Source organism: Lampetra fluviatilis, chromosome 1 (genome assembly GCF_964198595.1).
Source record: "Lampetra fluviatilis chromosome 1, kcLamFluv1.1, whole genome shotgun sequence".
In the NCBI taxonomy this organism is placed as follows: Eukaryota; Metazoa; Chordata; class Hyperoartia; order Petromyzontiformes; family Petromyzontidae; genus Lampetra; species Lampetra fluviatilis.
In genome coordinates, this window is record NC_136275.1 from 16,843,685 (window position 1) to 16,986,831 (window position 143,147).

Genomic DNA, 143,147 nt, shown 5'->3' on the forward strand with positions numbered 1-143,147 from the left:
CGCATCGTATCGTGGTAACCTTAAAATGAAATCGCTAAAGCTACCTATCATACATGCATTGAACGTATCGTAACGTATCATATTGTACGGTACTCACCAAGATTCTGTCCGTCTGCATACTTGAACGATGTTAGGTTGTTGATGGCAATTTTGTCGTATCGCTATCGCCATCGTAAGATCGAAATATCGTAAGTCGGAGCGTCGTAACTCGGAGACTACCTGTACTATTTGGGGACGCAAAAGCAATTGCGACGAACACGCCGCTTGGCATCGGCAAATAACCAAGGCAATGTGATTCAGCTGCTTCATGAAGACATAGTTATAGCACTTATTGATCCGACACTTAAGTTACTATTTTTATATTCTTTGGGTCTTTCGGTAAAGCCACGTATATAGAACAAATAATAAAAGTAATATCACGACGTTTCGATCGCAACACAAATATAGCAGGAGCGCTTCTAAGGCAGGGAGTTATAAAGGTATGATGGGTGTAGTATATCGTGGAGTGTTTGCCATTTGAATCATGTTTAATAATGAAAACTGTACAATATATTCACCTTCAGTTGTCAATAACATAAACCTCGAGAAAACGCCATAATGGCAAATTCCAGCAATCCATGTCTGGTACAATAACATCACGTGCACAGTACAATTGGAGCTCAAAATGGATTAGGTCGCATTGACTTGTCAGGTCACGTAGCAAAAATCTACATTTCAGTTAAATTCACTTTCAATTTCAGCATCAGATGTCTGTAAATGTCACGAACCATGTATTGAACACAAACTGCGGTGGAAGCAAAGGGGACGTCCGTCCATAAATGACGTCACGCACCTGGGGGGGGGGGTCAGACATTTGTGATGATGTGTGAGGGGGGGGTTTTAGAAATGTGACGTCACATCATAATGCGCAACTTTAAATAAATATAGAATTGTTATAACACTCCTACAACATCAGAGTGCAGCGCCACATTAAATACGCACCACAATGACAATAGTTTAAAGCGATTTGAAGCATGTTTTATTTTCAAAATGCCACTGGTTTTGGGGGGGGGGGCAGAGCTTTGTGACGTCATATTTGAGGGGGGGGATCTGACTTTGTGACGCCGTGTGACGAGGGGGTCAAGAATCGTCCAAAATCGCGTGACGTCATTTATGGACGGCCCCAAAGGTGATATTGGCAACTTGTCAATGATGTCCTTCCAGTTACGAAGATAGTCCAAAATCACTGCAACTCCACACGACTCGTCCACCTCGTCTTCAAGACAGCTATGCTTTCGTCTGGCTGGCTTCAATGTTTGGTTATTAAAATTTTAATGCACCATCTGAGCCTTTTTATTTTGAGAATGACTAGATTATCTACTTAAGGGTAACCCTTAGTTTCAGCTGTTAGAATGTACGGTTAAAGGTGTAGTGACTGGGAATGTCTCTGTGTTGTCAGGCCTAAGAGGCCACGGCGGGATGTATACTGTTGTGTGTACACCCCGGACAGTGTAGTACCAGCCCTAGTGGGGGCTTGGGTGAGCGCTGGTTAAGCGCGGTGCGGGCTCCCGTTACGTTGGGGGCATGATACTCTGGCTGACCTGGCTGGGGACATGTGACCGGATGATACTTGAGGGGATCCACCGGTGGAGGGGGCTAATGGGTAGTCACATGGTCCGAGAACTCTCGAGAGCCTTCGGGCACGGGTGAGAGATCGAGATGGGCAGGGCGAGAGGAGAGGCGGAGCCAGCCCCAGCCCGATATAAGGGGGGCCCCTGAGGGGCACGGGGTTCTTACTGTTGGTGAGGCAGGAGATCCACGTCAAGCTTGAAGAAGCCTCCAGCCACGTGGTCCGAAACCCAGCTTGTGGTCCGGACCGGGATAGTGGAACCGTGTCTAGTTCCGCCGTAGTGTGGTTAGTTGGGCGGTCACCACCCAAGAGTATGTTGTGTTAATAGCCTGGAGTATGTTGTGTTAAGAGTTTAATAAAACGTGTTGCTCCCAAGACGTCTGCAACTCAGTTGGACTCACTACACATCCTACTTGGACATAGCCTTGGTGTTGTGTGCACCATCGCAGAACTGGCAGCTTTGCAATCCATACAATTTAGTATTTTTGCTTCACACCGAAACAAAACAAACATCACATTTTGTTCACGTTTATTGGTGCAGCAGCAAAAACAACTTTTAAAGACTGCTAATCTACAAATGAAGCTTTGACAAACAGTAAATGTTTTCATACTACACCTGTATTGTTGAGAAAGTTAATTGTCATGCGATTAGGGTGCCATATGCAAACTTTGCAGTTACCCCGAGCATAAAAACCAAGTTATTACACAGCTGATACTTGGAAAGGTAGTTATCCTTGGTGTACTTAACTGAAGTTCTGTACAATGAATGCAACTTTACCTGTCATTACAAAACTCTTTATTGCAGTCAGTTCTTACGTAAAATGTTGGATATTCAATTAACCAAGCTCAACAGAGTTGATGCATTACATATATGCCAAAACAAATATGGATTATACGGGCTCTTTTCCCATGTTTTTGTGAAACCACTACCCTGGAACTTTGGGCCTAAAACACGAAACATGACGAGGCTCATCCACAGAAATCATCTATACCAATTTTAAAAAATCCAAAGGAACAGTTATTATCAGTCTACATTTAGCACAATGCTTATCACAATAGAAATTAAAAAAGTGACACATTTATATCAGGATCAAGACGTTAAGCAGATTTCAAATATGAACCTTGCTATGTCTATTCCCGATAGATTACTCGGCTCTACCATCACCACCACCATTATACGAAGTAGTCAAGCTCAGTACGGATGTACATGTTCTTCTCGTCGTTGACAATACGTGGGTAGTGTGCAATAAGTGCGTCCTGTGAGCCAATGTAGATGGAGTTGTAGATTTTCCAGTAAACATCACGCACTTTCCGCGCTGGATGGAACAAACCCTGCAAATTCACAAAACAAGGCAAAACAATAAAAAGAACACACGATTTATGATTATTGCTACTCAGAACTTAGGCATCTATAAACATGTAAGTTTAACTTATTGTCAAGTACACACAAATATTGCTAATGTGCTGCTTATTATCCAGTTAATTGAATAATAACAATATTATACAACTCCTTAAATATGCTCCGTTACCTGCAGGGCATACTGCAACAGGCGGCATGGTCCCAGGGATACACGCATGCCTTCCAGAGCGCCCATCACAGCCTGGATCAGATGAGGAGACGTCTCAAAGATGTTTGGCCACACGAAGTTGAGTAGGTGGTTGAGAGCATCCTCACATCCAAATCCATACACACCCAGTGACATGTGCTGTACCACTGCACTGGCTGTCTGCCGGTGCACAAGGTCCCTGTGGGCAGGCACACAATTATCGGCATCAAGGTTAGGTTACAGTGACTTAAGCCGCCTCGATACTAAGGTATTAGAATAATAAAGATCCAGCATTATTGCAAGAGCATTTAAAGTTGCTTGAGGTCATAGGTGTAATTATGGGCAATTAAATTAAAGATTGTTTTTACGGGGTCTGAGGGTTACTAATATTGACAAACTATGGCCCAGTACACAGAACATGACATACACAAAACAGTATGACTACATAAGTTTCTCCTTAAAATAAAGGCAAACGTTTATGCTTACATCTGTACATATACAACTTAGATGAAGTCCAATACCCCAACATTCACAGCCACCCATTATTGTTTCACTGGTCAACAAGTAATATTTCAAATCAGGACATTCCGTGCCTACCTGTCCATTAGGGCATCCTCTAGCAGAGGTGTCACGGCATAGATGTAGTCCTTGCCCATCTCTCCAATGTATTCAAACAGAAAGGAGAGCGACTTCAGCACACCGTTCTGCACGTTGAGCTCTGGCACGCGGTACTCATTCATGAGCGCTGGCAGCACTGTGAAGGGAGAGCAGGTCTCGGCCACAATGGCGATCGCCACGGTTGTGCACACACGGTTCTGTCGCTCCTGCACCTTCAGGTTGTTGAGCAGTGTGGCCAATACGTCGTGCGGCCTGTAGGATAGAGTGTATTAGGATAAGGTCAAAAATACATCTCTGTGGGACAGAGGTCACTTAAAAGGGACCTCAAGATGTAGTTCTGTGATATCTGCTTCCTTGGGCTGTTCTCAAAACGATGGGAGTTTTGCACTGCTCTTTATTGCTTTATGAGAGATACAAATTAATAGCCCGTCTCATGACATTAATGATGCATTTTGGAAAAAGAAAAAACTCAAGAAAACATGACCATCTCAGCACACCAAGTCGATTAATGCACATTTTATAAAACACTACAAAACAAGGGTTCACTGAAAAAAATCATTGGCATTTTAAATAACTTTCTGCCAGTTTAACACAAACCTGAAATATGTACAGCCCTTTATCAATCGACTGATGAATAATTGCTACTCATGCCTGCTATTGTGGTTCTATGCCCATACCTGAGCATACTGGTCAGTGTGGGTTTGCGAAGGGTGGTGGTACAGGGCCGGTTCAGATAAAAAAACACCCATTGATGTTAGTGGTGACTGGGAAATTAATTCAGGGTCCCCAAATACATAGCACAGTACAGTCACCAATGTGTAGTGTCGTGAATACAGCCACTACTGTAAGTGTAGAGACAGAGCTAGATGTCTCTGTGGGTCGCGCCAGCCAGTGCTGGAGGAGCGTCGGGTGCCCCGATTAGACGAGCTAAGGGCACGTGACCGGAAGTGGGCCTCGATTGAAGGAGTCAAGGACACGTGACCTGAAGCGGTGTCTCAATTGGAGGAGTTAAGGACACGTGGCCAGAATACAGCAAGGGGCGGGGCCGGGGCCAAGGGATAAAGGGGGAGCGCGTTCGGGGATTCGGGGTTCGTTCGTGGGGATCAACTCAAGGGGTCGTCGCTCTTCGCTCCTCGTTCGCCGTAGAGTCTTAGCTGGGGATTGTGGGTCAGGCAGCGTATGTGCTGACTGGCCCGTTTGTTCAGCTAACTCACACACACATCGCAAACAGTCTAAGAACAGGATAGCCACACTTAACTGTCGAACTCCGTGATTAGTGAGGTTGTTTATTGAATGCGTTGCCTAAAACAATGGTGTGTGCGCCTCTGTAATAACACTACAAATGCAAGTGCTCCACCCCTAAAATGGACGATTAATTATAATTTACATATGCTTCAGTAGACTATATAACACTGGTGAGTGAATGCCCAAAGTACAGCACACTATGTCTGCTGGTCACTCACCCGATGGCCTTGGCGATGTAGCCGAAGGTGTTGACAGTGGCTCGGCGGATGGCCTTCTTGTGGGCCTTCAGCAGCTCCAGCAGCTCGAAACAGATCCTCATCCACTCGCGTGCAGACACGTACTCTGCCCCCCTGAGACCCACAGCAAAGTGAATTAGCTACTAGCAACGTGATGCACGTGCAACAAGCAAATTATCCACATATTTTGCTTACTAAAACACCGAATGACAAATTGTGAAACATTATCTGGAGACATCAATGAACACCAACACCGCAATCAACGGAGCGAAATCCACTCTTCATGTTACTCGAGTATTATCAAGAAATTAGTAAACCCTAGTAAATGCAATGGAAGCTTATAGATCTCCAAAAAGCTCAGAAGATTAGATGTTTTATGAATTTGCTGTGAAACGTCATGCTGCCCGGAGGAGGTACCTGTCGGCAATGCGGCCCACAAGGTCAATGCAGTTCTCCTGCACCTTCTCGTGCCGGTTCTTCAGGATAGGGGTCAGACGAGGTAACAGATCCTTGATGGGGGGCGTCATCTTATGCATGCCTGTAGGACACGAAAAGCAAAGTGGCTGTGAAAACATTTAAAAACAACCTGATGTAAAAAACACGAAAATCTATTCATTATAGGGGTTGTTTTCCTCATGTCCAATTCACTTGGAAAACTTTACAAAACACATCCAATGTTTAATGTTTAGGTCTCAAACTCAAAACAGGACAATGTAGATTTTAGTGCTGCGTTACTGTGTCCAGACAAAATGATGGATGATTCTTATGTAATGTAAGTCAAAGGCTACTCAATTAGGTAAGTGTAAACTAACCAATGACGTTGACAATGCTCTTGAGGGCTCCCAAGATGCTGCCCAGTACCTCGGGGTACTCCTCTCCAAGGTACTCATAGAGCACCACCCCCAAGTGGCCCATGAGTTTCTCCTGTAAGCACACAAGCACAAACCCTGAATGTTAAGGTATACTACAATATGCCTGAAATGTTATCAATAATAACTTGTGTAAACACATGTTCATAGTTGAATACGTCTTCTGTTTATCAACTGCATTCATGCACAACCAAAGACGTTTGAGTTAAACTGCAAGACATATATAGTCATTGCACTCTCAAGGGTGCCGTCTCCTTCTCACATTACAGGACAAAAATAACACCCATGTTGGCTCTGGCCCTCACCTCCTGGCAGGTCTTCATGACAACAGCAATGCGCGAGATAAGGTCGGCGGCTTGCTGCCGCACTTTGGCAGACTTGTTGTTGAGGCGCCACAGTACAGTACCACAAATCTGGGGGAGGTAAGGCTTCACGCGCTTTGCCAGGGCGTTCACCACCGTGCCGAACCCATTCAGCATCACCGAGTCCTGCAAAACAACCACAATTAACAATGATCCATCAACTTCCACTGCACTGACAATTCATGTCAACGGAAATATCTTTTCAAATGTGACATCTTAAATTTACACCTGTCACAGCTTCGTAATCAATATTAGTTATTGAACTTCTTGAAGAGATTGCTTATGTTTGCAATATAATAGCATATTAGGAGTGAATTTGGTAAAATGTTAAAGTCGCCCAGCTTAAATATTACAGCACATCATGAAATGTCGCACTTTGTTCAGTCAGGTCTCCTTCAGGAGACAATAACGGTCACTTGAGCTCTGTATATGCTTCAATCACCGAGTGACCAAGTGTAGGTGGCAGTTTGCGTGTGGTGCTGATGGGAATGTGGGAGACCGACCTCCGTAGTCTGCTCCTGAAACGCATAGAGGATGCCGTCGATGAGCTGCTCCTCCAGCTTGTGGTCGATGTCGGCTGCACCCAAGTTGCCCATGATCTTCTCAATCGTCTCCATTACCATCTTGCGGTACTGCTCCGCCTCATCCTTCAGGTCGTCCACAATGCGCTGCACAATCTCCGCCGCACCCACCTTATTGGCCAGCTCCACCGTCGTGTCCACCAGCTGAACGAAGTCAAATGAGCAAGTAAACACACACAAAACTAAGTTAAAAAAAATGATACCGTCATTAACATAACACTTGCAAAAAGAGGCGATTAAAATATTTACAAATCAAACATTCACAAGAATTCATGCAGTTTCTATAATTTTTCTGCGTTGAATAAGTCATTTAAAAAATAGATGTTTCATTCTATGTTTGCATTCTGAATTGAAAATGATTAAAGGTACCAATGATACAAAATAATATTTGTTTTCAAAATACAATGGCTAAGGAACAACATATCACTGGCTCGATGGGTAGTGTTCCCCTCACACACGCAATTACCTGTCTGTAGTTCCTCCGGTCCAGGGCCATGCGGTGCTGCCAGAAGTGTTTAAAGAATGGTGGCAGAATTTCTGTCTTGATGTAGGTTGACTCAACACCATCTGTAGCGCAACACTGCTTCACTACCTGCGTTAACATGAAAATGAAAGCATGGCTTAAAACTGACATTTGGCCAAAAGGAAAGCTTTGTGTGTAATATGCCTAATATGCATTCACAATTCTTCTTGAATGATATGTATTCATAAAGCTATTCCCACAAATTACAGCAATGTGTGACAATGACCAGTGTTGGATTTAGAGCTATAAATCTCCACGTTACGGATGGAACTCTTGGAAATAGCTGACGTTTTCTCCCCAGACACAGCCAAAGATAAATAACTGAAAGATAAAAGCATGGTGGCTTTTCCACCATGACTCGTTAGACAAAAATACTGTAAACCTGAAGCTGAAATGCTAATCAAAGCATCATGGAGTACAACACATTTGAAGATATGGCTTTTAGTTGAAACATCATTAACATCACAGAAAAGTATTCAGTTTTAAAGTAAAAAACAGTAATTGTGATATAAAGATGAGCATTATAACCTACATCGCTACATCCTAATCATTACATAATTGTGCTTTAATATATGTATGTTTTTTGTGATTACAGGCTTCACTTATTTTTTACCTATAACATTTTCTAATTTCACAGCATATCCCTCTAAATCAGATATAATTATGCATCTATGTCACAGTGGGTTTGTGCTTTGTAGGTGATGTGAATGAACTCAGTAAGTTGCTTAAATGAAATGTTTCCTTGGTAAAACATTACCCCAACCTGCAGTTGCTAAAAAGTTAGCTCAAAAACACTCAAGCACACATCACTGCAGCACAAACAAGGTGTTTTGCTACATTTTCCTGGAAAAGCAATATCCTTATACTCTCGAGTCTCACATTAGCATTAGGTTTCCTGTTACATAGTGGGTCTTCAACAAGTTCAATCCCCCACACATCCCGTTTCAAAAACAATGTATTTTTCTGCAAAGTATGTCTGAACATACCAATTCTTTAAGTATGATACTTTCTTTGACTACTTTATAAAAACAAATTTATACATTGCAAAACTGAATTGTCCCACAGACAAACTAATTATGATCAATTACATAATTAGAAAACAGTACATAATTGAGCGATGTGTTTTGAAACAATATTTTTTCTCCTGTGTGAGTGGGCTGGGTGTTTTTTAAGGCAATATATGTGACCACCAGTGACCATGCCTGTTATTTTCCATATATTGTATATTGAGTCTCTGAATGGACAAAAAAAAGCAGGCTGTCGTCTCTCGGTACCAGCAACAAGAATGCATACTTGCCTTTAGCACAATCTTTTTCATCTCCTCGTCAGGAGACTGGAACTCTCGGATGAGGATAAGCATCACTTCCCTGGTGTAATAGTTGGCATACTCGGCATCCATCAGGGGAATAAGGTAACCGATGGCTTTGAGGAAGGCAGCAAGACCCTACACAAAATAAATATGTGCATTGCTTCCATTATTACTTCCTTAAAGCATTTGACATTCAAAGCGACATTCAGTAATATAAAAAATAGGGACAGTATAAATAAAAAGTTTGCAAATATTATACAACTGAACTATTTGCCCTAAAAAATAGGCCACATAAGAGAACAATGTAAAAACCTAAAGCTGTTACATAAGATGGCAAATGTAACTATCTCACTATAACATTCAGTTATGTCAATAAAATACTTCTTTGCTGAAATAGCACACTCACATCAGTGAATACATTTCAGGAGCACCTTGCATAAAATAACAAAGCAATGTACTCGAGGCAATGTAAATCAAAAGTCATAAAACCAACGTATGCAGTCATACCTTTCCTCTGTGTTGTCGAATGCCCTTCCAGAGAGGTTTGAGAACGGAGTCAAAGGATTCAATGCCGTAGGGAGTGGCAGCTTCAGCCAAAGCAGCCAAGGCCAGGGCAGTAATGGTTCGCACCTTCTGCTGCTCGTCAACTAGGCCTGCACGCACAGGTAAGTGTCGATGTAAAATGTTTTACGTGCGTTCAATTCAGTGTGAGCAGATATTCACAGAAACAGTCTGGCATAATAATGCGTGAACTAAGTCACACTTCTAAATCACTAATGTCCTTACACGTAAAAATTAATACGATAACAGTGTCTCTACAGATCACTGGAATATAATCGACAGAATTACACAGCAATCAGCTGATAATGTATTTAACAAAACGAACACTACCCAAATTAACAAATTTGCTAAACTTAACTAACAAACAACTCCCAGCTAAAAATGAACATTTCATAAACAAAACGGTTATCAACATTATTAACGTTGAATTATCCAGCGATATGGTTTCAGTCCTTTCAAAAGGTCTTAACTTTGCTGTTGCCCCACATACAATCCCTGTCGATGAGATCATTGCTGAAGTGGAATCAGCAGTTAGTCATCTCCCTCATAATCAAGCTGAGATGACTAGGCACGAGGTTGCCAAAATTATTGAGAACAGCAAAGTGCCAAAAACAAATATTAACTTCAGTGAAGCAAAAGCCTTAAGAGAATTGAGAGCAAATAAAGATATCCAAATTCTTGCTACTGATAAGGGCCGATAGACTATTGTGATGCCCCGTGAGGACAATGATAATAAAATCAAATATTTACTCGATGAAGGTACCTACCTACCTTAAAATTAAACGAGACCAAACCAGCACCTTGGAACGTAAAATAACGGCAATCATTGCCAAGTCATCAATTCCCAAGGAAGAGCAATACCTGATCAAACCAAGGGCATCAAAACCACCAAAACTTTATGGGCTACCAAAAATTCACAAACCTGATGTCCCATTAAGACCCATAGTGAGTACAATAGGCTCTGCCACGTACAAATTAGCACAATACGTAACGAAAAAATACAACCCGACATCGGTAGGACCTCTTCGTTCATCAAAACTCTGAACATCTCGTTAATATAATTAAAGATATTAAGCTTAATCCTAATTATATTCTCGTAAGTTTTGATGTGACCTCTCTGTTCACGAGGGTTCCGGTCAATGAGTCAATTAATATTACCCAACACTCTGGTAACGAACAATGGTTTAGCCAAAGATATCCCAAGACTAGCTGAACACTGTCTAAAGAACACCTACTTCTTGTGGCAAGGTGACTTCTATAAACAAAAAGGAGCAGCAATGGGCTCTCCTTTGTCTCCTGTGATAGCGAATTTGTACATGGAAGATTTTGAAACAAAAGCAATAGCTTCAAGCACACTAAAACCATCTGTTCGTTTAGATATGTGGATGACACATTGGTGGTCTGGACACACGGCAAAGATACACTGAACGCATTTCTAAATCATCTCAACTCGCAAAACCCATCCATCCAGTTCACTATAGAAGTGGAAGCTGACAGAACTCTACCATTTCTGCATATTCTGCTCTGACGGGGTAGAAATGGTAAAATAAGTGTTTACCGAAAGAAAACACATACCGACGCCTATCTGAATGCAGAGTCACATCATCACCCCGCAAAGAAATCTGCTTTTATCAAGACGCTCATTCATTGAGCTAAGAAAGTGTCAGATGGTGACAGTCTGAGAAATGTAATTCAACATGTTCAAGAAGCGCTGTAAATGAACAGTTACAATGATGCACAAATCAACAGGGCATTGAATACCAAAACCAAATCAAATAACAAGAGCATTGAAACTGCCCAAGTAAATAAAACGATCAAAACACCGTACATTGTGGGAGTAACTGATCAACTAGCCAGATGTTTGGAAAAACAAAACATCCCAGTCAGATTTGGCACGGTACAAAATACAGAATTTTATATCTGGTACAAAATAAGTATTACCGAAACTAACAGAAGGTGTGTACAGGATTAACTGCACCTGTGGTAAATGATATGTTGGGAAAACAGGACAAATGATCGGCACGAGACTAAAAGAACATAAGAGAAATATATTAAATTCTCCCAAATGCAAATGTCAGCAGTAGCAGAACACGCGTGCCAACAAAGGCACTCAATTGATTTTGATAATGTTGAAGTTTTGTGCAAAACTAGCAACTACTGGCCAAGACTAATTAGAGAATCTATCAAAATTGAAAGAAATCAAAATAACTTTAACCGTTCGAAATAGCTACCGTCTTAGTGCTGCGTGGAAGCAAATCATCAAATAATACATTATTTCAATGCATGCCTACAAAGGGCAGCGTACTTTATACCGTTGGTTGGGCTATTAAAATAAACACAATAGACAGGAAGGACAAGTTCAAAGGGCACGCATAATGTACGTTGCCTCAGTAATCCCGCCCCCCTCCCCATCATTGTGCAAGAGCACAGAAGGGTGGTCAACACATCTACATCTCTCTATAAGGAACGAAACAGTGAGACTTCTCCACAAATCTGTTGTCGCTTGGCTCTCCAACACACCGGTGTGCTGTACTAGTGACAAATTGGCATGTTCTGTTTAAGTGACAACCCTTACTAGTTGGCTGTCGGGTGGTGGCGGGTTTAACATTTACGCGATCTAACCCAAAAACCTCTATTATGGATAATAATGCAATTTTACCTAATGGACTAAACCAGATAATGTATTATGGCCTACAAAAATCAACTGCAAATAAACCATAAAATTTACAATCAAGCTTGACATTGTACTCACCATGCTCAATGATCTCAACCAAACTGCGCAAGTGAGGCAGAATGGCACAGCCCATGAGGATTGAGATCTGCTGTACAATCTTGATTCCGGTGTGGCGTGCCTGCCATGACTTCTTGCTTTTGCACACAGCCTTGAGAAAAGGCAGCAGCGAGGGGATGCCAAGGGCAGAGGCGACGACGGCGAAGGCACGTGCTGTCGTGTTACGCACGTACTCATCCATGTTGTCGATGTCTGGACGCATGGTGGAAATCATCGTGGCCAAGCCGGCAGCCTAAGAGGGAGGCAAGCCAGAGATGTCATTCACTTACAAAAACTGGATTAAAATTTGGGGAAACATGGTGAGAAATACACAGCAAAATAAAAAAAAATTGAACACTGCTCATGACCTTGTATGCCTGAAAATGTTTATTTTTCTCATTAAATTTGTAACATGAAATGTTTTCAAATGACTAATTCTCGTGCAGTTAACTCACCTTCGCTAAATTTGAAATGATCTCCCTCCCCTCCACACGAGCATAATAATCTTCATCAATCAGCAAAGGCTCAATGACCACGAGGATCTGTAAAGACATTATCAACGGGTCAGAAATTACAGCACAATAACACACAACAGCACATATTTGGGGTGAGAACATTGAGAAGAACACCAGGATCTTCTTACCTTGTGCACATAAGGCCGGACAAGGTCGTCAAGCTTGTAGAGAATGCGATCGATGACTTTAACCAGCAGATGGCGCTCCTGGTCTTCCAGTGTTGGAGACATGAGCAATGGCAGGATCTGGTTGAAGAGTGGACCTGCACCAAACTCACGGGCTTTGTCTGTGATTTGACGCAGCGCCGCCTGGACGACACAAGTTTTAGAGGTACAGGAATTAAAACTGCATCCTACACTGTCTATCACTCATTGCTTAGAGAAAACAGCACTGTACACATGAAAATAAGTCACAGGATGGATCAGGAGAGTAAGCAGCTTGTTATCATAAGGCTGCTTACAAGTTAACTCAACCCATCATACCTACAGGGTCAATACAATGAATACTACTTTTTGGGGAAGTAAAGTGGATAGCCTATGGATAGACTTGTCCCCCCATCCCCATAGGAATGTGGAATTCCACCACTCACCCAGGACTATAAACAGATGATCATGGGCTCAATACTCATTTCAGAAACAAAGCATTAGGTTGTCCATTACCTTCCTCATTGGAGGAGTTCCATTCTTGATCTTAAGCAACAGCTTCATGATCTTCCTTTCCTTCTGCTCTTCTGAGCTGAGGGTAGATTCGTCCACATCAACCTGCAAAAAACAAACGTGTTACTTAAGGCACAACACACAACTAAACATGTTTAACACTGTTAACAAGGGAACTCGTGGTCAAAGGTCATTTTGGGTCGACTTAAATATTTCACCAAAATTATTACATTGTTACAATCTGGTTTATTTACTGTTTCTTATATCTACACCCAACTCACCAGCAACTTGTCGAAATACTGCATATCGTCAGGCTTGAGAAATGGAAGGTTGCCAGAGGGCTGATCATTGGCGGATTTGGCAGAGCGGTCGGGTGTCTGCATGTGGAAGCCGGTGGTGAGGCCGCCCATTGGGGTCGGGGTAGCAGTCAGCTTGCGGGCCGGAGTGCGGATAGGCACGTATCCTGCCGGAGGTTGTAACACCTAATCACACACACAAATGTAAAACACAGTTAAGTATAGCTATGTACTTGTGTTGCTTTTATAGTTTGACGTGATAGGTGTGAAACCGTTCAATATTTATGACAGCAATACATTTTTATAAACTTGACATCTAGACAAGCTTTGCAGATTGTTGAGATGAATTAATATTTATATGGGACGATTATTCAATGTTAGCTATCGAAACGTCGTGATTTATTTTGTTTTATTTCTATCTACGTGACTTAACGAATGAACCAAAGAGTATAGTTATGACATGTCAGAGAATAATTGTTACATCTATGTTTAATCTTCAGTTAATACCAATAAATACAAGTACAGCCCATTTGTCAATCCACTATGAGAATGAATGCATTCCAGGTGATCTGGTCAGAGAAACAAGTAAAAGCACAACACATGTCTGTGGGTGTAGTGCATGCTACCTTATATCCCTCAGGGAACATGGCATCGAGTTCCTCATCGGTGAGAGGGCGGTTCCGCTCGTCAATTTCACGCTCCCATCTCCAGGCCTGGAGTTGTTCTGGTGTCATGCTCATCAAGTGACCTGCACATTACACGTCATGTCAAGAAGGTGACGTAGACAAAGCCATTTGTGTTCAGAACTGCAAAAAGTTTGAAAAGCATGAAATAAAATGTTATCTACTGTGATGACAGTATGGTGTGCTAATAATAAACAGAATACCTGGAGTGGGCGTGGCCATGCCCATGGCTGGGGTTCCCTTGGGTGTGATTCCACTGGGGGTCAGGATTGGCGTCTGTCCCCCCATTTGGCTCACAGGGGTCTCGTCCCAGCGTGACTTGCGCTTGCTAGCGCCAGGTGTGGGGGTCTCTCCAGCCGACTCGCCACCCCTATCGGTGCGTGGCGTCTCCGCCCAGCCACTCCCGTGTCCCGGGGTTTCTGACAATGGCATGAACAACACATTAGATACAAATGCATACAATGGATCACAACAATAAACATTTTTCATTCTCAGGGAAATATGGAGGTTATTTTTTATTGATATGCAAGCAGAGAAAAATATACCTCTCTCAGTGCGGGGCGTCTCATCCCATCGGTTGCGCCGGTTGCTGGGTGTGGAGCCACTATGCCCGGGCGTGGCATGACCCGGAGTGTCCCTGCCTGGAGTAGCACTGCCACCGGGCGTGTGGCCTGGAGTGGGGTCCCACATGCGGGCGCTCGGGGTCGCCCCGGGGGTCTCGCTTCCTTTCGCTCGCCCAGGTGTTTCATCCCAACGGCTGTTTGAGGGTGTGTGCCCTGGAGTGTGTCCAGGAGTCGCGTGGCCTGGAGTGTGTCCCGGTGTGTGTCCCGGTGTGTGACCCGGTGTGTGACCCGGTGTGTGACCAGGTGTCTACAGCATAAGCAAAGCAAAAAGAACAATCATAAATAAGTGTCCAGCTGTATCATAATATTGTTAATACATAAATGTTTGATCATTCACTTAATAAGCATAAAAAAGCCCTACCTCAGCCTGGTCCCAAGTGGACATCTTCTTTTTAGGGGTGGTACTGGGTGTGGTGCTTGGTGTCTGGTCAGCGGTCTGGTCCCAGCGCCGTTTGCGCTCTTTTGGGGCAGTTTGTGCTGCTCCATTCACAACCTTCAGCTCTCCTGCCTTGGCCTTGTCTGCAAGCTGCATCCTGATCTCTTTCTGTAAGCATAAGTGCAACAGCTCAGTCAAAATCTTGAAAATTATTGGATGTTTTAGACCTGAAAATTAATATCCACAATTTTTCATTTTCATATAAAACAGTGTGATTGGAGGTGAATACAGCGGATGAAATGTACCTCCTCTTTGGTAAGGTGAGCCTCTTTCATCACATCCATGTAGGATCTGGCCAATGCCTTGGGATCTGGAGTCTTCCCTCCTGAAAAACCAAGCACACGGGGAGCCCAGACACCATGAGTCCAGTACGGAAAAACTATTTCACTGTAGTGGGTCAAGCAAGATTGTCATTTATCAGGATTTAACACAATAACAAGTATTGTATCCATTCACTAACTGATAGATGTATCCATGTTCTTGGACCCATTGTTTTGGCTTTACAACGTTTACATTTTATATAACCAATATTATTGTACTATAGAAAACTGAGGCTTTGCACTGGCTGGGTGCAGTTTACAAATTGTATCTGTCTGAATGATCGATATATAAATTGTACATTTTATAAAACAGAGTAATTCAAACCTCTTTACAAGAGATACAATTTACCAAATTAATTATTCTACCACATCATACATGCATTACATTGGATTGCACCTAGCCAGCTTTGCATTGCTTCTCAGTCAGAGCCACAAAGGTGGCACATGATGCATGACATAAATAAACCCTTGAGGTTATCTTCCTCTGCAGAATACGCACGGCATGATAGGTAGAGATCTTCACCACATCCCGGCTTCAAGGTGGAGAAGGGAGCCTAGAAAATCAGCTGTTATCGCATTAGTAACACTTTGCAAAGGGCTAGAAAATGAATATCAAGTGACGTGACTGGGAACCTTACCTTGACAAGGGAAATACCATGTATCTTAATACAAGAATTTGTTTGATAAGAAATAGCACTAATTCTGAATTCACAAACTTACTGTAAATGAGGGAACTTACATTCCAACCAATTTCGTTTCTACAAATTATTTCCAAAGCCAATTTGACATCGTACTATTCTTAAAAATTGTTTTTTACTTCAACACATGGCGTGTACATTGCACCTGTTCAGCCTGGTCTGTCAAAGCAGAACCGCTGTAGGAGAGAAATTGAGGAGGAGAGTTAGTATGGGCTCGTGAACACTTTGTAGCACTTTATCCCAAACTCACAAACACAGCCCTTCCATATGTGTTTCCAAAACCAGCCAACCGAGATGGCCATAGGCCACTTCACATGTGAAAGTCACCGGAATGGATGCTGAAAATATGGCATCGATAAACTTGCTAAACCTACTGAATCTGACAAGGACAATCTGTATTTGTAAAGCAAAGCCAGCCAAAAAAACCAATGTAGCTAGGATAACTAATTTAGGAGACGACCACTGCATTGCACATTGCCGATCAATCAGCACAACTGTAAATTAACAGCCACTTATTTATCCAGGAAAGCCTCACCGAGTCTCAAGACTTTTTCAGGAGGGTAATGTATTCGGATCTTGGACAAACTTCTTAATGAGTGTTTTGCGTGAATTTCACACTGAAATATGCTTCTTGAACATCTAATGCATGTTCTTCAGTGGCTACATCATATAAAATTCCAGAATCCACAGCCAGTGCTCAGGATTTAATTGGTATAAATCCTGTTTGCCCAGGTTTCTCAATTTATTAACCCATTTGCTTACACAGAACACATAGCACAGCAGTTACACAAAACAAATAAGCACAAACATTATTCATTTAAGGGCAAAACTAAATAAATTTCCGTACCATCAGCGAAAGGGTCCTGGCGCTCGGGGGAGATGATCATCTGCCTTCTGCGCATGCGGTACTCGTCATCCCGGTCAGCAATACGAGGAGCCCGGTGTTCAGCAAATGGATCAAACTATAATACACAGGTATAAAACACATGTGAATTACAAGTAAAATTGTTTCCAGAAAGTACTTAGCAGTAAACATATTAAATACAAATTCATGGACTGCATTGGCAGTAGTGTGCAGGAATGAATAAACTCACAATTATAATTAAGTGCCTCATAACATTTCCTAATAAGACAAACATAAGACAGTGACAAATATGGTGATATTTTTTGTAACTATTAATTCAGTTTTGCACGAAAGCAACAGAAACATATAGCAATACCAAAATTTGTTCAAATGAATTATATACATACCATCTCAGAAGCCTGAGGAATATCGTTGAGAAGTGCTGCAGGTGCATGGTAGGTGGCTCTTTTATTTTCAGGCAGAGAAGCAGAAACAGTATCCTCGTCATCCTACCGGACGATAACAATATTAATTCACATAAACCACGTAATAGACTTGGTCAACAATAGACGAGATATTAACAAAAGCTGCCATTCTAGTAACATAAATGAACAGTAGAAAATAAAATTAAAGCGCTGACGTACCTCTTCCACCTCATTGGCAGCAATAGAAGTCACGTATCCAGTGAAGCGACTGTCACTACCACCATATATTTCTTGGTCAAAGAAGCCAGTTGAGTCAAGCCCAACGCCACTTTCATCATCCTTGGGTTGGTCATCGAGGGCTTTGCGCTTGCCCTGGATTTCACGGATCTGCGCCTCAATGTCTAAAAACCACGCAAATCAACATATTTAAGGCACGAGCATACATAATCTACAGTATATGCATATTTGGTTGTAACATTGCTTAACTTTTAAAATATTTAAAACAGGAGGCATCCAAGTACATACACTGTTTACAACTTACTGATATACAGCATAGTAATTAACCAACCCGCCCCATGTCGGTCATCGGGGTTGTCTGACCATACTTCAACCACGTTTGTCAGTGCGGATTGGTGAAAGGAGGGAGAGGGCACTTCTAGTTCAGAAATTCATGTTAGCTGTGGCCGGGAATAAAACTCAGGATATCCGGTTTTAGTGCGATCACCACTGCGCCAACATACTACTGTATATATATACAAATTACCGACATACCAATAAAACAGCATTACGTAATATTAATAAAGTTGTATTTAGTTACGTGTAAATGCCCTATTACCAGTTATAACATTTGGTGCTTGTGCTAACACTTCATGCCTGTAATATGCAAATGTATTACACGCATACAAGTAGTATACTCTATCGCAACAATGTCTTTTTAACGCCCTTGTTTGAACGTCTCCAAAATACCCTGTAAAATACATTTTACGTTAATTTTAACGTTTAAAATACTGAACCACATGTATCTTCAGAAACGAACAAAATTTGGTTAAATATGTAACCACAAAATATCTTCCTGAATATTTCTAATTTTACATTACTGTATTTACTCATACATATGGGGCAAGTAGTGATGAATAGCCTTCGCACAATTCCAAAACACCGTTTTTTTTATTAACAGATTGCAGCTTTAGCAACAAAGAGGATCACGATGCCAGCCATTTCACAACACGAGTTTGAGCGGTGACGGAAAACATCGAAGCCTGTTATAAGCACGCTATGGCGAGCGGGTCTATCTGGGTGGAAGGCGATTGTTAATATTCCGCAGTCCATCCTCGTGAGAAGGAGCCCGTGTTGGACGATGGTTGCTGGTAGAACAGTTAAAAGCAGAGTCGCTGACGATAGGGTTGGCTAAGAGGTCCATAAGAGCCTCTGGTGGTCGAGGTTACAAGGGCGTCATGAAAATCAGGGTGACGAGCGACGAGGTCTGTGACGGCCGAGAATAAAAGCCGGAGTCTGGTCACTCGCAGTCGGTAAAGTCAATGGCGAATCTCAAAGTGCCCAGCGGAGGGGGTCCCGGATCAGGCAGCGCGCCCAGGCAACTCGCAGGCTTCAACTCGCGACACACAAAGCGCAGGCCGGAGCACGAAGCGGCTCAACAGCGGCGGCCGTCGTCCCGCAAAAAAAGCACGACGCGCGTGAAACGACGCTTAACGCGAAGCAAAGCGATACGCAGCCAAGACGCGAACAGTGCGGTGAAGTTTCCTCGTGTTTTTTTCTTTGTAACGATGAAAGTGGCCCATTACCTTCGCGGGTTTTGGCGACGGACGCCATTTTGTGAACGCGGCGAAAGCGAAGACGACGAGCGGAAGTGACGTCGGAGCCCACGTGTGTTCTAAATCCCTAGTGCACATGCACGCTCGGCGCGACGACGCATTTCGAAAGCAGCCTCGCTGCTGCCAATCCGGACTAGGGGTTTAAATCGCGTGATGGAGGGGGCGAGGTCAGGAGGGGAGGGGCGTGATGGAGGGGGAGAGGTCAGAAGGGGAGGGGCGTTCTGGAGGGGGCGATGGGAGGGGGTGATGGGAGTGAAGGAAGGCAAGCGGAGGGGAGGGGCGAAGGGAGGGGAGAGGGGAAGCGAAGGGGGAGAGGGGGATGGGAGCGACGGGGAAAGCGAAGGGGGAGATGGGAGGGGAAAAGGGAGGGGGGAGGGGCGAAGGGAGGGGCGAAGGGAGGGGCGAAGGGAGGGGGGAGGGGTGGTATGGAGCGACGGGGAAAGCGAAGGGGGAGATGGGAGGGGGAGAGGTCAGGCGAAGGGGAGGGGTGAGGGGAGAGGTGAGGGGAGAGGTCAGGGGGCGACGGGCAGGAGGTGGGAGGGGGCGGGGGCAGGAGGTGGGAGGGGGCGGGGGCAGGACACCGCGTGGAATGTGCCAGTCGAGTACCGCACTCCACGTGTTCCACTGCTGGATGATGGCGTGTGCTCTAAACGAGCCTGACTGTTGACGAGACACTTCGTGGTGAAAGTGGTCCAGAGTTTGCTGGTCACAAATCAATGCTGCTGAAATTATTCACTGCCAGAAGGCCATTTGGGGTTGTGTTAGAATAATTTATTTTTGTATGCGGAGAGACCGATATATGAAGGAGATAATTTAGTTTGCTAAGCGAGCTTGGATCATCGACCTGCGGCGACTCGAAAGAGAAGAGGCGAAAAGGAAATGTGTACTGATAAATATTTCCACATGTATTGCGTAAATGGTACCGCTCGTTTGTCAATACACTGCTAGATGAGGACCTTGCCTGTGCAAGGCCGAGCGACCATTCTTAACCTCGTTGAACAGTACGGGTTTTGTGAAGATAAATACAGTAATCATGAGCCATTTGTCAATCCACTGCTGTATCGGCCATGGAGATTGACCATTCCTAACCACACCAGTCAATGGGGATTGTTGGTGAGAGATGCAAGGCGATAATACCCACGGACAGGACCGATCTAGTTTGAAATGTTACAACTTTCACTCTCGCATACGATGTAAGTTCAGAACAAAGAAGACCACTCGCCAATCCCCTGGCGAACATTCTGCCACCAAATATCCTCAGAGACGTGCAAACTGCAAGTGAGTTTATATTTTTTGCCAACAAAAACCTACACATCAACCAATAACTCAAAAAGTGTTGTCCCTCCCCGCCATCCCATGTCCCCATCTCTATTCTGGGAACGCCGGCGAACATCGTGGAACAAAGCGGACGTCCAGAATAAAACACCTTAATTCAAGAGCCAAATATGGAAACCTTTCTTTTGACGATTCTTCTCGAAGACACCGGTGGTGTTTTACCATTAACCGCATCTGGACATCAAACAGGCCGATACACAACATCTCCTTAATTTATGGAAAATGTAAAAAGCCAAGCCACATTTGTGCGATTGTGGCCATGCAACACAAAGTATCTAATCTGTGCGCTCATTCAACGGAAGGAATACCAAGGAAAATCCCACAAACTCTCTCGATATCCCCCTCGTCCTGCCTGCCAGATCTCGATACTTGCCAATTATCCCCCGAACACATCTCTGACAACCACAACACGCGAAAAAATTAGACACCCCAATAAGATGTACACCACCGCAGAGGGCAATTAATCTAAACCCCAGGTTTGGTGCTTTTTCTGCAATATTTTGCTGTCTTTTCTTAAATTTTCTGTTTGCACATAGTCACTTTAAGATGTTTTCTTGTTCATTTTTTTGTTTGTTGCAGTTGCACCCGATTCAAGAGCCGAATGGCTCACAGGGCAATACCAAACAAATGAAACTTTAAAACTTGAGGTTCGTGGCGTCAACCGGTTCACCAAAAACCAGCCTCCGGGCGTGTTTAAGAGCCACTAGGCTACATATTTGAAGAGTTGTTTCTATGTTAACGCCCTTATTTGAATACGAATGAGAGAGGGGGAGGAAGAGGAGGTGCTTCGTTGCTACCGTCACCGCCGGGCCCTGCGTCATCGAGCTCACATGATCGCCCCCTCCTCCCCACCTCCACACTCGGCCTCCTCCTTCTCCATCAGCTGTTAAGCTCGCCGGCGAGATCGACACCGTGCTGCTTCTTCTTCATCACAATCTGTTGTTATTAACGGCGGTGGTCATCGTCATCGGTTGTTGTTTTTGTTGTGTGTGTGAGATAGCATAGAGATGAGCAAATGGGTCAAAATCGTCCGAGTGGCGTGCGACGTGGGACTGCGACCCCGCGCAGGAATTCGGTGAGGATTGCATCGATTACTCGCTCACTCGTCGGGATTTAATGGGGGAAACTGTGGTGATGGTGGTGTTCGTGTTGGATGTGGGGTGTGTTGGATATGTGTTGGATGGTGTGGCCCATGGTTTGTCGGTGTTGGTGGCGGGTGAGCGTGGTGAGAGTAAGCCCGCGAAGAGATCGTTGGGGGTGGGGAAAAAATGTGACATCGACCGTAGCTCGCATTGTTCACGATCGTATAGTTCATTTATTTTACATAAAATGCTTCGGTGCAAATCGGAAGCTTAACCCGCGATAATCGTCGGTGTACGCGTTTTAAACGATGCTTTTCCGGCCGTGTGCCGTTCTTGCCTTTGTGGCACTTTTTTTTAATTTCCCACTTTGTACGTGGGATTTTCTGTGGAGTGTGCCGAAATAATGTGGTAGATGGCGCCACTTCCCACTGGACCTCCATCCCGGGTGGCCTCTTATATAATAATGGCTTTGGGAGGCTCGTGGAGCCACACTAAAACAAGGCAACGAAGCAGACTATTATAGCAGCAGCCACGTCCAACATTGCCACCACTAACAATACTTGGAGCGGTTGATGGGAATGCATCGAGCGCCTTGGTTTATTGTGATAAACAAATTAAGTTTGAGTTTATTGCTGGGAACATGGCCATAATTAATCCACAGCTGGATGAAGGCCTCCCTATGGTGTCTGCCATCTCTCAGACATGTAATGTAACAAGCCACCCGCAAAAGAGCTGATATTCAGGTCTTCTTGAAAACCATACATTTCATTGTTTTCATTAACATTGAATTATTTTTTAAGTGGAAATTACACATGTACTTGTTCGTATTAACATCGTGAAGAAATGCAAAAATCTAAGTAACTGCTATGCGAAATAACAGCTAGTGTGTTGGCTATAGAAGTATTTGGGGACATCAGGTTTGTTGAGACAAAGCCTTGTCCAGAAGAAAGACGGGGGAGGGGCACGTCTTCATTTATTATTTACTTACCAGGAAATTCTGTGACCTAATGTTGAAAGTTAGCACCACTGTTACATACAAGGCGTGCCACACATACCATTTGCGACAAACCCAACCTCGAAGGCACTGTAGTGAAATATTTTCGATTAACAATGTGAGAACATGTTCTTCATGTCAGGTGGATATATACAGCTTCAATCACTTAACTATCAACGTTTATGTTATGGAAATAGTATTACAGTGGTAGGTTACGCTTTGGTATTATCGTCAGAATTTGACCATAGTTTATGTATTTTATTGTTTTAAATATATTAGTTTCTCAGAATTTATAAGCGACTGAAATTATAATGTAGCTTATAACATAAACCTAAATGCGCCGAATCCAAAAACAATACTTTAGTGAAAACCATTTAATTTGAAATAAAAACTTTTCGTGCTTTGTGGTGGAGGGAAATTCATGACAATTGACTCACCATTTTCAAAAGGCCTTTTTGTGAAGAAACTACTGTATGAGGATCTTCCTATATAGTATGTGGGTTGTGGGGGTTATTTTATCGTATGGTTCTTAACATTTATAAAATGTGTGGAAGGACCGCAGCACTGAAAATCTGTATGAATTTGTGTCTGACAGGTACCTACACTCGTGTGGCATTTTAATGGTGAGCCATCCTGGCCAGGGTTCGCCCTCATTGAGCCCTGTCTTGATGCGCAAAACGAACATTTGTCCGGTGCTGAGCCCCGTCCCCGCACGGACCTTTCTGTCCAAGCTACCTTTTGGTGACAAACGCAAGGACTACGCTGAGAGGCATCTCGTAGGGTAAGGATCTGTGTTTATTTTACTTCATGCACAGTTCCTGGAGGTGGAAAAATTTCGGAGTGAAGCTAGAGTTTAGATTATGTAAATGTTTTGGGGACAATTAAAATTGAGACTCTAAATAAGTATTTTTGGGCACAGCTTAGTTTAGTTGACCCTGTAGGATCTGATATGTCTGGCAATTAATTGTTTGTCCTCTGACTTTATCACTGTTGAAGGCCGCCTGGCTTAAGCTGCATCCAGTTTATTGGCTGTTATGTTACTAAGGGCAAGGTGAGCATGTGGAGGAAAACAGATAACATGTAATCCACTCAAGTATTATATTGTCCATTATATATTTGTTGAGCCCGTGTTTAAACTGATTATATACTTTTGTGTGGGTACACTTGCAGATATTCCAAGGAGCAGATGTATGCAATTGTTTCCAACGTTGAATCCTACCGCGAGTTTGTGCCATGGTGCAAGCGGTCGCGTGTGACGTTCCGACGACCCGGGTTCATGCGTGCAGAGCTCCAGGTGGGCTTTCCACCCCTTGTGGAAAGCTACTCTTCCACTGTGACGCTGGTGGAGCCACATATTGTGCGGGTATGGTCTTGTTTAATTCTTGTTACTAAGACCATGCACAACCACCTCTTTGATGAAGCCAGTATTTGTATTAACATACTCCCCCTGATTTTAACATTTCTCACCACTGTCTCACCATGCTCAGGCCACGTGCACAGATGGAAGACTGTTCAATCATCTGGAGACGGAGTGGCGATTTGGACGTGGAGCACCAGGCCATCCTGAGTCGTGTACAATTGAATTTTCGGTATGTTTATTTGAATCCAATAACTACTACCAAAATGTGGCTTGGCATTGGATACTAGTGGAAAACTGCTAATTTTTTAACGTAAATATTGAATGCATAGTGGTGTATAATACTGTTTTCACACTGTAAAAGATTAATGTTATTATTGGCCATTTTAAATGGCAAAATTTTCTTTCTGCAGAATGGTTTACTGAAGAGGTGTTTCTGGCCCTGTATTCTTAATTAACTTGACTTTTTTTTGTCAATTCAGATCTCCTTTGAGTTCCGCTCATTGCTTCACTCCCAGATGGCCTCGATGTTTTTCGATGAAGTGGTAAAGCAAATGGTGACAGCATTCCTGCGTCGGGCTGCCAAGATGTATGGGCCACAGAGAGGGCTACCATCGGGATTCGTTATGGACTCGGTGCATCAGCCCTGATTGTAGAAGGGTTGGGTGTGAGGACAGTTCCATGATGGCAAAATAGGTCGACTGTGAAGCTGCTGTTTATGACATTAAATATACTTGATGGGTGCAATATAAGCAACGAACTAAGCAAACATTCAACTCTTGTTCCATACCTGTTTTTAGTTTTACAGAAGTCGCCCGACAAACTGTTTTTTTTTCTTTCCCAGAGGCGTTTTTGTTAGAGGTCATCGTTGAGAGAAGTAAAAGTGTACTGTGACATTTTCAATGCATATGCAATTTTAGATTTCTCATTTTAAGGTATCACTGATTTAGGTGTAAAGTCTGCAAAAAGTGACCATTAGTTTATTGTCATGTAACTGGCCTAAATAGAGGGCATTATCTTTTCTAAAGAGTGCTGTCCATAGTTTTACTGTCATGTGATCAGGGATAAACTTATCTTGAATTAAGAATGAAGCTCACAACATTTTCGTTAACTTTAAAAAAAAATGACATCGAATACATTTACCAATGTTGCAGTATTATGACAAAGCATGGTTGAAAAAACATTTGAATATATTCCAATTTTATCAATGCTACACAATGCAGAGTTAAATTTCGTTTTATAAAATATACCTTTTATTTTGTGGATGTTTTTAAAAAGTCCATTGAAGTAAAAACCGGGATAAGGTTTCTGTTTAAACATTTACTTTAATACTTTCAATTCCCATATGTAAATCCTCATTAGCTACTAAGAGTCGTTAATTCTGCCATATGACTGCATGGCAGATGGAGTTTAATAACACAGTATTTTAACTTTCCCGTGTTGTGGCCAGTTTTGGTCAGACCGGTCCAATTTAGATAAAAAAAGCCAAATGTTGAGCTTTTAAAAAGGGATGTTATTTCTAGTATCTTCGGGTGATAGTATTTTTTGCATGAATGTGTGACGTGAAATTAAGCTGATAAAAAGAAACTCCAATGCCATCTGATGTTCATCTGAAATGTTGGCATGAATGGTGCTGCTAGCAATTGCATACAATCTTAAAACCTGTTTGTGTTATCTCATGATTGGGAAAAGGTCGTTCATCCTTTTTAAATAGGTCATTGGCAGTTTTAGTTTTTATATTTATTAGTTTTTATTTAACAACGGTTAATGTGCCTTTTTGTAAAATGCAACAATGTGCAAGTATTTATTTGTTAATTTATACTGCTGGTAGTTGCTAACCAGTTATGTAAACCGCTGGTATCCAGTGTTTACGTTTTCATTTTCCCATAGATGTTGCACACTACAGGGTTATGTTGTTTAGAAGCAGTATATGTTCTGTTAATATGGCACATTGCGTTTTTCCCTTTCATTTTTGTGGTGATTAAAAAAAAACATTTTAAATAAAAATTGTAAATAAAAGATTTTTTAACAAAACTGTGTTCTTGATATACTTCAAATTGTATTGTGTAGCAAGAGGCACCTGATACTCAACATGTGAACTCCCCGATGGAATACTGACTATTAAACATTTTTTGGTGATGCTGTGTTAGCAGTGGTGCACGGTTAACACAAAAATAACATACTTAAATAACTGCCTTAAAAGGGAAAAATGTAATAGGCAATCCATAAGAGGTTTTTGGGTTGGCGTAAATATAAATGTGTCGTTAAACCTGCCACCACCCGACAGCCAATTCGTAAGGTTTGTCACATGCCAATTTGTTTGGCACACCGGTATGTTGGAGAGTAAAACCCACAACATTTACAATTACAGTACCTACTATAATCACCCAGAAATATAATTGGACCTCCTTTGCCACTACCAAAATATAATAATAGGGTTTTCCCCCTTTTTTCTGGCAACAAAACTGAAACCTTTTTTACAATGATTCACGTCTGCATTAACCACAATACTTGCAGTCGAAATGCAAACAAAAAACTGATAATATATGCATTGTCCTTAAAACTGATTGGTCCACACCAGAGACAGCTTTCTTTTGAGCCTCGTCTCAATTGGTGCTAGACCAGATGGCGCCGTTTGGCGTCTTTTGTAAGCACAAAGGCACAATCCACTTAATGCGTTCATGGGCATAATTTACTATATTCTACGTACTGTATGTGTAATCATGTCTATCCCTCAAACTGCATTATCTTAGCCTGCCATTGCAGTGGGATTTGGCATTCCAAGATCCCCAAAAGCTCCCAAAGGCGTTCCAGTTTCTATGTTGACACAAGTCCAAATGGACAGAAGCTTAAAGTATTTGTTCCAAGCCTCTACAAATAGAACCGCAAACATGGAATGTCACACGAGTGACTACATCTCACGAAACGATTATTTCGTCACCTTTAAGTACAGTTTGAAAAGTATGCTCGAGTGAGGATCTTTTAATAAAAAAAAGTTTAAATTGATCTTCTGAAGGGATTTCAGATATAAACCCTAAATATTACATGTAGATTGGAATCGCTTCCAGCAAAAGCTTTGGCTTGGGTATCACGTATGCGAAAAATAAACACCAGACTGCTTAATCACTGACACTGCACTTTACAATTATAATTGTTAAACCTACATTAGTGTGAATGTACTGTACTTATTTCAGGCTCGCCAATTGTATACCATTAAACTAGTTAAATTATTTAGTCGTGGTGCACAAACACAATTGAACAAAAATATATTCGTCAATGTTTTTTTCAACTAATTGTCTTGCTCTATAACTCAACACGAGAATGCGGCTGGATGAGCCAGGGGTCACCAGGGGGACGCGGCAGTGATTGATTGCACTCCCTTAATGCTACATTCTCACAAATAGACTGATTTCGTAGCTATAGAGTATAGACTGTAACACCAAAAAGCTAATTTCTGTGAAATTTCCCAAACGGTTCGATCAAAACTGATACAATGGAAACTATACAATTATGTATTGTTCAAAAGTTATTCGCAGCAAACAATGACCCAGTTAGTTCCGACCAAGACTGGTGCCTGGTTGGGGGTTAATTTTTGTAATAATTGACCACCGTTTCTAAATATCACGCGTGCACACCACTTTGTCATCCTACGAAGAAGAAATCAAAGACAAAGCTTAAAGAATTTTAAATCAAAAGTATAACCAATTACAAATTAGGCAATTAATCACCTTTTTTTAGAACTAGATTACTAAGTGGCATTGTCTATTGTACAATGCCACTTCGTACACAATCTGAAACGGTACCACATTTAACCAACACAATGACTGCAGCTTAAACGGAAGGAATTTAAACTGCGAGTAGTCAGCTATCGACACTGAGAACAATAGTCTCAGACATCTTTTTATAAGCAACACAGGTGACAATTGCTTTGCAAGCACCACAAACAGATTAATTCGAAGACAGCTTAAATCAGAGCTAATGGCAGAAAATCATAAGTTAGGCAATCGCAATTTTAAAACGGGATTACTCCGTTACACTGTCTTGTGAAATAGATGTACAGGATTTGAATCGGTTTCACATTTTACCAGCAACTGCAGCTTAAACAGAATTAAGAGTTAGTTTGTGGAGTGGATAGCTATGGGCACTTTGGACAGTAGCCATATCAGGAAAGTGCCAAACATTACTGCAGCACAATTACACAAATCGCATACAGTGTGTTTATTTTTTTAAAGGGAACATACAAAAAGCACACACAATAATCACAATATTTTATTTCTTACAGTGAAATGCTGCCGTGGAAAAAAATCTTCCAAAGACAGATTCAATAATCACAACAATTAAACAAATTCACAGTGGCACAGCGAAATTTAAGCTCACACTTAACACAGCCAAGTGTCATTACTGTCTCAGTTGTGGGCGTTACACTTTTACATTCTATTTAAATTTGCATCTTAATCAATGTCTTCACAACCGCATTGCTATGCAAATGAAACGTCTCAGCAGGAACGTTAAGACTGTAAAGGGAATAATGTTTTCTTCTCTTGAGCTTGCGGGAGCATGTGGCCCACATGACTTGTTGAACCAGCCCGACCCACCACAGTCGTTCCCGCATTCTAAACTACGGTACACACCACTGATCCCATTTATTCATAAGCTGAACTGGCAGGAACTAGCGGTGCCCTTTGTGGTCATTGTGGTGAGGTTTGCAAAGCTACACAATGAAATAACGGGAGGGAACTCAACAGTTGGCAGATCACCAGGCACTATTTAACCGATTTCCCACCCACACGCATGGCAAATTACGTACACCATTCTAGTGAAGGATAAGTATTATGTTTTCAATACAGCATTGTCCTCCATTAAGTAGAAATGTTTGCTATGAAATATAAACTTAGATCCTCAAACAAAACATACAATCCCAAGCCGTGGATTTAATGATAAACACGACCAGAGCAGAGGACGTCACTATTAATTGCCACTCTTGGAAACAATTCAAAGAAAAGTATCCATCGACATTTCTAAGATGTTTTTTTAAAATTATAGCATACTTAAAACAATTAATATACATCACTCACGCAGAGTAATGTTTACTACGTGAAGTGATGGGCACATTTTAAAATGTTGCGTTGCATTGTCCAAAGAAAGGGACGTTGTCTGAGAGAGCCACTTCATGAACAAGGTTTAGTCTATACTCTTTGGTTTTTTCGGTAAAGTCACGTAGGTTAAAAAAGAAAACAAATAAATTAAATCACAACGTTTCGGAGGCAACACAAGCCTCCGTCTTCAGGTTTTATAAGTGTTGCCTCCGAAACGTCGTGATTTAATTTATTTCTTTTCTTTTTTAACCTACGTGACTTTACCGAAAAAACCAAAGAGTATGGATCCTTGCGGTCACGAAAGCTTCAAATCTAGAAGGTTTAGTCTACCACAGGGCCTTGTTGTTGCACCCAAGGTGTACAAGCAGCATGGGGATGCCACAATACGTCTTTTTAGATTATCGTCATTGCATTTACCGTTCGGTTTCCTATTAAGGAAAAGTAGCTTAAAGCGAATTCTTCATCACCATTATAGTACAGTACAGTAGTACATATTTGCAAAAAAAAAGTTGCGATTTGAGATAACATTTTAAGGACAAGGTAGAACGTACACTTTGTCCTTAAAATATCTAAAATCGCAAAAAAGTTAGCAAATGTGTAATACTGTAAATATGTATAACTGTAATGGCTAAAATAACATGATGAATACATGCTTATTTGAGTCGTCATAGCTCAGAAAATAAATTAACAAATTCTATGCCATTTAAAAACATCCCATGTGGTTAATGTTTGCACGCGACCTCAAACATAAACATTTGGGATACGTATATAAACACGTAATGTTGAAAAAATAATCAGTCTAGTTCCAAATGTACAAAGATTTATCGGTTCACACGACCTTTGTCAAAACTATGCGTCACTCAAAAAATAAGTAAATAAAAAAAGTTTTTTGTAGTGGACACAAACAAACACATCAGCTCACCAAATGTTGCATTACAGGCAAATAATTGCAGGGCATTAATGTTACGTGGACCCCGGTCCAGTTTGTCCCGTGCCATGTTTGGGCAGCAATTATGCAGCCATCCCTCTTTGGCAAGCAAAGGAGTGGGCGCTTCTAGAGATACATGCCTAACGGGCTGCAATATAAAACGCCTCCAAACGATATCACATGCTCACAGGCACTAGGGGCCGTCCATAAATGACGTCACGCGATTTTGGACGATTTTTGACCTCCCCCCCCTTCGTCACACGGCGTCACAAAAAGTCAGAACCTCCCTCAAATATGACGTCACAAAGGTCTGCCGCCCCCCCCCCAAAAAAAATAAAACATGGTTCAAATCGCTTTAAACTATTGTCATTGTAGTGAGCATTTAATGTGGCGCTGCACTCTGATGTTGTAGGCTTGCCATGACGTAAGGGACCGCGGTGATTTACAGGCAACGTTAGTTGAGCGTGGACAATTAGAGCCGTAAAAAATATTGTTTAAAAATAGTTTTTTTATTTGTAATGATAGAATATAGTGTTATCATCAGTATGTCATAGCTATACAAAGTTTGCAGTCGATACAACATTGGGAATACGGTTGAAATTGAGTTACAAGATTTTTGGATACGACAACACATATAGTAAGTTAAATAAAAGCGTGTAAAAAGTAAAAAAAGATATGTTTTGGATTTTGTTTACGATAGAATATCGTGTTGTCATCAGTATGACATACCTATACGAAGTTTGCAGTAGATAGCACATTGGGATGTGTGTAAAAATTTAGTTACAAGATTTCTTTTTTGAGGATACACCAAACGAAGTGAGTTAAAATAAAAGCGTTTAATAATAAAAAAATAAAAATGTTACTTGGGTATACTTTTAGAAGACACACCCTGTGGTTCACGCACTGCAAGCGATAAACCCGGCCATCTGAGTTTGATTCCCAACCACGGTCAACATCATCAGTGGCGAGTGGTGACATCTGTGAACTGCTACTGGCACTTTCTCTGTAAACTTGCATTGACCAATATGGTAAAGTATTAACACGTAGGCTTTCGCGACCAATAGTATTCATAATCAACGTTTTTGGGTTTAGATCGCGTTATTTATAAATGTGTCGTAACCCTCCACCACCTGACACTAATCTAGTATATAATTACAATAACCCCCCCCCCCCTCAAATCGTTGCACCTGATGAGTTAATTAGTTAATGATGACGTCACCCTGCTGCTGCTCTATATAACAGTCCCTCCAGAAAAACGCGGAGTTTTTTGGTGATTGTTGCGGGCAAAAATCGTTGATTATGCGGCACGTTTTCTTAAAAAATGCGATGGAATATGCGGGATATTTATGCAATTTTATGCGATTAAATTGCGGGAACTTGTAAAAATTGCGGGAACTTGCAAAAATTGCGGGAACTTGCAAAAACTGCGGTTTGATGAAAAAGAGAAAAACAAGTGATTCCCCCAACACCCTATTCACTAGGCTACTACTTTAATGTAAAGAGTCATTTCTTATTACTTCCTATGATAAGCAAGCATACTACATCACAGAAAGTGCTGGGAATATTTAAGTTCTCATCTTGTTTTATTTCAGACATTAACAAACAGATGGCTCAAACTTACAAAACATTGAGTCGAACAAGTTCTGTAGCTTTACAAAATGAATATGCTACAACTTCTGTAAAAATGAATAAATAAAATATTAAAAAATAAAATGTGTGCTTCCTGTTTTACAGAGGTAGCTATGCAAAATAATTTGCCCCCACTGTCATGTAACACACTGGGGAACTGCTTTGCGCGGTCTTTTGCGCTTATGTTTGTTGGCAAATGAGAAAGATTTGCGGGCTTCATCATGGTTTCATTGGCATCGCGGGGTTTGCAGCTTTTCAATGATGTCGCGTAATGAGTGACGTCACTTCATAACGTTCCCATGGCAACAGGGGAAATGGCTGCGCTTGTGTGAAGTAAACGCAACATTTTTCAACTTTCTGCTAAGATATATGTGACTTTTTGCAACGAAAATGCGGGGATTATGAAATCATGCAAGCCCGCATATTTTGCGCGCGGAAATCTGCAAGTTTTGCGGCGAAAGTGCGGCGTATTTGAAAAAACGCGCCCCCCGCATAAATATGCGGACTTTGGCTGATTTTGCGTGAAATCTTGCGATCGCATAATCGCGTTTTTCTGGAGGGACTGATATAAGAACGGGATACAGAGCCGAGCCTCACCATTCTGGCGAATTGCCCGATGATGCTGGATGCAATTACCAGCAAAACGTCGTACTGAAATTGTAAGTGTTGTGGTTTCACGCTTCAACACACCGGTGGGCTAAAGCAGTGAACTATTTGTCTTTTGTCAACGTGACACTTTATTACTGATTGGCCGTGTCGGGTGGTGGAGGGTTACGACACATTTATAAATAACGCGATCTAAACCCAAAAACGTTGATTATGAATGGTAAAGTATTGTCAAAAGAGTCCCGATGACCGTCATCGCATTGGGAAGTGTTGACTTCAACCCACACTGGTTGGACAAAGAGGAATACATTGTTGGCTATTATCTAATAATCATTTACAACTCTAGCAGACACGTACGTGCAAAAAAGAATACGACATTTGTAACAGATACAGGGGAATGTACATTCGCTGAAAGTTTACACAACGTTTGGGATGAGTGACCTTCGGTACCACTAAACCCCGTGCTTTGTTCGCTATTCAAGGATTTCCGGATAGGCATCAGATTAGAGAAGGGCGGAGAGAGAAAATACCGTTTCCAATTGAAACAAAGGAATGTGGAGCAAATGGGTTGAGTTCTTGTCCATGAATGGTGACAGTTGTCTAATGATGTGCAGTCTGCTACACATTTTTGACTCGCACCAACTACTACCGACTGAGTAAACAAAGGCTGAAGTGAAATAAAACTACGACACTGTCGCCACCTGGACTCTGAACTATGTGGCACACCAAATAGAAATGAGACGCAGATGTCACTGTTTGCACATTTGGACTTTATATCCCTTGCCACTCAGGCAAAGAGAACAGAAATCAAGTTTGTTGTCCTCATCGGTTCTGACGGGTTCCTAACAACGCTGTTAATAGATGCGTTGCTTTGGTTGTTGTCGAAATTTAACCACCAGATTGAACCCAGCCAGTAGCTGCGTGTGCACAGATGGCAGCAGCTGCAGCACCATTGGGTGGAGTTCAAACACACAGCGTGGACCCCCGCCTTGAAGACTGTCCTCGTGAGGTGAGGTTTGCCAGAGGCTTTGGGCAAGTGCTGTTTAAGTGCTGTTTCACCTGAATGGGCTCAAGGTACACACAAAGCCGGGACGTAATACCGGGGTGGATGTTGTCAGACAGCACTAATGACGATGAGAGTAGCACTGCAAGGTGAGGGTAGACGAGCCCAGTCCCAAATTCGGCTCCTCTTGTTTGCCCGGGGTTAGTGATGACCTGCTATAAACAGGTACTCAGTTTGGGCTCCAAATGAACATGAAATACATGAAGCATATATATGAATTTGAAGGAATTTATGCTTAGTCTTTCCAAGTTTTTTTTTTATGAACTGTTATAGCTGTTATTTGTTTTTCTTTTATCTTGTGGAAAATATTCAGTAACTGTAAATATGGTTGTTAAAACTGTGACCCTAAATTGGATATTTGAGAACATAATAGGCAAGAAACCTTTTACACTTGAAACCATTGAATACGTGGTCTGGGATCTATAAAGTGTTTTTATAATTGTGTGTCTGCATCTGAAAAACAAGCATTGTTCCTGTCTCGACCCTCTCCTAGACGGTATCCAGAGCCACTGTAGTGGAAATGTGGGATGAATCATCAACGGTAAAAGGCCTCAAGCTGAGAATCCACAACCAACAATTCACCTTCAAAGCAGGCCAGTGGTGTGTAAGCAAACAACAAATAAGCTCCTACAGCAGCTACAACACAAAATAATACTGCTTTGTATTTGCGTTGTGAGGTTTTTAAATATACTGAGTAAAATAAATTCCATCAAATGTTTTGTGGCTTTGTGTATTTGTAACTGCTGCCAGGGTGGACTTCTATGCCCCTGGCATAGCTGAGATGACAGGGTTTTCCTTCTGCTCAAATCCTGAGCAACTGGAGAGCAAAGGTGTCATCGAGTTGGCAGTCAAGGATGGCGTGGATAATCCAGCACATTGGGTGCATACACAGGTATTGTACACACACACACGCACATGGAAACACGTGCTCACTGAACATACACAAGCATGCAGCACACAATTAACATTGCTCAGTCAAGCAGTGGTACAAAAAGGAAAACATGCAATTGTTATCCGTAGATAATTATTGAATATTTAATTTACAAACTGTATAATTGTTTACATATGTATAGCAGTATATCAGTATACTGCAATGGTGGTGACTCAAAGTCACACATTTGCAGTATGGCAATGTGACTTATTCAAACATAATTCTTTAATTCACAGTGCAAAGTTGGGGTGGAAGTGACAGTTCGAGTTGGTGGGGATTTCTATTTTGATCCCCGGCCATCCGACCCTCCTGTCAATTTGCTGCTGGTGGCAGGAGGTGTGGGGATCAACCCATTACGCTCCATTCTGATGCACTGTGTGCACCTCATGAGGCAGCGGGTCCTCACTCAAGCTGGATGCCAGTTGGGGAAGATCCATCTGATCTTCACTGCAAGGACGATCAGCGAGCTGATATTCAAGGTAATACATGAGCACATTTCACTCATAATGGCATGAAATTCAGTTAGACCTGTATTTAAAACCAATTGATATTCCATTCATATGAGTAAACACAGAAGTCCATCTGTATACATGTTGTACATTCGAGTAATACTTTCAGAAATTACAGCTACAAAGTTACACTGCAAGCAGCCGTCCTCACCTGAGGACGGCTGCTTGCGTTGTGGCCGAAACGTCGTGAGAATTATTTTATTGTGTTTTATTTGTATTATTTTATTACTTCCCTTCTACGTGACTTTACCGAAAGAACCAAGAAGATGAATCCCTGCAGTCACGAAAGCTTTAAATCGAAATTTTACACTGTAGTTGTGAGGTAACCACTTATTACAAGGTACAGTATATCTTTTTAACATATTTTTTTCTTCAAACTAGCAATTAACATGTGTTATACAATTATAACATTTGATCATAAGTCTCCCAAACGTTTGCTGGGATGCTGTGGCTTTTCTGAGACAACTGCATCAAGGCTCCTCTGGGTCAATGTCTAAAATAAATCTTAACACATTAACGATAGCAGTGATGATAAATGTATAAGTACCTAAGAACACTGATTAATGTTGCCAATGGTGGATGCATGTGACCCTGAGCACTGTTTCGTATTAATTCAATGCAGAACTGGCTGCTGTCCTTGGTGCAAGAGTTCCCAGGGAAAATGTCCCTCCGGTTCCACATCACGCGGTGCAAGTCCCCAGTAACGGAGGACCTGAAGCCCTATACTACAGGCACAGACAACGCCTGCATACATCACATTTACGATCAAGTATTTTAATGCTTCATATATGGCCTCAAAGTAATGTGAAATCCAAAAGCACTGTTCTGGCTTAAGACCCATAAAGCACTTGATAAATTCATTATTTTCGTACGCCATCGTCATTACACTGCTGGATAAAGGCTCCACCAAGCCACCACCAATACTCATGAACTTACGATGTGACAATCCTCTCATCTGCATACGAGCTCTATGCATTTGAAATACATTTAATTCCTTAAGTGTAATCAACAAACACTGGTTTCTAATGGGATTCCTTTGAGAGCTGGACTAATGGTTATGCGCGTCTGCCCCTCCCAAACAGTGGGGAGGATCACTGGACAAGACCTGCTGCAGGCATCGCAAGGTAGCCCACACTGCTTTGTCTGCGGCCCCTCATCCATGTACGACTTTGTGACGGACGTACTGGGAGGTGCAGGGATTCCCAAGGATAACGTCTTTTATGAAAAGTGGCAGTAGTGGAGGCACCCAAAGAGCTGCTTGAAAAAATACGTGCAAAATGAATTCCACGTCTTTGTTTATAATCTTTTCATTTACATTACTTTAATGGTTTCATAAGATCGTTAATATTGTAAAATGTATTACTCCTGCTTATAAGATGAGAGATCAATCAGAATTAGTGTCTCTTGTAAATGCAAAGCATCTTGCCAGTAAATATTTTGTGATTCACTGTTTTCTTGATTTAATTGCCACTGTTTCATTACATATTGATGATCAACAACGTTATTGTTCTGGTAAACATTGACAGCTCATTTGTAAAGACACTACTTACCAACAGTGGATTGCTCATGGCTGTTGATCAGTTATATGAAATGTTATTTTGACCGTCGTCAGTTCTAGGATATGCATATTGCAGTTTGCTGATGAAATTAACTACAGGAAATGAGTGGAATGCTTCATAAAATAAAACTTCAAAGTGAGGCTATTGGGGGGGGGACACATGGAACATACATCGGAGTCGGTATACCTAGGTCGATTATTAAAGGCATACACGGATCAAATGAGAAAATAAAAAAAGCAGATTGCTGTGCTTTTGGAAAACTAAAACTGAATCAGGAAAATAAACGTACAAATGTGTACACAAAGATGTTTAATCAGTTGAATCACTGTATAGTACATACATGAAACGTGGGCACTGACAATGCAATATGATCAAAAGGTGAAATATTCACAAATAATAATAGAAGTGGGCGCGTGGAATTACACAAAGACATATGGAGAGGAACACATGATTATGGAACATATTTGAGTTTTTAGACACTACATTAACTTTAGAAAAGTTGAATTTGGCAGGGCACGTTGCTGGAAAGGATGGAGAATGGGATCGGTTCATGCGCAGTAGCTGCACGGATCGGGGGGGGGGGCGGATGGCCTTCATCCAGCAGCGGATTTGCTCATGGCTGTTATCAGTTATTTTCTTGGAATCTTTGGCGAGAGCAATTCACTCACCGAGTTGGAATCCCAACCCGTACTTCAACTCAAGCACATTAAAGCCCGTTCTTTTTTAAAGGTTGGGTAGTTGGTTGAAATGAGAAAAGGGTGTCTCGTTATGGTAACGTGGAATTTCACGTCAACGGAAAGAGTGCCACACGTGCGTGCTCGCTTGAGCAGGCCAAATACTCTTAGGTTTTTTCGGTAAAGTCACGCAGGTAAAAATAAAAGTAAATAATAAAAATAGAAATAATAATAGAAACAAAACACAAATATTTAAAAAATAAGAATATTTTATTTATATTATTATTTCTATTATTTTATTAATATAAATAATAATATAAATAAAATAATATTTTAAAAATAATATTTTATTTCTATTATTATTTCTATTGTTTGTATTAATATTTGATTATTATTATTATTCCCATTAATTGTGTATTTGTTTTTATTTTTACCTACGTGACTTTACCGAAAAAACCTAAGAGTATGAATCCTTGCAGTCACGAAAGCTTCAAATCTAGCAGGCCAAATGTTTAGATGTTCAGGACCTCGTGTCTCGAATTCAGCACAGATTTCACAAAGGTCACCAGAGGCCACCAGAGGCCCCCCCACAACCTCACCTAAGGGGTCACTTATTCGTTCTACCAATTACAAAGGCATCTCTCCCCACGTTTCAACGGCCCACGTGCGTTTAAGCGGCGGGTAATTTGATAAGCCCCCACCCCCCACGACCCACCCAATTAACATCCAAACGCCCGCTCGCCCTCGCACACCTGATTTACGTAGACGCTATTCGTTAATATATAAAAGCGTTCGCACATTCGCGGGGCGACGTTTGGGACGCATCAAATCCCCACGACGCCGCCGCCGCCAATGCGCACTACCATTTTCAACCGGTGCCGCCGCCCGGATGTGACGTCACGAGGCGGCATGGCGGACGGGACGGCCGTGCTGAGGCGGAACAGACCCGGGACCAGGGCGCAGGTTCCGTCGCTCAACATCCCGCACTCCGATCACCCCCCACCCCCCACACTTCTCTTTGTCGCCTTCTCCGTTTCTCTGCCGAATCTCGAGCGGCGCCCTCCGAGGCTACGAACGTTGAACGGGGAGGGCCTCGGCAATAAACGAAGGGACTCGAGCGTTTGTAAACTGCAGTCCGCTTAGGCGGTGGTCGTTGTGAAGTCGCGCGCCGATTGGTTGAGGCCGGTCACGTGGTGGGGCGAATCTCGCGCGTGATTGGCCCGGGAGCACCACTAGTGCGTATGCGCGCTGGGAAATTTTAGACGGTGAAATGAAGGGTCCCCCCCCCCTCGGCCTTGCGAGTGGGTTTTAATGTTTTTAGTTTTAATGTTACAGTCAACATTTAATATCGTTCACGCTCGGGTTATTGCACCGCGGTCCGCAGCATATTCCACCAAGCTCTGACGAAGCCACCGCAGCATTGGAGCCTAGCACTTTTTTTTTTATAAAGGGAGATTGGTGACTAAAACCATTGACCGAAACCCACCACAATGGAGCACAATGACCCCACACATTCCAATTACTCTTGCAGACGTGCCCGAGGTTTATCTGAATTTTGTTCACGGCTGCGGAGTGGCCGGGATCTGGCGGTACAGCAATCAACGGAGTGTTTATCCCTTTGTGTGCCCGGCTTGAAGGATATTCACCATTTGTGTTGATTGAGTTTTAACGTGTTGTTTACTTTTGCGTTTCAGGAATTCTATAGTTGGCCAGATGAGCCCTTTGAGGAGATGGACAGCACCCTTGCGGTACAACAGGTAAGGAACATCGGTTGTTTCGTGCATTGCCTTGTAATAAAGGTGTCAAACATGTCGTGCGTGACACTACATTTAACTACACAACTTCACGACCGCTTATTGACGTTCATCTTGTATATGCTCAACCATCCATCCACAGTTTATTCAACAGAACATCCGAACGGACTTCTCGAACATCGACAAAATTCTGGAGGCTCCAGATGGGCAGGATGAGGGTGTTTGGAAATATGAGCATCTGAGGTACCGTACCAGAAAAAACACTGAAACATGTCAACAATGAGTAGCAACAATTACATTGATTATAATATACCGTACTGCATGGTTGTCTCAGTATAAACACATTAAGGACATTGTGATATATTTTCATTAACCAGAACACATTGTTAACAGTGAGCATATTGACATAATCCACAACATACCATCTGTATATTTAATTACTGTTATTTACTGTGCTGCAGGCAGTTTTGTTTGGAGCTAAATGGCTTGGCTGTGAAACTTCAGGTAAGAACTATGAAGCTAGACTGATGTAAATGTATAATACTGGTAGGAACCTCCTGGTTACACCAGCCCACATGGAATTGTTGTGTCCGTCCGTCGTGCAGGGAGGGGCTGGGTGGGGGAGGGGCTGGGTGGGGGAGGGGTTGGGTGGGAAGGGTGGGGCTGGGAGGGGAGGGTGGGGCTGGGTGGGTCTGGGGGGGTGGGGCTGGGTGGGGAGGGTAGGGGCTGGGTGGGGAGGGTAGGGGCTGGGTGGGGAGGGTAGGGGCTGGGTGGGGAGGGTAGGGGCTGGGTGGGGAGGGTAGGGGCTGGATGGGGAGGGTACGGGCTGGGTGGGGAGGGTACGGGCTGGGTGGGGAGGGTAGGGGCTGAGTGGGGAGGGTAGGGGCTGGTCGCCCCGTGGTGCCCTTATAAAACTCAACGTTTAACCTACTCACGCTGGCATGTGCCCCACAGTCGGGCATATTTTTGGAATACACCGTCGCCATTGACCCTGGCCATTGACAGAGCAACCCAACGTTCCTACCAGCTCCCTCCGCAGGAATGTTTTGCCCCACAAGTTAAGCGAACCACTTAAACATCAGCAGAGCTTAGAATGAGACTGCACCCACGACACAAATATTTAACATGGGTTGGCAGCTTGAGCTAAAACAGATCAAAGTATTTGTAAAAATTAAAACTGAGATCTCAACTTGTTAGTGGGTATATTAGACGATTACTTGCAGTAATATGTAGATGGCCTACAAGTGCACCTACTAAACAGTAACAAGGAAATTGGTAAGAGCCTAAAATGCACCGACTGAACAGGAATGAGGCCTACAACTGCGGCGAATGAACAGAATGCTTTCGTTTGCATGGCAGAATGATTGTCACCCAGAGACGTGTACCCAGATGACGGCCACGGAGCAGTGGATATTCCTGTGTGCAGCACACAAAACCCCCAAAGAGGTAATTTATTTTTGCTGTGCTAATGCTCAGCAGTTTTATCAGCAAACCTACAGCATCCACCAAACTGCATGTTACAAATTATGCCATTTATCATGCAATGTATGTGCAAATGAGCAATTTTGTCAAGATCCAAACTGTACTAAGGTTTAATATGGTACTGTACCTCCTAAGTGTTTGTTTTCATCTGCATCAGTGTCCAGCTATAGACTACACACGGCACACATTAGATGGAGCCGCCTGTCTGCTAAACAGCAACAAATACTTCCCCAGCAGGTAAGAAAACAACTTGCCATATACATTATTTGGTTCAGTATGTGAGGTTACAATTGGGTGGGTTGAGTGCAACGCGTGACCGATTTCTTCTTGAATGCGCTTCATAGGGTGAGCATTAAGGAATCATCCGTGGCCAAGCTGGGCTCGGTGTGTCGTAGGATTTACCGGATCTTTTCGCACGCGTACTTCCACCACCGCCAACTTTTTGATGAATACGAGGTACTTGCGCTTTTTGTTTCACCATGTTTGTCATTGAAACACGTTAAATATCATACTGCAAGCAAAACCTAACTCGCTGTGTGGCATGCAGAATGAAACGCTGCTGTGCCACCGCTTTACCAAGTTCGTGATGAAGTACAACCTCATGTCCAAGGACAACCTGATTGTGCCCATCCTGGAGGAAGAGATCCAGGGCACCACGGCAGAGGAGAGCGAGGCCTGAAGTTTCACCCCCCCACATTCATTCACACGTCTTCTTAACTGTAATCTTCCGGGTATTAGGATGTCCCAATAGACTTTTTAATGAGCAACTATGTTATGAAAGTTGCGCTTATATTATTTTGACACTAAAAATGTTAAATTGACAGAAAAAGCCACAATGCAAGTGGTGTAGTGTGTTAATCACTGCAGATGAGCATTGTGAACTACTGAGCTCTGCACAAGTAAAATGTTCTATATGCCATGCCTCGAGGTAAAAGTTTCATTTAAAATATGAATGTCCTATTTAACAGATTGCATGAGTCACAATGTGCATTCACATTATACTTTTCAATTCATATGGGTTCATTTGCCAAATGGAACAAACGATTGAGACCAGAATCTGAAATCTGGCACCAGCTTGGAAGGATCTTGGTTAAGCTGAATTTGTACATTATTCGGACCTGGTGTACTCATCTCCTTGCGATTTTCCCAGTAGCATAACGTTTCTACAAAGCTAGGTCGAGTTTAAAGCAATGTATTCTGTACCCACTTTCTACAAGCTGTAAATCTGCCGATAGTCTTGGTACCTGAGCAGTTATTTCCACTCAAATATTCCTGCTATTCGTATGCACCCTTAAGTGCGTATTTAAATGTAAAACCGTTTGTCATTGTACACATTACAAAACACTTTTTTACAAGGCTTGTATTGTAAGTGCATTAGGACTACTCCTAAAGCATTAGTAATTGGCATGCTATTACAAATTCAGTTTAAGTAAAGCAGTTATATCAAATAAAACAATATTTAACAGTTTGTAATGTTTTGTTTTCATATGCTGATAACGTCTTTTGAGATTCATATTAGTCACTTAAAATCCATATGGGAAGGTACATTTTTATTTTTCAAGAGTAACCGTGATCTCAAATGCATTGCTGATTAAGTGTCAAATGTACAAGAGCAGCAGGTTTAATTATATTACAGCAACTATTGTCATACAAGTATTCCATGCCGCATAGGTTAGTATCAAAAATTATTATAGCAAAGTGGCAGTGAAATTCTATTTGTGCAGCAAAAGTCTAATACTACAGTTGTGTAAGCACCAGCCAGGGCACCCAAGGACAATATCACTTTTCACCCAATTACTAAAGGCATATTACATGGTAAATCATTAAAATGATGCACTCCTAACATTCAGCACATGGTATGGCAAAGTCAGCAGATACAATCATGGTTGACAGCAGAGAACTTGTACAACAAAAAACCGGCAATTAAAAATATAAAATATTTGAATTATGCAACACTTAAGGCAAATGCAGTTGCAGGCAACACAACTTAACCTCTTCAAACTTGGTGTGACAAGCCAATGCATTAAAATTCTGCAGCCAAGGACACAAAACGACCCAAAATTGAAAATGTGGCAAGGTCAGTGGCCGATTACAGGTCCAATGGGCTCACAATGAGAGTCTGAGTCTCGGCTCGTGTTGCTGCCACTCTCTTCATCTGGGCTGATGAGCGAGCGGACAGGCCCAGCAGTGTGGTGATCGTCACCCTGCAGGGTTTGGCCATCTCCCAATGGGTGTTGGCTTTCAGCTATGGGATGCTTCTGCATGCTGCTGCCATTGCCTCCATCACTTGACAGGGCGGCATGCCCGCCTTCATCACTACATTCGATACCGTATGCAATTTCCTGCAGGGTGCTTTTGCGAGCTTGTCGGATTTCCATGAGTGGGTTGTCCATGGGCAGGTTCTGCCGGATGGGACGAGGGCTCTGAAGGCCGAGTGAAGGATCCTCAGCTGTTCTGTGTGGCACTGAGACCTTGGCCACTTTACTGCCAGGCCCTGCAGCCTGGAACAATGCATGAAAATACATTTAAAGACAAACGTGTTATGACAGGCACACACGAACAGTGCAAATTGAGTATTAGATATCAAAAAGGGTGCTTTTGGTAGCCATATTTGATCAAGGTTTACATATACCTTAAATATATCAATGGTCCTGAAGTCTATATGGTAATTATATACAGCCCTTTGGCAGTCCACTAACGTCAAAACAATGTGAAGCAAAAAAGTTAATTATTAGAACATTAAAAACCCATCCAAAATCCATGTATTGGCAACATTGTGATGCATTCTACAGTTAAGAAAATCCAATACCCTTGACAACTCTTGTTTGGAGAACATCAGATGCAAAATCAAGGATACTACTGCCCATCTTCTACCTGCAAATGTAGTTACCCAGAACAGACAATGGAACAGAGGCTGAAAACCAAGACTCAGGAAGGGCATTACTTGCCTTACCCACCACCAAATCCCATCCAACGAAACCTTAACACCAAACAGTGCAACGGCAGACACAAGGGGGTGTGCAAGTAACCTGGCTGCCATCTGGTTGGTAGTGGTTGTCGGTGATGGAGATTTCCTCATTGTCCCCAGACTCGAGCTGGCTCTGGTTAAACCTGAGAGTCCCCTTCAGGATGTCCTTAATCTGTTCACACAGGTCCAACAACAAACAGCAGGGGTTTATAACAGCAAACTTGTCACAATGAAAACATACATTATCAATGAAAATTCGATTGAATGTATGGCAGTGAATAACTTAACGTGGTCAAATCTTCTGCTGGATTAGGGTTTCCTCATGCAATGGAGGACGTGGGGTTATTGGATCGTATTCAACACTATTATTAGTGTGGGCTGAAGGCAGGAAGGTTTTAAATGGGTGCCTGGAAGTAAAGCAATGGACTTTTCTGCCCTGCTCTCTGCTGCCCACCAGCAACAGCCCCCACATGAAAATTACATTACGACTGTAATAGTTCCCAGCAGCACTCAACTGCAGAAACGCCGAGATAGGAATACACCTCGAGGTTGAAGTCACCAAACGAACTGAGAGCAGGAATGTGACAAGATGATAATTGTTACCAGTGAGTGCAGATTTAATGCTTGTGTAGTGACATTGAATCACTATGGCGTTGCGCCAGCTACTGAGAGAAGAGTGTAACTGCGTCTTCGAGTGCCTCTGTCACCAGAGTACGTATGGCATACGTGACAGTCTAGGTGAACCCAAGAGGGCACGTGACCTGCAGATGATAAGGGCGGGGGCCAGAAGGGGACCAAGGGGATAGGTGATGTAAGGTCCCAGAACCTTCTGGGAAGATCCCGAAGGGGGCATGGCCAAGGGTGGAGCGAGGCCATGCTCAGGGGGATAAAGGGGCAGTCCCGGGAGCGTTTGTGGCTGTCTTCTGGAATTAACCCGCCGTGCTACGCTTTTCAGTCTCCACTCGTCACATTCGCCATCGTGGGTCAGGCAGTACTTTCCTGACCTGACCCGTTTATATAGTGACCTTGTTGAGGTTTAGCTCCGTGGTAGTTACCAGATAGTTATCCCGAGTGTTTATGTAGTTTATGTAGTTACCCTGTTGGGGTGTATAATAAACGTGTTGCCTCCAAGTTACAAGTGTCTGCCTCCGTGGGACCCACTACACTTGTATTGCAACTTGCTAGGTGGCTAGCAAAGATGTAACAGTGGGATGTACGGCAGTTCCTGGCAGATAAAGCATCATCAACTGGACCTACTGCTGGTGTTACTGTGCGTGCAGCAGCTACATAATTGCTACTTCTTCCACTTTACTAACAAGTGGTTTGTAAAGTTGCAATCGGTGAGCATTTTATCTGTACTCATTGGTAACATGCACCATCTTGTTACATTCCCACTCATAATTCAGTTTGCCTTTGTGGTCTATGGTGACCGTGTGGAAGGAGGGCGAATACCTACTAGAATCACCCAGGAATGTCTGTCCTTAACGCTCGTGACGTCCCTCCACATCGACCAGCCCCCCCCCCTCATTAATATTCATGAGCAGGTGATGTCCTCCAAATGGACACCCCCCTCCCCTCATTAATAATGAGCGGGTGACATCGCTCAATATGGAGTACTCCCCCCCCCACTAACAATATAATCATGCACAAGTGACGTCACTCTACATTGAACACCCCCCTCATTAATATTCATGAGCAGGTGACGTCCTCAAAATGGTCACTCCACATGGGGGACCGAGGTGCCTCCTCCCCCCTCCTCTGCGTCCACTTCTAACCCTCACTACAAAGGCAGAACCCTCACGTCACGCGATATCCGTAACGCTATTGAGACATCAAAGTAAAAAGGACGTCATTATGAACAAGGGACTATAAGCTTAAAATAAAACAGGTCTGTGTCACCGCGCCCTTATAAATTGCACACGAATTGATGCATGAATATCACGGTCTGCTTTTCGCTTGCAAGTTTCAGATTTATTGCAATACACCCGTCCTTGGACAGGCAAAAGGCTAGTTAAGCAATAACTAGTGACAAAGTCCAACATGCAGTCAGTCGAATAGGGCTGAAATATGAATCCTTTATTACCTGTTTGATGCCAGCCAGGGACACCAGGATCTCATCTTCTCTCTGCAGGTTCTCTTGCAGAATGTCCTCCTGGATTTTGGCTACACCATGCAACACAAGCACATAACAAATGACCAATAATTGTTTTATCTGCAACTCTGCACACATGCAAACACACAATTGTGCAGATGTCCAAGTAAGAGTCATGAGTGAAAGCTGAAGTGTAAAAAACTGCACTGAAACGCAACCCAGGTGCTGGTCCAATTTCTCTGCGCAGTAGTGGCACATGCCCTGCATTTCAATCAGCTTGGCCTGCAGAAGTGATATTTGGCTTTGCAGGTCCTCCTCCTGTTCACACACACGCATTTGCCAATTCCCACACACAACACCCATATTAACGGCCAATGAAGAAAATGCAGAGAACCTTGACCAGAAAAAAGGACACCACCATTGGCCATTATCCATCCACTGTTGGATAAAGGCCTCCCCATGCCAAGGCAATCCCACATGGTCCAGTGCTACTATTCATTTCATTGCAGCAAGAACTGATCTCATCTCATTGCTCCATCTCTGGGGTTGTCATTATTCTTTTGACTTCTATTCCATCACCAACTTGTCCACCCGGCCATCATTCTTTCAAGTGATGTGTTTTACCAAAGGCCATTTGCTTAATTGTCAACACGTCTCTGTTCCCTGATCTGGGAAATGTTATCTTAAATTACATATCTGGACTCTAGCTCAAAAGGATTCAAGCATAAAATAAACTTCACATTTAAATTAAAGCAACCATCACCCTTTCATGGCACACACTACCAAATCACCAGATCATCATTTATTGAAACACGTGGATTGGATGTTTGGGGTCCAATAGTGAGGCAAGAGTACGCACCAGTTCCCTGCGAGTCTTGCTGACGCTGCGAGGCCGAGGAAGTGTGCTACCGCTACCGAACAGCGCCTTCCCACGGGTTCCGGCCGGCGAGGATGGCAATGGCCTCGGCTCCTCACGGGACAGACTTTCTGTGCTTGGGGACGAGTTTCCCTCACCCCATCCCAGGCCTGCATGCCCCACACAGCTGCATCACAACCATGGTACCAATGCCGCTCCACGGTGCACATCTGAAACTGACGTTTCTACATGCTTCTGATTCGTGCCCATACACCAATGCAGTCTCTTGTTTTATTTATATACTAGCTTTAGATCACTGTGAAGGGTAAAGGAACATGAATCACTGTAGACTAAACAAGGTAAGATAACATATTTGACAATCGCACTGCCTCTGAGGACTATAAAATGAGTTAAGTCTACATTTCCTGAATGCCATAATTTTCATTATGATATACTGTGAATGTGCCTCAGGTTACTGTGCAAACTGGTTATAACTGAACACTCTTTACAGACTCACCATGTTACACTGAGTTTGAAGTGTGTAAAATGTCAAGTTAATTCAGGAAGCAAGTGTGAGGATTAAATGTGGGCACAAATGGTAAACATCAATCAGTAAAGTAAAAGTGAATTCGACAGCAACGTTGGACCAAATGACCTCCCAAGCAACCCTCTTAAGTGCCGAACGGCGACAAACGAGACTGAAGAGATCACAGAACAAGCAAGCAACATTGGGCACCAGCATCCCAAGCTACAGCCGCATTACACAATCACACTGGGAAAGAGAGGGGTTGACAAATGAACACATGCAGGACACAAACGTGGCACGCCATTTACCTGTGCCACCAGCCATGCTGTCGGCAGGCAAAGGAGCCTTTTCCCCATTGCCTGCCTCTACCTTCCCTGTCAGCACAGAGCACACACAGCTGCAGACGTCACCCATCGGGGCCCCAAGCAAGACTTCAAAAGAGGTAATTTTTTTGAGAAGGTAAAGACATTCTCCCACGTATAAATAATCCCACGACAGTCCAGATGTAATGTGTAAACATGCACACAATTCAAAGTGGAGTTAAGGGGAAATTATGTTATGAAACAGCAGAATTGGTTCAAGAACAATGCCTAAGCTGTTTGGTATAATATCAATGTTAAATTGATGGATTGCTCAAGGGATTTTAGTTTTGACCAGTTATAACGTTTCTCTGAGAAGTTCACTTAAAATCGCTGTTACGAAGAAGACAATTGAATTGTACGTGTTAACTTGGGTGCATTTTTTCTACTGAACTCACTGCCGTGTTTTTTTGTTGTGGTGTCCAAGCACCACTTTCGGAAGAATGCAAAACAAGCACGGATATACTGACCCTTACTGAGGTGTGAAGGCACGCTCTCAGATTTTAGTATGCGGTGCTGCTGCTGCTGCTCCTGCTGCTGGTGCACACGCACGGAAGTGTCCGTCATCAGGCGTGCTCGTGGGACAACGCTGGTGGCCTGTCCCGATGCTGGAGGGCCTATGAGTTTGCGTGTCAAGTTGAGCAGTCCCGCAGAGACTTTGTTTATGTTGACGGCTGGCCGTTGCTGTGTCTCCCTGTGCATGTTATTGCAATGCAAGCATCACAGGAATACAAAAAAATCGGGAACATTAACAGGTCAAAGCATCCTATTGCTTCATCAGAATAGGGTAGTTCTAATTTATCTTGAACCCTACTTTTGGCTCTCATTGTTAAGTTCTAAAATCACTTCCGATAGTTTAATCAGTTTTTTAAATCTATAAATCACTGTTGTCAGAAATCCAAGATGCTTAAATCAGTTCTCCGTATATATTTATGAACTAGCCTTTTGTCCATCCAAGGACGGGTGTATTTCAGTAAATATGAAACTTGCAAGCGAAAAGAAGACCGTGACGTGATATTCATTGCATCAATTCGTTTGCAATTTGTAAGGCTGCGGTGACAGACTTATTTCATTTAAAGGTTATAATCCCTTGTTCATCATGACGTCCTTTTTACTTCTACGTCTCAATAGCGTTACGGAGATCGGAGATCGCGTGACGCGAGGGTTCTGCCTTTGTAGTGAGGGTTGTAAGTTGACGCTGCAGAGGGGGGAGGAGGCGCCTCGCCCCCTCATGTGAAGTGACGTCAACCGCTAATTAATATTAATGGAGAGGGGGGTGTCCATTTGGAAGACGTCATCTCTTCATGATTATTAATGAGGGGAGCTGGCCGACATTGAGCGACGTCACGCGCGGGACACAGACATGCTTGGCTCATAGTCGTAAATTTATTTCTGAATACATTTTCATGTAATATATCTTTTAAAGTTTCTGGGAATAGCCTCGGTGATATCCCATCCATTTCATCATCCGACTCATATTTTTGCTTAATAATTTGTCATGTTCTTCACTCACTTCTATCTTTTATAAAATACTGGTAGTCCCCAACTTACGATATTTCGATCTTACGATAGCGATATGACAAAATTGTAAAATATTTTACATTTCGCGCGGCAGGCAAACGCAGCAGCGTACGAGGTACGATACTGTATGTTGGGACGCTGCCGGGATGTACGCATCTCCCACCTTGTGTGGTGATGCCTCACTCTCACCAGCGGTTGACGGAGTTAAGTTGTCTCGGTGTTCAATGCATGTTAAAAGTTTTTTTTATAACAGATAGGATTGTTTCCTGAAAAAACTTTCTATGAAATTGCAGTTCATATAGGTAGGCTAAGAATTTACCTTGTTTTTTACTTTAAATTTTACTGTGCAATACAGTATTGTAATTAATAAATACATACAGTATATAGTTTATACAGTACGGTACTGTAAATTGCTCTGTTTTGCTAAATTATCACCATTCTATAAGACTCCTGGGTAGGCTCGGCCATTTTCGACTTACGATGGGGTCGTCGTAACGCATCTCCGTCGTAAGTCGGGGACTACCTGTAAACATGTATGCTTAAAAAATAAATAATACAAGCCATCCAGATGATGATTAGCAAAGGTATGTAATCTGAGCGTACGTATATCTTTATAACCAAATGTCAAAGGGAGCCTTACCTGGCAGCATATTCGGTGTGCCGCACGATCGCAGATGCCTTGGGCGTCTCCACAGTGCCCGAGAACTTGTAATTGTTGGGCCTTGGATTGTTCTGTAAAACACGAGATTGCCTTTTTTTTTTTAAACAGCTTCTGTAACAGTTTCATCAGCAAGGATGGCTGCAAACTTCAATACCAACCTCACTTCATGGATGAATGAAAATACGACATGAATGTCAAATTATGGCATAACAGAACAAAGTACGATGGACACCATGGAACCTTTTAAGGACATTCAAAAAAATGACCTCCAATACGTTTATATTAAATTTAAATTGAAGACGGTGAAAAACCCATTATGTTGGATGACGCGTCGGTTGTATAAGTGTAGAACTGTGTAGAACCGGAGTATTTTGTCAACCACTCCCCTTTGCTTCACCGTAAGAAACTGTTCAGGACTAGAGATCGTATATCTATTAATTAATATTGATTTGACAACCACCGATTATTGTAGACCAAAGTGTTAAGTATGTATAAGAATAAACTGCAACAAGAAAATGTGTTGCCCCATCTGGTCCTGTGTTATTTAAAGTGTATGAATTAGCACCTTGGGGTCACGAAGGAAAAGTGCTTTTTGCACCAGATGATGGAGATCGCCACTGGGAGGGTAATGCATGAGCAGTCCCAGGCACGTCTGGTAGTTACTCGACAGCACTGGAGCAAGCACATGCATGCAGATGCATGCACACACACAGGTACACACACCAAAGAGAAAAGAAGATCGACATTTGTATCCCACTTAGGTCGTTAAAACAGGAATTCATTGAGGATGCCTATTATGGCCAACAGGCCCATTACAGGGTTATTGTACAGGCACATATCAGATTGTCAAGCTTCTGTGGATTAAAGATCCTTCAAACGACTATTGAAATGAATGCGACCTATTGCATATCTTAACATCTGGCAGTTCAACAGCATTGGTTCAAGCAAGCCTGGCTCTCTGATTATGTTAAAACCGGTCCAGAGTTTATTTGTGTTAAATGAATGCTGCTGGGATAATGCACTCCCAGAGGGTCTTGTAGTAGACATGAAATTATAAAAATATTTTTATTTTCACGTGGAGGGACAGATACAAATTAGTCATTGCTTATTTCACCCCATGACTGTGCAACTTATTTATAGCATCCAGAATGCTCTATTAACCCGGTATCTACCATATACGGCAATTACAATTCTTCCTTCACGTATCCGGAAAAATTGCGATGTCATCCGGTATCTTGCCGCGCAATTATCAAACATCTGTTGAATACGGAAGCTTCAGGACCGCTGCCCAGTGGTGGCGCTCGTGGCAATCTGTAAGTAGAGCACTGTACTTCTGTATACCGTATTTTCACCGCATACGCATATAACCCGCAGACGCATATACCCCGCAAAAATAGCGTTTTGTGTAAAAAAAATTCAGATAGCCCGCACCTCCATATACCCCGCAGAGTCTTGTTTTGTTTGTATAAAGTGGTACACCCCGCGGGTTATATGCGGGAAAATACGGTACTGTATTCTAAAAGAGCCCCCACCGCTTCTCTACAATTAACTTAGAATCCTCTACAACTGACTGGTCAGTACTTCTGTAACAGAGTATGTTATTTCTTATATCATAGTTAAAATGTAGGCCATAGTTTCTGTCTTGAAAAGTTTTATGTGCTTGGGGAAATTTGGTCAACCATAAGTAGAACTCTCAGATAACCAGCATATTTTATTAACCGGAACCCTCCATTCCCCATGGATGCCGGATAACAGAGCTTTTGTTGTATATGGAAATATAAGTAGTTGAAGCCAAATCAAAGCCAACGACACATCCCTAACAGGCTGCTTAGGGTGAGAGCCTTATGGAGACCACTTAATACGACAAATATAACCAGTGATCCCTGAACACCAGTTGGGAATCCCTTTACTAACAGATACAGATGAGCATGCCTTAAAATGGAACCCAACCTCACGAGGATTCCTTTCAAGGGTGCCAATAACCATCAAAGCCATCAAAATTATCAAGCGATGCAAGTGCATCACAATCCATCCCAGCTTCTCTGCTATACTCTAGATAGATGAGTGTGCATTTGTGGTGGCAGCCGGTCTCACGTGGGTCACGGATGTTCTGCAGCATGGCGACGAACATGTAGTCGACAAGCGAGAGGTTGGCACTGTCAGCGAAGATGGCGTCCCACAGCGCCAATAAATCTTGCAGGGGGAACTCGCGTCCGAACAGAAGGCGTACCCACCGGCTAAAGCAGGCAGTCGGCAATCACATAGTATTGACACGGAGGTGTCAACCAGAGGCTCCACAATAATAAATAACGCTATCTATGATAAACACTTTACATGTATTATTCCAGTTCTCAGGAGGAGTCCCGACTATTACAGACACAGGCCAATTTAAAATAGCTCTGCCAAGTATGGTACTTGAAGTGAGCAGACTTTAAACTTATTAAGAGCAACAGAAAGTAAATGGCATTAAAATTGCATAAAACTACAACAAAGGCACGCACATGCCGTAGATTTGCGGTGCGATCTCCAGGCGCAACAGGTGCATGTAGAGCTCTGTGTCGTGCTGCTTGAGCACTTGGTCATTGATACGGTTAAGCTTGGTGATGATGGCAATGGAGGGGCTGTTGTCTTGCGGCCGCGCAAACGGGACGGCGTTCACAGTTGGGTCACGACCCTGTAAGCACAGGGGGACACATTCATGCACCACACATCTATTCACAATGTACTTTTCCACCTGTCTAGTGGAAAACACGGTGCTAGACTTGACATTGTAGAAGATATCACATACATTTCAAAATAAAAACCCTCTGGTGAGGTTCGTGGGGTCGTCATCTTACCATGTATTTCTTTCGCTCAGAGTTGGAAAACCAGGGTTCTGCAGTCTCCATTAGTTGTGAGAACAAGGCACTGAAGGAACAAACAAAAAAACCTTAGTCTTGGCAGTGCTGCAAAATTTGGATATCATGACATTGTTTTTTTTAAATTATAAACAGTTGAATTAAGCACTCACTAAGCATCATGCTCCAAGTACTCCGGGTTCAAGATGGTTCTCATCTCGTTGCTGCAGAGAGAATTGTGTGGTTAGGAACCGTATTCCTTTAATTTAACATAAAAAAATACATCACTATCAAAATTTACTCTCGATACAACTGCACATCACAATTAATTGCGTCTCTGATAAGTAGCCATGATTGATAGTAATATAACACGTATCATAATTAAAAAAAAACAGGTGCAAGAAAGTAAATAAATTCACCAAGCGCTATCCAATGCCTCAACTGCACACACAAGGATTGTTTTTCGCGGCTCAGCACTACAGTAACTCACGTGGCCTGGGAGAGCTCGGTGGCGTGCAGGAAAGCTTGGTAGTCGCAGTGCAGTACAAACACTATGGGTGCTAGCAGCTCATGCATGCCCTGTGCACAGACAACACCACACCACTTCGCTGCAATGTACATTCACAGCAACGTTTCACACTTGCGAATGGATTATATCACACCCTAACAGGTGTAAACTATTAAATAAGTACACTAAAAGCTTTATTGACCACAGTTGTAAATCACATTGCAAAGACAGGGTTTACATTGATAAAACGTATCGCCCAACATGCACATTGTCTTTACAGTAACAAGGAAATCAAGTCGTACAACATCTACAAAAAGATTTTGATTAAATGCCAGTCTTGATGTCAGCTCCACACAGGTTTGGCCAGAGAAGTCCCCTTTTTGGGCAGCGATGGGGCAGGACTGGCATATCTGTAAGCATGACACGTTTATCTAATAATCTGGCATCATATGTTCCTGTCAAAGCAGTTAAGTGTGTAAAATTGTATGAGTGGCTATGGCACACCTGTCTGTACAGCAGATGCTCGTTCTCACGGGCAAAACAGAAGAGAATGTCTGTAAGAAGTTCCTGCACCCGCTCCTCTTGGAAGTACTGGATCTCGGGAAACCTGCAAGTTGCATGAATCACATTGCCTTCAAATCTGCGGACAGCAAAATGTTAAGCAAATGGTGTGCATGTGCCAGCAATGCAAACACTTTTTTTAGATGGAGGTAGATAGGTAAGACTAATAATGCCAACCAGACTCACGTGCGAGTTACATCTTGCTCAATAACTGCACGCAGTTCCTTGTCCTGGAAAAACCGGTTCCAGGGACTCTGCAAGAAGCATTATATAGCAGACGAGTTAGTGGCTGTTTTCACGTTGATAGCTGGGTGCAACAAAAATGTATTACTCTGGGTAGAGGCTTTGTATTGCATAAAACATGAAAGCTTCATGTGGCTGTGGGTGATTAACTAAGGGGAGCAGTGCCGCAATGCAGAGTACAATATACTCTTAAGTTGTTGACCCGAGTTTGATTGTTGGTCATGGCAAACATCAGTAGTGAGTGGTATCTGAATCACTCCATGTCACTACCGTTTCACCAAACCACACTGAACAGCATGGTAAAGTATGGTCTAACAATTCCCATGACCGATAGCAGTGGATTTCATTGGGCTGAAAATTATACGTATTAATTTAATTCAATACATACTTATGTTATGCATGATAAAGAGTGGAAGGGTGATAGAAACAATAACATTACTAAATGCACTTTAACTCTGAACCAGCAGAGGAAATTATCAGTAGTGCCTAATAGATGGTTGTAAATTGGTCTTTGAATACCTCTTCTGCTTGTGATAGAGGGTTGTTGATGTTCAAGTCTTTCTCTCCTGCCTCCTTCCTGGGGTTTGTGATGTGCTGAACACACGCAGACAATGGCAGCAGTATGTAGAAAATCAATATGGATCAATACAATGAGATATATTCAGTCCAATATGCACAGCTATTATCTGAAATGTATATGGGCATTCCATTGTGGTTTCTTTAGTCTGTGTGTGGAACACCAATGACAGACTAAAAAAGTACTCCACTCTGAAATCACGTCACATGCATTCGATTGATTATATACACTGGTCAGCACACTTTTTCCGGCATAAGGTATTCCAACGGTTTTAAGGTAATTTTGGGGTGCTGATTCCAAACCTGGCATCAGTTTTTGTCTATCACATCAGGTTTTTGAGATATCAAATATTGCATTTTCAATAAAAACTGCAGAAGAAAAATATTAAATAAATGTGGATATCTACATAAAATGATATTATAAACACACTATCCTAAAAATACAGCACCATATTTTAACACTAAAGCAGTCACTGACTCGTAACTACTTGCAATCACAAGTGACAAAGTTAATGTCGGGTAAAATCAATGAAAATGGGGTATGCCGATAGCATACAAATTATGTGATAGAGTAAATCTGAGATCAGATTTGGAATCAGCACCCTCAAATTTGTCTAAAACAGCTGCAAAAGTCCAGGCCAGAATTTTTTTTTTGTTGACCAGTGTTATGGCACAAGTACAGCAATGCTGTGCAGGGAACCATAAATTCCCACCATGAGCTTGATTTGGTCGTACTGCTGCCTCAGTTCCTCAGTTATCTTCACCCACAACTCTCTGTCATCCGGCAAGCACTTCAGGTACATCTGCAGAAAGACAAACCCGTTGCACAACGTGATTCGGAAACCAGTTGACTCATGCCATCAAAAACGAACGCACACTAAGAATGCAGCTGTGTCTCAAAGTGCTTTACAAAATGCACGGTAACAACAATGCAACAGGGCCGTGGTGCGGGAAATGGAAAATAACCAAAAACATAATAAAGGAAAATATTTAACTGGGAGGGAGCACAGCTATGTGTGTGCATGCGCATGCTTGCTTGGTGTGTGCTCGTACCTTCCAGCACACGCTACGGAATCGGCTGCTTCTCAGCTGGCCCTTCATGCCACGCTGCCGCACTCGAGAAACATGCTCCTGGTCGTCAAACATCCTCACCCACTCCTGCCTACCAGTGCCAGCAGAACATGACAGCAAACAGGCATTTCAAGATCACTCAAACGGACTTCGCACATCATCCACCAGTACACCTTGCAAGGTTACCATGTATCACACAGCACAACAGTATAAATCATGACCATCTCAAGTTAAAAATGATATCAAAGCATGAACACTTGGATGCGGTATGGAACCAAAAGGTAAATTTTTTTTATGCACCTGTATGAATCGGCAGTGTTGTTCTCAACATCAGATTCCAGGCACGGTCCACCCACTTCTTCTCCTGATGATGATGCACATTCAAAACATTCAACTAATTCCAGCCATAGCTCAGTCGTAAGCCATTGTATTGTATCAAATATATATAAGAGTACCTTGTGTTTAAAATGAGAAGTAAAAAGTCATTCAGGCGTAAAGTTTTAACGTTGAATGTTAAATATTCAAATAACACAGTAAGTGCACACAGTTTTCTTCACTTTTAGTCCGACACCTACCTCTTTCGGATTGCAGGGGGTGCCAGGACTGTCCACTGCTCCACTCTCCATGTTCAGGTTGCGTATGCCTGGCCTCGCAAGAGGAACCTCCATTGTCCCTGCTCTGCATTTCTGCAACAGCTGATGATGTTGAGATTTTAAGAGGCAGTTATTGCTGTAGTGTTAAGCACAGCCAGGCAGCATGGCACACAACTGCGTAGCTCGAGTTTTACAAACCAACATGACCAGCACAATTCGTTGCCTGTGACCCTATGATTGAGCCCTCTTTATTTTTACAAAAAAAGAAAATCAACATTCTTAGATTAAGCTATATTTAAAGGTAAGCCATTGGTCACAAAAACAACGTGTGCACTTTCTTTCATTACAATTATTGTATAATATGATTGTCCATATAAAAGCAATATATTGAAAATGAAAACAGAATTATAATGTATAAGCATAAGAAGTTGTAAAGGAAAAACATTTCAACAATGAAACTTATCTTTAACACAATTTTGTTATATCCTAAACGGTGCATATTTTGAAAAAACTTATGTAAATTATTTAAATAGCACGTTTATCGCTAAAGGCATTATTAGAAATCCTTAAATATTGGCAATAAAGAGCATGTATTCGAATATATGTACTCCTAGATGAAGGGTAGAATGGGTTTGCACTGGAGTATGAAATTAAGCCTCACTAAAAGCTATGGAGCATTGTCCCAAGAGTCAAGATCACTCACTTTTGTAGTTTAAGAACATCATAAATCAATGCTGGGGTAGCAAGTTATACAATCACACTTCAGCTTAAATAGGCACTGTACAAGTTGTTTCATTATTTCAGCAGGAACAGTGCAACTGTGCTGTGATAAAATTACTTTGCATGAATAATACATTACTCAAATCGTAATCGCTGATATGCATGGTCTTCCTTGTGGATGTATTTACAATAAACTGAATTAAGGTTGGAGTGTAATCGCAGCGCAGTGGCAGGTGCATTGCACTATGAACTAAGTAATCGAAGTTTGATTTCTGGCCATGCATAGCGTCAGTGGCAAGTGATAATGAAACCTACCCTGGGTCCCAAAGCACTTCACCGCAACCTGCACTGGCCAGCGTGCCATGCAAGGTGAACCATTATTCGTGGGCCAACACGGTGTTCAAAGGCCTTCATTTAATAGTGGAATTACAAAGGGCTGAAACTTGTTATTACAGCATTTCTTTTTGTATACTTTACTGTCGATATTACACCTCCGATTAGCACGGTTGGCTATGTACGGTGCGAAATAATTTCAACATACATGTATTTAAATCCATGTGCTATTGAATCACATTTACTTAACAGAGGAAGCACTTTAATTCAGTTAATGCCAGCAGGAAGATGACTTATTGGATTTGTTGTGAATTTCGGACACCATAAAAACATGTTTACTAGTTTACACCACTCCTTGGAAAATATTTAAAATATATTTTCCCAATGCAAACGGACAATGATATACGGTAAAAAAAAATAAGTATTCTCTATACTGTATTATGCAGTCAGCACGCATCTTTAAATCACTTAGTTGTGTTACTATTAACATAAACTCGTTTTGCGGATCAATAAAGTGTTGCATACACTTTAAATATTTGTGTCTCACATGCCCAAGGGCTGATGATCTACTTGGAGTTAGTGAATTGTGGAAAATATCATCTCGGTGCAAACAATGCGAGCTCAGATTTTTTAAAATAGACTTTTACCACAATTTAACGCAATTTGTGCTGCTGGCGTCATGTCAGCAGACGAATGCATCGCGTCTCTCTGCTCAACCGGTGTCGCTCATCAAAGTTGGCACGCGTGGCTGAGCCCGCGGTGCTATCACATGTGAGGGCCAGTCCCTTCAAAAGGATAACCACTGTTGACTCTCACAAAGAGAGATACTCCTACTACATCTACCCCAGAGGGAGAGGGTGAGTTTAGTTAACCCCTAAACGGGATATGAACTCGCAAACTTAGGCCTGCAAGATGGAACTACATGATCGCAGTTGCACCCAACTGATCTATTTTAATTACAATTGCATACATATGGGGGTGGCATCAATCCAAGAGTTAACAAAACGACTGAACGTGTATACATGGCAACTTGACAAGGCGATACACGGAACGGCCTGGCCAAGCCACGGAAAACACTGCGCAATACAGGAGGGTAGAACTGAAACCGGCAAACCATTTGCCGTAACCAAAAATGTAATTTCGGGTCTTTAAACTGGCGTTGACAGCGGACGGCAGCTTTAATCCTGTTCAATGTAAAAGATTAATGTAATTAGTCGTTTACATTTTTATTTAAAACTTTAGTGACTGCAGGAATTCATATTCTTTGGTTCTTTCGGTATTTTTTATTATTATTTTCTATCTACGTGACTTTACCGAAAGAACCAAAGACTATAATTAGTCGTCCTTATCAATCTTCCAAAACCGAAGCCCTAAATAGCTTCTCGAGTCTGAGAATTTGCGGGCTCTCCAATACAAATTGGAAGCCTTATTAGCTTTAAAAGTAATCTTCCCTTCTAAAGAAACTTCAAACTCGTATCGTGCAGTCACCTACACGGCGCGCTTCTACAAGAGGCTCTCTACGTCTGGGGTTGCGTCTATATCATCATGACAACTTAATGTTTCTATGTTGGGGGCAGTCTAACCATAGATTACCGACTGCCTTTCCATTAAGCTGTATCTCCGTTCATTTTATGGAACGGTACCGATGCAGTGCGGTGAAGCATCCCATTGCTGCAGCGGCAACAACAAACGCAAAGCAGCTGGTGGCAGGGAGGGGGGGGGCAACGGCCACCCTTGTTCCGCGAACGGAGGCGCCCCCTCGCCGGCGGAACTTCCAGGTAAGTCAGGGGGGCCCGACATGAGGCCTACCTCGCAGAGCCGCTCTTCCGATGTTTTTCACTCGCGGCGACCGGTTACGCCGTTTTCCCGAGGCCGGGCGGATCAATACAGGGGAGCGTAAGGGACGCAAAGAGGGATAGGGGCCGGTGGGGCCGGTGGGGCCGGTCAGGCCGGCGAGGCTGGTGGGATCGACGGTGTCGGCGCGAACAGGTCGACCAGCCCCGCTCTAAATCGTCTCCATCGCCGCTTTATAATTCCCAGAGCGGATAGACGCGCGTGCCGCGTCCTATTGGCTGGGAGTTTAACAGCGTGACGTTTTACAACGACGCGGAGAGCCAATCAAAAGCGGCCGCGCGCGTTTCTAACCCTCATTTAAATTAGATGGGGGGCGTGGCGCTGCGCATCAGCTGTGCGGGGTGTGGGGGGGGGTAGGGGGGTTGTAGGGGGGGTGTATGGGGGGGGGTATGGGGGGGTGTATGGGGGGGGGTGTATGGGGGGGGGGTGTATGGGGGGGGGGTGTATGGGGGGGGGTGTATGGGGGGGGGTGTATGGGGGGGGGGTGTATGGGGGGGGGGTGTATGGGGGGGGGGTGTATGGGGGGGGGGTGTATGGGGGGGGGGTGTATGGGGGGGGGGTGTATGGGGGGGGGGTGTATGGGGGGGGGTGTATGGGGGGGGGGTGTATGGGGGGGGGGTGTATGGGGGGGGGGTGTATGGGGGGGGGTGTATGGGGGGGGGTGTATGGGGGGGGGGTGTATGGGGGGCGTGGTGGGGGGGGTGTTTGGGGTCACGTGCGCTGCCGGTCACGTGCGCGGAAACCCGGTCACGTGCGCGCGATTTCCGTGCAATCGGTGGCGCGTGGGGGGCCGTAGGCGACCAAAGGTGACCGGCGCAGCCCCCCCCCCCGACTCAGCCTCAGGTGGTGGGGGGGCCCCTGGGGGCCCCTTCGTAGGGAGGAGGGTGCTATAACGAGAGCCCCCCCCCTTGATCAAGAAGGTCTTTGTCCTCACTCTTCCACGCTGCTCAGACGTCTCAGACGGAAGTGGGTTACGGGGGTGCCCGCACACTTTGGGTCCCTGCCGGTCGACTTAGCCCGTGATGTTTACGCAGCTATTAGTATTATTATTGTTGTGTTGTTTTAAATCACTGTTGCTGAGCAGCACACAAACAAAAGGATCGTCGGAAACGTCAAGGGGACAGCAACACACGGCACAGTGAACGTGTTAATGTGACAAGTTTTTGGGAAAAGAGAGGATGGGAGGGAATTCTAAAAGTGGAAATGGAAGCGGGATAAAGTGTGGTGGGAGTTGAACTCTGTGTGAGTCGAAACCGTGTCTCGTAGACGCAAGTCCTCCACATGGTGGAGGAATCAACCAGGTACATTCACGGAAACGATAACCACGACAGTAGCTAAATTTAGATTTAAAGCTTTCGTGACTGCAGGGATTCATATTCTTGGTTCTTTCGGTAAAGTCACGTAGAAGGAAAATAATATAAAAATAAAACAATATAAATTCTCACGACGTTTCGACTGCAACACAAGCAATCATCATCAGGTGTGAAATCCACGGCAATAATTTTTTTTTCGAAACGTGAGAATTTTTATTTTATATTTATATTATTGTATTATTTCCCTTCTACGTGACTTCACCGAAAGAACCAAGAACATGACAGTAGCGTTAAGAGTGAACAGTGTGCGCGACTGACTGCCGGTGAGCGAGTGACACTCAATCGGTGCTGGATCAGTCACCCTGTCTGCTCTATTCAGAATGCCTGCACGTGTAGTGAGCTAGGAACTGGGTGCTCCATCTCGGATATGACAGCAGGATTCCAACTTAAGTGAATGTGTGCTTTGTAAAGTGGTAATAATTATTACACAGGCTTTGGCACGGAAAAGATGAGTTGATGCCTGCTTGACCAGATTACTCATACTACCTGTATAGCCATTCCATGACCGGTCAGATATGATTGTTGTGCCAAACTAGCAGATTAATAGGTTTACCATGACTCAATATTGTTACATTTCCAGCCTTACGTGATACAGTTATTAATTACTTTTTTACGTTGAATTGGACCAGGTTATTGTCACCCCAATCATTTTTTTCCAGGCAGTGACGATTGACAGTTAAGTATCTGCGCGTTGAGCAGTTAAATGTGTATCACTTTAAGCGTGTGATATAAATGAGTATGATTTGTACTGTTAACTGCGAAGGAGCGGATCATTTTGTGAGTGGAAAATAATAAGTCATAAATACAAATAATGTGGAAGGCAGAACGGCATTGTGGAATATTAGGTTGACTGGCAGGAGGATAAAAAAAAAACCTGAACGATTGTTTCCATGATTTATTGCAGTCGGGCACGATATAAATACAATGTGAATTCAGTTAGTGATTTCGATATCGCGTGTCCACAAAAATGGTACACCAGACAGAGAACACTTAGCTTTGCTTTAGGTACACACCCAGCACATTCAGGTCCAACATGATTTGACTCGGATCGGCTTGTTGTCTACACAATTCCTGACCAGAGAAAAAAGAACACATGGAAGAAATGGGGGATGAGTTTTGGTGGTCGATGCGCAAGCTTGAGGACCTGGTGGAGTTGTACAAAGGCAGCCCTTGCCTCTACGACACGATGCTGCCGGACTACAACAACAAATGGAAACGACAACAAGCTCTGGAGTTCATGGCGCAATCACTTGGAACTAATAGTAAGGCTGCGTATATAGTCATAATATATATTTTATTAAATGTTATTTAACTGCTGGATGAAAGTCATTCGGCTTAACCGCACTAGTCAGCGCAGGTTGGTGAATACACGACCCAGGGGCCTGAGTACAGAAAAAGTGTGAATCCACCAGGCAGTGATTGTTGGATGTTCCAAATGCACTGGTTTATAGTAATGCTTACCAACAAAGTCAGGTTAAATCATTGACTTGCGAGCTTGGGCAGGACATCGCTAGAAGCATGGTGGCTTGTGCTTCAGGCTTAAGGTTGGAAAGGGAACACGACCGAAAGTACCTCTACTGTGGAAATAAAAACGGTGAAATCAGCCAATGCAGATGTGCTAAATAGATTATATTTCAGAACCATGAGAGATGTTGATGGTTTGGTGAGGCTTTCATTCAGCAGTGGATCGATCGTGGCGAATGATTATTAAAGTTGATCAGCGTATAAATCATCCTTTTGGTTTTTTTTACAGAAATTGAGGTCGCCAGAAAAATCAGAAATCTGCGCACAGTCTATTCAAGAAAGAAAAAAGAGGGCAAAAGCAGACAAAGTGGAGATGGCGGGGGTGATGCTTCAAGGCAGACTTGGTGGCTGTTGCCACATCTGGAATTCTTGGATAACTTTGTTGGCTGTAAGAAGACCATCTCTAATATGAAGGTAAGCACTTTAATCCCGCATGGTGACCACTTATTTTCTACCAGGTGACTTAAATGATCTCCGGATTAAAAAAACTTGCAAAATGCATATATATCCTTTGGTTCTTTGGGTAAAGTCACGTAGGTATAAAATACAATAAATCACGACGTTTCGATTGCAACACAAGCAATCGTCATCAGGTGGGAAAACCACAGCAAGAAAACTAATTTTGCTGTAAAAAAAATTATTGCTGTGGTTTTCCCACCTGATGATGAGTGCTTGTATTCCAATCGAAACGTCGTGATTTATTTTATTTTATACCTACGTGACTTTACCCAAAGAACCAAAGAGTATGGATTCCTGCAGTCACGAAAGCTTCAAATCTAGATTGCATCTATATCATGTTCTCTGCTGCAAGAGAACACATTTTCATCTTAATCGGTTTAAGCCTGCCAACCTGTAGATTCCATTACCTCTTGTTTTCTAGCTTGATGTCAGTTATAATGTCATTGTATGAGCCCTTGACATTTATGTATACATGCCCTTGCCGAGGCTCAGTGTAGTACACGAGCCAAGACAATCCACGGTTTTGTCAGGAACAAGAGCGATCGGTTTGGTGTAGACAGGGGTTTGTAGTCATTTCCAAAATCACTTTTAACTCTTGGTTGTGCAATTATGGAGTTGACAGTTCAAAATATACGTATGCTTTGTCAATCCCGGACCCCCATAAGGTTTCAACGGGTATTTGTGCATAAAAGGGGTAATTGACCACAACCAAACATGGCATTGCCTGGCAGCATCTTTGGTTTAGGGCAGGGAACTTTTCATTATGGAGAGCCAAATATAAATTTCTCATACATGTTGTTGGGTTATGCATTATTTAACAAAAAACACTGGTTGAAAGACAGGTACAGTATTTGACTTAGAAAATTACAAAGAGTGTTTGCAAGCACACAGTGCAGTTAAGACGCTTGTAGTGGTGGATAAATAGTTTGCTGTGCATTTTGAAATGGTAAGTTTCATTTGTATGTATGTATGTTTAACTTCTTTCTCAGTGTACGCTAATCGAGCCTTATAAGATGAAGTCGTAGATTCCTCATTTCTGGTGTAGGGAGGTTCAAAGTTCCGGAGAGACTGCACATACGGAAACTCTTCCGTCATATGCGGACATTGAACCCTATATCTTTGCAGGTGAAATTTATAGTCTTTCAACAACTATGAGGCATTGCAAAAATCTACTGCACATCAACTGAAGCCATTTCATGGCATACGAATATAGATATACGTGTAACTTGCTATCCATCCAACCATACACAATAGATTAGACCATTGCCTGTGGGAGGATGAATAGGCAAACATTTCCATCCAGGGCACCATTCGTTGGTTGAAATTCCAGCATGATGTGACAGTTGTAAATGTGTAGCTACTTCTCCAGTGTGCTAGCCATCATAGAATTATGAAAAAATATACTTAGTTTAATACTTTAATGGATTACATGTTTATGTACAGATGGAATATGTCGACAACGAGAGCAGTCAAGATGTGGAACAGAGGTCTGATCAAGATGAAGCTGAACTACCAACCAAAACTAGAAACACCACAGAGATTCCAAACAGCCTAACTTCAACCCCTGAATTTACATTTCATAGGCCACAAGGCCCAAAGCAATGGCCCAAAGTTAAAGAGAACAAACTTGGAGAAACAGACAGTCAGATAATGGAATTGGCCATTAAAAGTATGGATACATACTTCGCAAGGCCATTTAAGGAGGATGAATTTGATGTGTTTGGCCAATTTATTGCCAATGAGCTACGTTCCCTTCCATTAATTGAAAGTCGGCGTTTAAAATATAACATTCTTGCTGCTGTTCAGGAGGCACACTCGCCACATCAATGTTCGTACACATCACACACAGAGCACATTGCCACCACAGCATTCCCCATACATTCCATGCAGAGTGCACCACCAACACAACCCTTACAAAAGTCCCCAAGACAACTTCCGTGAACCAGTTACCATCCTACTGTTCCTCAAAGTATACACGTTTAATGGTTGTTACCCATTATGCATTTTTTTTGCGTTCATCCTATTTTAAATGTATGAAAATACTGTTTAGTTGCTGTGCTTAATTTTTTTTGCATCATCACCCGTGTCATGCTGGGTGTGGCTTGTAGGGTTTCCCACCTTCAGGAGGCAGCATGTCAGAGCAGCCATTTTTTATTGGCCTGAGTAATGAACCACAATAAAGGAGGTGATTTCACACACGCCATATATAAATATCGTCCATATATATAGAACACAATAATCTTCGATTCTTTAGGTAAAGTCACGTAGATTGGAAAAATAAAAACATGACGTTTCGGTCGCAACACAAGCGTCCGTCATCAGGTGAGAAAGAATGATCTGCTGTTGTGGCTTTATATAAGCACGGGAGAGGGGGGGGGGGTAGAGTCGCGGCTGCAAGAGTTCACGGGAGTGGGGGGAGGGTTTGTGGCGTGCAGGGACGGGTGGGGGCTGGAGAAATTGGCATGTCAATGAGCTTGAATTAGTAAACGAAAACGGCACAGGTGGGTGAGTCAAAATCACAGCAGTTAAAACTTGACTTGGTTTATCACGTCCTTCCAATGATTGCTCAATCTAAATCCATCTTCTCAATTAAAGTTTTGTCTGTGTATATCTGGATTGCTTGGCTTCCTGGATGTTTTGCTCGAGAAGAGACCTGATGGCTCGTTGGGACTGTCTATAGGAAAGCCACCCACACGGATTCCTATCTAAAGCCCGACTCCCACCACCATCCAGCCCATAATTCCCTCAGCAAAACACTGCACCATAGGGCTCCTTGCATCTCCAACCAGCACCACCTAGCCAGTGAGCTTGAGCACGTACGCCAGGCTCTCATGAGGAATGGATATTCTGACCGCACAATCCGCAAAGCTGCATCCCCAACCATGGGTAGAGAAGCATCTGAGGACCCAATCAAAACCATCACCTTGCCATACATAGCAGGGGTCACCAAAAGGAATTCCAAAATCTTGAACAAACACAAGATCCAAGTTCGGTTCAATACGGTACATAAAATCCGTGATTTGATCCCATCGGTGAAGTATGCGATTCCGGACATGCACTGTCCTGGTGTCGAAAAACTGAGTTGTGTCTGCAGCAGCAGTTACATTGGTGAAACGAAGCGACATGTCTCAGACTGGGTTCGCGAACACAAAGCGGATTTGAAACACGGTAGAACCAACACCTCGGCGGTGGCGGATCATTGTTTCAACATTGTGGGCACACATGGCATTGTTTTCTCCGAGACCAAGGTGCTCTGCAAACCCTCGGGCTACCATCAAAAACTTTAATCGAGAAGATGGATTTAGATTGAGCAATCATTGGAAGGACGTGATAAACCACGTCAAGTTTTAACTGCTGTGATTTTCCCTCACCCACCTGTGCTGTTTTCGTTCACTAATTCAAGCTCATTGACATGCCAATTTCTCCAGCCCCCCACCTGTCCCTGCACGCTACAAACCCCCCCCCCCCTGAACTCCTGCAGCCACGACTCCACAAACCCCCCCCCCCTGCCGGTATAAAGCCACAGCACAAGATCATTCTTTCTCACCTGATGACGGACGCTTTGTGTTGCGACCAAAACGTCGTGTTCTTTTATTATTTTCCTATCAACGTGACTTTACCGAAAGAACCAGAGTATGGATTCCTGCAGTCACAAAAGCTTCAAATCAAGATAAAACACAATTAACTCACTTGCTGATTTGGTGTTTTATTGCAATAAAATCTGACCAAAAAAATTGTGCTTTGTGAGTGTGAAAACAAATTAAGGTGGCAATAATGAAGCAAGTGTTGTGATGGCAACCGAGAACCTTTGACAGCATCGCATCCCATACAAACTGAAAACGAATTTCTTTATAACTGCTTTTTGTGTTGAGTTGTCCTTCCCCTGCACCTCCGATTAGCATGGTTGGCTACAATTTCTGACTTTAACATCCTGCTAATTCTCTCACATTAACACAGCTTATTCAATGCTAAATTCTTCTGTTGATATTTAAACTCCTTTGTCAAGGCGCTCTTCTCCTCCCACCCAGCTTAAATACGTTGCCAAGGTTAGCAGTGTTCATTGGAGCGCTATCTTTCAGACAGCTCTGTCTTCAACCTGAGGACGGCTGCTTGTGTTGTGGCCAAAACGCCATGAGAATTTTATTTTATTGTTTTATTTTTATTACTTTATTATTTCCCTTCTACGTGACTTTACCGAAAGAACCAAGAAGATGGTTGGCTACGTCGGGTGCGAAAGAAGTTTCACATATATCAGCTGAAATTGCAGTGCCCTCGCATGTGCTGCTCTGGTAAAGTAGATCTGTTATAATCCGTTATCTATTACTATCTTAAAAATGTTTTTTGTGAAGACAAATATGGGAAAGAGGAATATTGTCAACTTATTTATTTCATTAATTGCATTCTCCATGATGCTTTTGATTATTTTATGTGAACGACTGCAGTACAGCTTTTAGACGAGTAAAATCCTAAAATATATCCAGCCTGCAATGTTAATTATGTATTTTCATATTTAAGTTAATACCAACTTTGAAACAAGATATATTTGAATATTTATACATTTATTGGGGTCCTTTTCGGAAACAAACAGTTACACAGAAATCCAGGGATATATTTTCATGAAATCAAACACATTAATGGCAAGCTCGTGCTCATTTTGTATAAGCAAAAACCAAAAGTAATCATTTGCGTGAGCCCCAAATAGTTTTTTCACACGTCCCAGCACGAACCACCACTGTTAAACGGTGCTGAACGCTTCACCTCGACACTGCCGCTGTGATTTGGCAGCAGGGGCCAACAACGATCTTTAACGGTTGTCGGCACCGGATGTGCTCTGCCCGGCCCCATCGCAAAGCTCGGAGATGTCTAGTGACACAGAGACGTCGCCCTCGTCCGGCACGCGCTCGAGTGTTTTGTCGCTCGACTCCTCCAGCGCATCGATGCTCTCGTCTGCGGCCTCCTCGGCCTCCCCCTCCTCCTCCACGTCCATCTCGAACATGCGCACGTGGCGGAGGTTACTGCTCAGCTGCGAGCCACACAAAAGCAGACTCAACATTTCCTCACCAAACCTTCGATACCCAAAATGGTTCAAAAAGGACTCTGAACGGTAAAGTAGACTGTGAAGATAGACAAATATCAATGCACCCGGGGCTTCATTTCTCACTGAATATATTCCAAGTTGGCTGGTAGACTGGAGGGTGTTCCGGAATAGTTGAAATAGCCAAAGCGAGAAATAAGATGGATGTGCCGCGCTAGGTGCGGAAATATTTTACAGGTTGCTTATCTGGGCAGACCTGGCTCGAATTATGCCAAGTACACAAAAATCTCTTATTCATCAAAAGTTTGTTATTTTAAATTCTCATATCAAGTCTAATATTTTCGACAAATGGCAATGTTTCATACTTCTCGTGTTTTGCGTTTGTGGTTTTATCCTCAAAAGTATACTTCACGGCAATTTGAACAATCGCGCAGGCAAATCACGACACACAAAAAGAACAATAGCTGACATTTCTTACGATGGTTATGTCACTGCCACATCTGATACATTTTAGCAGTGTTTAAAACACACAGATTCGTGGACTTTGAAACTACAATGACACATTTTAAAAATACTTCCAGCAAGGGCGCCATCGTTTCAGTCCAGGACAATTAGACCATATCCATGAATCCCCAAATCATAACCCGACGCACGTGCCGCCTTCCCCCCCCCATCTCCCCTCGAGGAAAGGAACCCTCTAGCCTGCACCCACCACGCAGGAAACGTTGCGGATGCCGTTGACTGAGACGAACCGTGCCTTCATGTTCTCCATCCTCCTCCACTGGTCCACCAAGGTCACCACGTGCACCGGGATACTGCTCTTCTGCTCCTCCAAACTGCAGCAGCATGGCATTGGCAACATTACCCCCGTCAAAAACACAATCTGGACAGTTACACTAGGTGACATGCTACGTTCAAAACAAGAAATTATTGTCCTGGCTATGTAGCAACCCAAGAATTCCAATCTTTTGGAAAGTAAAACATATTTCGGGTTATGTGAAAAGTGAGGACTTGGGCAAGACATGCCAAGAGGGGATGACGGCCGGTGTTGAGACTTATGATGTAGTGGCAACAAAAGGCAAGTATGCGCTGGAGAGGACAACTACCAAGGAGATAGAGCGATCAAATTAGCTCGCATGCACGAGCGAGATCAATTGTTGCATCACAGAACCAAAATGGAAACAGCTTAGGTAGATCTTCATCTATCAGTGGATAGATCATGGCTGATGAAGGCAAGAGCCGGACTTGCACGTTGCACAACCACTCGCCTCGTTTTAAAGCTGCAAGATTGCAGCGACAGCTGCTGCTCCTGGTCCCTGTACACCGAAGCGAACGGGACCTGAGCCAGCAGCGGTCCTTTCTCCTCTCCACCGTCTTCCTCCAGCAGCAGCACACTCAGTGTCTGCCCATCATAGAACTTGGCGTCCACCACCCTGTGTTTACTGCAACAGAGGAAGAACACAGCCGTGGCATGCGGTGAAGCTCTAGCGAAACTGCCAAGTGTGGCACAGAACACGTGAGTTGGGGGAGGGGTGTCACCTCTTTGTGTCTTCCATTCTGTCGCTACGTTTCCGCTTCATTCGGCCCCAGAACTCTAACGCAACCAGCTGAAGGGAGCCAGGAATTTCATTCCTGGGAAAAAAAATGCATCGTTTCTGTCAGCTGATAACATTAAATGTGCAGTTATTTTCGTGAATGCAAGCAGTAGTAATAGTCCCAATTAACCTTGTTCTACAGTGTAATAAGTTAAACATCTTTTCAATGAGAGTACACAGATGAATACCCTCACGTTACTACGGTTAATGCCTAAAAATATCTTCTTCCTCCAACTTACGATCCCTAGCAGACTGTGGGGTTGGGGTCTGCGCCTACGTTGGTCTTTGTGTGTGTGTAGCGCTGTCCGGAAAAACAACCCCCTACCTCCTCGTTGGCGCCAGACAGTAACGCTGTGGTGAGCAGTGCCATGGGGGGAGGGACAATTTCGATTGGCCATTCGCCTCATGGTGTTTGTAGCCACCACAGCGGCCAAATGGGGGCTCATTACCACAAAACCACGTGAAAAATATTCAGCTAAGCTTGTGTCGGAGGGCCCGAGGGAACGGGTCTATGACATCTCCTGGCCAAACCCCATTTGGCGGAGCCAGGAGACTGAATCCTTACCCTTGGGGTTCCTCAGAAACAACAAAAATCCACTGCGGGTGGTCACATGGAATGTTCGAACGCTCGCTGTGGAGTAGAGGCTGCCACTTCTCTGTCAGGATCTGGACTGGTACACCTGGATCTCTGCGGTATTCAGGAGGTCTGGTGGACTGGCTCTGGCTTCTGACACCATGAGGGGTGGACAGTCCTCTACTCGTGGCAGGAGACAGCCAAACAACAAGGAGTGGCTCTTCAGAACAAGGGGGTGTGGGAGCGTGACGGTGAGGTGTGGGAAGCTGGAAGCCCCAGGCTACTTTGGGCTCGTGTTCCCATCAACCAAAGACAAGGAGTGATGGTCGTGGTTATTTATGCCCCCACCAAAGATGAACATCAGTGGAGGGATGCAGGCAAGGCCGCTGAGTCAGATGCTTTCTATAACCTACTGTCACAGGTGCTAGCTAAAGTGGCCCTTCGGGATAGAGTCATCTTGTTGGGTGACTTTAATGCCCAAGTTGGTCATGATGCTGGCACCGAGTCTTGAGTGATTGGAAAGCATGGGCCAGATCGGCTCAATAACAACAGTAGGAGGCTAGACTTTTGTGCAGCCCATGGGCTTGTAATTACCAACACGCTGTTCCGGCATCGGCGCATCCACACAACATCATGGATGCATGCCGGGTCCAAGCAAGAACATCTGCTGGACTACAGTGATGGAACAGTGGATGCGGGCCCATGTCCTTGATACCAGGACCTACTGTGGAGCAGATCTGCCCACTGACCATCGGCTTGTCACCTGTAAGATACACCTGCCATTCTTCCACTCCGGTGGTGGGTGTACACCCAGGACCCCATTCAAATCCAGTGGCCTGGTCTCAGCTAGCTGATGAAAGTTGCAAGCGAGAATTTCATCATCGCTTGCAGCTGGTGTTGCCATCGTCCCCAACTCCTTCCGATGCCGAGGGGAAATGGGCGAGGTTTAGGATTGTGGCTCATGCAGTTGCAATGGTTGCTTTGGGTATGAGTTTGTGTTTTTGTGTTCCACGTGGCCACTCTTAAAGGTTACCGGGCACGTGTGGAGTCTGTGGTGGTCCGCATGAGGATGAGGGATGAGGTGGGAACGGCACCCACAGAGTAGACCGCGTACTGCTGAGAGGCATCTTCGTCGCTCCAGCTGTGTCACGGTATCGCATGTGACCCCCGACCGATCGTCACACACACACGCGTACACACACACACATGCACCCGCACGACACCACAGCGCTATCTCGTCAGCATTATCTGTGACTACAAGACAGGAAGAGATATAATTTCACTAACATTTACTCAGCTATATTTGTTCGCACCTCCGAGTCATGCTCATTTGTGTCCGTGCAATATTGTGTGCATTATAAATTGTAATGTGCTGCTGTGTTCTACACATTGATGCATTTACTCACAAAGACAAGCAGAATGACCTTGTGTCCTCTCTGTAAAACATGTAATCAGGCAGCCATATTCAACCGAAAAGTAATTCAAATGCATAATTACTCGCTTTTTCACATCAGTTGCTGTTAATTCGTTTTAGTATCCACTTGATGTCGGTGGAATTCACAAGCATGCTCCCACCTGGCCGGGTGTCTGAACAGGACTCCCTCGACGCACTCACACAAGGAGCCGCTGATCACCTCCTGCAAGGAACAGCATTGCCGCTGGGTTGTCAAAACTCATAATATAGCAATTAACAATGTATATAATCTTGATTTGAAGCTTTCGTGACTGCAGGAATCCATACTCTTTGGCTCTTTTGGTAAAGTTACGTAGGTATAAAATAAAATAAATCACAACGTTTCGGGCGCAACACACTACACCATAGGTGCCGTTGCATCTCCGACCAGCACCACCTAGCCAGTGAGTTGGAGCACGTATACCAAGCTCTCATGATGAACGGATACTTGGACCATACAATCCGCAAAGCTGTCTCTACAGCTATGGGGAGACAATCTTCTGAGGATCCAACCAAAACCATCACTTTACCATACATAGCAGGAGTTACCAAAAAGATTTCCAAAATCTTATGCAAACACAAGATCCAGGTTCGTTTCAACACAGTACACAAAATCTGGGATTTAATCCCATCTGTAAAGGATGTGATTCCTGACATGCAATACCCTGGTGTCTACAAACTGAGTTGTGGTTGTGGCAGCAATTACATTGGGGAAACGAAACGACATGTCTCGGACCGCGTTCGTGAACACAAGGCAGATCTGAAACACGGTAGAACCAATACCTCTGCAGTTGCTGATCATTGTTTTAACGCTGTGGGCTCACACGAAATAGATGTTCATGAAGCCATCCAGATATATAAACACAGACACAACTTCAACCGAAAAGATGGGTACAAACTGAGCAATCATTGGAAGGACGTTATTAACCAGGTAAAGTCTTAACTGACTGTGATATGTTTCCATCCTACCTGCCTATGTCAGCTGTTATTTCCGACTCTGTCTCTGTCTCTCTCTATGCCTCTCTCTTAGATCTCTCATGCTCACATGTCCTTTGCATTGCACTCTCATGCCTTTGAATTGCACTCTCATGCTCACATGTCCTTTGGATTGCGCCACTCTTCGTTCTTACATTAACATGCTAATCTCTCACATTAACATAGCCACTTCCGTGCCTTCGTCGAGGAGGCCAATCTCCGTTCTTAGTTACATGCTAATTTCTGACATTAACATCACTAGCCCCGCCCACTTCTTTATGACCCTTAGGCTACACCCATTTAAAACCTTTTTAAAACAGTCTGCCTCAGCACCAGATCATGCTTTCCCACCTGATGACGGACGCTTGTGTTGCGCCCGAAACGTCGTGATTTATTTTATTTTATACCTACGTGACTTTACCGAAATAACCAAAGAGAATGTATATAATGAATGCAACAACACAAAATCCAATGAGATGGGTAGGAACTGCACACGGTGTTCATTTCCTTGCTGAAATTATCATTTCAATTACACTGCGATTGCAAATTTATTACAAATGACAAAAGCACAATTGGAATTGACTCCAGGTGTGGCACGGAGCGGTCCGCTGGCCACTCACAGCTGGCTGCTGCAGACACTGCTGCACGTTCTCATCCATGAGCGTGCGCATCTGGCACAGCGACCGCGTTGGGAAGTTAGTGTAGAGCAGCGGGCTGTCTGCAAGCGGAAAATGAAAAAAAATCTCCAGTGTGCAACTGTGGTAAACCCAAAACAGACCATGGAACATGTGTAGCGTCGGGAATACATAGCACACACCGCCCTGTATATACTTACCTGTAGTTGCGGCCACGAGTCTATAGGGGGTGCCACCCTGAGCTAGAGCTAAAGAGAGAGAGCCGGACCGTTGAGAGGCCGAGTTCCCCCCCCCCGACCCCAGCTGAGGGGTTGGGGAGTTATTCCAGAGCCCCCTGGAAGGTTCCAGAAAGGGAGCGGTACCGGGGGCAGAGAGTCCCCGAGGGGTGTATAAAAGACGGACCTCAGGACGGCTTGGGGGAGTGCTCTAAAGATGAAGACAGAAGGCCAGCTAGGCTAGGACCCTGGGACCCGTAGTCCTTTTAAGGGCCGGGGCCGAGCGCGTATCCAGTGGTCGGACCCGCACCGTGGCTGGGCCGGGTCAGTTAGCCTTCCCTAGGTCACCCTGAGCTGGGGGACTCAGAGCCCGTAGCCCCAGTGATAGGGCACGACAGCCCGGATGCCATACCTCCCCAGGTAGTGGGAGTAAAGGGGGCTTCCTGTTAAGATTTACAATAAACCGTGTTGCCTCTAAAGACTCCGTGGAACCCACTACACATGTATCGACTCAATGCCTAATTCACAAATACAAAGGGAGGCATCATAGCGATACACTCTGCTACTTATGATGCAATTATCTGGACCAACCACCTCAATGTAAAATTATAGTTGTTGTTCTACATGGAATACAAAGAATGAGAAAGAATTTACTATAAATAATGGTCGAATGGTAGAGGACCAGTGGCATTGTGTGGGTGGCATGGGCCCTACGTAATTAATGAATGAAATAAGCGCCCCCCTCTACCCTTCTCTTTCATAACCTGGCAGCTGGGCCTCTTCTGGCCCATAGGCCCCGGTACAATTGCACCACATGCACATTTGACAGCTATGCTACTGTGAAGGACATTGGCAATGTGCCAGGAAGCATTTATGCTTCTGAACCAATGACTCCAGTTGCATTAACAAAGTTTCTGCAAAAATATGAATATATTTTACCAAAAGAACCAACAAGACATTTTATGTTATGGTGCTACGTGTTAAGCGACTGAAAACCACAACACAGTGACTGCATCTCAATCGGTGCAATATCAATTCAGGTTATTATGAATGACAGTCGAGGAATTATGACTTTCATTATCAAGTTTATAATTTTAATTAATACAAGAGGTGGCATGTGTGCGTATTGGGGTCGCACCTTTAAGGTGAACGCTTTTCTCGACAAAGTTAACCCACGAATTGTGCTTCATATCTTGCGGTGTCAGCAGCAGCTCATCTTTTAAATACTACATTTATTCGACACAAAAAACACAAGTTGTGGTATTAACAGCAACACAAATAATGCATAAGATGTTTTGACCAAATACACATGAACACCATTGTTTGAATGCATAGTTTGCACATTTGTATAAAATGGGTTGCAGGTTACCTGCCCCACACGATCAACGTTGAAGTATTTTCCTTTTTTTTCAAACAGCGTTGGTTCCTTGTGAAAGAAAATATAAAAAAAAACATACTAATGCAATTATATTCCACGGGTCATTTATTTGCTTGTTGCATTTGGGGAACGCATTATGGGATAGGAGTTGTGATGATTAACATGGAGTTAATCCTCACCTTTTCGAAGTGGTCTTTAAGAAAGCTTGCGACAAACATGAGTTCCTTCTGGCTGACCTGCAACAGGAGGTGGCAGGGGATGTAAAAACTTTGGCTTATCTTCACGCTGGAATTGTGTTTATTTATCAGTTTTAACAGCACAAAGAGACATTTATATTGCAAAACACGACATTTGTGGCATAGAGCAAAATGGAGATTGCATTACATGGGAATGACACTTTACCTTACTCAGCTCTGGTGGGATGGTTTCATCTGACATGTGCAGCATTGCTGATAAAAATAAAAAACAACCATAAAACAACAGCCAAGCAAGGCATTGTGTGTAGTCACACCTTTTTTCATTTTTAAGAAAAGTTGCATACCGTAAGACTGATCGAGATATTAAAATATCAGCCTGCAATTATACAATGGTGTACTTATTTTGCACCACTGGCAGGGGTTCTGCAAGAAACATACCCACGTAGAGGCAGCGGAAAAACGACTTGAAATTCTTCAAGCTGTTTTCAATCACACTGTTGATAAAAACAATAATAAAGAGGACAAACAGACTGATGATGAGGTCCCTATGTGAAGCCATTGTTTAAAATTCACGTTCACAACACACAAAACAAATGCAATTCATGTGCACTTAAATGTTAATGCAGAAAATTGTATGTGTCGAGACATGTTCCGTCAGGTGTAATCAATGGAGCTTCAGATTTTTTCTAAACCTAAAACTGCATTAATCAAGCGTGCAATGACAAAGGATCGAGTTAAAATAATGCCTATCGAAGGAGTACCCAGCTAATGATGCAAGTCACCCCCCCATCATTGTACAATGTCTTGTCCCGAGATGAGATTGCATCGATACACTTAAAAAAAATCTAAATTGCTATGTTTACCTTGTTAAATGTTATCTTGTTAAATGCACCCGTTATCTTTTTCCAAGGTAACTGGGGTCGGAAAATGACACTTATCTGTTCAAGGTCCTGCATGTAAATTATGGTGATATGTATTGATAACTTACTGCAGTAACTCGTCTGCCTTGAGCATGTAGGAACCCACAATCTGGATGGCTTCTGTCGGAATTTTACATAAACATTCCATTAGCAACAACACAATTTCAATCACACCACAAAGTTGTCCAGTACACCGTAACTTGTTCGAACAAAACTAAAAAATACAGAGGATCCCTGAAGCGGCTTGTTTTGGTAACACATTTAAATTCCTCACTGATAACGCACAAGGGATTGTAGTTATATAACAAGTGCAAAGCTTAATACAACTCCCACTAAAAGCAATCGATCTTTACAAACTGACAAACGAGGTATGTGTATATCTTCTTATATATAAAAGTCTCTGCGCGCTCGAGCTTGCGGGGGATTTGGCTCTCGGACGGTGACTTTCACGTAGAAAAAAATTTGCCGGACGGCACGCCCTAAGCCCCGCGGTGAGAATAGGCTATTCCGTTTTCCCATCCGTAAACGTTAAAGTACTTTAATTAACAAATTTGTGCCGTTTCTATTATTAATTATTTACTTATTGCACGCAGTCGACCGTACCATGTGACGCCAATTGCGTGGGGGGGGGGGCGGACCCTACCAAGTACTGCGCGTTCGCTCCAGCTCACGGCGACATTTTATTTCACGCGTTTAACATGGAATAAATATACACATCACGCTGCCGGTTTCTCTTCACAGTGTGATGTCCCCTTCCCCCCCCCACCACCCCAATGCGTGCAGTTACTGCTATAAAGCCCTTACATATTAATTTAATATTATGACAACGCTTACATGGTATTATTCTGCCTCGGGCGGGGGGATGGTTGGGGGGGGGTAGCGCCCAGCCAGCAGCCTGGCAATGTCTCACCTCCTCCGGCTTGCCAATCTAGCCGAGGCCGCGGGCTCTGCACGGGACGAGGCGTCACCACGCTAATGTAAAGTACAATTTAATTGCATCTTTCGCTAAGAACTGAGGTTTATTGTTTACTATTATTAAACAAATAAGTTTACAAATATTACAATGACAATGTTTGTGTGCACATAACAACTCTGCTTCGTTTACTATTATGAAACTAATAAGTTGCCTAATATTACAATTATAATGTTCGTGTGCAGAAACTACATGTGTGTCCCTAAAGTCGATGTCTGTGTGTGTGAGTCCATATGTGTTTGTGTGCGTGTAAGTCGATGGGTTTCTACGTGTGTGGGTCCATGTCTGTGTGTTAGTCCATGTGTGTGTCTGTCTTTATCAAACGGACAACGCCCCATGTGTGTGTGTACGTACAAGTGCATGTGTGTCAGTCCATTTGTGTGCGTATCAGTCGCTGTGTGTGTGTTAGTCCACATGTGTGTGTAAGTCCATACATGTGTGTGTGTCACTCGATGTGTGTATGTAAGTCAATGCGTGTGTGTGAGTCTATGTGCCTGTTAATCCATGTGTATCTAAAGTACATGTCTGTGTGTCACAGTCCATATGTGTATGTGTGTGTAGGGCAATGTGTGGGTCAGTCTATGTATGTGTGTAAGTCCATGTGTGTGTGTCTTAGTCGATGTGTGTGTGTAAGTACATGTGTGTTTACGTCAATGTGAGTCCACGTATGTCTGTGTGTGAGTCGATGTATGTGTGAGTCGCTGTATGTGTGTACGTCGATATGTGTGTAATTCCATGTGTGTGTATGTCAAGTGGATGTCTATGTGTGTGTGAGTCCATACGTGTGTGTGAGTCGATGTGTTTGTGTGTGAGTCGATATGTGCGTGTGTGTTAGTCGCTGTGTGTGCATGCCTCCATGTTAGTCAGTGTAAGTCCATTTATTTGCGTGTCTGTAGGTCCATGTGTGCATCTTAGTCCATGCGTGTGCTTTATTGACCTGCTCAAGGCCAATGATACCATCAGTAGGCCTGGCCTCTGGGTTGATCTTCGTGCTTTCCGAGTCCCTGACCCACTCATCACCATCCTTAAGGACCTTCATGATGGTGAGCGACCCCGCGTCTAACTACGTGGCCGTGAATCAGAGCCATTCCCTTTACACCTTAGGGTGCAACAGGGATGTCCTCTGGCGCCCACATCATTTTACATATATTTGGACCACGTAGTTCGTCAAGCCTTCAATGCCTGTACTGGAAGAATTCCCATCTGCTACAGATACAATAGGAGGCTGATCGATGGCTGGGTGCGGTCAAGGGATCGCTCCCTATTGCTCAACCACGTTATGTATGCAGATGATCTGCTAATTGCTGCTCACTTGGAGGACGAGTTCGAGGTGCTGCTGCTAAACCTGGAGCTTGCCACCAACAGTTGGGGGGCCTTACCATCAGCCCCACCAAAACTAAGCACCTGCCTGCCTATTTTGTACCATCGGACACTCCACCCCCGCAACTCCCAATTTGTGATGGGGCAGTTGTGGAGACAGTGGAGAGTTTCCCATACCTTGCCAGTGTGCTAATGACCGGCTCCGGTTTAACAGCAAAGGTCTCACTCCGAATCAGTCGAGCTGCATTATCTTTTCATTGCCTGGGTGACGCTGTGTGGAAGCTACCTGGTCTATCACTTCATACGAAGCTTCAGGTCTTCTCGGCCACGGTCATTCCCTCCCTTCTCTATGCTTGCAAAACCTGGACCCCCCTAATGGAACATCTTCGCCGGTTAAAAACATTTAGGATGGCCTGCCTACGATCCATCCTGGCTTTAACCAGGCTGCATTGTGGAGCAAATCCTTGAAAGATCTGGACAGTCCCATCGGTGACCTCCGGCAGGTAAGGCTGCGTTGCCTGAATCATGTAGCCCGCATGGCCAGCCACCGCGTGCCTAAACAGCTTTTGTTCTGCCGGATCGAGGGGGCTAAACGGGCACGGCACGGGCTGGAGAAGACATGGAGTGATGTGCTACAGGAGGACTTGGTGCTGAGTCCACTTGCGGATGACTGGTACCAGCCGTGTCAAGATCGGCCTCTGTGGAGGAGGCTCCTGAAGGACGCTACTGGGCAGTTGGAGGCAGTCACCCTCCAACAACAACGGAGGGCGGAGGAGCGACGCTCACAACAACGAGCGGAGCGCCGGGTGGCTAAAGCACAGAAAGTTGCCACAGTATGGGCCACAGGTGGTGCATCAGCCAGTCTCCTCAGTCAATCGACCTGTGCCATCTGGGTTTGCCCCGTGACCTCCTGCCAGCGGGCGTTCGACACTTCACGTGGCCTCAAGGTGCACATAGCCTGGCACAAGCGTTGTCGTGACGTCACCACCACTTAGTGGCGAATGGCGGTTGTTGTTCAGTCTATGTATGTGTAATAAAGGACTCGATCACTGGGTCTGTCTCCGTTGTCCTTTATTTGGGTTCTTTACACTTGTCCCACACGGCCCTCGCTCAGAGCCTCTCCGCTTGGCAGCTCCACAGCTGCCTTCGCTCCCGTAGCCTCCTCGCCTCTGCAGCTCCGCTGCAGGTCCCCTGTGCCGTCCTCCGGCTGCCCTCACTGCAGCTCCACCGCTGCTCCTCGTTCCTCCGTGCTCGGTCACCGCTGGCCGACGGTGCCGAGTCTTACTCTGTGTGTGTGGCGATCTCGCCACTCTCCAACCTCCGCCCTGCGTGGCCTCACTCTATCTCTATCTCCAACACTCTCCCGTCTCTTCCGATATCTCTCCCTTAAGACCTCACCCCTCTCTCACACGTGACCTAACTCCTCCCTCCCATGACGTCATATCCGCGAGGCCGTTTACGCCCGCATTACACCACCCTCCCCCGTAGAGAAAATCCAGCCGACCTCGGCTGAACAATAACGACACAAGTAATGCGAGCGAACACAACCATCACACATGCAAGGACAACGAAGCATACAATAATTATAACAACAACAACAAAACACAACAGTAAAAATCAACGAAATGTAAGGGACTTTGAGCGCGTGCGGGTCGCCGGTCCGTCCCGGACGGGCGGCAGCCCTCCTGCAGACCGGGAACGTGACGGGGTTTTAGGAGCGACAGGATGAAGTCCTCCTGTCGCTATTGGAGGCCCGTCAATGTCCCGGTCCCGTGTCCCTGAAGGCCCAGCGTCGGGGGTGCGTCGCGATCGTGTCTGCGGCGGGGTCGGAAGGGCGGCGGGGCTCGGAGTCCCCGCAGCCGTGGTAGGCACACCCCGAGCAGAGTCTCCTGTCTCCAGCAATGTCACGACCGGCTTGTCTGTAAAAGGCACGACAGGCGCACTTGCAAGGTCAACAGGCACAGGCAAGGATGAGTCGGCAGCAACAGACCCCGGCAAGGCAACATCAGGAGATGACGCATCGTTTCGAGGGGCCACATATGGTTTCAAGCGCGACGTGTGAACGAACCAACGCCGAGATCCAAACCGAACACGCGCGGACTGTGGGTTGGGAACCTCGATGAGGCGAACCGGCCCTTGCCATGGTTTGTGTAATTTAGGAGAGGTACCTGGCCGCACCTGCGGGCAATGGAGCCAGGCCATGTCCCCCACCTTCCAGGGGCACTCCCCCTTTGAGCGTCGAGCACACCGCTCGTTCCAGGCCTGGGCTTTGGCAGTAGCCATGCGGGCCCCTTCCCGCGCCTCAGTAACACGGCGAACGGTATCCTGAATGTAATCAGGAAGAGGCTTAGCAGGTCCCCTCACTCCAGTTCCCAACTGCACATCCATTGGCGGCACGTTTTCGCGACCGTACATAAGTAAAAACGGCAAATATCCTGTAGCCGCATGCGGCGTCATCCGGTATGCCGAAAGTACCCCAGGGATATGCAAATCCCAATCCGATTGTTTTTCACTCACGGTGTGACACAACATGGCGGACAAAGTCCGATTCAGCCGTTCGACCATACCATCCGTTTGTGGGTGGTAGGGAGATGTCCATATCTTTTTAGTTCCAAGAGCCGCACACACCTCCCCCAACAATTTAGAATTAAAATTCCGGCCTTGGTCTGTAAGGAGCCTCTCCGGCGCCCCCTTGTCCATAACATACCCAAATAGAAAGGCGTCTGTGATAGACGCCGCTGACTGGTCAGGCAAAGGCCAGGCCATCGGCCAGCGGGAGAGGTACTCCACCCCAACTAGCAAGTATTTATTACCTTTAGCGGATGGCGGGAAGGGTCCCAAAATGTCCAACGCCACCAATTCGTTAACTCTAGACACCTGAATAGACTGTATCGGCGGCACATATGGTTGTTTAGGTGGTTTTCGCCGGGCACAATCGGGACACGCGCGAACGTGACCGACGACATCCGTTGTCATGCCGTGCCAAAAGTAGTCTCGCTGCAACGTCAATAGGGTCTTCTGCACCCCCAGATGTAAAAGCGTGTCCCCATGCAGAGTCCTAATCAATTCGTACCGCAAGGATGCCGGTACAACCAGACGCCAGCGTTCCTGTAACCCTTCCCTCCACATCAGCAGACCATCGCGGAGAGCGGTTTCCGGCATACCCCCCCCGTACCCAGTCCCCCACTCTTCTTCGCAGTCCGATTCCGTAACGTGACCAATGAATCATCCAACATTTGTTCCCGAATCCACACAGCCCTTGGAAGATTCAAAATCCCATCAGCCGGTCCCGGCTCCTTTGGAGCTTCAGGCACGTCGACCGCCAACGCAACAGGCTGAGGGGGGTGCTGAATCGGCGCACATCTATGCGTCCCAGACGCGCACGCGCAAGGGGATCGCTGCGGCAACCTAGAAAGCGCGTCCGCATTCGCGTGATGCACCCCCTTCCGATGGTGAATTTGGAAGGAAAATTCTTGCAGCGTGTCCAACCACCGCGCCAACTGGCCGGATGGTTGGTCCATCTTGAGAGCATACTGCAAGGCCGCATGATCCGTGCGTACAATAAACGAACGACCGTAGAGATACGGTCAAAATTGGCGGAGAAAGAAAACAATTGCCAAAAGTTCCCTGCGTGTGACGCAGTAGCGGGTTTCTGCGGGAGACAAAACCCGGCTACCGTACGCCACCACTTGCTCCACACCACCTTTTGACTGAGACAACACGGCCCCAATGCCCGTGTCACTCGCGTCCGTATCCAGAATGAAGGGGTGATCGAAATCAGGATAATCCAACGTCGGTGCCGTAGCCAGTCGATCGCGCAGGCCCTGAAACGCCGCCTCTTCTGGCGGTCCCCAAGCAAATTTCCGTCCTTTACCCGTAAGGAGGTGCAAGGGCCTCGCGATCGTCGCGAAATTCGGAACAAACCGCCGATAATATGAGGCAAACCCCAAAAACCGAAGTACATCCCCCACCGTGGCCGGGGTTGGCCAGTCACGGACGCATGCTGTCTTGTCCGGATCCGTGGCCACCCCGTCCGCAATGACGATATGCCCCAAGTAGCGCATGGACCGTTGCAATAGGTGACATTTCTTAGGCTTAAATTTCAAATTAGCGGAACGCATCCTGGCGAACACAGCCTCCAACCGCAGTAAATGCTCATCAAATGTGCGGCTGAAGACGATAATATCGTCTAAATATATCAGACATGTCTCCCACTGCAACCCCGTTAACACCAACTCCATCAACCTTTGAAATGTGGCAGGGGCAGCATTCAACCCCATCGGAAGACAATTAAATTGGAATAACCCCTGCGGCGTACGGAAAGCAGTCTTCTCCCGCGAGGGCTCGTCAAGGGGAAGCTGCCAGAATCCCGAAGAGAGATCTAGCGTTGAAAAGAACTTCGCCCCCGACAAGGCATCGAGGGAGTCGTCCATACGCGGCAGGGGGTACGCATCTGCCACAGACACTTTATTCAATTTTCGAAAGTCCACACAAAATCGCAATTTGCCGTCCTTTTTAACCAAAACAACAGGCGCGCCCCATGGGCTGTTAGATGGAGATATTATGTCCGCAGCCAACATGTCATCCACTGCCCCTCGAACCTGATCTCGCTCCGCCGGACTCATCCGATGCGAGTTTAACCGAATAGGGGCAGCGTCCCGTGTCAATATGATGGTAAAGCAAGGAGGTGCGTCCCAAGTCCAAATCGTCGGAGCTAAACACATCAGAATAACTCAATAATAATTTACGAAGCGCGCAACGTTGTTCACCGGAAAGGGAAGAATTTTCCCCACACAATTCGGCGATCCAGCGATTATCTGTGGCACCAGGACCTGAAACACCACCAACCATGACCTGGCTGCCCAGATGATCTTGTGCCGTAAACGCCGTAGTGGCATGTGCCACAACCGTACCAGCCGGCACACACACATTTTCAGTACTTGCATTAAGCACCTGCAGAAACGGCTGCTGGTCTGGCCGGACAATAGTTTGCGCCCCAACGAGCGCCGATCCGCCCGTTATGGTGGCGGACGGCGACAACAAAACCCCAATTGCACCTTGACGACCAGGTACAGGCTTCCGATATCGCAAGGGGATAAGCATCTGTGAGCCAGGTGGAATATCAACAGATACCTCGGACAGCGCCTGCACCTGAGCGACCGGAGCAGGTCGCCCCCAGGGCGATGGTAGAAATGTAATTTTTCGCCCACCCGGTAATTCAATGCAGTTTTGATTAATTCGAATTAGAATGGGCATCTTGGCCAGGAAGTCAGTTCCCAACAAGCAAGGAACCGCAAGGGACCTCGAAATTAACACAATTCCCGAGGCCGACACTCCCCCGATAGATATTTTAGCATCCACCTGGCCCACAATGCCCATGCTACCCCCGTTCGCAGCGACGCAGGAATCGTAAATCGGACGCACGGCCTCAGGTGGGATGTCCAACAGATGGAAAATTACATCCGATATAATGGTGGCGAACGCCCCGGAATCCACTAAAATACGCACGTCCACCCCTTGTATAGAACCAGGTACAGTGAACGAACCAGTAGCGGCCGCGACGACCTGCCGTGCCAATTTACGCAACTGCGTTACCGAGCGACGTGGCCCAGTCGATGGCCTTCCCCCGTTATTAACAACACCCGGATCGCACGACAACGGTGATGAGTGAGGTGTCAAGCCTTGCCGGGTGTCTGGTGCGCACCGACTTGCCTGTCCTGGAGGATCCTTCCGTGGCACGTCCGCTGTCGAGGCCTCCTGCTGGGGCGGACCCGGGACACGGGCCCAGCAGTCCCTGGCGTAATGGTCTTTACGGCTGCAGCGGAAGCAGTTGATGTCGTTGCGCCGCGCCGCAGGCCCCCCGTCCCGACGCTCCAGTGTCGGCGGCGCAGATCGCGGCCCCGGCCTACTGCGGGCCGACCACTGAGCAGAGGCGGCTGTCAGCTCCTGCGGGCCCCCCCCCGTCAGGAACATACACCGCCTTCTTGGGATCCCAACCCGCGGCACCTCCTTCGACGATGGGCCCCCCCGTCCACGCCGTGACTTGCTTCCAACGGCGCAGGTTGAACTGGGCATCAAGACATTTAGCGGCCGCCCGGGATGTCAGCTTTTCGTGGCCAAACACCGGCATAGGAATCCCCAAATCCCGGGACAGCTCGAGCATCTTACCCAAGATGAGAGGTTCGAGCAGGTCAGGCTCCGTCTCCGGGTATACTCCAATACCGCACCCCTGTATGCCACCGGCAACTCTTCGGGTGCTCGCTGACGTTGAACAAACCGGCGATGAGCATCATCCGGTGGCTCATATGCATCTGCCATCTCGTCGAAAACTCCTCTCAATGTTTTCTTCTTCTCGGCCTTTATAGAACGGAAGAATCTCACCGACTCGTCATCGAGAAGAGTCGGTAAAACCTCCAATGCCTCAGCGTCCGTCCACCTTGCTGAGCGTACCGCCGCCAAAAATCTGCAGGCGAAAGCACTCCAATCGCCACCGATGGAGAATTCTTTAACGGTCGTGAGATGACGACTGCGACTCCTTGTTGCGCCGTCCTCAGCCGATGACTCACCAGGCGGCATATTCAAAATGGCGTCGCATCGCAACGTGTTCAAGATGGCGGCCTCTCGCCGCGGAGAGCGCAAGATGGCGGCTTCCCGCCGTTCTTCTCATGCCAAGCCCAAGATGGCGTCTTCGTGCCGCGTGGCCGATGGCGCCGACAGCGGAGGCAAGGCGGTGCCCTGCGGACCTCCATCGGCTCTCCCCAACGCCGTCCTCGGCGTGACGAGCTCGCACAATTGCACGAGCACGATTTTCAGTGTCTCCAGCTGCGCCGCCATCTGCCTCCATCGCAAGTCCGCGTCCTCCGGCGCAGACGGGTCCACCGACGCGGCGACATCTTGGACTCCCGGACCCGTACTCGTTCCCGCACGGATATCCTCCTCCATCGCAGGCAGGTCCACCGCCTGAGGAAGGTCGTCGTCGTCGGATGATGATGCAGATGATGGCGCAGGAATATTCTTTTTTCTGAGCTGTTTTGACATGCCGTTTCACTTCTGACACCAGTGTAATAAAGGACTCGATCACTGGGTCTGTCTCCGTTGTCCTTTATTTGGGTTCTTTACACTTGTCCCACACGGCCCTCGCTCAGAGCCTCTCCGCTTGGCAGCTCCACAGCTGCCTTCGCTCCCGTAGCCTCCTCGCCTCTGCAGCTCCGCTGCAGGTCCCCTGTGCCGTCCTCCGGCTGCCCTCACTGCAGCTCCACCGCTGCTCCTCGTTCCTCCGTGCTCGGTCACCGCTGGCCGACGGTGCCGAGTCTTACTCTGTGTGTGTGGCGATCTCGCCACTCTCCAACCTCCGCCCTGCGTGGCCTCACTCTATCTCTATCTCCAACACTCTCCCGTCTCTTCCGATATCTCTCCCTTAAGACCTCACCCCTCTCTCACACGTGACCTAACTCCTCCCTCCCATGACGTCATATCCGCGAGGCCGTTTACGCCCGCATTACATATGTATGTGTGAGTCTATTTGTGCGTGTAACTCTATGTGTGTGTGTCAATGGATTTGCGTGTGTAACTACATGTGTGTCTGCCTTTTTCGCCCGGGCAACGCCAGGTACTAACCGCTAGCTCTATATAAAAGTAAAAAATTGTCTGTTTGTGGCTTTGTGTGTGTTCGCGCGCTTGCGAAGGATTAGGCTCTCAAACGGTGGGGTTCACGTTAAATAAAAATAGCCAGGTACCACGCCGTAAGCCTCGCCGCGAGCAACCGCTATTCCTTTTTCACATCCGTCAACTTTTAATAAGTTAAATTAGCGATTTAGTGCGATTTTTTTTCGCTCTCTATTTATTTATGATGCGTGCACGACCATACCAACTCACGCGCCTTTTGTGGGGGGGGGACGGCCCATGCCAAGTCGCACGCCTTCGGTGGGAGTGAGGGGGACATTTTCTTTCGTGTTAAAAATGCTTTAAAAATACACTAAACACTGAGCTTAAATCTTCACTGTGTGATGTCCCCCCCACCCCGATGCGTGCAGTTACTAATATATACAGTCGCTAGATGCTACCACTTTAGGCCGTAGATATTACTGCAGAGCGGCCGAGGAAATAGTGGCTGGCGGGGGGGGGTCAGAGGTAGCAGCCCAGCCCCAGCCTGCCAAGGTGCCACCTTGGCCGGCTGGACAATCTAGGCGAGGCCGGAGGCTCTGCACGGGACTAGGCCTCACCACGCCACTCTGTCAGGTGAGTACTTTGTGCTATAGAGTCGATAAATACTGCTATAGAGTCAGCATGTACTACTGTAGTGATAGCAGGTACCACCATAGTCGGTATGCACTGCTGTAATCATAGGGTACCACCACAGTCAGTACGCACTGCTGTTAGATTTTTAAGAGTAGTTGTAAAATATTTTTTTGGCCCGGGCAACGCCAGGTATACAAGCTAGTCTATAATATAATAAAATATTTAGTAGCATTGAAATGTTTACTAAGGTCGTGAAAAAGAAAAGGCCATATTCCAGTTGTTTTGGTATAGGCTGTACCTAAACATCCTATGACTAAATCAATGCATCCGATCTCGGCAGATCTCGGCAGCTAAGCTGAGCTGAGCCTGGACAAAGCTTAGATGGGTGACCACTATGAATACAACAGGTGTTGTAGGCTGCTGTGGAATTAGGTTGTCAGTAGAGGGCAGTGCAGCAAAATCAATGTTGTACTGTACTATGCGTCAACGGCTATGCTCCCAGCCATCACCAACCCATGTAGATCAGCATGATGAAATATGGTCAAACAACTCCCTTGAACCGCACGGCAGGTGGAGACGACCCCCATCCAGCACTGAATTGACCAAAGGGCTGTACATGCACATAAATACATGAAACAATGTGCTCTGGACGAACCAAACGGCCGAGAAAATGTAAAAAAGTGGAGGCTTCTTACCCTCCACGGAGTCCTCCCGCAGACCCAGGCACCCGTACTTCTGTCGCCACATGGCCATGCCCTTTAGCTCCACCAGGTGGTAGAGAAGTGCATCAGCTCCACTGTGGGGTGACAATTACCTCTTTTTCCACTGGCACAAACAAGCTGCCCGGGGCTGTGCAGAGCCAGCCCTGCATGGCACGGGAGGTGCCTGGTTATTTTTTCCATTTCAGAACCCAAGCCTTATCACTGACGTCGCAAGTTCCAAGTATAATGACTGATTCAACGTGACAAATATGACTAACCCTGCCCCTGGCCCTGTGCCAGATTCAGAAGTGAAAACCCACCTCTGCAGGTGGCTGGTGAGAAGCTTCAAAATGCTATAGTAAGACGATTCCACCTCATGACCCAGCTTCTTTAAGCCCTGCGCACATACATACACAAATGCACGTCAGTGTGGCACATCATTGCTGTTGTGTATATGATCCTTATGGCGGTACCCCGGGGTACCAAATAATACTAAATGGCCGAGGCAATTAAATATTTTCTTTCTGGGACACTATTTTTTTCCAGGGGTGTGCTTCACTCAGGGGTACCAATCAATCTGAAATCAGTACTAATCTGCGATGTCGAAACGCAGCGAGAGAACGATTGCGCTCAAACCCTGAATGCTCGTACGCACCATGGTGGTGCATCGTGTACAGCTCGTCGAGAGAAGTCGTTTGCCGCATCGCCGACCATCAACAGACTAAAAACGACTGCATCACGGACATTATGCGAGAGCCGGGGTATTATGGTACCACGGAGTACCGCCATAAGGTTCATAGATCCTGTATGACGTGTGTATTTATTGTTTACTTAAACGCCATTTACACAGCACTGCTTTGTTGCTGTGCAATGGGCACACGTGTATAGTTTATTCGTACCTTCAATGTGAGTTTGTTTAATAGCAGCATCTGGAGCTCAGGGCTGTAAAAATATAGAAACATGACATTTCATCTTCAATGTCTTTTGCAATTATATGCCCGTAAATCTAAAACACGGAGTCTAGACAAAATAGGCGAGGTCTCTCTTCACGAGCTTTATGATACACCACCTTTGTACATTTTACAGACTTGCACTTTGGCAAAAGCAGTGTTCATATTTCCAAGCCAGCCACATACGATGTTATGTGGTCTTTTACAATACACCACACCAGACGATCAATGACATAGAGTAGAGAGCCCAGGGGATAGGTGACCACCTGGGAATTGGCCAAACATTCCGTTGCAAGACCCTCTTGAAGACGAGTAAAGAAACAACTTACTGAGGCTTTTATGGGAAAACAAAAAGGCATTGGATATTACCTGGCTGTTCCCCACAACAGCAGCTCCATGAACTCATTACTCACAGAGGTGTCAGGGTTCTCCTGTGAAGCCAAAGAGAACGTTTTTTTTGTTTAACTCAAGCCAGAATTATAACAAAAACATCTTTGGATTCTTTATCATGTATGTTGAACTTATTTTGCCCCATATGTAGCCAAATGCGCTCATCGGAGGTGTGGGATAACACTCCATACCCTACTTATAAACTAGCAAATACATTGTAAAGCAATTTTCTAGTTTATTTTCAATTATTATGTGCCATCACTTCACCGTCTCGCACCAACCAGCGTGAAGTATGGTCAACCCCCCCCCCCCCATGACCAAGACAGCATGGCGAGGTCTTTATCCAGCAGTGGAATGACAAAGGGTTATACATTATTATATCGTCTGAAGAACCATTTCAGCAACGAGCTATGACTTACTAGAATCACCCAGAAATGTCTGTCCGTCCCGCGCATGACGTCACTCCACATGAGCCCCCCCCCCGCGTGACGTCACTCCACATGAGGCCCACCCCCTCATTAATATTCATGAGTGGGTGGATTTTTACACTAATGCTGAGGAAGGTCGAGCTGAATTAAATAATTTATTACGCAAAGTCGCTTCAAATGACGTTTCTTTACAGAAAAAGTAAAAAATAAATCTACGCAGCACATTGCTACATCCGTGAGACGTCACTGCAAAAGAGCCCCTCCCCCCCCTCATTAATACTCATGCCCGCGTGGAAATGTACACTAACGCACAAGAAGGTCGCTCACTCCACATGCCGCACCCCCCCCCCCCTCATTAATAATCATGAGCTGAACAATTTTTATATTGAATATTTCATATTTACTGCAATATACACCCGTCCTTGGACGGGCAAAAAGCTAGTTCATAATAAGTCACGGCCAAGGTTGCAATCATATTGGTAGTACTAATGTCTGCATATCTTAATCTGTTCCACAACCTCTAATGTAAACAAAATGATAACATTAAGTTTGGTATTTTAAAAAAACTGGAAAATGTTCAATACTAAAAATATATATAAGCAGTGTTAACTTACGGCGCACACCTTTTTAATTTTTTGTATCAAGCATAAATGCTTGAGAGAACCACAACACACCCTCCACTCCTACCTTGACAAAGTTGGTGAGTCCCATGTCCATTTCAATGAGCACGTCCTCCCATGCCCCACTCATGCTCTGCACCGTCAGATATTGATACTGCACACACACGCATTCAAGCTCGCATTTGTGACGAATTGGCATGTTCTGTTTACGGGACAACCCTTACTAGATGGCTGTGTTGGGTGGTGGCGGGTTTAACGTCACATTTATATATTTACGCGATCTAACCCAAAAAACCTCTAATATGGGTATTGGTCACGAAAGCCTACGTGTTATACAACAATAAACACGGCGAGGTTCTGCCCAGTGTGAAAGAGTCAACCAAATGCATGTGAGAGGGGCTCTAAAGAGCTCCCTCCAGTGGAGGCCATTCCGACAGCAGTGACGTGAGCAATCTATTACAGGGCTGTACTTTTACTTTTCACACAGCGAGGTTCAACTGTTTTAATTGTTTGTCACTGTTTAAATCCACATTTTATCCCAATTGTGCCATCTGTCATGTCATGATGAAGAATGCATTTTTAAATCTTTTAGCACAGTGCAACCCCATGTTCGAGTAAAGCATATTCCTCAGAACTGTCTAACTACTCCAGTGACCTCTTATCCACACAAGGCAGCACTTTCTCAGCTGCCTTGCTAAAGACATTAATATTTATTACATGACAGTAAAAAATATTATTTTGAATTCTCAGAGCTGGTATTTAGCCATATGAAGAGCAAAACCAATCTTTCGAGGCATTTTTTGTGTGAGCAGTTATTGGTGACAGGACTCAAACCATGAACTCACTCCATTTAACACATTCCTGCAGAGGGAGCTGGTAGGAACGTTGGGTTGCTCGGTCAATGGCCAATGTCAACGGCGGCGTGGTGTATTCCGCAAATATGCCCGACTGTGAGGGCGGGCACAAGCCGGCGTGAGTAGGTTAAACGTTGGGTTTTATAAAGCAACCACGGGGTGACCATCCCCTCCCCCCATCCAGTCCCACCCCCCACCCTCTCCACCCAGCCCCACCCTCCCCACCCAGCCCCTCCATGCACGACGGACGGACACAATAATCCCCTGTGGGCTGGTGTAACCAGGAGGTTCCTACCAGTAAGAACCCACTTTAATCAGGAGCAGCTGCCCAGGGATAAAACCCATAATTTCAGCAATGACAACTCATTGAAGTTCAACTGCTGATGACTTACATGGAGGAGAGCTGATATGTGGGTGAACTTCCTCGCCATTTTTGTGACCTCTGGCAGATTGGCAGCCAGAAGACTCGTATCCCACTGAAGACCGGGGATACACATTTACAGATGAAACAAGACAACAGATTCAAACAGAACTGAAGTATAGACACTAATTACCACATAAGTCACATTGTCTTGCTAAATCAATACATCCCTTTGTAGACGGTGAAATTATGATTTTCATCAAAATTGCTCTATCCACCACTGGATGAAGGCTTCCCCACATTCCACATTAATTCCATCCCTGTCCCGGGATGCCACAATCTATCTCACTCCTGTGCATGAGCTCATCTCAATTGCCTCGTATTCGAGGTGTTCGTCCACTCAGATGTGATGGCTCCTTTGGCTGCCATTTCATCACCCGTCTTGTCCATTTTATATCACTCCTTATACCAATGCATCATGCCAAAGTCCACTGGCAGTGAGAAGACTTATGCCTCACAGGAAAGAGGGCCTCCGTTCGATTTTAGTTTTTGGCGCTTTTCTGTGTGGAATTATGTTCTCCCTCTGTCCTGCGACTGATATTGATGACACATCCCAATGCTGAAAATGATCTGCGACGTACTCAATTAAGAAACGTAAAGCAACATTTGCCCCCTGCTGCAAAAGCTTGGCAGGACCCCTCCAGGAGAAAAAAAAGATTATCGAGACTCAACAGCATTTTCCTTGGTAAACAGGCAAAAAAAATCAAGAAAATCCGGCTGCATATACATTCAATGAAACAAATAATACTTGAGAGGGTGAAACAGTACCTGAGAATAAATGATATTGCAGTGGGATTCGTCCACAGTGCTCGTCTTTTTCACTGCTACAGAGAGGGCCTTTAGGTCGCTGGAGAGACACAGGTGAAGGCACTGGCCCTCACTCTGCATATCACCACAGCACAAACGTCAGTTTTGTTACCAAAGTTGTATGTCCAAACCACGCATGTATTCATTTGTTTAAAACAATTTTACACAATCCTGCACATGGCAGTGCATGCTCACTCCCCTCACATAAAACCACACTGTATGACAGAGAGAACAAGACTGCAACTCGACGCGAGTACCATGTGTGTGCATTAAAAACGTTATCTTACCTTGATCAAAAGACTTGCGATTTTAAATATTCCAAAGGCATAAAATGCAACAACTCCATGGCAACTTCCAAGTACTAAAATGTTGAGCCTACAAAATAACAGAAAGTGTTTGTATAATTTAATTGAGCGCACCTACTTTCAGAATACCCATCGCCAAATAAGAACTATTTCAAATGTTAACAAATATTGCTAAAATCTATAGAGAGTGATAACAGTCGAGAAAAATGACGTAACCTGTATCACATTACAGTAAGAGAAAGACTTGTTTACATACCTGGAATCACCCAATAGCCTTTGAATATCAGAATTCTCTTCACTGCGAAAACAAGCACAGAAAATTTACAAACAAGAGAAAACCAGCACTCTACAGAAATGAGTCCAGTAAGCCACTTCACATTAAATTCCATTCATCAGTTGAACACGATGAAATGAAAGGTACCAAAGCTCAATTGTGCCAAGGCCAGTGATCTTACCTCTTAGGCAAAGCTGGCAGCTTTGACAGGTAAACGGTGTGATCGTCCTCAAACAAATTAAACTCCGGACTGGAAAAAAACATGATACAAACATCTTGCCATGCACGTAACTGCAGCAGTGAAAAACATATTTAGGCAGAAAATTATACAGTTTGTTGACTAATCATTAGACTGTACAATCAATGGTTCTTAAATTTTGTTTGGAACTACAATTTAATTACAATGACTATCAAATGCATTCATACGTAACTTTTTGGGTTTAATCCGTAACAAACACAATATGTAAAAAGCAGTATATTATATCCAAATTTTCCTAAATATTTCAACAATTAGAATCATTATCCATGATAAATCCACTTCTGGATTGAGTCTTCCCCAAGTCATCGCCATCTTCTCATGAAACGTCGATGCACCAATCCACGAGCTGAGATCATTGCTCCATCTGCACAGTAGACATCCTCTTGAGTGTGTTCCCTCTTTTGGTTGCCACTAAATCATTAGGCCCGACCACCAGTTACATTCCCTCCTTGTGACATGTCCTGCTCAAGCAAACCTGAAATATATGTGCCCTTTTTAAAAGACCGACTCGAAATGCAAAAGTAACCATACCTGCTTTCCTGTTTCACCTGCACCCAGTGCATACAGGTGACCCTGTGCAATGCACCGCACGTGTGCAGGATCTCAGCTTTCTCAACATCACACAGCACCAGTCGCTCGGTATCTCCGTAACTGACTGCCAACACTGTGTGGGCAAAAGGCATATCTTCATGAAGAAGTGAGGCAGCTGGGAATATGAACACTCATGACAACAATTTGGGACACACCAGCCTATATTAGGACTGATTTAGACTATGATCCCATTACCATTGTCAAACCACTAATTTATTAAAATGTGGCTTGGTGTGCCCCATAACTTGCTGCCATAGTCCATGAGATCAGACAACCACATGAGGTTGCAAAATTTAGTGGCCTCCAACCAACCATGGATGATACAAATACTGATACGCAAATGTAAAAATGTCCGGTGTGCAACTGTGGTTACCCAGAACAGACCCTGGAACATATAACGACTCAATGCCCAACTCACAAATACGAAAGAGGCATGACACTCTGCATTTAACCATTTGAAATGAGTTACCAAAGAATTCACTTTTATTGGCCAATTAAATATAGATTTACGATTTAAGGTTTTCTAGCTCAGATGGTACCGATTTCTGCTCTGGCCCATGGACTATCATGAGAGCGTACGCTCATGCAAGGAATTGCTGAAATCCCTGCAAAATTGCACCGGCAGAGAAAGCTGCCGATATTATGATCACATGGAAGCCAGTTTCATTTACACGTCTTCTACCTTTTCCATCTGGCCTCCACGCCAAGGCTGTGACTTCACTGCCCGTGGAGTCATTTGGTGGCAGGCCCCAGACCTTCTGGCAGTTACTGAGCCGATGCAGCAGCACCTGACCACATGCACACACACAAATATAACTACACCAAGAAACACTGAGGCGTGAGTAGCATATTTACCTACAGCTGGGATGATTCGTTGGTCAAGTAAATTAATCAACTATTTATTTTATGGTTGATCACTCAGGCTCCTTTAAATTTCTGTTTCCCCAACATCCTAATGGGACCGTTGATGACGATGACATCACAAAGCACCGCCCATCACCTCCTGTCCAGAGACAACTATAGAAACATAGCTAAGACTTTTTCCCCAACTATTGTCATGTTATTCGGACCGATAATCGCTCATGTAATCAGTTTCTCACGTAATCGCAATAGCCCAGCTTTAATGTAAAGGAGCTGTACATAAAAACTGGAAAGTTAAATATTTCTGCTACAAATGGGCAAAATAAGAAAGTATGCCTGAATGTATGTCGAACTATTTTACACCGTACGTAGCCAACCGTGCAAATCAGAGGTGTGGGGGAAAGACAACAAACTAACACACAAAGAAATAAGTTTTCAATCTAAAGAAATTCGTTTTCAATGTTAAGGGATGCTTTGCAAACACACGAACGGCGATGTGTGCAATTCCCACCTCGCCAGAGCGGCTGGCCAGGCCGATGAGATCGCGTTTGGGGGACCAGCACATGTGCAAGATCTCGGCTGGCAGCTGCTTCTCGGCCACCTGGCGAAAGGACGGCATGATGCTTCCGCCTGCGGGTCACAACCAACGGGTGGACAAAACACGATCGACAACGACGCAAATACAGCAATGATAAAGAAATAAATCGCTCTTAGTTATTACCAACCAACAGACCAGCATGGCCTGGTGGTAGCACGGTGGCCGTCTATTGCTCAAATCCAGCGGCTGCCCTGGTTATTATTGCCTATCTACTAACCAACACGTGCCAATCTGCTTCACAGTGGCAGTTAAAGATCCTGTGATGTCTTTAATTGGATTTGGGCCATTGTGTGCTGACGTCATACTGCACATTTGAAATATTACCACCAAAAATGCTTAAATGGAAAATACATAGCATTCATCACCTCCTGCAAAAATTGGCATCATGGGCCTCCGCGAGACGTTCTTGATTAAGTAGCTATAAAATATATATAACAATTGGCATTAAAAAATATATTTAAAGCAGTGTTATTGGCGAATTAACGACGTCCATTTCGCCGAACTGACGGTATCAGTTGTGCTTAAGGTAAACACGAACATTGATTTTGCTGCGCTGCTTAGCAACTGCCCAACCACTTAGCCCGGGCACCAACCTGACCGTGCGTTGGTGGTCGCCCATCCAAAGGCCTCAACATGTCCAGGGCTCGACCCTGGCCTTATTCAACACTCAAGCCTCGCATTCTGGCCGACTGGCTCACAACATGCCGCTTTACATCCAGTGCCGGATTATTCTCGTGACAAGAGTTGCTTCATATGCTACGGGCCCCGTACTTTCAAGGGCCCCCGCGCTAAATGCTTTCAAGCTATCAATTCCGGTTTATTGATTCTGCATTTGCTCTATTACTATAGTACTATACCGCCTTCGACTTTTATGAACGACTGGGTGTTTAAGGTGAGCGATTTGTCGTATTATCTGGCTGAATAGCAAATACACAAATACAATTACTTCACTATGAAAGTAAAACAATTGTGTTCTAATATTTTTTTTTATTTAGGGCCGCTTTATAACATACGCTACAGGCCTCGCACTAACTTAATCCGGCACTGTTTACATCACATCCAAAGTCGCGCTTAAACGAGACCGGACCGCGCCAGAAACCGTGGCCTATGATCGTCTTCGCATTTGGACGAATCGTCACAATCGTCCGTGTTAACTTCTTTAGCACCGTACGTCGTCCGGCCGTGCTTTAAATCGGAAGTGCGGGGGAGGACTACGAACTAAACGCGAACTGCTTATTGTTGTTTGGTTCGTTGTCCTTTCCCGCACCTCCGATGAGCACGGTTGGCTACGTACCGTGCGAAAGAAGTTCAACATACATCGAGTTACATAACATCCAAAGCCCCACAGGTCCACGGCTCAAATCCCCTTGGCCTTGCATTCTGGCCGACCAGCTCGCGATAGGCCGCTCTAAAGGACGAGACCCCAGACCATGTTGGAAGCCGTCGCTTACCGACGTCTTCGTATTGGTCGTCGCGTTCAATTCGTGACCCGGCGCGCCAGCAACGGAGGCTTACGTTGGTTTTACCCCCGCGGTGGCGGCTGTCTACCCCGAGCGCTGCAGCCGAGGCCTGAAAATGTGTGTTTCCCGCCCTTTCACTTCTCTAGGGGCGTGGCGACGGTGGACGTGACGTCACGGCAATCTGAGCCAATCGCCGCGCCTGCTTGCGGCGCGACGTCACGAAAGAGGGCGTGGCTAAAGGTGGGCTTTAAACTTTTGCGTGGGAAACGATAAACCGCCCCCCCCACCATCATTATCCACCTCCACGTGGTTTTGTACAGTCGGACAATCAATTATATTAATAGTGGAGGAATCCGATGAGCTATAAAGCTCTTTTTCACAGACGTCCAGTCGGGACGGGTAAGAACGTTACAATAACAAACAGTACAAACACACGATAGGGGTGCAAAGTCCAAGAAAGATAAACAAATCACCCAAACACATCCAAATACAACGAAACCATCCCCATCCTACTAGACAAAGGCCACTGAGGTAATTACTTAGTGTTCAAATGTGACCTGGCTACAAATGATAGCTCAACAAAGTGGCTTATCATTTGGACATTTATTGCAGCAAAATAATCTAAATAGTCTAATAATGTAGGACCCGCATCGAGCAGAGGGGTGCTGGCGCAAAACACATTCAGCAGTTCACCAGCGATGGCTGAACAAGATTGACTTTCTGACGAGACACCGAGTTGAATCAATGCTCATGAAATAATGCACTGTCAGAGAAGGCCGATGGTAAATGGATGTGTAAAAATATATTTTATGTGGAGGGAGAGAAATGGGAAGGAGGCATATTGTCTGCTTATTTATTTCATAACGTATTGAGATATTTAATTTAATAAAACTAATGTGTAAGTCCCAGATTACCGTTTTTTTATTCCATTTTACGTTGAGAGACAGAAAGAGTGGCACATGGATCAGGGAATAAACGCAAATCGGACGCATTGACTTAAAAGAAGTGGGTTAGTCGGTTCGGGTAGAACACATCCCGAGGGAAGTTAGCAAATGGACGAGGCAAGGAATGAAGAGAAGGCGCCCGTGAGTACGACCACCACAGAGATGGAGCAAGATCAGTTTAAGTACAAAGGATCCATTCATTGTGACATCGCAGAACTACGAGGAATGGTAACAGCATGGAGAGGAGGTCTTACCCCAGCAGTGAATATACAACGGCCGGTTGATGATTGGAATTTGAAATTACCACCAAAATAACAAACACTGAACTGTTACACTATGAGATCTCTTTTACCAGTGGCAAAATATAATGGTAGGTTTTTACCCTTTTAACTGGTACAAAACTGACACCTTTATTCAAGGCATCATGTTTGCAATGACCACAACACAAGTAGTCAATAAAGCAAACAAAAAGAAGCAACTCTGATAAGGATAATAATATGCACTGTCCTTGAAGTTGATTGGCCCACACCCGAGACGGCTTTCTTTAGAGCCTAGTCCCCATTGGTGTAGGGCCAGATGACACCAGAAGGCGTACAACTCAAAAACAGTGCAATATCAGAGTATTGAGAGTTCGGGGTAAACATTTACACTATGAGATCTCTTTTACCAGTGGCAAAATATAATGGTAGGTTTTTACCCTTTTAACTGGTACAAAACTGACACCTTTATTCAAGGCATCATGTTTGCAATGACCACAACACAAGTAGTCAATAAAGCAAACAAAAAGAAGCAACTCTGATAAGGATTTATTGACTACTTGTGTTGTGGTCATTGCAAACATGATGCCTTGAATAAAGGTGTCAGTTTTGTACCAGTTAAAAGGGTAAAAACCTACCATTATATTTTGCCACTGGTAAAAGAGACCTCATAGTGTAAATGTTTACCCCGAACTCTCAATACTCTGATATTGCACTGTTTTTGAGTTGTACGCCTTCTGGTGTCATCTGGCCCTACACCAATGGGGACTAGGCTCTAAAGAAAGCCGTCTCGGGTGTGGGCCAATCAACTTCAAGGACAGTGCATATTATTATCCTTATCAGAGTTGCTTCTTTTTGTTTGCTTTATTGACTACTTGTGTTGTGGTCATTGCAAACATGATGCCTTGAATAAAGGTGTCAGTTTTGTACCAGTTAAAAGGGTAAAAACCTACCATTACACTGAACTGTTGTTGTTATCATCATGCCCAGTAACTGGTGAGAAAGCTTGACTTACAATCGCAAAGTTTCGAGTTCAAGTTCTGGTTGGGGGTAAACTCAGGCAATCAGTTCCCCAAGGTAGATGAAATGAGTGTCACTGTGGATAGGCAAAAGTGGTTATTGGCATTGAAATACTGGCCTTATCATAGGAATGTGGAATTTCCATCAATGGCTTAGGTCTGGCAACAGAGATCAGTGCTGTCCTACGCTCGTGTGTGCATACACTCTTGCTTTACTTGGATCCTGACATCCAGCAGTGAAAAGCTCATGGCTGATGATGATAACTGGTAACATGCGAGCATCATTCAATGCTCGTTTGATATGGGGACACAACTTCACTTTTTAATACAAAAAATTACACATTTTTAATACACGTTTTATTTTTAAATGTCTACATTGTTTCCATTAAAACAAACCGTACTACACTTCTAACAAAGGACAACACATTGCAGAAGCCATATATACAATATTCCAATATGACCTAATATCCAGCTCCAAGAAATAGAAATGCTGTACCATAATATAAACTCCATGCATCAACACATGACTCAAATACTGTACCACCCCCTTAGGTGTAGTCCGTATGTGCTTTGCTGTACTACCCGTGAATGCATTTTATAATTATCATTCTACTACGATACATACAGTACTGATATGATCACTAAGTACAACAGTGAACAGTTACATAAATTCTAATTATATGTCTTTTAATTACTCAATTAAGATGCATACTGGCCCCATGTCCAATACTATAAGAACATACCATATACTGTATGAGAAAAGGTTTTACCCTTTTTCTGGCAACAAAACAGGTGTAAAGATGTTAAAACACCAAACTGAAACCTTTTACAAGGAATCATGTCTGCATTAACCACAATACTTGTGGTCAGAATGCAAACAAAAAACATACTCTGATAGTATATGCATTGTCTTTGAAACTGATTGGTCCACACCAGAGACAGCTTTCTTTCGAGCCTAGTCTCAAACGGTGTTAGACCAGAGGACGCATTCTGACCACAAGCATTGTGGTTAATGCAGACATGATTCCTTGTAAAAGATTTCAGTTTGGTGTTTAAACATCTTAACACCTGTTTTGTTACCAGAAAAAAGGGGAAAACCTATTCTCATATTTTGGTACTGGCAAAGGAGGCCCCATTAAACATACCATATAGAACATATAGTGTGAGGACAAACTGCAAATAATAAGTTCAAGTTCTTTAAAAAAAGACAACCAAAGTATCATTAACTCTAGATTTCACAAACCATACATTGACCATTCAACATACAGAAGAAAATGCTTACAATTGGAGAGCGTAAGTTTGAGAAGGATTAAATGACAGAATTTGTATTTATTTTCAAGTGTTAAATTCTTCCTTGCTTCAGCTGACGTTCAACCTTTTAGACAAATAACACCTTACGATATATTATTCCAAACGTCATATGTATCATAAAAGGTCAGAGTCTGGCATAAAAATCACGCTTAAGAATGCATTTATTGCGGTCATAGGGTACTAAATATATAATTATCGTCACGGTGACATTACACGGGAAGCACAAGAGGACTGACTGAAAGCTGAATGTGGTGGTAGTATCTGAGAAAAATACGGTTGATAATTTCGTACGTGTCTCCACGGGCCTTGACTGGGAATACGTGGTCATCCAGCACAAAGCTTTTCTCCAGCTGGAAGCAGGCGTTGTCAAAGTCGCGTTTGTTAAAAGGCTTCTCGTTGTGCACACAGTCAGTGAGAGTGGACACAAACATCTTCCAGCGAGGCGTGTAGTAGTAGCTCACCAGACCGCCCCACAGCTTGTTGGCCACATCCAACCGGTTTCCCGTGGGACCCCAAAGGGTGATCTGGTAGCGAGCATTCAGCTGGTACAGTTCAGCCTCGCTGGCGTTGTCCGAATGCGCGGCGGCTGCGAGCAGCCAGCGTCCCAGCAGGAAGCGCTCGTCGCTCGACAGCAGGTTCTCCAGGTCAGGAAAGAGCTCGTAGGAGAGCATGCCACCGGACAACAGCAGCTCCTCCACCGAGCCACCCTCGTAGGCCGCGAGGAGGTCACGGTAAAGCTGCCCCGACAGCAGCTGCAGCGCCTGCCGGGTCACGTCGATCAGGTCGTAGCGGAAGGTCAGGCTGGTGCCCAGCCGAGGCACGGCCCGTACCAAACGCGCCCAGGCGGAGTAGACGAGCGCCGGGTCATACCACAGGCTGGTGTCGAGGGTGAGCGAAGGCCGGACCACCAGGGGACTCTGGTTCCTGTTCTCCCGCTTCTCCGTGCAGTTGTAGACGCTGCGCCAGAGGTCCTTCCAGGCCGCCGCAACATCCGCATCTTTCTGGCCGTACCTGCGGTGCGCGTAGGACTCGATCCAGATCGTGAGGTCCACGGGCCCATCTCGCCAGCCCATTTCAGCCATGAGCTCGTAGACGACGTCGTTCTGCTCGATGCCCTCCGGTGCCATGCCCGTGCCCACCATGCTGGAGTTGGGAAGGAGCCTGGCGACGTGAGGGCCCCGGTTGACGCTCTCGATGGCGCCGAACAGGCCGTGGTTGCCTCCAAAGTTGTGCAGCATGCACCAGATGAAGGGCTGCCCATAAAAGGAGTCGGTGGTGTGGTGGAGGGGGCGCGTCTCGGCGAAGACGTCCAGGACGAGCACGCGACCTAGCGGCGGCCCGCGCAGGAACGCGCGCAGCTGTGGCTCCTGCCAGAAGTTGGGGTTGCCCAGGAAAGGCCACGTGTCCAGCAGCCACACAGCCTCGCTGTCCACTGTTGGGGAGGGGTAGAAGGGGCGGGGGTGTGGCATAGCGCAGGTCACGTGCTCGATTTAAACGTCACAATGCCCAGTGTCTCGTCTCGTTAACACAGTGCCACGCGCGTGTTAATGAGCAGAGTCCCCGGCCTACCCGCAGTCATTGCCTTGTAGACTGCTCTGCTGATGCCCGCGAGGTCGGCGGTCAGGTTGGAGGGTGGCATCAGGTCGCTGAACATGGTCGCGTAGTACGCGTGGTCGCTGCCAAACTCGTCACGCAGCTCCTTCATGTAGGCGCTCGCGAGTTTGGGGAACAGCGGGTCGTGGGGGTCCAGCCACAGCGGGCAGGAGTAATTGCAGTCAAATCGGTCCCAGCTGCTCAGCCGGATCAGGTTAGCCTTCGGATACAGGCTGGCGCCACCGATGATGCAGAGAGGACCAGGGAAGTTGAAAGGGTTGGAAAGAGAACAAGGCAGTCAGGAAGCGGTGTATCGTGTTCTGACTGTGGATATTGCCATTTTTAAGTTAATGACACATTTTTCGTATAATCATCAGTATACTCTTGGTTGGACTGAGTGTTATTTTGTGCTTTTTATGTTCCCGTATTTTTTCACAGTGGATACGATTACAACGGTTAAGACGAGCACTTAATATCTCGGTGAATATTTTATCAGTCGCTGGTGGACTTGAACAGGTATGAGACTAGTAGTCGCAGCCATAGCAAGAGGTATACTGGATGTGGTGTGTCGGATGCGGAAATATTTTCCAGTTAACGAACACAGACAAACCTGGATAAAATGAAGTCTCTGTTAAGACTGTTTTTTCCTTTATAATCGTTAGAATTGCGATGAAGTTGCCTCCATTTCAGCAATATGAACGTTTGCCATTTGCAGAGGGCCGATTCAAATGAATTAATCCATGATCATCATTTTGTAATTATCAGAAAGAAAAAAAAACATCATACATCATTGCAGTTGCAGCTTCGTGTACGAATTTGCACAGGGGAGACGAATTTAAATGTCAGACTAGGCTCGCAAGCAGTGCCTGCTGAAATACAGCCAATCGGCCATATCCACAGCGGTGACGTGATGTTATCAAGGCTTTCAGCTCAAAGTTGTGCTCGACAGAGGTAATATAGAATGCAGGATGTGATGGTCACCGTGCGACAGCTGCAGGGACATAGCCTTCGAAAGCCGGGAGCACCGTAATCATTCCCAGGGACCTCATCCGCTCCAGGATTTTGCGCTGTGAGCAGAAGGATAAGTCACATCACGTTTATTGCAGTATTTCAGTTCATGGTAGAGCAGTGACACGGTGTTTAGTGCAATTCCCCCGTACGTATAAGCCCAAAGGACCTGTGTTCAATTCCCAATCAAGGTTAACATCAGTGGCGAGTGATCGCTGAAGAAGTCCTGGGGTCCTCTTTCACCAAGTCCTTTCCCCGCACTTCCGATTAGCAGGATTGGTTATGTACGGTGCGAAAGAAGTTTAAAATACATGCAACTCGCACCGATGAGCGTCGTTAAGTTTCGTCAAACAACCCTCCCGGCTGACATGGAATGGGGAGGCTGTAACTCAGCACTGAAGTGAAAAGAGGCTGCAAATTTAAGCTGAAAATCTGCATTTTTATTTTTGTAAATACAATTGTATTATTCAGGTCCAACACCTGGAGGTGCAGTTGCTTGTGGTGCCAAGACTGGGGCAGGGGTCCAGCCCAGGCATGCAAGTCTCCTAGCTGAGACCACGCCAGGAAGGCAGGACCTGTGAAGTAGTCGTCCATCTCCTTCTGACTGAGTCCCAGGGACAGGAAAACCTGGCACAGGTTGTGGGTGGAGGGTTGTGCATGGGTAGAAGAGAGATGTAATTATATCAGATGTATTATAATATGGAAGAAGACATTACTGTACTGACATGTGATCTGCCACAGAGTGTTTTGCATAAGATTAGAAGAGGTATTCAAACCCTTGGTGGGGAATTACGTATTCGCTGAATACTTTTAAAATTGTTAATTTCAATCATTGCAGCTACGAATCTCAAAGGTAGTTCACTAACTTGTATTCATTCACAATAAAAATCTGCCATACATTCACCAGCCTTTATTTTTATGACTGATTTCATTTAAATAGAATTTTACAAAAAACGATATTCAATTTCAAATGTGTGGCTTTTATTTATTTAAATGTTACACTGCAGTACATTCGACAGCTTTTCAATGTGTTATACGGTGACCATGTTAGATATAAACCTACAAAACTTATTTTAATTATGATTTTCGAAAAAAACAGTACTTCCGCAGATAAAGACTGTTGGAAAAATGCATCGGGATTCAACGATGAACACTGAACGCCGACTTTACAACAGAAATGGCGCGTGGGTGAGAGGTGTCGCTGGTGCCACCGTTACCCTCTGCCAGATGGCCTCGTGACCCGTGAACGCCAGCGGGAGGTTGATGCCCTGCAGCGCCATCCAGTCGATCTCAAGCTCCCAGCGCTCCCACTGCCACCACACCATGGAGTAGCTCCGCGTGCGCACGTTCTGGTAGAAGCGGAACCTGCGGCGGATCATCGCCAAAGCCGGTCAGGGACCGTGCCACCCTCACATGGGTCATCGGTCGGTCGTTGCTTATCTAAATTTTTAAAGTTAGGAATCATAATTACTTACACTTCTAAAGCGCCTTTCAACCGGAGATCACAAGGCACTGTAATCATACCCTGTTGCAATGGTGTAGCTATCGAGTGTGAAGGCGAAACAACTGTGCAAGAGACCATGGGCCACAGGAGTTGGGCTACAAAGAAAAGTGGATATTTTACAGCAGGCTCCATTTAATTATTTGCCCAGCAAAAACCACGCTACACCACTACTGTTGGTTTTAGCTTGTGCTGGTTTTTTTCTTACGTTACGAAGCAGAGCTGTGTGAAACAATGTGTGATTTTCATCATAGTGGTTGGCCTGGTTATTTTAATTTTAAGAAATAATAGCTTGGAAAGATTACACATGATATTAACATAATTGTATTTTTCCATACAGAATGTCAAATTATTTACTGAATCAACAACATATTCTTGGTTCTTTCGGTAAAGTCACGTAAAAAAAGAATCTAAAATAATAGAAGCAAAAAAGCCACGACGTTTTGATTGCAACACAAGCAGTCTTCATCAGGCGGAGAGAAAAGATGACGCCTTTTGGCGTTTTGGCGTCATCTGGTCCAACCTATGTGAAGTATTGGAAAATGACGGCAGGAAACTCCTTGACGGGAACACACTTCTTTTATTAAATCTTGACTTGTAACGATACAACGCGTGGCCTCTCTTCTTCACAATGCGGTCACCATACAACGGTACAACTCGTGACCTCTTCTCTCCGCCCTACGCTTCTCTTGACTCTCTTAGATTCTGTGCTGCTGGCTCTCTGCGCCTCGTGTAGACTCCGCGCCTCGGCTACACTCTTCTCTCGCCTCGTGTAGACTCTGCGCCTCTGCTACACTCTCCACTCGCCTCGTGTAGACTTTGCATCTCTCTCTGGCTACACCGTATGCATACTCGGCTCGTGTAGACCTTTCTCTCTCTCTGGCTACACCGTATGCATACTCGGCTCGTGTAGACCTTTCTCTCTCTCTGGCTACACACTATACATTACTCAGCTCGTGTAGACCGTTCTCTCTCTCTGGCTACACACTATACATTACTCAGCTCGTGTAGACCGTTCTCTCTCTCTCTCTCCATTACTCTCCTCTCCGGGCTCTATCTCTGCACCTTCGTCTTCATTCTTAGATGGTTCCACTTCTGCCCCCTACTCCTCTGTGCATCACCTTATATATCTCTTCCTCCCGGGAGACGGAGCGGATGCGGACCTCAACGTCGGCACCGCTCCTCAGTTACCCAATCACCACGCGCTATCTCCACGATCCGTTTTCGCCCAGCGCGTGTTTCCACTCCCCGACCAATCACACCGCGCTGCCACCCGATCACTCCCTCTCAGCGCGTCACCGGCACACAGCCAATCAGCAGCACTACCCCCACCCGCGCACTGACGCCTGCTCCTCCCCGTCAGCGCGCGTCACCACACACACACCCGTACATACGCGCTGGCACACGACGTATACACCCAGCGCGTATCACCACTACATATGTGAGACTAGGCTCTAAGGAAAGCTGTCTCGGGTGTGGACCAATCAACTTCAAGGACAGTGCATACATTATCAGAGTTATGTTTTTTGTTTGCATTATGACTGCAGGTATTGTGGTCTATGCAAACATGACTCCTTGTAAAAAAAGGTGTCAGTTTTGTTGCCAGATAGAAGGGTAAAAAACCAATTATCATATTTTTTACTGGCAAATGAGGTTCCAATGGTGTAACAGCAGTATTATTTCTAAGCTATTAATATTATACACTAATCTCTAGTGTCATTCATTCATTTTAATACGGTACATATAAATTGCCTGCAAATTGACTAATACACTTATTATTTAAATAACCGTAGCAGTGCTACTTCAATGAATAACACATTTTGATCAGATTTACGTTGGCTTTGATAAACTATGTTTTATTTCACCAGGTAAGGCCCACTGAGATATGTAGCTCTTTTTCGGAAACGACCTGGCCACAAATGAAAGCTCAACGAAATGGCTTATCATGTGGAAATATATAGCAGTCAAATACTCTGAACGCATGTTTCTTAATGTGGAGGAAAAACCAGAGAACCGGTCGAAAAATCCACGCGACCACGGGGATAACATGCAAACTCCAAATATACACGCGTCAGGGTTGGGATACAACCCACAACTTCCTGAATCCCAGACGAGGTACTTAACATCTCACCACCGCAGGGCCTGATTGATGATGGTAAAGGATAGGGCCTGGCACGGCACTCCATGCTACAGTTCCATCTTGTTTATCTATATATATAAAAGTAAAAAATCGTCTGTTTGTGGCTTTGTGTGTGTTCGCGCGCTTGCGAAGGATTTGGCTCTCCAACGGTGGGGTTTATGTTAAATAAAAAATAGCTATGTACCACACCGTAAGCCCCGCCGTGAGCAACCGCTATTCCTTTTTCACATCCGTCAACTTTTAATAAGTTTAATTAGCGATTTAGTGCGATTTTTTCGCTCTCTTTATTTATTTATGACGTGTGCACGACCATACCAACTCACCCGCCTTTGGTTGGGGGGACGGCCCATGCCAAGTCGCACGCCTTCGGTGGGAGTGAGGGGGACATTTTCTTTCGCGTTAAAAATGCTTTAAAAATACACTAAACGCTGAGCTTAAATCTTCACTGTGTGATGTCCCCCCCACCCCGATGCGTGCAGTTACTAATATATACAGTCGCTAGATGCTACCACTTTAGGCCGTAGATATTACTGCAGAGCGGCCAGAGAGATTGTGGTCGGGGGGGGGGGGTCAGAGGTAGCAGCCCAGCCCCAGCCTGCCAAGGTGCCACCTCGGCCGGCTGGACAATCTAGGCGAGGCCGGAGGCTCTGAACGGGACTAGGCCTCACCACGCCACTCTGTCAGGTGAGTACTCTGTGCTATAGAGTCGATAAATACTGCTATAGAGTTAGCATGTACTACTGTAGTGATAGCAGGTACCACCACAGTCGGTATGCACTGCTGTAATCATAGGGTACCACCACAGTCAGTACGCACTACTGTTAGATTTTTAAGAGTAGTTTTGAAATATTTTTTTGGCCAGGCAACGCCGGGTATATAAGCTAGTTGCTCTATAAATGTCTTTTAAAATAGCATTGCAGAGTTTACATTATGGGAAAATTATATTTATCCAAACACAAATATTCACAACAATTTAAAACTCGTAATTAAGTGCATTGTGTGCATTGTTTGTTTTCTTTCTGTTCCCTATCCTTGAACAATATTTGTGAGTTGTAGATGGAATAATAAACAGACCATCACATTGTTTGAATATGGATTGCCCTCTTTTCAGAACACGAGCACCGCATGTGCTCACTGGCTTGGAACATTCAGTAACAATGATGCGACTGTTTGGGGATCATAGACAGCCACCCAGAGTAACCACACAACCCCCACGGAGCGCAGGGCAATTGTGGGAACCATTCCTGGGAACCACTCCGTTGTGCGATTATAAAACTGAGCGCACTGCGCACCAGCTCAGTGGTCTAGCGATTGAGCGTGCAGGTGGTGCAACTGCACCGGGGCTCACGTGGGCACCAGGGAGGATAAAAAAATGGACAGGGGAGAGCACCATTTCATTAATGGCGTCAGTGCCCATGCCCACCACGCTGCACGACTGCACACCCACCGCCGAAAGCTAAGCCCTCTTTCAGAATTATTCCAGTCAACATTTGTTTAAAGTCTGGATACTAAAGACAAATATCGTTTTTGCCCCGTGTTGGCAAGCAGCTGAGAGATGTTTGATTTATCAGAGGAGCCCGACCCCGGTCTGCACTCACAACAATGGATTCTGAGTCGCGCGTGTGTGCATTGACAAACGGTGGATCGGATCGGATTTTATGAAGAAGTGTTGCTGACAATGAGGACGACTGGAGGGCTTGGACAAATGCCGATCATCCCGTTGAGAAACAGGAGTTATGTGATCATCACGCAAGACAGAAATAAGAGGGAATGTTGGTAGCATTGACAATCTAATAGGCAGAATACCCTTCGTTGAGTACCATGGTGTTGATCATTGTGCTACACTGATAAAATACAATAACATTTGCATTCCTTTTTATGGATGCCATAAATTCTGACGTACCACTGTTGATCTTTACCTTGTCCTTCCTCGCACCTCCGATTAGCACAGTTGGCTACGTACGGTGCAAAATAAGTTCAACATACATACAAGTGTAATAAAGGACTCTCAGGCGATGTTGTTCTCCGTGTCCTTTATTGGGTTCTTGCTCGCACCCCGCGATGTCTCCGCTCCGACCCGCACCTTCTCTCCACCTCGTGCCTCCGCACGTCGTCTGAGTCCTCCGCTCCCGCTCACTCTCTCTGCAGCCACACCGCTGCTCGTGTGCTTCGCACACTCCGCAGCCCCCTTGCTGCTCCGTGTGCTCCCGCACACTCTGCAGACACCCCCGCTGCCCCATGAACACCGCTGGCCGACGGTGCCGTGACTCCTGCCTCGTGGCAATCGCGCCACTCCTCGCCAGCACTCCGCGTGGCCTCTCCCTTCTCTATTCTGTCTCCACTCCCGATCCCCTTCCGGTTCTCCCCTTATATCCTCCCCCTCACGTGACCCTGACTCCTCCTCCTCTGCACGTGACCCTGACTCCGCCCACACTCACGTGACCCTGTCCTTGCTCGCATTACATGACCCCCCCCCCGTGTAGAAAAACCCAGCCGTCCCCGGCTGCAACAGAGCAAAAAAATGCGAGCAAAAGTCCAGCAACAGGCATAACAAGACAACGGAGATTATAACAACAACAACACAACAACAACAACACAACAACAATAAATAGCACAATTAACGAAAGAAAAGGGACTTGGAACGCGTGCGGGTCGCCGGCCCGTCTTGAACGGGGGGTGGCCCCCGCATAGACCGTGACCGCGACAGGATTTTAGGAGCGGCAGGATCGGAACCGCCCGCCGCTGTTGGAGTCCCGCCAATGTCAGAGTCCCGTACCCCCAGGAGACCCGTCGCCGGGGTCTCCAGCAAATGCGTCCGCGGCGGGGTTGGAGGGGCGGCGGGGCCAAGTGTCCCCGTCGCCGTGGTAGGCCCACCCGGAGCAGAACTCACTGTCTCCGTCCGTGTCACGGCTGGTCCGTCTGTAGAAGGCACGACAGGCGCGCTTGCAGGTCGAACAGGCAAAGTCAGTGGCGCGTCGGACGCAACAGACACCGGCAAGGCAACGTTAGGAGATGACGCATCCGGCCGTGGGGCCACGTAGGTTTTCAATCGAGACGTATGTACGTACCAGCGCCGCGATCCGAAACGAACACGCGCGGACTGCGGACTAGGCACCTCGATAAGCACAACCGGCCCCTGCCATGGTTTGTGCAACTTAGGGGAGGTCCCCACCCGCACCTGCGGGCAGTGCAGCCAGGCCATGTCCCCCACTCGCCAGGGGGATTCCCCATCCGAGCGCCGAGCACAACGTTCGTTCCGGGCCTGGGTCTTAGCCGTAGCCAATCTGGCCCCCTCCCGTGCCTCCGCCACGCGACGAACGGTGTCCCGAATGTACTCCGGAAGAGGCTTAACAGGACCCTTCGCCCCCGTACCCAGCTGCACGTCCATCGGCGGCACATTCTCACGGCCGTACATTAAAAAAAAAGGTGAGTACCCGGTCGACGCATGAGGCGTCATCCTGTATGCAGAGAGCACCCCAGGGATGTGCAAATCCCAATCAGCCTGCTTTTCGCTAACCGTGTGACAGAGCATAGCCGACAGGGTCCGATTAAGCCGTTCCACCATGCAATCCGTTTGAGGGTGGTAGGGAGACGTTCGAACTTTCTTGGTCCCCAGTGCAGCACACACCTCAGCCAATAATTTAGAAGAAAAATTTCGCCCTTGGTCTGTGAGCAACCTTTCCGGCGCCCCTTTGTCCATTACATATCCAAACAGGAACGCGTCCGTGATAGACGCCGCCGACTGGTCGGGCAAGGGCCAAGCCATAGCCCAGCAGGAAAGATATTCCACCCCGACCAGCAAAAATGTATTCCCCCGAGCGGACGGCGGGAAAGGCCCCAAAATATCCAACGCCACCAACTCGTTAATCCGGGACACCTGTATGGACTGCACTGGTGGAACATATGGGTGTTTAGGCGGCTTCCTCCGGGCATAGTCGGGACACGCCCGAATGTGCCCGACGACATCGGTCGTCATGCCGTGCCAGAAGTAGTCCCGCTGCAAGGTTTTTTGCACCCCGAGATGTAACAACGTCTCGGAGTGCAGAGTCCGAACCAACTCGTACCGTAACGACGACGGCACCACCAGGCGCCAGCGATCGTGCAACCCTTCTCTCCACATTAGCAACCCATCCCGGACAGCGGGCCCCCCGTCCCCTTTGCAACCCGACTCTGCATGGCTCCCAGCGACTCATCGAGCAATTGCTCGCGAAGCCATACCGAATGTGGCAGGTTCAAAACGCCATCAGCCAGTCCCGGACACACGGGATCCTCGGCCACCTCAGCTGGTACCGGGCCTACGGGAACCTCGGGCACCTCAACCGGTCCCGGGCAAACGGGAGTCTCGGGCACTTGTAAAGCAGACACAACAGGCCGAGGGGGTTGCTGAACCCGCGTACGTCTGTTCGTGCCCGAAGCACAAGCGCAAGGGGACCCCTGCGGCAATCTGGAAAGTGCGTCCGTGTTCGCGTGACGCGTGCCCTTCCGATATTGAATATCGAACGAAAATTCCTGCAGAGTCTCCAACCATCGTGCCAATTGGCCAGACGGTTGGTCGACTCGCAGGGCATATTGCAAAGCCGCATGGTCCGTGCGCACAATAAACGTACGGCCGTACAAATACGGCCGATATTGGCAAAGAAAATGTACAATGGCCAAAAGTTCGCGGCGAGTAACGCAGTAACGGGTCTCCGCAGGAGACAACACGCGACTACCGTATGCAACCACGCGTTCAACGCCGTTCTTAGACTGGGAGAGAACAGCCCCAATCCCGGTGTCACTAGCGTCAGTATCCAGAATAAAAGGTCGAGTGAAATCTGGATAGTCCAACGTCGGTGCCGACGCCAAACGATCGCGCAGGCCCTGAAACGCCGCCTCTTCCGTTGGTCCCCAGCTGAATCTCCGGCCTTTAGCCGTAAGGAGGTGCAACGGCCTCGCGATTGTGGCAAAGTTAGGAACAAATTGGCGGTAGTATGAGGCGAACCCAACGAACCGACGCACGTCGCCCACTGAGGCCGGAGTCGGCCAGTTACGGACGCACGCCGTCTTCTCCGGGTCCGTGGCGACCCCGTCGGAACTAACAATGTGGCCCAAATAGCGCACGGATCGTTGTAAGAGGTGACACTTTTTGGGCTTAAATTTTAAATTGGCCGAACGCATTCTGGCAAACACCGTGTCCAACCTCCGCAAATGTTCCTCAAACGTGCGGCTGAAAACGATAACATCGTCTAAATATATCAAGCACGTCTCCCACTGCAGACCCGTTAACACGAGCTCCATCAGCCGCTGGAATGTCGCGGGGGCGGCGTTCAGGCCCATGGGAAGACAATTAAACTGAAACAATCCCTGCGGCGTCTGGAAGGCCGTCTTTTCCCTTGAGGACTCGTCTAGGGGAAGTTGCCAGAATCCCGATGAGAGATCAAGAGTAGAAAAAAAATTCGCCCCAGACAAGGCATCGAGGGAATCATCCATACGCGGCAGGGGGTACGCATCCGCAACCGACACCTTATTTAATTTGCGAAAATCCACACAAAGCCGCAGTTTCCCATCCTTTTTTTTCACAAGGACCACCGGCGCGCCCCACGGGCTGTTTGACGGGGAAATAATGTCAGCGGCCAGCATCTCCTCCACTGCGCCGCGAATGTGATCCCGCTCCGGCAGACTCAACCGATGCGGGTTCATCCGAATCGGAGCGGCATCCCCCGTATCAATGTGGTGGGAAAGCAAGGAGGTGCGACCCAAATCAAAATCGTCCGCACTAAAGACGTCGGAATATCTCCCCAACAGTGCGCGGAGCGCGGACCGCTGGTCCGCAGTCAAAGACGTATTTTCACGGCACAACTCGGCAATCCATCGATCGTCCTGTGACGTTGAGACCGATACCCCCCCCTACAAGGCCTCGACGGTCATGATCGCCATGGTTCGTGAAAGCAGTTGTAGCGTGAGCCAAAACCGTTCCGGCCGGTACAACCACATTTTCCGCGCTCCCATTCAATACCTGTAAAAACTGAGGTTGACCCGGCCGGACAATCGTCTGTGCCCCCACCAGCGTCAAGCCACCCGTTATAGCAGCGGACGGTGATAACAAAACACCCGCCGCCCCTTCGATTCCAGGCACCGGTTTCCGATACCGCAGCGGAATAAGCATCTGCGAGCCAGGTGGAATATCGACCGATACCTCGGACAGCGCCTGCACCTGACGGTCAGGAGCTGCCCGGCCCCAGGGTGACGGCAAGAATGAAACACGCCGACCCCCCGGCAATTCAATACAATTATGATCCACCCTTATTTGAATTGGCATCTTGGCTAGGAAATCGGTTCCCAACAAACAGGGCACCGCGAGGGACCTGGAAATCAACACTTTCCCAGTAGCCGAAACACCCCCAACCGATATATTGGCGTCCACCTGACCCACAATGCCCATACTACCCCCGTTCGCCACTATGCAAGAGTCGTAAACCGGCCTCACGCGTCCCGGCGGAATGGACAAGAGGTGAAATATCACGTCGGAGATAATGGTCGCTGACGCTCCCGAGTCAATCAAAATGCGCACGTCGATCCCTTGGATCGACCCCGGCACGGTCGACGAGCCCGTAGCGGCCGTAACTACTCTCCGTGCCAATTTGCGCCACTGCGTCAGCGAGCGACGCTGACCACCAAATGCCCCCCCGTCAGTAATGGCACCCGGCCCGCGTATCGATGGTGATGCATGAGGTGACAGGCCTTGCCGGGTGTCTGATGCGTACCGACTTGCCTGTCGTGGGTGGTCCTTCCCCGTCGTGTCCGTGACCGAGGCCTCCTGCTGGGGCGGCTGTCGAACGCGAGCCCAGCATTCCCTGGCGAAGTGGCCTTTACGGCCGCAGCGGAAACATGCCAGATCGGCTCGCCATGCAGCACCCCCTCTGCATTGTCGCTCCTGCGCCGGCGGCCCTGGTCGCAACCCCGCTCCCCCCCGAGTCGGCCACTGGGTCGATGCCGCCGTCAGCTCCTCAGGACCCCTCTCGTCCCGAACGTAGACGGCCTCCTTCGGGACCCCTCCTGTTGCATCGCCGTCGACTGTGGGACTCCTTGTCCACACCGTCACCTGTTTCCACCGGCGAAGATTGAATTAGGCATCCAGGCACTTGGCCGCCGTCCGGGACGTCAACTTATCGTGGCCGCACACGGGCATGGGGATGCCCAAATCCCGGGATAACTCCAACATTTTGCCCAGTATCAGGGGTTCCAACAAATTGGGCTTAGTCTCTGGATATGCGGCCATTGCTAACTCGATCACCGCGCCCCGGAATGCCACCGGCGATTCTTCAGGTGCCCGTTGCCGCTGCACGAACCTGCGGTGTGCATCGTCCGGGGGCTCGTACGCCTCCGCCATTTCCTCAAAGACCCCCTGTAGCGTCGTCTTCTTAGCGGCTTTGATGGAGCGAAAGAACCGGACGGACTCGTCGTCAAGAACCGTTGGCAAGACCTCCAAAGCCTCCGCATCAGTCCATTTAGCGGATCGTACCGCCGCTTGAAAACGGCAGGCGAATGCGCTCCAATCTCCACCAATGGAGAACTCTTTCACAGTCGTCAGACGCTGGCTGCGGGTCCCCACGCCGCCTTCATTCGCCGATGATGTCCCATGCGGTAGCGACAAGATGGCGTCACGTTGCAACGTGTTCAAAATGGCGGCTTCCCGTCGTTCGTCTCCGACCACTCCCAAGATGGCGTCCTCCCGCGTCGGAGGTGGCAAGATGGCGTCTTCCCGCCGTTCTTCCCCGACCACGCCCAAGATGGCGGCCCCGTGCCGCGTGGCGGAGAGGACTGGAAGCGACGACAAGGCCCCACTCGGCTGCCCTCTGCTCGGGCTCCCCGGACTCGTCGTGGGCGTCACCAGGGTGCAAAGCTGAGTTAAAACAGCCTTCAGCGACTCGAGTTGGGCCGCCACATGTCGCCACCCTTCCTCGGCGCCCACCCCCGGAGACGGTCCTGCTGCGCCGGCGACATCCTGCACTCTCGGCGCGTCGCCGTCCCTGTCTCGCCTCCGCCTTCCATTGTTGGTAGCGCCACCGCCGGAGAAAGGTCGTTGTCTTCTTCAGAAGATGGCGCAGAAGATGGTGCAGGTATGGCCTTTCTTCTGAGCTGTTTCGACATGTCTCACTTCTGACCCCAGTGTAATAAAGGACTCTCAGGCGATGTTGTTCTCCGTGTCCTTTATTGGGTTCTTGCTCGCACCCCGCGATGTCTCCGTTCCGACCCGCACCTTCTCTCCGCTTCGTGTCGCCGCACGTCGTCCGAGTCCTCCGCTCCCGCTCACTCTCTCTGCAGCCACACCGCTACTCGTGTGCTCCGCACACTCTGCAGACACCCCCGCTGCCCCACGAACACCGCTGGCCGACGGTGCCGTAACTCCTGCCTCGTGGCAATCGCGCCACTCCTCGCCAGCACTCCGCGTGGCCTCTCCCTTCTCTATTCTGTCTCCACTCCCGATCCCCTTCCGGTTCTCCCCTTATATCCTCCCCCTCACGTGACCCTGACTCCTCCTCCTCCGCACGTGACCCTGACTCCGTCCACACTCACGTGACCCTGTCCTTGCTCGCATTACACAAGTACTAGAATTTACCAACGCAGCAATTATAATGCCTATCCATGACGTAATGACAGGTGTGTCTTGAAACACAAGAATCCAAATTATTATCATCTTTTGTTGAAGATCCATTTGGTATAGTCTTTTCTTTGTATGTCATTAGTCAAATCATAATCAGAATATTTATACTGGAGGAATCCGATGAGCTATAAAGCTCTTTTTCACAGATGTCTAGTAGGGCAGGTCAGAACGTTACAACAAATCACCCGGAATGTACCCAATCCCATCAGGTTTTCCGAGCTAACCAGAATTTTACCTGGATAGTGCTTGGATGGGTGACCACAATGCACAAACCAGTTGTCAAAGAGCTGTGGGAACAACGTGGCGGACAGCACAGTAACATCCATGTTGTCTTATGTTGCGATGAATATTGTTATAAAAATACCCAGGAAATCCTCACTCTTTTCCAAGAGGTCCCCAATTAGGTAATTTGCTAATAATATTTAACATTTGTACCATGACGCTGACATACTTGGCCAACTCTGTTTTTTGAATACCTCTAAGACTATCTCTGACATCCACTGAGAAGCAAACGGCGCATGTCTTTATGGTTAACACACGAGCAGTATTAACCAGGGCGGCGATGGGCTCGAACCGTGAACCTCTGCTTCACCGCCACAAATGCCCCCGCCCCCACATAGTACGTGCTATGCATTGATCTGTTCCGCTGTGTTTAGAAACAAACGCCATCACATTGTCCACAACAGTGCACCATTTGGGAGGAATGTGGGACGACGGGCGCCACGCTCTACACATGAGCTGGAGTTGTTATTTCGTCCGTGTGAGACTGGCGTGTGGGCTGCCCAATGGTTCCCAAGCTCCACGTACCCACCGACCTGGAGGCACAACCCTGCTCACCACACACATCTGCATCCCATTAACCGACTCCTGCTGCTGTAGAGCAATGCATAAGAAGCACATGCTGCTGTTGATGGTCATTCCTCCGTCCCTCCGTTGGAGTCTTATGGGACCCAGCTGTGGCTTGCATTAATATTTGGCCATGCCCTTCACGTGTGATATCACAAAATCATGTTTAGAAGTCTCGTCTTTGTATTAGAACTCGGCATGATTTTATCAAAAAAATATTATAACGTGAATGATTAAGTCCAGCGTTTTTTAAACTTATGTTTGGTAACGTAATTCACGTGGCTGTTGCGTGGTTATAATTTATTTCAATGCCTTTCTCAAACCACGTGTTTTTCAGCTTAAGATGTCTCCAGTTTCATCCGGCTTCGTCTGCCTCCTTTTCACGTGCTGCATAATTTGTGGATGCACTCGAGTTATACCACCAGCACATTCTCTAAGTATTATTTCGTCAGCTTGAGTCGTCTGCAATTTCAGGCTGGAGCCTGCATTATCCGAGCCGTCCTGTCTTCAAAGGCTTTCCTGAATTAATCACCGAACATGGAGAATCAAAAATGTTGTGGGTGGTGGGTATATTACAAATAATGTGTAACAATCAATTTGTCAGCAAATCGGTCTTGACCTATTACTCGCAGGTTGTTCTGGAAGAGTCTTCTTTGCAAGTATGTCTGGCAAAGACCTGCCCGACTCGCATGATAACGGAATATACACTCTTATTTTTAACCAAATACATTTGTCCATCAACTTAATTTGAAGGCCAACTCAAGTTGACTCGAATTTGCTGTACATGGAAACTGGGTAATTTTGTTTAATCTCTTAACCATGTACAGTCAGCAATCGGTCAAAAAATTTAACACGAAAGAAATGCCACTGGAAAACGCAACTCACATTTATGACCAAATTATTTATTCCGCAATTGGTCGATGATGTATGGTGTAAAATTCCCGCTTTCTCTCTCCTCGCTTTGTCCAAACATGCACCGTTGAGCACTCTGGTATTTGCTCAATGTCCATCATGTGGTGACTCGCAGACGACAATAGCCAAGTAGTCACCAATCTGTTTCTCTGCTCTCCAGGTCAGGTCACGTCTTCTTAATAAAAAAACAACTGACTTTTGGGAATTTTTTTGATTTTTTTGTAATTGCTCCGTCTCTTGCTACCTTATTGTGGGGAATGGCGAGCAATCCACCATCTTTAAAAACAAACAATAGTTGTAGAAGATGTACGATTATGGTGATGATATCGGCTGCCCGGGATGGTCTCATTTCCCTATACCAGGGGTTTAATTTATTACTATATATTTTCCCGGTCACTGATAGACTGGAGTTAGAAACATCAGCCACAACCAGAGCAAGAGGTATACTTGCTGTCGTGTATCGGGTGTGGAAAGATGTTCATGTGCCCCCCCCCCCTCTCCCAATAGACCTGGCTGAAATGAAGCCCTGGCCAAACCTAATAGGAACCAAAAACAATGGTCACGTTTTGGACAATGGCCCCTGTGCGTACCTGTTGGGGGACACCACCTGCACGGCTCCCCCAACCCGGGGTAGCGGTCGAGGCACCTTCAGCTGGCGCCCGGCCCATCCCAGGTGGCACCCACAGTACTCCTTCAGGTAGTGGTGGAGCCCGTACGCGCCAGCCACGGCGCTGCTTCCCGCCACCAGCAGCCGCCCGTCGGGCAGGCTCTCCAGGCGGAACACGTCCCGGGATCCCTCGCCGTGACCCCGGGCTACCATAGAGGAGTTCACCAGCAGCATCATCTCGGAGGCCCGGCCGGGCAGCAGCCGCTCCAGGAGCTCCTCCAGCGCCAGCTGCTGCGTGCGCTCGGGCGCGCCGCTCCGCAACGCGGGGAGCGAAGGAGTCCGCGCATCGAAGCGGTCCGGATCCGCGTGTCCCCTCTTAGCTGCGAGCCCCGTGGAGACGAGACAACAGAGCCAGCAGAAGTAGCAGCGGATGGCAGTGGTGGACACAAGGCGGAGTGAGGGTCCGGGTGGACGCGCACCAGCGGAGCGCATCGTCAGTGGATAGTGCACCGTGCGCTCTCCCGCGGGGTGAGTTTTACGCACAAGACTCGAGCTCTATTAAAGAGTCGGCAAGCAACGGGCTGGAACGGGCTGTGCACGTACGTGGGACTGCGTGCTGCTGGCTGGCGCCGTTCTCTCCAAGCACGCAGAGCCACTGAGTATTCGCGCTGTGTGCAGCGACGCAATTATTAACGAGGGGGGGAGAGAGGCGCAGACCCTGCCCGGCCCCCTGTGCATCTGGGGTTCGTTTAACCCGGGGCCATCCCGAGGGCGAAGCACGGAAATGACCCACTGCTCCGCGTGCGCACAGGGTTGTTATTGGGTCAGTCACACTTACACCCTGTCTGGTGCCCCCCCCCCTCTATCCCCATACCGGCCATGTGTACAGGCAACGTTAATTTAATCCCAGTGGTGTAGCACGGTGGGCATTGGCCCTGTTGCAATACAATGGGTCACCCCTGTTCAATTCTCCCCTCCCCCATTCGGAGGCCGGTACCTGGGTGGCTTTGGTCCACGGTTCCCGGGACAGTTGCATCGTCTACACTCATCGGAACTTCACACTCCAATAGCGAAGAGTTCCTACTCATGCCGCGGTGGGTGGTGAATGATCCTGATGATAAAAAAACCCTTATTATGGATATTTATCGCGAAAGCCTAAGTGTTTTACCAAACATTACCTGTAAATTGCAAATAGGTTACAACACGAACTGATTATTTTTGCTTTATATTTTCACATTTCTACACACGTTACAAAAAAAACCAGTGTGAATATCGTAGGGGAATTTTTTTTTATTGATGTCTAAAGAGATTGACTCATCTTGATTTGGAATTACTTGTGTGATTTTCCTTACATCTGCAGCACATTGCGCAAATGTGGACGGCGTTGAAAAATCTATAAATGCACGTCTTTCAAAATATAATAAACAATTATCAACAGGCATAATTTAATTTTCATGAAACACCATGACGATAAATGAGAAACACAGGGTTGATGAATTGCATTGTTTTTATTGTAAAATTTACGACAAAATAAATCTGTTTAAATCAGAGATTTTCAGGAGAATAATTTTACAAATATATTGTATCGATATAATTTTAACGATTGCATCACAATATATCTACATTTCACACTGAATATTTAAAGGGTTTTTTTCTCCCTGGATACATTCTTGAGGCAAGTAATTGAAGAAACGTGGCTCCGTCTTCCTGGGCTTTTGCCCTACAGAGCGGCTATTGGCCCCAGATGCCCCTTGCAAAGGCAAAAGCAGAGCCACGGAATGGGCAGCTCCCTCACAAGTTTGATCGAGTCAGCCAAGAGAATTCCTGAAAGACAGGGTCAGAGGCATCCGTGAATGTACCCCATATTAGACTTGCGGAATAAAATATTTTAGACCAGTGTTCTTCATTGCTAGGCCCGCGGGTCACTGGCGGTCCCTGGTTGCATTTAGAGTCCGGCCCCTGACGGCAGCTCACGAGAATACACAAAAGTCAAAACACACCCCATCACCATCATACCCAATTGGTTTCAAATGTGTGGCGGCCCTCACACTGATGACGTCTTGTCGGGGAAAGTGGCCCCCCCTCTGAAAATTAGTGGAGAACACTGCTTCTGACCAATGCTACATCGTTAAAACATGGTTTGTCCTACCTTAATAAGTTGAAACACATGTTTTTGTTTACAATGCTCTGTCCTTCATCCACTTACTGTTTATTTTACAAAGAATATGATTGTTATGTGGGCATGCAGTGGCGTTTAGATATGTGAACATTGAAATGTATGTATCTCTCGTGGTCACTCAGCTGGTGGTAATTCACTTTCTGAAGACAGGCTGTTAAAATATAAATAAAACCGATTTACACAACAATACAATAAACTAAAGACCATGCATCTAAACCACCTAAAACGAGTTTTGTATGACTCTAACCCTTAAGACTCATGTATGTATGTTGAACTTCTTTCACACTGTATGTAGCCAACCGTGCTAATCGGAGGTCACACTTTCTGAATACCCCTCACACATAGTTATTTATAAAATGTGAACCAGTGCCGGAGCTATTTAATGTGCAGAAATGTAAATCCACCGGGGCCCATGGGCTGGAGGGGTCAGATGCCAGGTTAAATAAGTATTATTTAAAAATCCTTCTTTTTTAAACACGCTGTAATGAAATGTACGCTACTCATAATGGCAGAACTCCACGACTCCAGGAAGTGGCTGCAAAGCTTGCCATAACGTAAGGGACCGTGGTGATTTACAGCCAACGCGAGTTGAGCGTGGACAATTAGACCCAAGCCGAAACATAACATATAAAAATGAATGTTTACAAAAACTTTTTTTATATATATAGAATATGGTATTGTCATCAGTATGGCATAAGCATACCAAGTTTGCAGTCGATACCACATTGGGAAGTGGGTTAAAATTGAGTTACAAGATTTGAAGATACGACAACGAAAACAACAGAGTGAGTTAAATAAAAGCGTGTAATAAAATAGGGGGGAAAGGCATACAGGGGGCCTCCACTTCATTCCTTGGACCAGGGCTCATACCAACCATGCTACGCCACTGATGCAAACAGCCTACCTCAGCCCAGCCACAAACCTGATTCTTGCGGTCGGCCGATGGACTGATGAGCACGTTGATGAGGCAAGGGAGAGAGGGCTCAGCTAGGCTCACTTGAAGAGCCTCCCTGAGCTCCTTGGGGGTGCGAGCCAGAAACCCACGGCCTCCAAAAGCCGACATCATCTGCTCATAGCGCGCTCCAGGCAGTAGCGATGTGGGAGGGATGCTGCAGAGCCAGAAGGGTGGCGATGAGCAGTGAGCAATCTCACAGCGCAACGTGTGCATCCTCAATCTCCTAGTAAGCAATCATGAATGGTTGATAATAGCTAGGCACATGTAAAATCATAGTAAATTACCATGTAATGGAGTTAAGAGAACATGGTATTTTCCTGGAAGTCAACTCTGCTTAATACAACCCATATAAATCAGTTGACCAAAACACACATTCAAAACTATGATTTCAGTTGTGCAGGCTCAGTGCTCTAGTACGGTATTATTCCTGCTAATTACCCAGCCACCTCCCTTCGCATGGTGTTAAGTGTGCCCTCAGCATCGCTCACAGTTGCCACACACATAAGTGTGTCCTTGGCAATACTCCATCTGGCCACACAGAGGCTGACAGGGGTGAGGCCTCCCTGGTACTTACACGGAGGCGGCGTCACCGGCCTGGGACAGCAGGGCCCAGGTATCTTCGTCCAGCCCCGCGTAGATACCGTTGTTGTTTACGACCAGCACCACCACCGGCAGCTTGTACCTGCAGCGAGCACGGAGAGGCAGCCTATCCTCATCGGACTCACGATTTCTTTATTGGCTTACTGTGTATATATAAAAACAAAATTTACCCCTACTTTTAGCCCACTTGTCCTATCAGTGTCACATCATGAGATGAAGTACATGTTCGGATGTTTCGCAGAGCGGTGCATAAATTCATGTTGGAGAATGGCCCAAAAAAAAGGAACATCATTCAGCTACCTCTGAGAATGCTTCAAGTGACCTGTTCCACACAAATAGGGGCAGCACTTTGCAACATGCTTTGCCACTGTAATGTTCGTCACATGTGTAAAATCAAGATAAAACATTTTCACAGTTGGATTTTTTCCAAATTAAGTCCAGAAACAAATGTAGTATGAAGATGTTTATTTGTGGAGCATTTCAGAACCTGATTTCATTACAGACAGCTCTCTGGATGTGAACCAGGCTCACTGGATTTAAAAATCAAATGAAGGTCCAAAAAATAAAAAATAACAAATGGTATTCATTTAATTGACCCCAGAGGGATGGCGATGGGCTTCATTGACCCCGACCAGGATTGGAACTTGCAACCTTCTCATTAGGAATATAACACTCTGGCATAGCAACACGTGGGCCTTTAATGAGACCCTAACACCAACAATGAAAATTACATTCAGCATTCATCAATTATAATTTAGACTACATCCCGTGCAAGAAAGCCCAGACCGCCCTTACACCTTACCTGACCATGGTCTCAACTTCCATGCCAGAGAATCCAAACGCACTGTCTCCCTCTACACACACCACCTTAGGGGGCGGATCCTGCTGCTTGACAACCATTGCCGCAGCGATGGCATATCCCAGGCCGACTCCCATCGTGCCGAACGTCCCTGCGTCCAGCCTGCGCACGCATCACATCAGCCGCGACAGCTGAGCAGGCTAGTACCCTCATCCTTCCCGTGCAGATAATATAAATGCTAGTGTCAACTTTCGACGTGTATGATATTCGCTCAACTCTCGATAAGAGAGAGAGCAACTCAGAGGCGCAAGGGACCATAGACAAGTGAGAGGGGCAACAGCCAGGCAGTGAGATGGCACCAAATTTCACCCCATGCTCTGTAGTCCTCAATAAATTAAGGTGTCCTCAGCCTATTCATTAAGTGGGAGGAAACCGAAGCACCTGGAAAAAAACCCCACGTGTACGAGGTGGCAGCAGTATCCCATACAGATAAAACTTATTTAGTCGACATGTTGCTGTAGCGCTATCTCCAGGAAATGCAGGGTATTGCACCGAGACGGCCATGGGAAGGCAGGTCCCAACATTTGTGCGATCCACCAACCCTTGTCTCTACAGTGCTGCGCCAGCACTGTCCAACTAAGAGGCACACATGATGCGGACTTCCTCACTTCAAATGTATTTTTCAGAAACAGAAGCCTACACGTTTGAAATGTTTGAAATGTTTGAGAAATAGTCTTGGTGAAATGTTTCGCATGCAGGTCTTCACTGCCACTCATAATCCAAGTGTGGTCTTCCAGGTTATGCTGCTTGTTGAGAGCACTTGTTCTCTCCAGCTTTCACCACGCACTACTGGCGGCATCTTCACGGCCTCACCTGGAAGGCCACACTTGGATCCCCGTACACGTACGTACGCATGTTGAACTCCTTTCGCACCGTATGTAGCCAACCGTGCCAATCGGAGGTACACGTTCATTAGTTTAGCACAAGGATACACATGTTAGCATAAGGGCAAATGTGGGTAGCACGACGTGACACGGGGAAGTCACCGAAAGAGAGGCTCAAGTGCGGGCAGTCTCCTCCGCTGTGGGGCGGGCGTGGGCCAGTGGCATGGCGCACCTGTGGTAGGGCGCACCTGTGGCGGGGCAGGGTGTTGTTCAGCATGGTGCGACCGATGTCCATGGTGTTGGCGCCCTCGCTCACCACGATGGTATCTCGGGGCAGCAGCTCCGCCACGTGGTGGAACACCGTGTAGTAATTCATGGGCAGCGTCTGGTCGGACACCATCGCCTGGGCCACAATGGAGGCACAATACGTATGTATGTTGAGCTTATTTCGCACTGTACGTAGCCAACTGTGCTAATTGGAGGTGCAAGGGAAGGACAACAAAATCACCTCTCCTGCTTGTGTGCCCGTTCATACGGGCAGACTCTAATTTCAGAAGGGGCTTGCCATATTGGAATGTTTGACCACTTCCATTCATGAGTGTTTTGCTTTAGGTAGGAGGAAGCCGGAAAACACCAACGTATGTCCATATAAAATGGGATAACTTCAATGAGTCTCAAGGCTCTTTTTATTGGAATGTTTGACCAATTCTATCAATGTGTAATGACAATAAAGCCTGCATGCGGTGTGAGGGGACTAGTGGCCACGGGAGGTAATGACACAGAAGTCGGCTTACAGTACGAATACACTTGTGGCCACGGGAGGTAATGGAGGTATCAATTGTGAGTGTGAAGGGACTGGTGGCTATGGGAATGTTCGAGAAGGGAGCGTGGTCAGGTGACAGAAGAGGATGGTAGAGTCTGCCGGTAGAGCGAGTGTCCAGAGTCAGCGAGAATGATCGAGAAGGGGGGGCGTGGCCTCGTGTTGAGATATAAGGGAGTTGCGCAAGAGAAGTGTGTCCAGTCGTTATTACAAATGTATGGCTTCAAGTGCAAGCCAGATAACATAGAGAACACCCACTGTGCATGTGAAGGGGGGGGGGGGTAACAGTTAAAACTCCACACAGATAGATTAAATAATGCATTACTGCACTGTCATATTCCCGGCTATGCAGTACATATGGGTGATCTATCCAACATGTGTGATTGCCACCATACCTAGTTATGGCCTGCCTAGGTAGACATCGAATAATTAACACCTCTTCACCTCCCCCACCCTTCCCCAACCCAACAACTTGTGATTCTAGGAATTATCACAACCGTATTTGGCTTCACAAATTGTTACGATTAGAGTGCGTGGCCCTGCCGCTATACGTGATCATGTGCAAGTACCTTTGATATCCTAGAATTAGCGTCTATTTTCTCCTTTAGGAATGTCCACCACTCTGAGTCCGCCGGGAAGGTCCATCTACTGCTTCCCAGTTGGTCGACAATCTGTAAAACAAGACAATGGCTACGCACAAACACTCTCACATCTCACGAAGGCTGTGCTGGGCACGCCTTGTGGTTTATATCCTGTTAAGTTATGACATGTCCACATAGCCGGCGGGTGGCTAGGGCGAACACGGAATAGTCCCTATCCAACCAGCTTAATTTCAAACACAGTCTATACAACAAAAGCTCTCGAAAGCCAGACTCGGTGAGAGTATACAAGATCACCACTATCGGGGTACACAGTAGACTGATGCAATTGGCAAACCCATCCAATTTCATCTATGTGGTCATTAATATCCACAAATGGGAGAGTGCAATGGCACCACGAGAGGAGCAAGTGGTAGACCGATGCAATCGGTGAACCTGTGCGCTGAGGCTTGTCTGTCTACCATGTACTCTGGTTGAGGTGCGCTCTCTTGTTTTTGGAAGTGACCTTCCCCATTTAAAATAATTTCATTTTCATATAAATAAAACTAAAAAAGACAGCCACGGAAACAAGATTTTCACCCAGCACCTATGCATGCGCAAGAGATAATCTGCTTGTGTTTCTGACAGGGAGGTGACAATTATTCTCTTTCGCTGTCCCTGCAGCGAGTACTGACCTGCATGGTGACCGCTGTGACGTCTCCCAGCAGAGGGCTGCTGGGCTTCACGTTGTTGCCCAGCTCCTCGGCACACACGTCCACCTGCGGAAGCAAAGGCCACATTTCTTGGTCAACATAGCCGATAAAATGATCATGAACCATCACGCCAACTCCGGTCATCCTCATAGCAGCGGATTTTGGCAAACCATGGAGCAAAAACGGTCACCGCATCGCGCACTTTCAAAAGCGCTTCTGCGGCCGTCTGGAACGCTCTTCCATGCGATATTAAGAAGCCATACTCTTTGGTTCTTTCGGTAAAGTCACGTAGGTATAAAATAAAATCAATCACGACGTTTTGGGCAGACAAAAACAGTCTGCCTCAGCAGCAGACCATGCTTCTACATGCAGGAGTTCATGGGGGGAGAGGGGGGTGGGGGTTTGTGGCGTGCAGGGATAGGTGGTGGCTGGAGAAATGAGCATGTCAATGAGCTTGAATTAGTTTCAAATTGGAGCAGCCTTATTAAAACCACAACAGCAGATCATTCTTTATCACCTGATGATGGACTCTTGTGTTGCGACCGAAACCTCGTGTTCTTTATTATTTTTCTATCTACGAGACTTTACCGAAAGAACCAGAGAGTATGTAAATGTAAGATTAGAGAAATCTTGACAAACGAAGCTGTGGGGGTGGCCATTGTATCGTGAGAGATTAGCATGTCAATGTGTTGAGTAGTAGACGGAGGTACTCGGAGACGGAGGTGAGTTAGGGGCTTCCGCCATGGTTTATTAACACATATCACTATTCCTGGTTCCCTCTTTACCCCTTCTACTATCCCCGTTCCTCCAGTGACCCCGCTTACGTCACGGGGTCTCCCTTAAATACCCTAGGAGGGGTGACGTCACGTGCACTGCCCAGCGCTTGCGACCCCACGTCCCGTGATGTCACCGCACCGGACAGCGCACACGACGCCACCACTCTCCTCTACTCCTCTACAAATGTAAGAAATTTGCTTGTAAATGTAATTTTGGAGAGAGCTCGGAAAGAGCCATCGCCACATATAGGTGGAAAAGGATGCAAGCCGCCATTTACTAATACAGCTAACGGTGGCTGTGTTAGTAAATGTAACTCAGAGAGTCGAAAATAACTAATAACATAGGTAGGTAGAGAGGGAACACCACAGCCAATTATGACCTAAACTGGTTAATAATGTCCTTCCAATGATTGCTCAGTTTGTACCCATCTTCTCGGTTGAAATTGTGTCTGTGTTTATATATCTAGATGGCTTCATGAACGAATCTTTGTTGATAGCCAGTGGGATTGCAGAGTACCCTCGTCTTGGCAAAATCATTTCCGTGTGTGCCCACAGCATTAAAACAATGATCAGCCACGGCTGAGGTATTGGTCCTACCGTGTTTCAGATTTGCCTTATGAATTCCTGCAGTCATGAAAGCTGTAAGTCAACATTAAACCTTGTTAAAGCTGTTTAATGTACATGTGCACTAAACTGGTGAAAGCATTTTAAGTTCACAGCTTTGCGGAGAGATCGTCCCGCAGTGCATGCAGCACGAGTATTTGTGTCACGGCCACCTGGATGATCTTGACGTCGTGCCGGAAGCGAGGAGGTAGCCCAAAGTGCAACATCCAGTTGAGGCGAGCGCCCAGCAGCAGCACAACGTCCGCATGCTGCAGCGCCCTGCACACACATGGCCAACGTTACCGCACACGCAAGCCCATGATCTACAAGGCCCACGCTGCTCTCTTTCATTCATAAATTTAGCACTGCCGATCACAGCTCGATGCAGGCTACGTTGCTGCCTTACATTCTTTAATGAAGCCCTGACGAAAGATCACACCGCAGTATTTCATTTCTTCACGTATGTATGTACAGTAAGTATAACTTCTTTCGCACCGTACGTAGCCAACCGTGCTAATCGGCGGTGCGGGAAGTACTGATGACCACCGATCAATGTGACTCGCCAATAAAAGGAACAAAAGAAGCGATTTGGCGAGTACAGGATTGACAGGGGCGAGCAAGGTCTCGACCATGCCGGTAAGGTACGTCCACCTGATCCGAGGTCACTGGCAAGCTTTAGCCCTCTAGGAGTTGGGAGTGGACTCGTCCAGGGGAATGGCGACCGGAAGGTGTTCTGCGCAGCATAAGGGGTCGCCCTGCACCTGGAGCGGGCGGCTGCGACACAGCGTGGGTGGTCGTCCGGCAAGACGCCCTTGCCCATGGGGGTCGGCAGGAATGGCAGTGCAAAGTCTTCCACCAGACGCCGCACGCTGTGCTCGGCCCGCGCGTAACCGGCACCTGCGGAGGTAGCCAGACAAGCTCGCACGTTATTCGCACCCCAGCTCCGTGACTCCATCACAATAGGCACCATGCGGACTGTTTGGTCTGTGTATTTTGTTCTACTTGATAAGACGCACAGTGCAGCCACTGCTTCATACGGCGAACACGGTTAATTCTCGTTTATCTGTAGGTGGATTATAGACTTGTGTGACATCTTCATGGCCACTCTGGTTTAATTATTAGCTGCCCCTCACTCATCGTGACCACAAACACGTGGCCGACATTACCGCACATGCAAGCCTTAATCCACAAGGCCCCCGCTGCACTCTTTCTTTAATAAATTTAGCACTGGTGATCACAGATCCACGCAGCCGATGTTGCTATCATACTTTCTTTAATGAAGCACTGACGACCTCCGATTGACAAAAATTACAGACAAAAAACGATGACACGTTCAACGTCTTCACGCCCATTCCGCGCAGGTGAACACTAAATATCCGAGCCACATTACCGTGAACAATGGAGAGTTGACTCTGTATGTAAAAGTGTGTTTCTGTGCTCAGGGCCCACCCTTGCCCACGATCACAAGGGGCCGCTTGGCATTCCTGAGCGTGGCAGCAGCTGCTGCGACTGACTGTGGGTCAGCCATGGAGACAGGAGGTGGCAGGCAGCGAGGAAGAAACCTACAATTACACCAACACACACACACAAAGTACCACGCGCTTCCCTGTAGTGAAAGCAATTAAACTGTATCGTGTACGCTTTAAGATGCTTGACAAGCATTTGTTTTACACTGTAGAGTATGTCAGCTATGACACACCTTGCTTTGAAATTAAGTCATATGCCAGACACTATTCCAAACACCTAATATCGTGAGCATTATCTTTATTTCTTTATTTATGTATTGTCCAACTATTCTCACTTAGGAAGAAACCAAAGTGCCCGGAGATATATCAATGAGCCTAATATGATAACAGTGACACTTTACATGATGAGAAACCTACTTGCTTATACTAAATAATTATTTTTTCCCCCATCCAAATCTTTACCTGCGTGCACCACTGCTTGGGTGTGTGTGTGTAGCGTAGGCAGGCTCACTTCACAGACTCCCTGCTGATGGTGGCGTTAACCATGTTTCCGGGGATGTCGATGTAACACGCACCCGGGCGGCCGTAAATGCTCGTTCTCACTGCCTGGGATAAGGACACCGGTGTGAGTGGCGACACCAATGTCGTCGTGCACTGGCAGGCGCTGCTGTTCGGAGGTGGTCACTGGGGATATATTTACAGCCGGCACGCTCTCTGTGAGCTTCAGTCAATGTGTGAGAATTGTGTGTGTGTGCGTATATTTATATATGTGGGGAGCAGTAGTGTAGCGGTTAGCGCGCTGCGCTATGAACCTGGCGACCCGGGTTCGATTCCCGCTCACGGCCAACACCAGTGATGATGATCTGAACCGGTCCTGGGCCTCCCTTAGGCCGACTCAGCCTGAAATGAGTATCTGGTGCGGTTTGTAAATATGGCCACTGGGGAAACGAAGGCGGTCGGGCGTGGTGCTGGCCACCCACCCCCTCGTGTACCGTTCCAGCCTTCATAGGTACTCGCTAACAGCACTTGCCCCTACAGTCTGTTAAGGCTATACGGGGGATCTTTGTATCTTTGTATATATATGTATATGTGGGGGGGAAGCGGTAGTGTAGCGCTTAGTACGCTGCGCTACGAACCCGGCGACCCGAGTTCAATTCCCACTTATGACGATTTTCTGAACTGGTCCCAGGCCTCCCCTGGGTCGACTCAATCTCAAATGAGTACCTGGTGAGGTGCAAATATCGCCATTGGGGAGACAAAGGCGGCCGAGCGTGGTGCTGGCCACCCACCCCCTCGTGTATCGTTCCGGCCTTCATAGGTGCTCGCTCACAGCACTTGCCCCAACAGTCTCTTAAGGCTAAATGGGGAATCTTTAGTTTTTGTCTTTGTATATATCCGTGTGAGCTGAAAGGGGGTGCCATATGTGAAGGGGCATTAATGCGTGAGTTGTGTGTGTGCGAGTCTGTGATAAGGCCTACATGCATGTGTCTTTGAGACTTGACAGTCCTCTTTGTACCTCAATATACAATATATTTAAATAGCATATACAGTAATCCCTCGCCACTTCGCGGTTCAAGTTTCGCGGCCTCAGTGCATCGCGGATTTTTCAAACTGATTTAAAGGCCTCATTATACCTGTGCAGTAACACCATCATCATCATTCATCATCACATTCATCAAACTGCACAGGTCTGTCATCGTCGTCATTGTCATCGTCATTGTCATCGTCATCGTCGTCATTACTGGAGTCAAGTCTCAAGATACTACTGTCATTGGTGAGTGTAGAACACCATAATACGTATCGTATGAGAGAGAGAGAGAGAGTGAATGTATAATATTAAGGTTTTATAATTAGATAGATTTAAGTAAAATATATATATAAAGTATAAATATACATATTTTAAACATTCTGGTACCCACACACACATATACAGAAATTCCTAGGGGGCCAATCCTACTTCGCAGATTTTCACCTATCGCGAGGGGTTCCGGTCCCCATTAACCGCGATAAACGAGGGATCACTGTAGATTTTAATTTTAGAACTTTCGTGACTGCAGGAATTATTATTTGGTTCTTTCGGTTAAGTCACGTCTAAAGATAAAATAAAAAATTAAATTAAATAATAGAATACGACGTTTCGATTGCAACACAAGCAATCGTCATTATTTAAGGCCACCCCACAGAGACGATCACCCCTCTCTGTTACCTGTGTTGCTCTCGCTATGTATCTTGGTGATATCTGTCTGCTAATATGTCTGTCTATAGTTTTCTGGTTAGATTTTATGTCGCTATTTCATTATACCTGATGATGATTGCTTGTGTTGCAATCGAAACGTCGTATTCTATTATTTAATTTAATTTATTATTTTATCTTTAGACGTGACTTAACCGAAAGAACCAAATAATAATTCCTGCAGTCACGAAAGTTCTAAAATTAAGATTGAACCACTTCTACGGGGAAGGTTTAAGCTTATCTTTTTTCTCTCTCTCTGGCGACTTGTTTTCTCTGCCTGTGTCCTCTTTAGAATGTTCACACTTAAATTCTAACTTAGCAATCTTTGAAATACGTAATCAACCAGGCTATGCGTTAATTGTGTGTTGACCGACCCTCTGTGTTGTATTACATTACATTTCGATATTTTACTAGGTTATTTAATTTTAGTGTGTCTTTCTCCTGATTTTCAGGCTTGCTTGCCGTTAATCGTACTTGCAGCACCAATTGATATGCTAATTTTTTCTCTAACCCCCCTCCCTCTCTCTGCCTCCGCCCCCCCATCTGTCTATTTAAGGCCACCCCACAGAGACGATCACCCCTCTCTGTTACCTGTGTTGCTCTCGCTATGTATCTTGGTGATATCTGTCTGCTAATATGTCTGTCTATAGTTTTCTGGTTAGATTTTATGTCGCTATTTCATTATACCTGATGATGATTGCTTGTGTTGCAATCGAAACGTCGTATTCTATTATTTAATTTAATTTATTATTTTATCTTTAGACGTGACTTAACCGAAAGAACCAAATAATAATTCCTGCAGTCACGAAAGTTCTAAAATTAAGATTGAACCACTTCTACGGGGAAGTTTTAAGCTTATCTTTTTTCTCTCTCTCTGGCGACTTGTTTTCTCTGCCTGTGTCCTCTTTAGAATGTTCACACTTAAATTCTAACTTAGCAATCTTTGAAATACGTAATCAACCAGGCTATGCGTTAATTGTGTGTTGACCGACCCTCTGTGTTGTATTACATTACATTTCGATATTTTACTAGGTTATTTAATTTTAGTGTGTCTTTCTCCTGATTTTCAGGCTTGCTTGCCGTTAATCGTACTTGCAGCACCAATTGATATGCTAATTTTTTCTCTAACCCCCCTCCCTCTCTCTGCCTCCGCCCCCCCATCTGTCTATTTAAGGCCACCCCACAGAGACGATCACCCCTCTCTGTTACCTGTGTTGCTCTCGCTATGTATCTTGGTGATATCTGTCTGCTAATATGTCTGTCTATAGTTTTCTGGTTAGATTTTATGTCGCTATTTCATTATACCTGATGATGATTGCTTGTGTTGCAATCGAAACGTCGTATTCTATTATTTAATTTAATTTATTATTTTATCTTTAGACGTGACTTAACCGAAAGAACCAAATAATAATTCCTGCAGTCACGAAAGTTCTAAAATTAAGATTGAACCACTTCTACGGGGAAGTTTTAAGCTTATCTTTTTTCTCTCTCTCTGGCGACTTGTTTTCTCTGCCTGTGTCCTCTTTAGAATGTTCACACTTAAATTCTAACTTAGCAATCTTTGAAATACGTAATCAACCAGGCTATGCGTTAATTGTGTGTTGACCGACCCTCTGTGTTGTATTACATTACATTTCGATATTTTACTAGGTTATTTAATTTTAGTGTGTCTTTCTCCTGATTTTCAGGCTTGCTTGCCGTTAATCGTACTTGCAGCACCAATTGATATGCTAATTTTTTCTCTAACCCCCCTCCCTCTCTCTGCCTCCGCCCCCCCCTCTGTCTATTTAAGGCCACCCCACAGAGACGATCACCCCTCTCTGTTACCTGTGTTGCTCTCGCTATGTATCTTGGTGATATCTGTCTGCTAATATGTCTGTCTATAGTTTTCTGGTTAGATTTTATGTCGCTATTTCATTATACCTGATGATGATTGCTTGTGTTGCAATCGAAACGTCGTATTCTATTATTTAATTTAATTTATTATTTTATCTTTAGACGTGACTTAACCGAAAGAACCAAATAATAATTCCTGCAGTCACGAAAGTTCTAAAATTAAGATTGAACCACTTCTACGGGGAAGTTTTAAGCTTATCTTTTTTCTCTCTCTCTGGCGACTTGTTTTCTCTGCCTGTGTCCTCTTTAGAATGTTCACACTTAAATTCTAACTTAGCAATCTTTGAAATACGTAATCAACCAGGCTATGCGTTAATTGTGTGTTGACCGACCCTCTGTGTTGTATTACATTACATTTCGATATTTTACTAGGTTATTTAATTTTAGTGTGTCTTTCTCCTGATTTTCAGGCTTGCTTGCCGTTAATCGTACTTGCAGCACCAATTGATATGCTAATTTTTTCTATAACCCCCCTCCCTCTCTCTGCCTCCGCCCCCCCCTCTGTCTATTTAAGGCCACCCCACAGAGACGATCACCCCTCTCTGTTACCTGTGTTGCTCTCGCTATGTATCTTGGTGATATCTGTCTGCTAATATGTCTGTCTATAGTTTTCTGGTTAGATTTTATGTCGCTATTTCATTATACCTGATGATGATTGCTTGTGTTGCAATCGAAACGTCGTATTCTATTATTTAATTTAATTTATTATTTTATCTTTAGACGTGACTTAACCGAAAGAACCAAATAATAATCACTGTAGATGTAACTGCATTCCCTACACACTTGTAGGTCAATGGCTACATGACTGAAGATAGCTGTTGTGTCCACAATGTGTGGTATTGAGTTTGCGATGTCTATGTGGGAATAACACAAGAGAGATAGATGAGAGGCTTTGTTAACACTTCAAAATCAGAATATTTATTTATACTGGAAGAATCTGATGAACTATAAAGCTCTCTTTCACGGATGTCCAGTTGCAGCAGGTCAGAACGTTACAACAATAAACAATACAAAAAATGATTGGAGTGCAAAGTATAGGAAAGGTAAGAAAATAATAAAAACATATATATACAAATATAACGAAACTGTTTAATCTTACCAGGCAAAGCCCACTGAGCTATTAGCTTCTTTTTCAGAAGCGACTTGACCACAAATGATAGCTCAACAAAGTGGCTTATCACGTCGAAATGTATAGCTGCCAAATACTTTTAATGCATATTTTTACCGGTGTGCCGGGTAGAAACCGGGTGCTGATAATACACACCTTCTCCACGATGCCTGGGATGCTCTGCAGGCTGCTGGGCCTGGCTGAGAACTTGCTGTACAAGCGGCATGACTCCACCTGTCGGCAGAAACCAGCAACGGGGGGTGTGCACAAGGATTATGTTAACTGATCTTTATATATGTACAATATATAAGTGAGATTACTGTGAACATCTGAGAAAGACTTGTCTGAACACTGCCACATTTGCTCAGACAAACATCCGTCTAATTAGGCTCAGGGGAAGAAGGCTATAGTGATCAATGGGGCTAAGTGGTTGTGTTTGTCTCCCTGTCCAAATCCGTAGCATCACTGAAAAATGGACACAAACGATTAAGACAGAAGTATCACAGCCGACAGTCGGTGCAATTAATTAGTCTTACTTTGTAAGACTAAAACCAATAGAAAGCTCTTAACTTCTGTAAGCACTGTTAAAAAAGTAGTAAAGGGGCTTTATTAAACCATTGAAAACAAAATACATTGAAGCCATTGGCATATGGGCATTTATCCTGATGAAAGTTTTCAAACTACATTATTTTATTTTTACCTTCAACAAGTTCTCACTTCACTGAGTTCCCACACCAAAGTCTGACTGAGTGCAATAATTCTGCTCTGATACATTGGCGTTATTGGAAGGAGCCGTGCACAAACGATGCGGGGCCCAAATATTTTTGTTACAACCATGTGTGCCAATTGGCCTTTATTTACCAGCGTTCATGTGTAAACAGATGGCAATACAAGTGTGTCTTTGTCAGTAGATGCCGGCAGCAATCAACATTGATGACCAGGAGGATGCCCTGACCTGTGGGAACTCCTGAAATGCCCCCATGGCCTCCTGGTCTTGGTCACTGGAGCCACCCAACACCAGCACAGGCCTGGGTAAAACAGACAAATGATTCGAATTATAACACTGGTCAACACTTTTTCCGGCATAAGGTATTCCAACGGTTTTAAGGTAATTTTGAGGTGCTGATTCCAAACCTGGAATCAGTTTTTGTCTATCGCATCAGGTTTTTGAGATATCAAATATTGCATTTTCAATAAAAACTGCAGAAGAAAAATATTAAATAAATGTGGATATCTACATAAAATGATATTATAAACACACTATCCTAAAAATACAGCACCATATTTTAACACTAAAGCAGTCACTGACTCGCAACAACTTGCAATCATAAGTGACAGAGTTAATTTCGGGTAAAATCAATGAAAATGGGGTATGCCGATAGCATAAAAATGAGATGTGATAGAGCAAATCGGAGATCAGATTTGGAATCAGCACCCTGAAATTAGTCTAGAACAGCTGCAAAAGTCCAGGCCAGAAAAAAAAAAATGTTGTTGACCAGTGTTATACAGACTATATTGTGTTGTTTATGCATTCATAATAAATGAAAATCACCCGTAAAAACACCTTTGACAAAAGTAGGCTAGATACTCTCATGAAAGTACATTACAATCAAAGACATTTTCAATGGATTACAAACTGTGATGATGATAATCGACAGCATACCTATGCATTAGCAGCTAATGTTGACTCATGCTACTTGCTCATCTATTGAGACTTTAGTAACTCGACACTTGAGCTGCTCTCAACACACCACTCTCCTGTACCACCACTGGTGGTGTGTAGGGCCGCCGAAAGATTTTTGGAAGCTCAAGCCAAAATTCCAGATGAGGCTCCCCCTGAGGCCCCCCAGGGCTCTGTTTTTATCAGAAACTAAAACTATATTACGTGTTGTTGTTGTTGTCGTATCCTCAAATCTTGTAACTCAATTTTAACCCACTTCCCAATATGGCATCGACTGCAAACTTGGTATACTTATGTCATACTGATGACAATACTATAGTCTATCATTAAAAATGAAAAATTTAAACCATCTTTTTTGTATGTTATGTTTCGCCTTGGGTCTAATTGTCCACGCTCAACTCACGTTGGCTATAAATCACCACGGTCCCTTACATTATGGCAAGCCTCGGGGCCACTTCCTGGAGTCGTGGAGTTCTGCCATTACTCGTACAGTACATTTCATTAAAGTGTGTTTAAAAAAAAGTATTTTTTAAATATTACTTATTTATAGCTCTTTTTCATAAGCAACATGGCCGCAAATGATAGCTCAAGCTTAGCATGTGAAAATTGCTAGCAGCCAATTACTCTAAACGCGTGTTTCTAAATGCGGAGGGAAAAACCGGAGGACCCGGAGAAAAATCCACGTGACCACGAGGAGAACAAGAAAACTCCAAATACACAGGCATCAGGGTCAGGGTTGAACCGACAACCTCCTGTATACCAGGTGGGGCAGTTAACATCTCGCCATCGTAGGGGCGCTGCGAAGGCGAGTTGGTAACTGCCCCAGCTGCCACACCCTCTCTCTCTCCCTCTATGCAGCCCCGGTGGCGTGCGAGCGAGAGGATGCGTGGTCACGCATCAACGTCCGCCGCTCACCAGCAGTTGACGTTAGCGTTGGCCATTCCGCCCAGGGCGTGGATGAGACCCGGGCCCGAGACGACAAGGCAGATTCCAGGCCTGCGCCACACCGCACGATCACACGTGGCACCACACAGCCACAGGTCAGCACCAACGTTTTGGAAAATCCAACAAAATTCAAGGATTATCGCTGATCAATGTGAAATCTCTCCATATTCAAACAAATATGGAGGGCCGCTCACATCTGTTTTGCGGCTACAAGCCAATGGTTAAAATTCTGCATTTCCATGGTGTGGTGAGGGCCAGTCCTCTTAATTGACTTTTCACAAAGTGGTACTATTTTACGACCCAAAACCAGAATATGAATTTACAAGCTCCAAATTGTGAGTGAAGCACTCTGCAAGTTCCACTTGGCCAGAAAAGCCAGATACTGAATGATGGCCATGGCCATTATTAGGACCATTCATATGTGTATAGTAATCTTTTTTTCATTTGCTGGAAAATAATGGTGTTATTCAACAGCATTGATGTGATCAACAGAAGATTATCCCATATGTTCTAAAATTATTCATCAATTGATTAAAATCTCAATTTCTGAAGTATAATGAGAAAAAAATCTTGCGTTATTTTTATTCGTATAAATATTGTCACATATAATTTACAAAATACTGATTATTTTTTTATCAGTACAATGCCAAATAGCACAGTTCACTTTTGTACAATCGCTTGATTCAATAAACCCATTATTTGCCCTCGTCAAGATGTGACATGACCAGTCGGGGGTTATATGTCGTGGATCACTGCAACACAGAGCAGCAAATAAAAGTACTGCTTCAGCAGCAGCCAGAGAGTGTCGGAATCCCCTCACACCTGCTGGTGAGGTATCCAACAGCGGAAGCTGCGTAGCACGCCTGCACGGCACAACACGGACAGGACATCATCACCACTCCATAAAAATACATTATCATCAGACAAGGTCTATCCGCTGCTGAATGAAGGACAAAGAAAATTCATCGGAAGCTGAAAAGAGCGCAGAGTAGCAAGGAGAAGTGGATGCTTGTATTTACAGTATTTCAAGCGTGCATGACGGGGAACACGTGGATAAGGGGCCGTCCATAAATGACGTCACGCGATTTTGGACGATTTTTGACCCCCCCCCTCGTCACACTGCGTCACAAAAAGTCAGACCCCCCTCAAATATGACGTCACAAAGCCCCCCCCCCGCCAAAATAAAACATGCTTCAAATCGCTTTAAACTATTGTCCTTGTAGTGCGTATTTAATGTGGCGCTGTACTTTGATGTTGTAAGAGAAAACATTTATTAAAAAGTCCATTTCATAGAGTAGAACGTGTTGTGTCTATATTTATTTAAAGTTGCGCATTTTGATGTGACGTCACACTTCTCCCCCCCCCGTCACACATCGTCCCAAATGTCTGACCCCCCCCCCCCCCCCAGGTGCGTGATGTCATTTATGGACGGCCCCTAAGTGAACATGCACCAGTTAAAGACATAATTTTGACTGTTAAGAAAAGTTAGTGGGTGGGCAGGATATGTCGCTATAAAGAATAATGGCCGGGCGTCAAGACTAACAACAGTGTAGCAGCCAAAGGACGGAACATATAACGAGGAGATGGAGGGATGAAATCAGCTCACTTGCAGGACATACATTAATTGTTGCATTGCACGACCATGTAAGAAAACATATTAATGCTAACTTCAAAATACCAGACTCAAGAGATTTAGATAGTGATTAGACACTTACATGCACAAAAGGTAGCAGAAGAAGTAACTTGATTTATATATAACATTACCAGATTAACAGTTTGCATGTGAATCGGAAGGAATGAAAACTAACATGTGACCCTCTGGTATCACTAACATATTCATTGCAATCATCAGCACGTTCTAAGTTGTATATTGTAATCCAGTGATAAAATACATGTTTAAATGCCCTCTCATTCACACAGTGGTTGAGCATGGTTAGCATGGACCTTGGTGCAAGGCATTAAATGGGACCCCAGTGTCCAAAGTTTCCACAGGCCTGATGCCTAACCCCCCCCCAGCCCGTGGGCTCCAGTGCAGTTACACCGCCTGCACACCTCGATGGCTTCGCCACCGCATCACATGGCAAGTGAAACACCCCCATGGCCAGTACCCACCGCCTGTTCGTTGCGCATGCCGATGTACTTGATGCCGACTTGTTGTGCTGCTATTGCCACTTCTATGATGGGTACCCCCACCACTCCAAACATGAACTCAATACCCTGTAGCCGACACACACACAAAGTGCACGGCAGTCCATCACAAGCACGATGTCGACGTACACTCCATTGTTATTATTGCCTTTGATAACTTTGGCTTAAAAGGAATCCCAAATGCATAAGGATTCTGTGCTGCTAGCGTGGGTTCACTTCAAAAATTTGTTAACCTCAAAATAAGGATGAATGCTCCTTCAACCCACGACGTGTTATTCAGTTTCAGAGGGTGAAAGGATTATGTCAGTACTGCCGGGCTGCATATGGATCAGGAACAATGTTTTAAAACAATACACACCCAACAATGTTGGGTTATATTGATACAATGAACACTGGCAAATGGTGTATTAGTAGCAGTGAAAGTTGCTCTTATAATTACAGTAATAATGTATGACGAATTACAATATATCTGGAAGTAATTTGGAATTTAATTAGGATTTCTTTTTGCCAAATTGCGCCATCTGCTATTAAGTGGACAACTGCCTGCCACTTCGTTCAAGATACTCTCAACAAGGTTCTCTCAACAAAGGCCCAAATTTTAACAACTCCTCATAACTGAATATTATTTAAAAACAATTGTGAATACAGAATGTGAGAAAGTCATTGGATGTCACACGCATTTACGAACAAGCAACTTTAGTTTCGTGAAATGCATTGCAAAATGACCTTTTACCCAGATGCACTTGTTGTGTGTGCACGAGCCCAAGGTCGAAAAGAGAAAAGTCCCTGTTATATCACCGAGCATTAACAAACAAGACTTTTTTCAATAGTGTTCTGCACTGACATGTGTGGTTAATCACCGTTTTAAAAGCGCTTGTTTTGCATGTGGGAGAAAAAAACAATACCTGGACTAAACCCACGTAAGATTGGGGATAACTCTCAAAAGCCTCGACACAAGCCCACTTGATGTACTGCCATCTCTGGGTCTCGTTGCTTTCAAGAAACACTGGCAATCTCACAGCAAGGGCATGGAGATGATCTCTGTTCGATCCACCAACCCTTCTTGCCAAGTGCCTTTTTGGGACAACTGGACTCATGAAAAACAACATAACAACGTCCCTAACGAAGCACGCGTTTAATCTCTACGTACTGCCGGCGATGGCACGTCTAGGAAACGTGAACATTGACCCCCATTATATAATGGAGGGAAGCACACTTCTGGCCTCAAATGCATCCAAGTGGCGCCGGGGTGGCGAGATGTTAACTCCCTCGCCTGGTATGCAGGAGGTTCGTGGGTTCGATCTCGACCCTGACACCTGCTGTATAATTGAAACTTGCGCCGTCTCTCTCGCTGTGGTCGCGTGGATTTTTCTCGGGGTTCTTTAGAGTATTTGGCTGCTATATATAGCTCACTGGAAGAAAAAAAAACATTATTCATAGGTTACTTTTTTGCTACATGGCATCGCGGTCACCTGCTCCAAAAGGGCTTCCGCGACGAGCTGGGCTCCCGTGAGCTGTTCGCCGGTCTCGTCCTGTGCAGACATTTCTGGCGGCTTCTGTGGAGCTGCAACACCAGCACGAAACAAGGAAGAAGCAGGACAAAAGGGGGAGTTACGGGGAGCAGCCACTAGGAGCAGAGCAGCAGGCGCCAATGGGGTGGTGGGGGTGACAGCAAACAGAACGCCCGCCGGACCGCCCCATGCCCCATCGTCTATGCAACGTCTCATGACGGCGCGCCGTGCGGGCCAATTGTTCACGCCCCCACTGGGTTCTGTTTTTGTGAAATGGCAACGCACGTGCTCGCTTGTGGGTGCTCTGTGACCTGTACACGACGGCGTTGTGGCCCATGCGTTGGCGATTGTTGATCAGCGGTTAGATTGTAATTATGTGAATGATGGTAATACTGCGTGGGCTGTTAGAGCCAGTTTGTTTATAAAGTGTGTAAAAATGGTTTGGAGATTTTAGTGGAGTCGATGTCAGGCGTGGCAAAAAGAGTGGGGCATGTTTCTACACAATTTGTTTTCGAACAGTAGGTGGAACCATTGCTCTGTTTCAGGCGCATGGTGATTTTTTTTTGTAACGAAGACATTAACAATTATTGTCAATAAACTTCAATAATTACAGGAGTTGACAACATTCCCAGCCTAATCAATTCACATTAGCCTATCCTCGACGTCACTCAGGAAACTAGGTGGGGGGTGGTGCTGAAATATGTTTTCGAAATGGTTATATAAATATTGTTCTTAAAAATATGTATAGTATTGTTTTAGCAAAAATATCCAAAGGATACTGAGCTTACATCCACACTTAATATTGTTTTAGGAAACAATAAAGAATATTTTTTTCAATCATAACTACATTTTGTCGTCCAAAATGTATGGATAGCTTAATGGTAAACATTGTGTACGTATCTAAAACAAGTCTGCCGAATGTTATTATACTGGCACGTAAGCACGTTTCTATGTTGTACAGATTATAATAAACATACACTACAGCCATATATGATCTATAATACAGGGCTTTTTTGGGGTTACATTGCGTAAATATAAACGTGCCGTTAAACCCGCCACTACCCGACACATCCAATTAGTAAAGTTTGTCACGTAAACAGAACATGCCAATTCGTTACTAGTACAGCACACCGGTGTGTTGGAGAGCAAATCCACAACATTTAGAATCTGAGTACGACGTTTCGCCAGTAATTACAACTAGCATCATCAGACGGACACTGGCCAAAATGTGATAAGCCACTTCGTTGAGCTATTATTTGTGGCCAGGTCGCTTCTAAAAAAGAGCTACGTAGCTCAGTGGGCCTTAACTGGTAAATTAAAAATAGTATCTTGGTGAGATGGATGGTGGAGATAATGTGGCACATTAGGAATAGATCACTCTTTTAAGTATATCCTTGTGCAGCAAGGGAGTAAAGTGTGGTTCTGTGAAAGTCCTGATGTGATGTGCAGTGCATCCATGCATGTGTACAGCAGCATGTGATGACTGAGTTGGGCCTGTAGGTGGCTGGCAGGGTTAATGAATAACCGCACGTGTAATTGTGTAAACCAGCCACATGGTTAATGGCGACTCGGAAGAAATGCTGTTTGTGACACGTGCTGTTACATTTTACAGGTAAAGGATCCAAAGGTTGTTTTTGATCGTTATATAAATGTTCTAGACTTGTTCTAGACTTGTTCTAGACTTGTTCTAGACTTGTTCTAGACTTGTTCTAGACTTGTTCTAGACTTGTTCTAGACTTGTTCTAGACTTGTTCTAGACTTGTTCTAGACTTGTTCTAGACTTGTTCTAGACTTGTTCTAGACTTGTTCTAGACTTGTTCTAGACTTGTTCTAGACTTGTTCTAGACTTTAAGCTTGGCTTTGAATTGTTCATCTTCTTGGTTCTTTCGGTAAAGTCACGTAGAAGGGAAGTAATATGAATCCCTGCAGTCACGAAAGCTTTAAATCGAAATTAAAAATTTGAATTGTTCGTTTGTGATATATGCAATTAGAGGCGTTTAGCACTGTGCATTTTAAAGGGATGAGGCACTGTAATTACTGTCATTGTAATTCTCTAACTCTAATACTGTTTAGACTATAACCATGCCCATGTACCCAGAGTATGACTACTTGCAATGATTTTGAGAATAGAACACATGTAAAGTAGTAAGCTGTAGAATGGTGACATACAGTACGTATACTGTACACATACAGTACATATAATGGGTGTAAGATACCCATATAAGTGGATGGTATAGATAGACATACAGCTTAGGATTAAAGGAATATTCGAATAGTGATGTGCAAATGTGATTGTCAAAGACAAAGATAGTTTATCAGTAGTAGAATTGGGTTTAAGAGAAAACTGTTAATGAATAACCGCACGGATATACCAGTGACATGGTTAATGGTGACTCGGAATAATTACTGTTTGTAACACACGTGCTGTTGCATTTTACAGAGTGACGGTGCTGTTCTTCACAAGATTGTTATTAACCACAATAAATGTGCTTGCCCCCGATTTGGAGCACCTGCCTACGTCCTTCATTTCGAGTGTGCAACAATAACGGGTTAACATTTAAACCCCTTCCATGGGCACAGCAGAAAAGCATTTGGCATATATACTCCCCAAGCGAAATATCAAGTCACTTGGGTTCTTCCTTGATCTGTCGTAAATATTTTTTCCCTCCCTAGCCAACGCGTCTTCCCAGTCCATATTTTTAGAATTTCCTCCCGTATGGTTTATTTGACTTGCATTTTTGTAGCTCATCTTGACGGTGTTGTTGATTTTGGACTAGCCGTCACTTCAGTGCCCCCCCAACAAGTCTCTATCAGGAACGTGAAGAATCTGTCGGCCTGGGAGTGCGAGCTGGATCCCGTGGAGGTTTTGCTGCTTGCGTAAACAAAACACGAGGTTCCAGGGAGGCAAATGAGATACACCCGACAGCCTAACAAAAAATTGTCTCGCTCATGTTTACACAAATAAAGCCATAACATTTACAGCTTCCACAAGTATTCCACTATGAACTCAGCTGCGTGTCATATGGCCTTTAAAACATATCGCATGGGATCAAGTGTGTTTTTTTGCTTTACCAGTGTTTATTTTCATTGGACATCGTGTAATGTAGATGCCTAATAGAGTTAACTAAATGTGTTTTTTTGCTTATTGGTGCTCTGTTATACACGTCCAACCATGCTGGCCTTTCCACTCAAAAGAGTCTGGGTTTTACCCCTGGTCAAGGCAGTCGAAATCCTACGAAGGATTTTTCAACCACCTTAGCTTAACATCCACCTATCCGTATTAACGATAATGCAATGAGGCAATTGGTGGACATGGGCATAGAATAAGTGAACGGGGTAGCTGCCCCCCACCCACCAAACTATAGTATTGGGAGACAAGTTATAAACTGTGCCCCCCCCACCCCCCTCAGCCTTATGGCATACTCTTGAAAATGACGTCACTGATCTTTAACATCCACTGTGAAACAGACGGCGTGTACCATTTAATGGTTAATATACACCCACTGGAATAACGAGGGCAAGCGCTCGATTTCAAACCATAAACCTCTGCAATAAGCAGAAAACATGTTACCATGCGGCCATGTCACCACGCTCGAGGTATTACTATTCACCACAATATAAATAAATGAATAAAATAAATTAATCACATTCGACCATAAATCACAATAAATTACCAAATAGTTGGGGAGTGAATATCTCCACTCCGATATGACATGCCCATTGGTGGATTATTTTTGGTGAGGAAAATGTTGGTAACCTAATCTAAACTGGTAATTAGACCACAATTGAAGAGTGGGTGAAACACCCTGCAAAAGAGGCCTCTGCATGCAGTGTCAGACTAACTTTTTGGCAGTTTATTTCTGGCCTGGATTGTTCCCATTCGTGCAATGTGGTTGTATTTGTTGAATTAATTTCACGTCGTACATAGCCAACCATGATAATAATCTGTTATCCTCGGGCCTACATTACCAGCAGAGAAAAGTGCAACAACATCCATTGTTGTATTGTACTATATTATACATCTATACTCGCCACCTTTCCCAGGTCGCACTGACTAGCATGGTGAAGTATGGCCAAATAACCCAAACAGACCTGTGCTGCATGGAGAGGCCCTCATTCAGCAGTGGATTGATAAAACGGCTGTCCAAGTACATCCTTGGGCCTGTCAAATTAATTATAAATAGAATTCGTGGAAGAGTCCTGTTTGCTCTAATTTACAAAACTGACCTAGTTTGATGCTTGTTATTTGGCACTCTTCAGAGCAATGTCCCGTGTTCAGCGAGCTGACTGATGTGAGCAGCCCAGCGTGCCACATCCTATAATGCTAAAAGTGTATCACGGGGATTTGAAATGCAATATGATCCATATCCACTTTGGGTCAATGTGTACTACCAAGGATTAAGCACCCCGCTCCTCTTGCCTAACAAACAACCAGATAGCTTTTAGTGGCTACGAATATTACACAAACGCTCCCAGCTCCCCACGGCGACAGTACAGGTTGCATTCGTCTTGGAGTGGCAGTTTTGTTTGAAATCTTAATCATTTATACGATCCATATTTGTTATTCGTGAGCAACGCAATTCATGCCAAATATCTTGTCATTAAGCCACCAGTAAGATGTATTGGTCAGAATTAGATCAATACATTGCTGCGAATATGTCAATAATATATTTGTAAACGTAACAATATTGTTAGGTGATAGAGGGTAAATTACAAGATATTTGGCATAAAATGATTACGTGGCCTAACCTAAAAATAAATGTGGATCATTCAATTGCGAAATAAATTTTATGTTTGCGTCGTTTCTGTTGTCAGAAAGGTGGTTTCTGTCGTCATTTTATGGAAAATTTGCCAAATCGCTACCATTTCCGTACTTTTATTTCGACTAAAAACAAACGGGGCACAGCTTTTCTGCTGAAAATCAAATAACTAATGGGCCTAAACAATATCTAGGATTTTCCGAGTGTATAAGGGACCCGGATGGAGCAACACAGGCGCAAAACTCCAGACGCACAACACGAGGTGGATTTTTGAGGCCCGTGCAGACAGGCTGACAGAGTGCGTTATGTCCCACTCACCTCCGGCAGCTTAATCCACAAACGTTTATGATGGCACCATCTGACAGATTACATCCAAGAAGACGTTGTCGGCTGCTATAAATACATTTAATGGAGTGTCTTAGCTGTTTCACTGGCCAGTTGCTCATATGATGTTCCAAAACAAGTCCAGAAGTTATTTATAAAGTGTTTTT

General features: G+C 45.3%; 7 protein-coding genes and 1 long non-coding RNA gene across 16 annotated transcripts; 3 read left to right on the forward strand and 5 right to left on the reverse strand.

The window, feature by feature from the left end:
• Window positions 1-2,123: 2,123 nt before the first annotated feature.
• SF3B1 (splicing factor 3b subunit 1) lies at window positions 2,124-19,637 on the reverse strand. 4 transcript variants are annotated; one of them, XM_078857645.1, is made up of 25 exons: window positions 19,529-19,636; window positions 17,946-18,127; window positions 17,709-17,810; window positions 17,305-17,419; window positions 15,685-15,764; window positions 15,365-15,547; window positions 14,926-15,250; window positions 14,584-14,799; window positions 14,324-14,445; window positions 13,683-13,883; window positions 13,405-13,506; window positions 12,874-13,053; window positions 12,686-12,772; window positions 12,213-12,483; window positions 9,407-9,552; window positions 8,888-9,034; window positions 7,534-7,659; window positions 6,990-7,211; window positions 6,430-6,612; window positions 6,068-6,179; window positions 5,673-5,793; window positions 5,238-5,369; window positions 3,754-4,026; window positions 3,139-3,355; window positions 2,124-2,941 (listed from the first exon to the last, which is right to left on the reverse strand). In XM_078857645.1, the coding sequence occupies exons 1-25, from the start codon at window positions 19,554-19,556 to the stop codon at window positions 2,783-2,785; spliced, it is 4,032 nt and encodes a 1,343-aa protein (XP_078713771.1). In that variant the 5' UTR covers window positions 19,557-19,636; the 3' UTR covers window positions 2,124-2,782. The 4 variants fall into 4 exon arrangements, with proteins under 4 accessions (XP_078713771.1, XP_078713781.1, XP_078713800.1 ...); XM_078857655.1 differs by lacking the exons at window positions 17,305-17,419; window positions 17,709-17,810; window positions 17,946-18,127; window positions 19,529-19,636 and adding an exon at window positions 16,259-16,608; XM_078857674.1 differs by lacking the exons at window positions 2,124-2,941; window positions 3,139-3,355; window positions 3,754-4,026; ... (16 more) ...; window positions 15,365-15,547; window positions 15,685-15,764 and adding exons at window positions 16,259-16,313; window positions 16,603-16,633 and having other exon boundaries at window positions 19,529-19,637.
• A 2,053-nt stretch (window positions 19,638-21,690) lies between these two features.
• On the forward strand, window positions 21,691-36,465 carry LOC144933120 (coenzyme Q-binding protein COQ10 homolog B, mitochondrial-like). 2 transcript variants are annotated; one of them, XM_078857696.1, is made up of 7 exons: window positions 24,526-24,558; window positions 33,485-33,594; window positions 34,142-34,248; window positions 34,399-34,540; window positions 34,816-35,058; window positions 35,711-35,819; window positions 36,171-36,465. In XM_078857696.1, exons 2-7 carry the CDS (start codon window positions 33,517-33,519, stop codon window positions 36,323-36,325), a joined length of 834 nt encoding a protein of 277 aa, XP_078713822.1. In that variant the 5' UTR covers window positions 24,526-24,558; window positions 33,485-33,516; the 3' UTR covers window positions 36,326-36,465. The 2 variants fall into 2 exon arrangements, with proteins under 2 accessions (XP_078713814.1, XP_078713822.1); XM_078857688.1 differs by lacking the exons at window positions 33,485-33,594; window positions 34,142-34,248; window positions 34,399-34,540; ... (1 more) ...; window positions 35,711-35,819; window positions 36,171-36,465 and adding exons at window positions 21,691-21,968; window positions 23,565-23,750; window positions 24,140-24,332; window positions 24,809-26,418 and having other exon boundaries at window positions 24,457-24,558.
• Window positions 36,466-38,130: 1,665 nt separating this feature from the next.
• Window positions 38,131-42,012, forward strand: MOB4 (MOB family member 4, phocein). The gene is made up of 8 exons (XM_078857710.1): window positions 38,131-38,284; window positions 39,016-39,078; window positions 39,218-39,318; window positions 39,537-39,579; window positions 40,435-40,521; window positions 40,715-40,794; window positions 40,902-41,013; window positions 41,105-42,012. Exons 1-8 carry the CDS (start codon window positions 38,174-38,176, stop codon window positions 41,234-41,236), a joined length of 729 nt encoding a protein of 242 aa, XP_078713836.1. The 5' UTR covers window positions 38,131-38,173; the 3' UTR covers window positions 41,237-42,012.
• An 87-nt stretch (window positions 42,013-42,099) lies between these two features.
• Window positions 42,100-59,018, reverse strand: TBC1D5 (TBC1 domain family member 5). Its single transcript, XM_078857722.1, is given in 23 exon segments — window positions 42,100-42,676; window positions 42,678-43,058; window positions 43,587-43,697; window positions 45,609-45,688; window positions 45,836-45,935; window positions 46,477-46,643; window positions 47,308-47,373; window positions 47,829-48,052; window positions 49,520-49,611; window positions 50,106-50,212; window positions 51,635-51,777; window positions 52,042-52,214; window positions 52,378-52,447; window positions 52,551-52,601; window positions 52,868-52,956; window positions 53,390-53,492; window positions 53,633-53,700; window positions 54,209-54,283; window positions 54,979-55,068; window positions 55,319-55,427; window positions 55,637-55,700; window positions 55,912-56,031; window positions 58,792-59,018. Coding segments are annotated over 22 exon segments (2,502 nt in total). The 5' UTR covers window positions 56,021-56,031; window positions 58,792-59,018; the 3' UTR covers window positions 42,100-42,646.
• A 551-nt stretch (window positions 59,019-59,569) lies between these two features.
• Window positions 59,570-64,547, forward strand: LOC144933283 (uncharacterized). 3 transcript variants are annotated; one of them, XR_013637008.1, is made up of 4 exons: window positions 59,570-59,642; window positions 61,289-61,471; window positions 61,963-62,147; window positions 63,636-64,547. It is a non-coding gene; the product is annotated as an uncharacterized LOC144933283 (long non-coding RNA). The 3 variants fall into 3 exon arrangements; XR_013637005.1 differs by having other exon boundaries at window positions 59,588-59,802; XR_013637004.1 differs by having other exon boundaries at window positions 59,589-60,137.
• Window positions 64,548-65,888: 1,341 nt separating this feature from the next.
• Window positions 65,889-95,365, reverse strand: ANAPC4 (anaphase promoting complex subunit 4). Of its 2 annotated transcripts, XM_078857891.1 has the most exons (28): window positions 95,211-95,365; window positions 93,673-93,791; window positions 92,983-93,088; window positions 92,241-92,373; window positions 91,632-91,700; window positions 91,433-91,474; window positions 91,159-91,246; window positions 90,833-90,946; window positions 90,036-90,119; window positions 88,857-88,943; window positions 87,721-87,782; window positions 87,301-87,343; window positions 86,722-86,798; window positions 86,396-86,496; window positions 75,238-75,289; window positions 74,688-74,743; window positions 74,455-74,501; window positions 74,232-74,288; window positions 74,044-74,100; window positions 73,813-73,900; window positions 72,445-72,542; window positions 70,972-71,033; window positions 70,803-70,832; window positions 70,430-70,537; window positions 68,767-68,859; window positions 68,496-68,669; window positions 67,940-68,063; window positions 65,889-67,215 (listed from the first exon to the last, which is right to left on the reverse strand). In XM_078857891.1, exons 2-28 carry the CDS (start codon window positions 93,778-93,780, stop codon window positions 66,997-66,999), a joined length of 2,379 nt encoding a protein of 792 aa, XP_078714017.1. In that variant the 5' UTR covers window positions 93,781-93,791; window positions 95,211-95,365; the 3' UTR covers window positions 65,889-66,996. The 2 variants fall into 2 exon arrangements, with proteins under 2 accessions (XP_078714017.1, XP_078714025.1); XM_078857899.1 differs by lacking the exon at window positions 93,673-93,791.
• Window positions 95,366-97,799: 2,434 nt separating this feature from the next.
• LOC144935819 (alpha-N-acetylglucosaminidase-like) lies at window positions 97,800-116,850 on the reverse strand. The gene is made up of 6 exons (XM_078862643.1): window positions 115,985-116,850; window positions 102,569-102,716; window positions 101,832-101,978; window positions 101,325-101,410; window positions 100,320-100,576; window positions 97,800-100,182 (listed from the first exon to the last, which is right to left on the reverse strand). Exons 1-6 carry the CDS (start codon window positions 116,491-116,493, stop codon window positions 98,960-98,962), a joined length of 2,370 nt encoding a protein of 789 aa, XP_078718769.1. The 5' UTR covers window positions 116,494-116,850; the 3' UTR covers window positions 97,800-98,959.
• A 695-nt stretch (window positions 116,851-117,545) lies between these two features.
• Window positions 117,546-138,018, reverse strand: HACL1 (2-hydroxyacyl-CoA lyase 1). Of its 2 annotated transcripts, XM_078857919.1 has the most exons (17): window positions 137,858-138,018; window positions 136,350-136,454; window positions 135,060-135,100; window positions 134,208-134,288; window positions 132,567-132,639; window positions 131,768-131,845; window positions 126,886-126,980; window positions 126,358-126,470; window positions 125,670-125,805; window positions 125,082-125,187; window positions 123,512-123,595; window positions 122,808-122,909; window positions 121,667-121,821; window positions 120,538-120,696; window positions 119,710-119,817; window positions 119,103-119,289; window positions 117,546-117,825 (listed from the first exon to the last, which is right to left on the reverse strand). In XM_078857919.1, exons 1-17 carry the CDS (start codon window positions 137,927-137,929, stop codon window positions 117,793-117,795), a joined length of 1,728 nt encoding a protein of 575 aa, XP_078714045.1. In that variant the 5' UTR covers window positions 137,930-138,018; the 3' UTR covers window positions 117,546-117,792. The 2 variants fall into 2 exon arrangements, with proteins under 2 accessions (XP_078714045.1, XP_078714036.1); XM_078857910.1 differs by lacking the exon at window positions 117,546-117,825 and having other exon boundaries at window positions 118,893-119,289.
• Window positions 138,019-143,147: the final 5,129 nt, after the last annotated feature.

What these genes read in the sequence shown, in the direction of transcription:
- SF3B1 (XM_078857645.1), bottom strand. Translation starts at nt 19,556, where the DNA reads ATGGCGTCCGTCGCCAAAACCCGCGAAG. An exon ending in CTCACCTTACCAAAGAGGAG is followed by an intron (nt 15,548 to 15,684) that starts GTACATTTCATC and finishes TTATGCTTACAG; the next exon opens with AAAGAGATCAGGATGCAGCT. An exon ending in TTCAGGAGCAGACTACGGAG is followed by an intron (nt 6,613 to 6,989) that starts GTCGGTCTCCCA and finishes GTTGTTTTGCAG; the next exon opens with GACTCGGTGATGCTGAATGG.
- HACL1 (XM_078857910.1), bottom strand. Translation starts at nt 137,929, where the DNA reads ATGTCTGCACAGGACGAGACCGGCGAACAGCTCACGGGAGCCCAGCTC. An exon ending in CATTTCAGGAGTTCCCACAG is followed by an intron (nt 131,846 to 132,566) that starts GTCAGGGCATCC and finishes TTCTGCCGACAG; the next exon opens with GTGGAGTCATGCCGCTTGTA. An exon ending in AACACCCTGCCCCGCCACAG is followed by an intron (nt 120,697 to 121,666) that starts GTGCGCCCTACC and finishes ATGCGTGCGCAG; the next exon opens with GCTGGACGCAGGGACGTTCG.
- MOB4 (XM_078857710.1), top strand. Translation starts at nt 38,174, where the DNA reads ATGCGCACTACCATTTTCAACCGGTGCCGCCGCCCGGATGTGACGTCA. An exon ending in TGGAAATATGAGCATCTGAG is followed by an intron (nt 39,319 to 39,536) that starts GTACCGTACCAG and finishes ACTGTGCTGCAG; the next exon opens with GCAGTTTTGTTTGGAGCTAA. An exon ending in AACAAATACTTCCCCAGCAG is followed by an intron (nt 40,795 to 40,901) that starts GTAAGAAAACAA and finishes TGCGCTTCATAG; the next exon opens with GGTGAGCATTAAGGAATCAT.
- LOC144935819 (XM_078862643.1), bottom strand. Translation starts at nt 116,493, where the DNA reads ATGCGCTCCGCTGGTGCGCGTCCACCCGGACCCTCACTCCGCCTTGTG. An exon ending in ACAAGCAACTGCACCTCCAG is followed by an intron (nt 101,411 to 101,831) that starts GTGTTGGACCTG and finishes TTCTGCTCACAG; the next exon opens with CGCAAAATCCTGGAGCGGAT. An exon ending in CTACAAGGCAATGACTGCGG is followed by an intron (nt 100,183 to 100,319) that starts GTAGGCCGGGGA and finishes CCTCCCCAACAG; the next exon opens with TGGACAGCGAGGCTGTGTGG.
- ANAPC4 (XM_078857891.1), bottom strand. Translation starts at nt 93,780, where the DNA reads ATGCCGTCCTTTCGCCAGGTGGCCGAGAAGCAGCTGCCAGCCGAGATC. An exon ending in GACTCACCAACTTTGTCAAG is followed by an intron (nt 87,783 to 88,856) that starts GTAGGAGTGGAG and finishes TTGGCTTCACAG; the next exon opens with GAGAACCCTGACACCTCTGT. An exon ending in TTTCCGCTGCCTCTACGTGG is followed by an intron (nt 74,502 to 74,687) that starts GTATGTTTCTTG and finishes TATTTTTATCAG; the next exon opens with CAATGCTGCACATGTCAGAT.
- LOC144933120 (XM_078857696.1), top strand. Translation starts at nt 33,517, where the DNA reads ATGGCAGCAGCTGCAGCACCATTGGGTGGAGTTCAAACACACAGCGTG. An exon ending in TCAGCGAGCTGATATTCAAG is followed by an intron (nt 35,059 to 35,710) that starts GTAATACATGAG and finishes AATTCAATGCAG; the next exon opens with AACTGGCTGCTGTCCTTGGT. An exon ending in CCTGAAGCCCTATACTACAG is followed by an intron (nt 35,820 to 36,170) that starts GCACAGACAACG and finishes CCTCCCAAACAG; the next exon opens with TGGGGAGGATCACTGGACAA.